Source organism: Triticum urartu, chromosome 1A (genome assembly GCF_056163025.1).
Source record: "Triticum urartu cultivar PI428250 chromosome 1A, HENAU_Tu73, whole genome shotgun sequence".
Lineage (NCBI taxonomy): Eukaryota > Viridiplantae > Streptophyta > Magnoliopsida > Poales > Poaceae > Triticum > Triticum urartu.
The window spans coordinates 239,235,990-239,380,168 of NC_141873.1; the positions used below are offsets into that span (position 1 = coordinate 239,235,990).

Here is a 144,179-nt window from a genome sequence, read left to right on the forward strand (position 1 = left end):
GACAAGTCAAGCGGATTGTCAAACATGATGTGACCAAAAGAATGATCACAAGAAATCCTATGTAACACGGCATCACAACTAATGGACTCCACATGGCAATCATCATACTCATCATAAATGGGTAAATCATTGCATGTGGAAGTCGCATTAGCATGAATCATGGTACTAGGTGGATCAACATCATGCAAGCAATAATTGTCAAGAATGTCCACTAGTGGGACTAGAGCATCACCTTCACCTATGTTACTGTTCTCATTCCACTCAAGTGGTGTAGGTGAGGTGGGAAAGGCCAAATGGTGGTCATCTTCATCTTGATGGAACCATGTGGGGGTGCATCATATTCCACCATGGCCATCGTCTTGTCCAAAGGGAGGACGTAGTCGTCGCGAATTGGCGCGTCATCATATATGGGACCTAGCACCAAATGAGAAGACATAATAGAGGTAGAGGTCAAGTTGTTAGAAATGCAAATGGCCTCACATGCCCTATCAACTATCACACTCTCTCTCTATGTGGTGGTTCACTCACTCCCTGAAAATAGGTACACTCAAACTCACATATAGTGGAGTCACTCATCTCACTCAAGTGGTGGGGGTTATGGCTCTCTTCACATGGGAATTGTGGCAACACATCATATATGGGGCTAGTGGTGAGGTCACTCTCGCTCTCAATATGGTGGCTAAAGTCACTCAAGTCATCATATGTCGCCGTGGTCGAAGGGAAAATCCCATGCTCAACCATCTCATCACCGTCGTCGTGGATGAAGGCCGAAGATGGCACATCATCACTCTCGCCTCCTAAGATGGAAGCATCATCCTTGCTCGTCACCATGTCGCTCGCCTCCAAAGCTTGGTCCTTGATTGTCTTCGTAGTCATAGTCGTCGCTGCACCATCTTGAAAAAGAGTCAAAGTAGACTCGGCATCATCAATGCCACAAAGAGGGATGGCGGTGAAGTCGAACTTGGGAGCATCGTCTTGGAGCTCGTCGGGTTTGGACATCATGGTGGTACTAGCCTGATGCTCGTTCTCATGGAGCTTGGTCATCGCAAAGTGAGCTTGGGGTGGAGAAGCTTTGGCCTTTAATGAGGACATCAATACCATTGTTACACCCACAGCCCCTGCTGCTATACATACTGGACCAATTACTAGAGCTCATGCACGCCAATTGAATTATCAGGTACTTTGGTTTTTTGGTAACGATTCTAATGTTCATGAGAATATGATGCTGCCTAAATTGGATACATTTGTTTTGCTTACAAATGAAGGGCCTATCTTGGACAAGAAAGATGAACCTTGGAGCAAGTTCAAGCATGGAGATGATGGCATGCACAAGGGAAACAAGAACGGAGTTACAAGTGATGATTCCAGGACTTCGAAGCCACCATAATGAGTGCATGAAGCCTTGGACGAAATATACAAGATGCCACTTCATAAAATTCGTCCAGAGGCTGTTCTAGGTACTGCATCACCTTATTTTGGGGCCAGGCCCGTGTAATTTCAAAATACTTGATTATAGGTTGTTTTTAGAGTCCGTATGTGTGGGAAAACAAGAGTTAGGGTTGGTTTCGGACCCCTCCTCCAAGGGCCATGAAATCCCCCCTCTCTCCTCCATATGTACAACCCTTAGGGCATCATTTAGACTTTGGGGTTTCGTTTAGATTAAAGTTCGCCATAGCTGCAACTTCGCGTACTTCGTTTGTGTTCAACGACCAGAAAAAAGGCGTCACAAAACCCCACTTTGATCAATAAAGCTTTCCTCTTATATTCACAATATCCAGATTGTAATCTTAGTTTCTTGCTTTTTCTTCGTTTGCCTGTAGGAAACAGACCTTCGTGGTCAGGTTGATCATGCTCCGGCGTGGTCAATAACCTCTCGAAGTTGGTTTAGCGATTGCTAAGGCGCGACGTCCTCACACGTTCGTAGTCGGATCATCAAAGTCGACTTCCTCCAAAACGATAACTACCATCTCATCGAAAGATGGGACTAAGGGAGTCCTGGATTAGGGGGTCCTCGGACAACCGGACTATATCCCTTGGCCGGACTATTGGACTATGAAGATACAAGATTGAAGACTTCGTCCCATGTCCGGGTCGGACTCTCCTTTGCGTGGAAGGCAAGCTTAGCCGTATAGATATGTAGATCTCCTCCCTTGTAACCGACTTTGTGTAACCCTAGCCCCCCCTGGTCTCTATATAAACTGGAGGGTTTTAGTCCGTAGGACAACAACAATCATACCACAGGCTAGCTTCTAGGGTTTAGCCTCTCCGATCTCGTGGTAGATCAACTCTTGTAATACTCTGTGACGCCCCAAGACCGGAGCTTCAGATGCCTTCCATGTTTCCGAGTGTTGTCGGGTGATTCGTTCTGGTTCGTTGCATCATGTGCATTGCATCATGTCATCATATCATCATGTCATAAGTCTTTTTGCATCTAAACTAAATAATTTGTGTGGATCTTCGATCCATTTAAATTGAGGGAAGAGTGACTTGTCTTTATAACATTATCCTCCCGATATTAGGGAGCTATATTAAATATTCCATTTTCGGAATCACCTATAACACACTTGCAATTTATCACATGCCTTTTTCCGCTTCAAGTTTGGTCCCCAAACTTTTCCTGTAATTTCTTTCGTCACTTCCCCGAGCTCCACCTAAATTCTCAACATTTTTGGGCACTTCAAAACCCTATCCCTAGTTCAAACCATTTGATTAAATTCAAATGAGTTTACATTCATATCTTCCGATCTTGCCACTTCTAATTTTCTCGAACCTTGCATATTTTTATGAGTCCGGGAAAATTGTCCTCATGCCCAGATTCTGCCCCTACCTTCTCTTTATTTTCCTTCTCCTTCTCTAGTTTGTTTTCTAAAAGAAAAAGAATGGAGAGAGGAGCCCAGCCAGGCCTCTGGCCACTTGGGCCTCCTAGCAGAAGCCCACCTAGCCTAACCTAAACCTAGGCCCGATCCCCTCCTCCATCTCCTCTCCCCTCGCGCCGCCAGGGAGCCTGACTCCCGCATCTCGCCCGAACCGCATCTCGATCCCCTTGCCCTCTCCCCATCGACCCTTTCCTCTCGCTTGTGTCCTTCTTTCCCTGCACCCGATCCCCCATCTCCCTTCTCTGCCTCCTTACTCCTCCACCGCGCCAAGCATCCCCTTCTCCTTCTTGAGACTGCCGCTGGCGCCCCAGCAGGCTGCTGCCGTTCGTCTCCTCCGCCTGGTGCCTGCGCAGCTGCGCGTCAAGAGAGCCACCGCCTGCTCCTCACTCGATCCCGCCGGAATCCAGCGCCGGCCTCGTCCCCTCCCTCAAGCACATCGTCGCCTCCCTCCTTCCTCTCCGGCAGCGCATCCCCGACCACCTAGGCCGAAGCCCCCGCTGCTGCGCTTGGGACAGGAGGTCCCCCATGGAGGCCGCCCCCTGCCTCGTCCTCTTCCGTGGCTGTAGAAGCTTGCCGTGAGATGCCGCCGTGCTGCTTCGCCGTCCGGCCGCCGTCGCTGCCCCCACGTTGCTGCTGCTTCATTGCCCGCCTCCCATTGATGACCGGGGTTGCATGTTTCGGTTCGCCAAGTAACACCACACATTGCCTTGCTTTGTTTTGGGATTGAAGACCGAGATGAGACCGCCAAGATGTATCCTGGTGTCGCCGAAGACACGTGAACGTCTACGAGACGGCCGTCGAGTACCTCTTCACAAGTACCACTACGCGCGAAGATGCCAAGACCGTTTCGGGATTCACCAAGTACCACTACGGCCGGAGACCTCGACGTCCGACGCCTAAAATGATCACCGAACCGGAGATTACGCCAAGTACTATGTCAACGAGAACCGTCAAGTTCGTCTTCCGCCGTCTCCGAAATCGCCAAGTACCACGACGATACGAGAAACACTACCATCGCCCCGCAAAGAAACCGTGGACGTCAAGTCCCTCGTCGTGATCCCGAATATCTACGGAAGATTGTGTAACTAAGAACGTGAACGACTACCATCGCCGAGTACCACTACTTCCCACGACGATCGTGAACGACTACACCGCTTGACCCGAACCACTCCGATAACGCACGCTTCGAAGGTATAACCCCGAGACGACTGCCATGAACGGATGCATGTGTGATGTATGAGATGCTCGTGCTTGCACCGTGCTCGATTTGTCGGTGCATGTTACCCTCTTTTACCTTGTCACCGTCATGTGGGAACCCGGTAACCGGGAGCACCCCACCTTCTATCGAATGCCACGCTCCCGTTGCATTTTCTTTGCACCGGGATCTCAATCGATTTACTGGAACCGGAACATTGCCGTGGCACCGTTTCGTTATCATTGCCGTGGCTCCCCTTTTCATTTCCGCCACGTTGACAAATGCTTCTTAATATGCTCTTGCCAACTTTTCTTAAAATTGCATAAAACTTGAGCATGTCATCTGCTTCATGTTAACAACATTAAGACGCCTTAAATTGTTGTTGCACCTAATTACTAATGCATGTGGGGATTTACCAAAATTGTTGTTCGTTGTTTCCGGCCTCATTTAAACTTGCCTAGATAGGTAGTTTTGTTTTGCTTCACCCCTTGCCATGCTAACAACATTTAATATTGTTGGGGTACATAAACGAGAGAGAACTAAATAATTGATGTGGTGTTCCGTCAATATGCAACCCGTTGCATATTGAGCTCCACTTAACTCGTAGTGTTGTTTGTCCATTTTTGCCATGTCATGCCTCATTAAACCGGACATGCATCATACGTGATTGTGCATCATGCCATGATTATGTGATGGTTGTTTACCATGTTGTGTGCTTCTTTCCGGTGTTGCTTCTTCGGGTTGGTTCCGTTAACGTCGCATTTGTGAGGACCCGTTCGACGACGTCCGTTGTCTTCTTCATGGACTCGTTCTTCTTCCTTGCGGGATCTCAGGCAAGATGACCATACCCTCAAAATCACTTCTGTCTTTGCCTACTAGTTGCTTGCTCTTTTGATATGCCTATGCTATGATGCCTACCACTTGCTTATCATGCCTCCCATATTATTGAACCAAGCCTCTAACCCACCTTGTCCTAGCAAACCGTTGTTTGGCTATGTTACCGCTTTGCTCAGCCCCTCTTATAGCGTTGTTAGTTGTAGGTGAAGATTGAAGTTTGTTCCTTGTTGGAACATGGAGATGTTGTTCCTTGTTCGAACATGTTTACTTGTTGGGATATCACAATATCTCTTATTTAATTAATGCATCTATATACTTGGTAAAGGGTGGAAGGCTCGGCCTTTTGCCTAGTGTTTTGTTCCACTCTTGCCGCCCTAGTTTCTGTCATATCGGTGTTATGTTCCCGGATTTTGCGTTCCTTACGCGGTTGGGTAATAATGGGAACCCCTTGACAGTTCGCCTTGAATAAAACTCTTTCAGCAATGCCCAACTTTGGTTTTACCATTCTCCACCTAGCCCTTTTTCCCTTGGGTTTCGCGGACTCAAGGGTCATCTTTATTTAAACCCCCTGGGCCAGTGCTCCTCTGAGTGTTGGTCCGACCGAGCAGACTGCGGGGCCACCTCGGGGCAACTTGAGGTTTGGTTTTACTCGTAGGATGTCTCATCTGAGTGTGCCCTGAGAACGAGATATGTGCAGCTCCTATCGAGATTTGTCGGCACATTCGGGCAGTGTTGCTGGATTTGTTTTAACTTGTCAAAGTTGTCTTGTAGAACCGGGATACCGAGTCTGATCGGAATGTCTCGGGAGAAGGTATATCATTCGTTGACCATGAGAGCTTGTCATGGGCTAAGTTGGGACTCCCCTGCAGGGATTTGAACTTTCGAAAGCCGTGCCCGCGGTTATGGGCAGATGGGAATTTGTTAACGTCCGGTTGTAGAAAACCTGAAGTTGACCTTAATTAAAATGCATCAACCGCGTGTGTAACCGTGATGGTCTCTTTCCGGCGGAGTCCGGGAAGTGAACACGGTGTTGGAGTTATGCTTGACGTAGGTTGTTCTAGGATCACTTCTTGATCATAGTTTCTCGATCGTGCTTTGCCTTCTCTTCTCGCTCTCATTTGCGTATGTCAGCCACCTTATATGCTAGTCGCTTGCTGCCGCTCCACCTCATACCTTTACCTTACCCATAAGCTTAAATAGTCTTGATCGCAAGGGTGCAAGATTGCTGAGTCCTCGTGACTCACAGATACTTCCAAAACCAGCTTGCAGGTGCCGAGGATACCGTGCAGATGACGCAACCAAGCTCAGGAGGAGCTCGATGAAGATATTGTCCTTTGTGTTGTTTCGTTCTAGTTGACCATGTAACGCCCCGAGACCGATGTGCCAGGTGTTCTCTATTTATTAATTGCTGTTGCCTTGTCATTTCTTGCGTGTCATGCATTGCATATCATGTCATCATGTGCATTTCATTTGCATACATGTTCGTCTCATGCATCCGAACATTTTCCCCGTTGTCCATTTTGCATTCCGGCGCTCCATTCTCCTCCGGTGGTCATTTCTACCTTTCTTTCATGTGTGGGGGTTAAACATTTCCGGATTGGACTGAGACTTGCCAAGCGGCCTTGGTTTACTACCGTTAGACCGCTTGTCAAGTTTCGTACCATTTGGACTTCATTTGATACTCCAACGGTTAACCGAGGGACCGAGAAGGCCTCGTGTGTGTTGCAGCCCAACACCCCTCCATTTTGGCCCAAAACCCACCTAAACCCCTTCCATCCTCTCGTTCGTTCGATCATGATCGCGTGGCCGAAAACTGCACCTCATTTGGAGCTCCCTAGCTCCCTCTACCTCTATAAATAGACCCCTTCTTTTTCGCTTTCGGATCTTTCCCCGAAACCCTAGCCATCTCCCTCCTCCAGCCGCCGGATGTGTCCGACCGGGCCGGACATGTCCGCCCACCGCCGCGCGCCCAACCTCCGCACGCCACGTGTCCGCCACCGTCCCACCGCCGTCGCGGCCCGCGGAGCCCATCCGAGGCCCGCGCGGGCCCAGATCCGCACCGCCGCCTGGGGAGCCACCCCGCCGCCCGGCTCCCTCCGCCTCGCCGCGTCGCTTCCTCCGCGCCGCCGCCCGGAGATGCTCGCCGCCCGAGCCGGCCGGAGCAGTTCGCCGCGCTGCTGCGCCATCTCACCGGTGCCCGCACCTCGCCGCTACCTTCGCCTCGCCAAGCTCGCCGTCCGGCCCGTTCCTCGGCGTCCGCGCCCGGATCTGGCGAGATCCGGGCGGATCCGCCCCGGATCTGCCTCGCTGGTGCCACCCCTGCCGTCTCCGGCGACCTTCGCCGACGAGCCGGTCATCCTCGCGAACCGCCCCCGTTGACCACTGTTCACCCGAGGTCGATTTCTACTAAGTCCCCGAAATTCCCAGATTCATATGCCCATGTTCATCATGTCGTAACTTTGCACCCGTAGCTCCGTTTTGGGCTTATAGCATATCAAAATGTTCGCCTCAGAGAGCACATCATTTCATCTCATTGCATCATTTTCATTTGAGTTCATCTTGATGCCCGAGATGCTGTTGGAAGAGTGCTATTTGAGTTAATTGTCAGATCTGCTGCTCCAATTAGATATTTGTCATTTTTGCCATGATTGTTGTGTGCATGATAAGCCCCTGAGCTCTACATGTGTTTTCTTATATGCCATGCCATATTTCCAAAGGTGCAATCCATGTATTTTTGTGATGTGTGTGGTGACTAGCACAAGCTTGCAAAGTGGTGCATTCGTTAATGCTGATTTCAGGGACTTAGCATTTTCACTAAGTCCTTGATCTGTTTATTTCAATATGCCATATGTTCATGTTGTTTTCTAGTGATCCATGCCTCTTTTGAGGATGATCAGTAAGGATGTTTTGTTAATCTTGTAGTTCTCTATCCATCCATGTCTTGTTTGCAATTATGGAGCACCCTAGCTTGAGTCAATCGAGCTCTACTTTTGCTATTTCGAGAATCTGGGCAGATTGTCTGCTTGTTAGCGATTTTGCCGAGGATGTTGTAGTTGATCCGTGCATGCTATGTTATTGTTCTTGCCATGTCTAGCTTGTATAATGTGTATTCTTGATGGGTGTATGCTTAGATTGTAATGCCTTGCTCTGTACTGAGTGCATCGAGCTCGTAAACATGCCTACTTGATATCTGATTTGCATGCTCCGGTTTTTCACTAAGTCTGAGAGTCTGATTATGTTTTTTCCATGTTCACATGCTTGCAAATGTATTTTCTGATCCCTTTTGGCTCAAGGTCACTAAGGGACTTTTGTTAAGCTCTTTGAGTAGCTACATGCCATGCTTTACTTTGCCATGTTTAGGTCCTGTAGCATACAGTTTTATTGCTCCAAAGAGTGCTATCTGATCGGAAATTCCAGGCAAGTGTTAATTTCACTAAGCCTGAAATCTGTTTACCAATTGCACTTTTGCCATGCTTGTTTGAACCTGTTAATGGATGAATTGGCCATAGCTCAGTGTTCATCTTTTGTTAAGCATCATGAGTGGATCCCTGCCATGTATTTTGTTGCCATGTTTGAGTGTTGTAGCATGTTCATCTTGTTACATTTAGATGGCTACTTGCTGTATATCGCAGACCGGTGCCATATTTGAATTGCTTGCCATTTCCAAACCGGAACTCCGATTCCGGTGATCCTTATATCGTTTTCAAGTGATTTCATCTCACCTTTCCAGTGGCACACTTGGATTCCCAAGTTGAGGCCAGGTTCAATTCATTCCTTTGCAAATCATGCATACGCATCGCATACCGCATCTCGCATATCATACCATGTTCTTGTGTTGGTTGTTTACTATGTTGTGTGCTTCTTTCCGGTGTTTGCTTCTTCGGGTTGGTTCCGGTAACTTCGCGTTTGTGAGGACCCGTTCGACTTCGTCCGTTTGTATTCTTCATGGACTCGTTCTTCTTCCTTGCGGGATTTCAGGCAAGATGATCATACCCTCGAAATCACTTCTATCTTTGCTTGCTTAGTTGCTCGCTCTTTTGCTATGCCTATGCTGCGATACCTACCACTTGCTTATCATGCCTTCCATATTGTTGAACCAAGCCTCTAACCCACCTTGTCCTAGCAAACCGTTGATTGGCTATGTTACCGCTTTGCTCAGACCCTCTTATAGCGTTGTTAGTTGCAGGTGAAGTTTGAAGTTTGTTCCTTGTTGGAACATGGAGATGTTGTTCCTTGTTCGAACATGTTTATTTGTTGGGATATCACAATATATCTTATTTAATTAATGCATCTATATACTTGGTAAAGGGTGGAAGGCTCGGCCTTATGCCTGGTGTTTTGTTCCACTCTTGCCGCCCTAGTTTCCGTCATATCGGTGTTATGTTCCCGGATTTTGCGTTCCTTACGCGGTTGGGTTATAATGGGAACCCCTTGACAGTTTGCTTTGAATAAAACTCCTCCAGCAAGGCCCAACCTTTGTTTTACCATTCGCCACCTAGCCTCTTTTCCCTTGGGTTAGGCCAGCCCAAGGGTCATCTTTATTTTAACCCCCCCCCCCGGCCAGTGCTTGTCTAAGTGTTGGTCCAAAATGGGCAGCCTGCGGGGCCACCTCGGGGAAACTTGAGGGCTGGTTTTACTCGTAGCTTGACCTATCCGGTGTTGCCCTGAGAATGAGATATGTGCAGCTCCCATCCGGATGTCGGCACATCGGGCGGCTTTGCTGGACTTGTTCTACCATTGTCGAGGATGTCTTGTAGAACCGGGATACCGAGTCTGATCGGAATGTCTCGGGAGGAGGTCTATTCCTTCGTTGACCGTGAGAGCTTGTCATGGGCTAAGTTGGGACACCCCTACAGGGATTTGAACTTTCGAAAGCCGTGCCCGCGGTTATGGGCAGATGGGAATTTATTAATGTCCGGTTGTAGAAAACCTGAAGTCGACCTTAATTAAAATGCATCAACCGCGTGTGTAACCGTGATGGTCTCTTTCTGGCGGAGTCCGGGAAGTGAAAACGGTGTTGGAGTTATGCTTGATGTAGGTTGTTTTAGGATCACTTCCTGATCATAGATTTTCGACCGTGCTTTTGCCATCTCTTCTCGCTCTCATTTGCATATGTTAGCCACCATATATGCTAGCCGCTTGCTGCAGCTCCACCTCATACCTTTACCTTACCCATAAGCTTAAATAGTCTTGATCGCGAGGGTGCGAGATTGTTGAGTCCCCGTGGCTCACAGATACTTCCAAAACCAGCTTGCAGGTGCCAATGAGTCCGTGCAGATGACGCAACCAAGCTCAGGAGGAGCCCGTTGAAGATCTTGTCCTTTGTGTTGTTCCGTTCTAGTTGATCAGTAGTGGAGCCCAGTTGGGGTCGATCGGGGACCTTGTCGCACTTGGGGTTCTTCTTTTATTTTGGTTCCGTAGTCGGACCTTGATTGTATTTGGATGATGTAATGCGTTATTCATGTATTTGTGTGAAGTGGCGATTGTAAGCCAACTATGTATCCTTTTCCCCTTATTGTATTACATGGGTTGTGTGAAGATTACCTCACTTGCGACATTGCTTTCAATGCGGTTATGCCTCTAAGTCGTGCTTCGACACGTGGGAGATATAGCCGCATCGAGGGCGTTACAAGTTGGTATCAGAGCCTTCCCCGACCTTAGGAGCCCCCACTGGTTGATCGTTTTTAGCGGCCGAGTTTGAGTCTAGAAAATGTTTTGAGTCTTTTAGGGATTATATATCGGAGAGTTTAGGAATTCTTTTTACTTCCCAGTCCCTTCATCGCTTTGGTAAGGCATCCTGACGTAGAGTTTTGACTCTTCTCTTCTCAAATTTCACTAAAAAAATTTAGGATCACGCGGGTATCTTGGAATCGTTCCGATGGTTTTGTGACGAGAACATTGTTCTTGGTGCCTCCTGACATTTAGGGGTTGTGGCAGTGTCCCGGGGAGTTGAGCTCCGAGGTGTTGTCGTCACAATTTTATCGTTGCAGTTCTGGAATACCTGAGTTTAGTACGCCGACATCGAAAATCTCTTTTATGCAGTTCGTTGGCGAGATAACCTCGACGCCACCCAGTACTGGGGCGGGAGTTCGGGAGTATCGCCATAACTTGTATAACAGATGCTTTTCGAAGGTTGAGGTAGATGGTTTCTAAAGTTTTTCTCGGTTATGTGTTGAAGGATGGATACAGCTGGATGTAGGATTTGCTAGATTTGGGTGAGATATTATGCTTCCCCTGTATCCCCAACACCTGATTGCATAACCGGAAAGTTTCAGGAGTTTATAAGTGGGAATTCAAGTAGCTCTTAGGATATCTTTCCGACAGATGTATGATATGAAATTGGGGTTCGACGTCTAGTGGTCCGCCTATTCACAGTCGGTTTTACAGTGGTCTCGTTGTGTCTTAAAGAGTCCTTGGCTATGCCGACTCGGGGACGCTCCGTATGTCATGTGCACTGCCTTGTACATGATGGTGTTGTATGATCGAGCCCGTGTAGGCCCCACCACAAAAACTTCGGATGAAATCTCTATCATATGTTTGTTCTGGCTTATTCTACAAGCCAATCCTTTGTTTTGTTTTGAGTTGTGCTATTCGAGTTGCTTCGAAGTCAAGTGTTGATTCCATACCTTTTCTAAGCGGTGTTCTCATATTTCTATGTGAATACTAATCCTTCTCGTTCATCGAGATTGTCATGTCAATCCTTTTTAACCAGTGTGCTTCTCTTCAAGTAGATCCGATCATTACAACATCAGCAAGATCAATTATCTTTTCTTCTCAATGGTGTTTGGGAATTCAAGTATTCTCTTATCAGCTCGTGATCGCTTCGTTCTCATGTATCTAAATTCTCTCAAGCTTCTTCATTCATTTGCTAATTCTTCCCGGTGTTGTCCTTATCTTTTCTTCGTTCATTTTAATTCTTACGGTGGTTCGTTCAAGACTTCTCTTCCTCATCAATTTATTTGTTATTTCAATTCTACTGGTGGTTCGTTGAAGACCTTCTCAAGTTTTGATATATCTCTTTTAATCCTTTCTACGAGAATAAGTAGTATGCCAAATCCATTGATTGTCATCAATTTAATTGGTGAAGGATAAGCATAATGTAATTCTTATTCTTGTTTCATCCAAGTGATTAATTCTTTTTTCCGGAGTGGTTCATCATATCATATTCTCAGTTCGAGATGCCTTATCTTTTCTTTCCCGGAGTTCCAAGCCCTATTTATCACGAAGATCCATCTAAATCGTTACAAGGATTCAACTTGTGTTTTCAACTTCTCTTTCCTTTCGTTTGACCATTCTTTTATTTCCGGAGTTCTCATGAAGGTTCTACATGATGGTTCATCAAGGATTTATATTCCTTCTCATCGAGATTCTTTTCTAAGGAGCTCAAGCATTCTTCACCTTGCATCCGGAGTGCAATTCATTCTTCCGTACCAATAGAGGTGGTATTACGTCATTCTTGATAATTTGAGTTGTTTCATGTTTCACAAGTTATCGAGAATGGGGTATTTTAAATCCATCAACATCTTCGTCGGAGCTATCTTGTGTCATGTTTCACCTAAAAGCTTTCCCTAAGGATGGTTGCTATTTATGGTGCTTACCAATGACCCAAGTTCTTCATTTATCCTCCCGGTGAAATAGGTTTTCTCGTCTCCTCATTCATATCAATCATATTCTTTTCCCGTGAGTGGCAAGTGGTCACCTCATGATTTGAGATGTATTCCATAAGACCATATCAAGCTTATTCTTTTCGTCGTTGGTTTTCCAACAACTCCGTTCTAGCATTTGTTGTAAGCGTGCTCCTTAAGATCTTGTTTCTCGTCGTTCATTCCATTCCATTCTCTTTTCTGTTCCGGAGGCATTGTGATGTTGCTTTCTTCAACAATCATCTCGTTTCATCTAAGATCATGTTCTTTCCTGTGCTTATCCATTTAACCGGAGTGTGTGCCCGCTTCTCAAGTTCTTTCTTTTTATCAAGTCTTGCTTAACTTTCCAACCAGAGTGCTGTTAGAAGTTGTTCTTCCTTGTCTCTCTTTTCTAACGGAGTGTTTTCAACTTTGTTCATCTTCGCTATATGCTATCTTTCAATTTGTTCAACCTCTTCAAGGTTCGTGGTTCACTCATTTGTCAATGAAGCAACTTAGTTTTACCTCTCCTCTTTTCTCTTCCGTTGTTCCTCCGGTGCCATTCTAGATCTCGGGACGAGATCCTCTCATAGTGGTGGAGTGTTGTAACGCCCCGAGACCGATGTGCCAGGTGTTCTCTAGTTATTCATTGTCGTTGCCTTGTCATTGCTTGCGTGTCATGCATTGCATATCATGTCATCATGTGCATTTCATTTGCATACATGTTCGTCTTAGGCATTCGAGCATTTTCCCCGTTGTCCGTTTTGCATTCCGGCGCTCCGTTCTCCTCCGGTGGTCATTTCTACCTTTCTTTCATGTGTGGGGGTTAAACATTTCCGGATTGGACCGAGACTTGCCAAGCGGCCTTGGTTTACTACCATTAGACCGCCTGTCAAGTTTCGTACCATTTGGACTTCGTTTGATACTCCAACGGTTAACCGAGGGACCGAGAAGGCCTCGTGTGTGTTGCAGCCCAACACCACTCCATTTTGGCCCAAAACCCACCTAAACCCCTTCCATCCTCTCAGTCGTTCGATCACGATCGCGTGGCCGAAAACCGCACCTCATTTGGAGCTCCCTAGCTCTCTCTACCTCTATAAATAGACCCCTTCTTTTTCGCTTTCGGATCTTTCCCCGAAACCCTAGCCATCTCCCTCCTCCAGCCGCCGGACGTGTCCGACCGAGCCGGACATGTCCGCCCGCCACCGCGCGCCCAACCGCCGCACGCCACGTGTCCGCCGCCGTCCCACCGCCGTCGCGGCCCGCGGAGCCCATTCGGGGCCCGCGCGGGCCCAGATCCGCACCGCCGCCTAGGGAGCCACCCCGCCGCCCGGCTCCCTCCGCCTCGCCGCGCCGCTTCCTCCGCGCCGCCGCCCGGAGATGCTCGCCGCCCGAGCCGGCCGGAGCAGTACGCCGCGCCGCTGCGCCATCTCACCGGCGCCCGCACCTCGTCGCTACCTTCGCCTCGCCAAGCTCGCCGTCCGGCCCGTTCCTCGGCGTCCGCGCCCAGATCTGGCGAGATCCGGCCGGATCCGCCCCGGATCTGCCTCGCCGGCACCGCCCCTGCCGTCTCCGGCGACCTTCGCCGACGAGCCGGTCATCCTCGCGAACCGCCCCCGTTGACCACTGTTCACCCGAGGTCGATTTCTACTAAGTGCCCGAAATTCCCAGATTCATATGCCCATGTTCATCATGTCGTAACTTTGCACCCGTAGCTCCGTTTTGGGCTTATAGCATATCAAAGTGTTCGTCTCAGAGAGCACATCATTTCATCTCATTTCATCATTTTCATTTGAGTTCATCTTGATGCCCGAGATGCTGTTGGAAGAGTGCTATTTGAGTTAATTGTCAGATCTGCTGCTCCAATTAGATATTTGTCATTTTTGCCATGATTGTTGTGTGCATGATAAGCCCCTGAGCTCTACATGTGTTTTGTTATATGCCATGCCATCTTTCCAGAGGTGCAATCCATGTATTTTTGTGATGTGTGTGGTGACTAGCACAAGCTTGCAAAGTGGTGCATTCGTTAATGCTGATTTCAGGGACTTAGCATTTCCACTAAGTCCTTGATCTGTTTATTTCAATATGCCATATGTTCATGTTGTTTTCTAGTGATCCGTGCCTCTTTTGAGGATGATCAGTAAGGATGTTTTGTTAATCTTGTAGTGCTCTATCCATCCATGTCTTTGTTTGCAATTATGGAGCACCCTAGCTTGAGTCAATCGAGCTCTACTTTTGCTATTTCGAGAATCTGGGCAGATTGTCTGCTTGTTAGCGATTTTGCCGAGGATGTTGTAGTTGATCCGTGCATGCTATGTTATTGTTCTTGCCATGTCTAGCTTGTATAATGTGTATTCTTGATGGGTGTATGCTTAGATTGTCATGCCTTGCTCTGTAGTGAGTGCATCGAGCTCGTAAACATGCCTACTTGATATCTGATTTGATGTCTGAGAGTCCGATTATGTTTTTTCCATGTTCACATGCTTGCAAATGTATTTTCTGATCCCTTTTGGCTCAAGGTCACTAAGGGACTTTTGTTAAGCTCTTTGAGTAGCTACATGCCATGCTTTACTTTGCCATGTTCAGGTCCTGTAGCATATAGTTTTATTTCTCCAAAGAGTGCTATCTGATCTGAAATTCCAGGCAAGTGTTAATTTCACTAAGCCTGAAATCTGTTTACCAATTGCACTTTTGCCATGCTTGTTTGAACCTGTTAATGGTTGAATTGGCCGTAGCTCAGTGTTCATATTTTGTTAAGCATCATGAGTGGATCCCTGCCATGTATTTTGTTGCCATGTTTGAGTGCTGTAGCATGTTCGTCTTGTTACATTTAGATGGCTACTTGCTGTATATCACAAACCGGTGCCATATTTGAATTGCTAGCCATTTCCAAACTATAACTCCGATTCCGGTGATCCTTATATCGTTTTCAAGCGATTTCATCTCACCTTTCCAGTGGCACACTTGGATTTCCAAGTTGAGGCCAGGTTCATTCAGTCCTTTGCAAATCATGCATACGCATCGCATACCGCATCTCGCATATCATACCATGTTCTTGTGTTGGTTGTTTACCATGTTGTGTGCTTCTTTCCGGTGTTGCTTCTTCGGGTTGGTTCCGTTAACGTAGCGTTTTTGAGGACCCGTTCGACGACGTCCGTTGTCTTCTTCATGGACTCGTTCTTATTCCTTGCGGGATCTCAAGCAAGATGACCATACCCTCGAAATCACTTGTCTTTGCCTGCTAGTTGCTCGCTCTTTTGGTATGCCTATGCTACGATGCCTACCACTTGCTTATCTTGCCTCCCATATTGTTGAACCAAGCCTCTAACCCACCTTGTCCTAGCAAACCGTTGTTTGGCTATGTTACCGCTTTGCTCAGCCCCTCTTATAGCGTTGTTAGTTGCAGGTGAAGATTGAAGTTTGTTCCTTGTTGGAACATGGAGATGTTGTTCCTTGTTGGTACATGTTTACTTGTTGGGATATCACAATATCTCTTATTTAATTAATGCATCTATATACTTGGTAAAGGGTGGAAGGCTCGGCCTTTTGCCTAGTGTTTTGTTCCACTCTTGCCGCCCTAGTTTCCGTCATATCGGTGTTATGTTCCCGGATTTTGCGTTCCTTACGCGGTTGGGTAATAATGGGAACCCCTTGACAGTTCGCCTTGAATAAAACTCTTTCAGCAATGCCCAACTTTGGCTTTACCATTCGCCACCTAGCCCTTTTTCCCTTGGGTTTCGTGGACTCAAGGGTCATCTTTATTTAAACCCCCCTGGGCCAGTGCTCATCTGAGTGTTGGTCCGACCGAGCAGACTGCGGGGCCACCTTGGGGCAACTTGAGGTTTGGTTTTACTCGTAGGATGTCTCATCTGAGTGTGCCCTGAGAACGAGATATGTGCAGCTCCTATCAGGATTTGTCGGCACATTCGGGCGGTGTTGCTGGATTTGTTTTAACTTGTCGAAGTTGTCTTGTAGAACCGGGATACCGAGTCTGATCGGAATGTCTCGGGAGAAGGTATACCCTTCATTGACCATGAGAGCTTGTCATGGGCTAAGTTGGGACTCCCCTGCAGGGATTTGAACTTTCGAAAGCCGTGCCCGCGGTTATGGGCAGATGGGAATTTGTTAACATCCGGTTGTAGAAAACCTGAAGTTGACCTTAATTAAAATGCATCAACCGCGTGTGTAACCGTGATGGTCTCTTTCCGGCGGAGTCCGGGAAGTGAACACGGTGTTGGAGTTATGCTTGACGTAGGTTGTTCTAGGATCACTTCTTGATTATAGTTTCTCGATCATGCTTTGCCTTCTCTTCTCGCTCTCATTTGCGTATGTTAGCCACCTTATATGCTAGTCGCTTGCTGCCGCTCCACCTCATACCTTTACCTTACCCATAAGCTTAAATAGTCTTGATCGCGAGGGTGCGAGATTGCTGAGTCCTCGTGACTCACAGATACTTCCAAAACCAGCTTGCAGGTGCTGAGGATACCGTGGAGATGATGCAACCAAGCTCAGGAGGAGCTCGATGAAGATCTTGTCCTTTGTGTTGTTTCGTTCTAGTTGACCAGTAGTGGAGCCCAGTTGGGGTCGATCGGGGATCTGTGTAGCATTTGGGGTAGTCTTCTTTTATTTTGGGTTCCGTAGTCGGACCTTGATTGTATCTGTTTGATGTAATGCTTTATTCATGTAATTGTGTGAAGTGGCGATTGTAAGCCAACTATGTATCTCTTTCGCTTATGTATTACATGGGTTGTGTGAAGATTACCTCACTTGCGACATTGCTTTCAATGCGGTTATGCCTCTAAGTCGTGCTTCGACACGTGGGAGATATAGCTGTTGGGGAACGTAGTAATTTCAAAAAATTTCCTACGCACACGCAAGATCATGGTGATGCATAGCAACGAGGGAAGAGTGTGATCTATGTACCCTTGTAGATCGACAACGGAAGCGTTTGGTTGATGTAGTCGTACGTCTTCACGGCCCGACCGATCAATCACCGAAACTACGGCACCTCCGAGTTTTAGCACACGTTCAGCTCGATGACGATCCCCGGACTCCGATCCAGCAAAGTGTCGGGGAAGAGTTCCGTTAGCACGACGGCGTGGTGACGATCTTGATGTACTACTGTCGCAGGGCTTCGCCTAAGCACCGCTACAATATTATCGAGGACTATGGTGGCAGGGGGCGCCGCACACGGCTAAGAATAAGATCACGTGGATCAACTTGTGTCTCTGGGGTGCCCCTACCTCCGTATATAAAGGCTCAAGAGGGGGAGGCTGGCCGGCCATCATAGGGCACGCCAGGAGGAGTCCTACTCCCTCCGGGAGTAGGACTTCTCCCCCAATCCTAGTTGGAATAGGATTCGTGAGGTGGGAAAAGAGAGAGAGAGAGAAGGAGGAGGGCGCCGGCCCCCTCACTCCTTGTCCTATTCGGACTAGGGGGGAGGGGCACGCGGCCCAACCCTGGCTTCCTCTCTTCTTCTTCCACTAAGGCCCATTAAGGCCCATATAGCTCCCGGGGGGTTCCGGTAACCTCCCAGTACTGCGGTAAAATCCCGATTTCACCCGGAACACTTCCGATATCCAAACATAGGCTTCCAATATATCAATCTTTATGTCTCGACCATTTCGAGACTCCTCGTCATGTCCGTGATCACATCCGGGACTCCTAACAACCTTCGGTACATCAAAATGCATAAACTCATAATATAACTGTCATCGTAACCTTAAGCGTGCGGACCCTACGGGTTCGAGAACAATGTAGACATGACCGAGACACGTCTCCGGTCAATAACCTATAGCGGAACCTGGATGCTCATATTGGCTCCTACATATTCTACGAAGATCTTTATCGGTCAGACCGCATAACGACATACGTTGTTCCCTTTGTCATCGGTATGTTACTTGCCCGAGATTCGATCGTCGGTATTCCAATACCTAGTTCAATCTCGTTACCGGCAAGTCTCTTTACTCGTTCTGTAATACATCATCCCGCAACTAACTCATTAGTTACAATGCTTGCAAGGCTTAAGTGATGTGCATTACCGAGAGGGCCCAGAGATACCTCTCCGACAATCGGAGTGACAAATCCTAATCTCGAAATACGCCAACCCAACATGTACCTTTGGAGACACCTGTAGAGCTCCTTTATAATCACCCAGTTACGTTGTGACGTTTGGTAGCACACAAAGTGTTCCTCTGGTAAACGGGAGTTGCATAATCTCATAGTTATAGGAACATGTATAAGTCATGAAGAAAGCAATAGCAACATACTAAACGATCGGGTGCTAAGCTAATGGAATGGGTCATGTCAATCAGATCATTCACTTAATGATGTGATCCTGTTAATCAAATAACAACTCCTTGTTCATGGTTAGGAAACATAACCATCTTTGATTAACGAGCTAGTCAAGTAGAGGCATAGTAGTGACACTTTGCTTGTCTATGTATTCACACATGTATTATGTTTCCGGTTAATACAATTCTAGCATGAATAATAAACATTTATCATGATATAAGGAAATAAATAATAACTTTATTATTGCCTCTAGGGCATATTTCCTTCAGTCTCCCACTTGCACTAGAGTCAATAATCTAGATTACACAGTAATGATTCTAACACCCATGGAGTCTTGGTGCTGATCATGTTTTGCTCGTGGAAGAGGCTTAGTCAATGGGTCTGGAACATTCAGATCTGTATGTATCTTGCAAATCTCTATGTCTCCCACCTGGACTAGATCCCGGATGGAATTGAAGCGTCTCTTGATGTGCTTGGTTCTCTTGTGAAATCTGGATTCCTTTGCCAAGGCAATTGCACCAGTATTGTCACAAAAGATTTTCATTGGACCCGATGCACCAGGTATGACACCTAGATCGGATATGAACTCCTTCATCCAGACTCCTTCATTTGCTGCTTTCGAAGCAGCTATGTACTCCGCTTCACATGTAGATCCTGCTACAACGCTTTTTTTAGAACTGCACCAACTGACAGCTCCACCGTTTAATGTAAACACGTATCCGGTTTGCGATTTAGAATCGTCCGGATCAGTGTCAAAGCTTGCATCAACGTAACCTTTTACGATGAGCTCTTTGTCACCTCCATATATGAGAAACATATCCTTAGTCCTTTTCAGGTATTTCAGGATGTTCTTGACCGCTGTCCAGTGATCCACTCCTGGATTACTTTGGTATCTCCCTGCTAGACTTATAGCAAGGCACACATCAGGTCTGGCACACAGCATTGCATACATGACAGAGCCTATGGCTGAAGCATAGGGAACATCTTTCATATTCTCTCTATCTTCTGCAGTGGTCGGGAATTGAGTCTTACTCAACTTCACACCTTGTAACACAGGCAAGAACCCTTTCTTTGCTTGATCCATTTTGAACTTCTTCAAAACTTTGTCAAGGTATGTGGTTTGTGAAAGTCCAATTAAGCGTCTTGATCTATCTCTATAGATTTTAATGCCTAATATGTAAGCAGCTTCACCGAGGTCTTTCATTGAAAAACTCTTATTCAAGTATCCCTTTATGCTATCCAGAAATTTTACATCATTTCCAATTAGTAATATGTCATCCACATATAATATCAGAAATGCTATAGAGCTCCCACTCACTTTCTTGTAAATACAGGCTTCTCCAAAAGTCTGTAAAAAACCAAATGCTTTGATCACACTATCAAAACGTTTATTCCAACTCCGAGAGGCTTGCACCAGTCCATAAATGGATCGCTGGAGCTTGCACACTTTGTTAGCTCCCTTTGGATCGACAAAACCTTCTAGTTGCATCATATACAACTCTTCTTCCAGAAATCCATTCAGGAATGCAGTTTTGACATCCATCTGCCAAATTTCATAATCATAAAATGCGGCAATTGCTAACATGATTCGGACAGACTTGAGCATCGCTACGGGTGAGAAGGTCTCATCGTAGTCAATCCCTTGAACTTGCCGAAAACCTTTTGCGACAAGTCAAGCTTTGTAGACAGTAATATTACCGTCAGCATCAGTCTTCTTCTTGAAGATCCATTTATTCTCAATTGCTTGCCGATCATCGGGCAAGTCAACCAAAGTCCATACTTTGTTCTCATACATGGATCCCATCTCAGATTTCATGGCTTCAAGCCATTTTGCGGAATCTGGGCTCACCATCGCTTCTTCATAGTTCGTAGGTTCATCATGATCTAGTAGCATGACTTCCAGAACAGGATTACCGTACCACTCTGGCGCGGATCTCACTCTGGTTGATCTACGAGGTTCAGTAGTATCTTGTTCTGAAGTTTCATGATCATTATCATTAGCTTCCTCACTAACTGGTGTAGGTGTCACTGAAACAGTTTTCTGTGATGCACTACTTTCCAATAAGGGAGCAGGTACAGTTACCTCGTCAAGTTCTACTTTCCTCCCACTCACTTCTTTCGAGAGAAACTCCTTCTCCAGAAAGTTTCCGAATTTAGCAACAAAAGTCTTGCCTTCGGATCTGTGATAGAAGGTGTATCCAATAGTCTCCTTTGGATATCCTATGAAGACACATTTCTCCGATTTGGGTTCGAGCTTATCAGGTTGAAGGTTTTTCACATAAGCATCGCAGCCCCAACCTTTCAGAAACGACAACTTTGGTTTCTTGCCAAACCACAGTTCATAAGGCGTCGTCTCAACGGATTTTGATGGTGCCCTATTTAACGTGAATGCGGCTGTCTCTAGAGCGTATCCCCAAAACGATAGCGGTAAATCAGTAAGAGACATCATAGATCGCACCATATCTAGTAAACTACGATTACGACGTTCGGACACACCATTACGCTGTGGTGTTCTGGGTGGCGTGAGTTGCGAAACTATTCCGCATTGTTTCAAATGTACACCAAACTCGTAACTCAAATATTCTCCTCCACGATCAGATCGTAGAAATTTTATTTTCTTGTTACGATGATTTTCAACTTCACTCTGAAATTCTTTGAACTTTTCAAACGTTTCAGACTTATGTTTCATTAAGTAGATATACCCATATCTGCTTAAGTCATCTGTGAAGGTGAGAAAATAACGATATCCACCACGAGCCTCAATATTCATCGGGCCACATACATCTGTATGTATGATTTCCAACAAATCTCTTGCTCTCTCCATAGTACCGGAGAACGGTGTTTTAGTCATCTTGCCCATGAGGCACGGTTCGCAAGTACCAAGTGATTCATAATCAAGTGGTTCCAAAAGTCCATCAGTATGGAGTTTCTTCATGCGCTTTACACCGATATGACCTAAACGGCAGTGCCACAAATAAGTTGCACTATCATTATCAACTCTGCATCTTTTGGCTTCAACACTATGAATATGTGTGTTACTACTATCGAGATTTAATAAAAATAGACCACTCTTTAAGGGTGCATGACCATAAAAGATATTACTCATATAAATAGAACAACCATTATTCTCAGATTTAAATGAATAACCGTCTCGCATTAAACAAGATCCAGATATAATGTTCATGCTTAACGCTGGCACCAAATAACAATTATTTAGGTCTAATATTAATCCCGAAGGTAGATGTAGAGGTAGCGTGCCGACTGCGATCACATCGACTTTGGAACCGTTTCCCACGCGCATCGTCACCTCATCCTTAGCCAATCTTCGCTTAATCCGTAGTCCCTGTTTCGAGTTGCAAATATTAGCAACAGAACCAGTATCAAATACCCAGGTGCTACTGCGAGCATTAGTAAGGTACACATCAATAACATGTATATCACATATACCTTTGTTCACCTTGCCATCCTTCTTATCCGCCAAATACTTGGGGCAGTTCCGCTTCCAGTGACCAGTCTGCTTGCAGTAGAAGCACTCAGTTTCAGGCTTAGGTCCAGGTTTGGGTTTCTTCTCTTGAGTAGCAACTTTCTTGTCGTTCTTTTTGAAGTTCCCCTTCTTCTTCCCTTTGCCCTTTTTCTTGAAACTAGTGGTCTTGTTGACCATCAACACTTGATGCTCCTTCTTGATTTCTACCTCCGCAGCTTTTAGCATTGCGAAGAGCTCGGGAATAGTCTTGTTCATCCCTTGCATATTATAGTTCATCATGAAGCTCTTGTAGCTTGGTGGCAGTGATTGGAGAATTCTGTCGATGACGCAATCATCTGGAAGATTAACTCCCAATTGAATCAAGTGATTATTATACCCAGAAATTTTGAGTATATGATCACTGACAGAACTGTTCTCCTCCATCTTGCAGCTATAGAACTTATTGGAGACTTCATATCTCTCAATCCGGGCATTTGCTTGAAATATTAACTTCAACTCCTGGAACATCTCGTATGCTCCATGATGTTCAAAACGTCGTTGAAGTCCCGATTCTAAGCCGTAAAGCATGGCACACTGAACTATTGAGTAGTCATCAGCTTTGCTCTGCCAGACGTTCATAACATCCGGCGTTGCTCCAGCAGCAGGCCTGGCACCCAGCGGTGCTTCCAGGACGTAATTCTTCTGTGCAGCAATGAGGATAATCCTCAAGTTACGGACCCAGTCCATGTAATTGCTACCATCATCTTTCAACTTTGCTTTCTCAAGGAACGCATTAAAATTCAACGGAACAACAGCACGAGCCATCTATCTACAAACAAGCATAAACAAGCAAGATACTTATCAGGTACTAAGTTTCATGATAAATTTAAGTTCAGTTAATTTACTTAAAGAACTCCCACTTAGATAGACATCCCTCTAATCCTCTAAGTGATTACGTGATCCAAATCAACTAAACCATGTCCGATCATCACGTGAGATGGAGTAGTTTCATTGGTGAACATCACTATGTTGATCATATCTACTATATGATTCACGCTCGACCTTTCGGTCTCCGTGTTCCGAGGCCATATCTGTATATGCTTGGCTCGTCAAGTTTAACCTGAGTATTCCGCGTGTGCAACTGTTTTGCACCCGTTGTATTTGAACGTAGAGCCTATCACACCCGATCATCATGTGGTGTCTCAGCACGAAGAACTTTCACAACGGTGCATACTCAGGGAGAACACTTCTTGATAATTAGTGAGAGATCATCTTATAATGCTACCGTCAATCAAAGCAAGATAAGATGCATAAAAGATAAACATCACATGCAATCAATATAAGTGATATGATATGGCCATCATCATCTTGTGCTTGTGATCTCCATCTCCGAAGCACCGTTGTGATCACCATCGTCACCGGCGCGACACCTTGATCTCCATCGTAGCATCGTTGTCGTCTCGCCAAGCTTGTGCTTCCACGACTATCGCTACCGTTTAGTGATAAAGTAAAGCATTACAGCGCGATTGCATTGCATACAATAAAGCGACAACCATATGGCTCCTGCCAGTTGCCGATAACTCGGTTACAAAACATGATCATCTCATACAATAAAATTTAGCATCATGTCTTGACCATATCACATCACAACATGCCCTGCAAAAACAAGTTAGACGTCCTCTACTTTGTTGTTGCAAGTTTTACATGGCTGCTACGGGCTTAAGCAAGAACCAATCTTACCTACGCATCAAAACCACAATGGTAGTTTGTCAAGTTGGTGCTGTTTTAACCTTCGCAAGGACCGGGCGTAGCCACACTCGATTCAACTAAAGTTGGAGAAACTGTCACCCGCAAGCCACCTCTGTGCAAAGCACGTCGGGAGAACCGGTCTCGCGTAAGCGTACGCGTAATGTTGGTCCGGGCCACTTCGTCCAACAATACCGCCGAACCAAAGTATGACATGCTGGTAAGCAGTATGACTTATATCGCCCACAACTCATTTGTGTTCTACTCGTGCATATAACATCAACAAATAAAACCTAGGCTCGGATGCCACTGTTGGGGAACGTAGTAATTTCAAAAAAATTCCTACGCACACGCAAGATCATGGTGATGCATAGCAACGAGGGAAGAGTGTGATCTACGTACCCTTGTAGATCGACAACGGAAGCGTTTGGTTGATGTAGTCGTACGTCTTCACAGCCCGACTGATCAAGCACCGAAACTATGGCACCTCCGAGTTTTAGCACACGTTCAGCTCGATGTCGATCCCCGGACTCCGATCCAGCAAAGTGTCGGGGAAGAGTTCCGTCAGCACGACGACGTGGTGACGATCTTGATGTACTACTGTCGCAGGGCTTCGCCTAAGCACCGCTACAATATTATCGAGGACTATGGTGGCAGGGGGCGCCGCACACGGCTAAGAATAAGATCACGTGGATCAACTTGTGTCTCTGGGGTGCCCCTGCCTCCGTATATAAAGGCTCAAGAGGGGGAGGCCGGCCGGCCATCATAGGGCACGCCAGGAGGAGTCCTACTCCCTCCGGGAGTAGGACTTCTCCCCCAATCCTAGTTGGAATAGGATTCGCGAGGTGGGAAAAGAGAGAGAGAGAGAGAGAGAGAGAGAGAAGGAGGAGGGCGCCGGCCCCCTCTCTCCTTGTCCTATTCGGACTAGGGGGGAGGGGCGTGCGGCCCAGCCCTGGCTGCCTCTCCTCTTCTTCCACTAAGGCCCATTAAGGCCCATATAGCTCCCGGGGGGTTCCGGTAACCTCCCGGTACTCCGATAAAATCCCGATTTCACCCGGAACACTTCCGATATCCAAACATAGGCTTCCAATATATCAATCTTTATGTCTCGACCATTTCGAGACTCCTCGACATGTCCGTGATCACATCCGGGACTCCGAACAACCTTCAGTACATCAAAATGCATAAACTCATAATATAACTGTGATCGTAACCTTAAGCATGCGGACCCTACGGGTTCGAGAACAATGTAGACATGACCGAGACACGTCTCCGGTCAATAACCAATAGCGGAACCTGGATGCTCATATTGGCTCCTACATATTCTATGAAGATCTTTATCGGTCAGACCGCATAACAACATACGTTGTTCCCTTTGTCATCGGTATGTTACTTGCCCGAGATTCGATCGTCGGTATTCCAATACCTAGTTCAATCTCGTTACCGGCAAGTCTCTTTACTCGTTTTGTAATACATCATCCCGCAACTAACTCATTAGTTACAATGCTTGCAAGGCTTAAGTGATGTGCATTACCGAGAGGGCCCAGAGATACCTCTCCGACAATCGGAGTGACAAATCCTAATCTCGAAATACGCCAACCCAACATGTACCTTTGGAGACACCTGTAGAGCTCCTTTATAATCACCCGGTTACGTTGTGACGTTTGGTAGCACACAAAGTGTTCCTCTGGTAAACGGGAGTTGCATAATCTCATAGTTATAGGAACATGTATAAGTCATGAAGAAAGCAATAGCAACATACTAAACGATCGGGTGCTAAGCTAATGGAATGGGTCATGTCAATCAGATCATTCACTTAATGATGTGATCCCGTTAATCAAATAACAACTCCTTGTTCATGGTTAGGAAACATAACCATCTTTGATTAACGAGCTAGTCAAGTAGAGGCATACTAGTGACACTTTGTTTGTCTATGTATTCACACATGTATTATGTTTCCGGTTAATACAATTCTAGCATGAATAATAAACATTTATCATGCTATAAGGAAATAAATAATAACTTTATTATTGCCTCTAGGGAATATTTCCTTCAATAGCCGCATCGAGGGTGTTACATACTCATATCATCAAGATCAATCAAGCAGGAAGAAGGGTATTTCCTCCATCGAGAGGGCCCGAACCTGGGTAAACATTGCGTCCCCGCCTCCTGTTACCATCCGCCTTAGACGCACAGTTCAGGACCCCCTACCCGAGATCCGTCGGTTTTGACACCGACAGGGACACCTTCACCTCTATCAAGTGGTATCAGATTTCTAGGTTGCTCGGTGAGATTTTACAGTTTTTCGTAGTTTTGATCGAGTCTGTTCTTCATACCTATAGTCCACGAAAAAGCCAAAAAAATTAGGGTTAGTTCATCCTATCCGAACCAATCTAAGCCTTTGCACAATCTTTTCTGTGTTTGCTTTGTTGAATTTGCGGTTGCATCGTAGTGTCAAGTTGCTGGTCTTAGTGTCTAGTCCTTTATAGTTTCGAGTTCTGTTCACAGGTTGTCACGTCGCCGCTGCCATATATCACCATCGCATCATCATCATCGCTGCTGCCATATGCCACCACCGCACCAACTTCATCGCCGCTGCCATATACCACCACCACATATTCATCACCAATCCAAGTCCATATACGCCACCAAATATCAGTCGCCATCACACAAATCTGAGTCCACCTACAACATATATCCACCACTAGTCCGAGTGGCACCAGATTCATCTCCGCCACCAGTCCGAGATTCCACCAGATTCATCTCCGCCACCAGTCCTAGCCCGAGTCCAGTAATTGTTGCTTTGTTTTCGATTTCAAGATCACGCGATACTCTGAGTCGTGAAAGAGTAGGACTCCCCAACTTTCGAGCCATCCGCAGAAGAAAAATAGTTCGAGTTTAAAAAAAAGAGAAAAAAAGTGAAAAAATGAAAAAAAATCAGGGTGTGCTCCTCCCTTGTTTACGTGCAGCGCCGTGATTTTGTTAGTGTTCTACACTCACGTCTCTAGTACGGTCTAGCCTAGGACCAGCACAATACCGTCGTTGAGAGTTTATTCAACTCTGCATCTCTAAATTGATTATTGCTGACCCTTTTTGCTACCATATTATAAGCCTTTGTAGCTCCACATACATCTACGTTGTGTGTTTGACTCTCCCTGGTAATCGCTCTATCCAAGCTTTGAGAGTTTTGACTACGACGGTTGCCAATCACCGCCTGTTGCTGGGTAAGAACTAGTAAGAATTTGAGATTTGCTTGACGGATTTGTGACACCCACCACCACCTCTTGTTAGTAGTCTATAGGATCATATTCTTATGTGTTTCTATTGGTGCTAACCATGGCGGGATCACAAGCTGATGAGACTGACTGGGAGAACATGAAGAATATGGAGTTGCATGATAAATTTCAGCAAATGATGAATGGACAGGTGCAAGATGTGCTAAACAGATTTGAAGAGGCCATGGAGAAGATAGATGGCATGGAGAATATGTTCGAAACAAAGCTCGATAACAAGTTTAATGAATTTCTCGCACGTCTTCCACCACCATCGGCTGCACCTAACGCACCTTACAACAACAACAACAACAACGTCACCTTCCAAATCAAGTGGGACGAGCACAGCGTATTCCCATTAACCCTGGGCAAAATTTTGGTGCCGCTGTTGATGCTTCTGTATCTCCTACTACTAATGCAGAGGTGGAGGACCATTACGAGGATGAGGTTGATCAAAATCAAAACTACGTGCAACCACCAGCACCACCACCACCAGGTCGTCCTCAGGTATATCATCGCAATGGTATGGCTGCACCACCATATGAGGTACGAGATCATGACCATCTTCCTAAACTGAAATTGAATATTCCACCATTTGAGGGTAGATATGTTCCTGATATATATCTTACTTGGGACTTAGAAACTGAACAACGTTTTACATGTTTACAATATCCTGAGGATAGACGTGGTCCTGCTGCTGTTTGTGCTTTCACTAGCTTCGCATGTGTTTGGTGGTCTGAACATTGTAGATTATATCCTATTCCAACTACTTGGGCTGCTTTGAAAACTGCTACGCGTACTCGTTGGGTTCCAACATATTATCAACGTGAATTACTTCAAAAATTACAGCGTTTAAGACAAGAAAAAATTATGTAGAAGAATATTATCTAGAATTACAAACTGGCATGATAAGATGTGGTATTGTTGAGGAGAATGAAGCTATGCTTGCATGTTTTATGGGTGGATTAAATAGAGAGATTCAGACCATTCTAGAGTATAAGGAGTATACTAAGATCACTCGTTTATTCCATCTTGCTTGTAAAGTTGAACGTGAAGTGCAGGATTGACAGGCATTGGCACGAACTAACTTTTCTACAGGTCGATCTTCATCATGGACACCACGTGCATCCTCTACTTCCACTGCACCAGCATCTCCATCAGGTGCCACCTCTAGCCGTGATACAAGAAAGCAGGCACAACCACCACTATCTCCCAAGAGTACACCTACTGGGCCTGCGTAGAGCTCTTCTTCTTCCATGGCATCAACAGGGCACACAAGTGATATTATTTGTCGTCGTTGTAAGGGAAGAGGACATTTTGCGAGAGAATGCAAATCTCAGCGTGTGATGATTGCTACTGAGGATGGTGGGCATGAGTCCGCTAGTGACTATGATGAGGAGACTTTGGCTCTTATTACACATGAAGAACACGGTGGAGAGGATTCTGATCATGAGACGCAATACATGGCTGTTGAAGATGCTGACATGTATGAATGTTTAGTTTCTCAACATGTTTTGAGTGTGCGGGTTACACAAGCTAAGCAAAATCAGAGGCATAATTTGTTCCATACAAAGGGAGTTGTGAAGGAACGTTCTGTTCGCGTCATCATAGATGGAGGGAGCTGCAACAACTTGGCTAGCATGGAGATGGTGGAGAAGCTATCTCTCACCACAAGATCACATCCACATCCTTACTACATCCAATGGTTCAACAACAGCGGCAATGTTAAGGTAAAAAGTATTGTTTGTGTGCATTTTAGTACCTCTACATATGCTGATTATGTTGATTATGATGTGGTACCCATGCAAGCATGTTCCTTATTACTTGGTAGACCATGGCAATTTGATAAAAATAATGTACACCATGGTAGAAATAATCAATATACTCTTGTTCATAAGGATAGCCATATTACTTTGCATCCTATGACCCCTGAATCCATTTTGAAAGATGATATTAATAGAGCTAATAAAGCAAAAAAGGAGAAAAATAAGAGTGAAAATCAGATTGTGGCAAATGAATTTGAGCAACAAATGAAACCTAATAATAAACCATCTAGTGTAGCTTCTGAAATTAAATTGAAAAGTGCATGTTTACTTGCCACAAAATCTGATACTGATGAGCTAGATTTCAGCAAATCTGTTTGCTATGCTTTTGTGTGCAAAGAGGCATTATTTTCATTCGAGGACGTGCCTTCCTCATTGCCCCCTGCTGTAACTAGCATTTTGCAGGAGTTCGCTGACGTTTTCCCACAAGACGTGCCATCGGGATTACCACCTATTTGAGGGATGAGCATCAAATTGACTTAATTCCCGGTGCATCGCTACCCAACCGTGCACCATGCCATACCAATCCAGAGGAAACGAAGGAGATTATGTGTCAAGTATAGGAGCTGCTCGACAAAGGTTACATACACAAATCTCTTGATGTTCCTATTATACTAGTGCCTAAAAGGATGGTACGTCGCGTATGTGTGTTGATTGTAGAGGCATTAATAATATTACTATTCGTTATTGTCATCCTATTCTTAGGCTAGATGATATGCTTGATGAATTGAGTGGCTCTACAATTTTCTCCAAAGTTGATTTGCGTAGTGGATACCATCAAATTCATATGAAATTGGGAGATGAATGGAAAATAGCATTTACAACTAAGTTTGGTTTATATGAGTGGTTAGTCATGCCTTTTGGGTTAACTAATGCACCTAGTACTTTCATGAGACTAATGAAAGAAGTTTTACGTGCTTTCATTGGACGATTTGTGGTAGTCTATTTTGATGATATACTGATTTATAGCAGATCTTTGGAGGAACATTTGGAACATTTACATGTTGTTTTTATTGCTCTACATGATGCACGTCTGTTTGGTAACCTTGGGAAGTGCACCTTTTGCACCGACCGAGTATCTTTTCTTGGCTATGTTGTTACTCCATAGGGAATTGAAGTTGATAAAGCCAAGATTGAAGCTATTGAGAGTTGGCCGCGGCCCAAAACGGTCACACAAGTGAGGAGTTTTCTGGGCCTCGCTGGATTCTTAGGCATTTTGTGAGAGATTTCAGCACCATTGTTGCACCTCTCAATGAGCTTACAAAGAAGGATGTGCCTTTTTTGAAAAATTGAGTGGGCCTAGTCTGAATTATTCTACTTGTGATAAAGAATTATATGCTCTTGTTCGGACTTTAGAAACATGGCAACATTATTTATGGCCCAAAGAATTTGTTATACATTCTGATCATGAATCTTTGAAACATATTAAAAGTCAAGCTAAACTGAATCGTAGACATGCTAAATGGGTTGAATTCATTGAGACTTTCCCTTATGTCATTAAACACAAGAAAGGTAAAGAAAATGTTATTGCTGATGCATTGTCTCATCTCTATAATATGCTTTCACAACTTGACTTCAAAATATTTCGTTTGGAGACCATCAAAGATCAATATGTGCATGATGCTGATTTTAAAGATGTAATGCAGAATTGTAAAGAAGGAAGAACGTGGAACAAGTTCGTCATTAATGATGGATCTGCATTTCGTGCTAACAAGCTATGCATTCCAGCTAGCTCCGTTCGTCTTTTGTTGTTGCAGGAGGCGCATGGAGGAGGATTAATGGGACACTTTGGCGTGAAGACGACGGAGGATATAATTGCTACACATTTCTTTTGGCCAAAGATGAGACATGATGTCGAGCGTTTTGTTGCTCGTTGCACTACATGTCAAAAGCTAAGTCACGACTAAATCCTCATGGTTTATATATGCCTTTGTCTGTACCTAGTGTTCCTTGGGAGGATATATCTATGGACTTTATTTTAGGTTTACCTTGAACAAAGATGGGGAGGGATAGCATATTTGTTGTCGTGGATAGGTTCTCGAAAATGGCACACTTTATACCATGTCATAAAAGCGATGATGCTGTTAATGTTGCTGATTTGTTCTTTCATGAAATTATTTGCTTGCATGGTGTGCCAAATACTATTGTTTCATATTGTGATACTAAATTTCTTAGCCACTTTTGGAGATGTTTATGGGCTAAGTTGGGGACTAAACTCCTTTTTAGTACTACTTGTCACCCCCAAACTGATGGACAAACTAAAGTACTCAATAGAACATTGTCTACTATGCTTAGGGATGTTTTGAAGAATAATAAGAAAATGTGGGAAGAATGCTTGCCTCATATTGAATTTTCTTATAATCGTTCATTGCATTCTACTACTAAGATGTGCCCTTTTGAAATTGTGTATGGTTTCCTACCTCGTGCACCTATTGATTTGTTGCCTATTCCATCTTCGGAGAAGGTTAATTTTGATGCTAAAGAACATGCTGAATTGATTTTAAAAATGCATGAGTTAACTAAGGAAAACATTTAGCGTATGAATGCTAAATATAAACTTGCCGGAGATAAGGGTAGAAAACATGTTGTGTTTGCACCTGGAGATTTTGTTTGGTTACATTTGCTTAAGGATAGATTTGCTAATTTGCGCAAATCAAAGCTAATGCCACGTGCTGCTAGTCCTTTTAAGGTGTTAGAGAAGATAAATGATAATGCAGATAAACTTGAGCTGCCTGCAGATTTTGGGGTTAGTCCCACTTTTAACATTGCAGATTTGAACCCTTATTTGGGTGAGGAAGATGAGCTTTCGTCGAGGACGACTTCATTTCAAGAAGGGGAGGATGATGAGAACATCAATACCATTGTTACACCCACAGCCCCTGCTGCTATACATACTGGACCAATTACTAGAGCTCGCGCACGCCAATTGAATTATCAGGTACTTTCGTTTCTTGGTAACAATTCTAATGTTCATGAGAATATGATGCTGTCTAAATTGGATACATTTGTTTTGCTTACAAATGAAGGGCCTAGTTTGGACAAGAAAGATGAACCTTGGAGCAAGTTCAAGCATGGAGATGATGGCATGCGCAAGGGGATCAAGAATGGAGTTACAGGTGATGATTTCAGGACTTTGAAGCCACCATAAGGAGTGCATGAAGCCTTGGACAAAATATACAAGATGCCACTTCATAAATTTCGTTCAAAGGCTATTCGAGGTGCTGCGTCACCTTATTATTGGGCCAGGCCCATGTATTTTCAAAATACTTAAGTATAGGCTATTTTTAGAGTCCGTATGTGTGGGAAATAAGAGATAGGGTTGGTTTCGGACCCCTCCTCCAAGGGCCACGAAATTCCCCCCTCTTCCTCCATATATATAGCCCTTATGGCGTCGTTTAGACTTTGGGTTTTGTTTAGATTAAAAGTTCGCCATAGCTGCAACTTCGCGTACTTCGTTTGTGTCCAACGACTAGACCAAGACGTCACAGAACCCCACCTTCATTAATAAAGCTTTCCTCTTTTATTCGCAATATCCAGATTGCAATCTCAGTTTCTTGCTTGTTCCTCGTTTGCTCGCAGGAAATAGACCCTCGTGGTCAGGTTGATCATGCTCCGGCATGGTCAATAACCCTCGGAAGTTGGTTGAGCGATTGCTAAGGCACGACGTCTTCACACGTTCGTAGTTGGATCGTGAAAGTCGACTCACACCGAAAACGATATCTATCTCATCGAAACGTGCTAAATAGATTTTAAAAATGCATGAGTTAACTAAGGAGAACATTGAGCGTATGAATGCTATATATAAACTTGCTGGAGATAAGGGTAGAAAACATGTTGTGTTTGCACCTGGAGATCTTGTTTGGTTACATTTGCGTAAGGATAGATTTCCTAATTTGCGCAAATCAAAGCTAATGCCAGGTGCTGATGGTCCTTTTAAGGTGTTAGAGAAAATAAATGATAATGCATATTGATGCGCAGCATCCCAAGGTCATCCCCATGGACCTACCATCGTCTCACCAAGTGCCTAGCGGACCCATGACACGAGCACGTGCCAGAGCTCTTGAAACCGAGGTGACATCTCTCCTCTCACATTTCCACTTTGATGTACATAAGACATGGCTACTACCTCATACGGACACTTTGTGCATACTCAGGATTAATGGAGAAGCTAAGGAGCAAGGAGAAGAAGAGGAAGATGGACGTGAAGATGGAGAAGAAGAAGGGCTGCGGAAGGAATCCCAGCCACTAGACGACCGGCCAGGACCGGACGTCCGAAGCCTGAAGCAACAGCCGAGCCCCAGCGAGCGGACGTCCGGTCCGGACCGGACGACCGGTGCCCCTGCACCCGAGCCAAACGAGCGGACGACCGGCGCCAACGGACGTCCGGCGACCGGACGACCGGCAACCATCGGAAATCCGCTACACCAGCATCCGAGCCAGAATGAGCGGACGACCGGCAGCCACCGGACGTCCGGCCACCCCTGAGCCACCGGACGTCCGGTCTCCAGCGAACGTCCGGCCCCTGGCTGTGACCAGTTGCGGGCTGAGGCCTATGTACCCCTTCACTTTGCCCCCCATTTGCCCTAAGACTATAAATAGACCTCTCCCACCTCCTAGTTAGTGTTAGCAAAGGATTAGCTCATATTTCGTGTGAGAGCTTTGGTCATCCACTTGGTTACCTTCTCCTCGGAGATTCGAGCCTCCACCGGAGAAGATCCCCCAAGTGGATTCAAGACCCCTCTTTAGGGAAGAACTCAAGACCTCCTCACGGAGAAGACCGGTTATCGTGTATCGTCCGTTGTTGACTTTGGATCGTGTATCTTCCCCTTTGTACTCGAGGATCTATCACATGTGTGACCCATTCTTGTTAGTTTGAGTGTTCCTCTTGTGTTTCCCCTTGTGTTTTCCCTCGTTTCCCTCCTCGTGTTCTTCGTGTTCATCACGGGATCCGCTCCTTTCGTGAAAGATCGGGCGATTAGGGTTCTACCCTACATCATCTTGGTATCAAGAGCCACCTTGATCACGATTTCGGAGCCTCCCGTTGTGTTGCTAGCCTAGTTTTGTTGTTTTCGTCCCAAATTCAAAAATTCCCCACAAAAATAGCCCCAATTTTTTTTGTGATTTGTTGGTGTGTTGAAATTTTGTTGGTTTGGATCCGTGGATTTGCTTTGTTTTGAGTGGATCTAGCTTTCCCCCCTTGTCTCCACCCTTTCCATCCACAAAATCCTCCGGATTCGACGATTTCGCACATCTCCATCACGAACTCTAATAGTTCTTCCCGTGGCTGAGTTGCGCCCAGGAACCGGACGTCCGACCTCTAATGGACGTCTGATGACTGGACGACCGGCCCAGCCCGGACGTCCGACAAACCCTGACGAAACTGAATTTTTTTCAGTTAGTCATCACCACCGCCCGACATTTCCACATACGCACACCTACCACCTACACACCATCACCACTTCCGCATACCACCACCATTCCTTACCCGTTTCGCCCTCCGACACGTTTGCTACTTTGAGCTTTGAGAATTTGAGTTGCGGTTCCGTACCCTTTTGTGTTTCGGCTATCTACGTATGGTACAACATCAACATCACCGCCGCTCATCTTCGCCACGGACGCGTCATCAACAACGACCACCTCGACTACCTCTTGGTATTTGGTCCACCATTTTCACACCATACCGTAAGCAAGAACGGTAACCTCATCTTGGTAGTGGACATATCACTCTTGCCATTACATTGATAGACATCATAGCCTTACTCCTTTGTGTTGCTTACCCATCGAGACTAGCCATTGAGTATTGCCGGCAATGAGACTTGTGCACATTAGTGATCATACTTCGCATAGCATACATACACCATTGTTGCATATATTGGTATCATCCCTTGTGTCACAAAATTGTCATCGCATACACAATTGCTATCTTGGTTCGTCAAGCATTGCATGAGAAAAGAGCTCAAACATCAAAGAGCCAAACAAGCTTTTAATCAAAGTGGAAAGATAAGCAAAGAGCTTTTAAGCAAGAACCATAGCATCATACAACATTAAGATTGTCATACTCGATCATCTTGGATCATATCATAGAAACACTGATAGAGGCAAAGGTGTCCCGTCTTTCGATGAGATGGTGGCTATCATTTTGGAGGAAGTCGACTTTGATGATCCGACTACGAACGTGCGAGGACGCCGCACCTTAGCAATCGCTAAACCAACTCCGAGAGGTTATTGACCATGTCGGAGCACGATCAACCTGACCACGAAGGTCTGTTTCCTGCAGGCAAACGAAGAATAAGCAAGAAACTGATATTGCAATCTAGATATTGCAAATACAACTGGAAAGCTTTATTGATCAAGGTGGGGTTCTGTGACGCCTTTGTCTGGTCATTGAACACAAACGAAGTACACGAAGTTGCAGCTATGGCGAACTTTTATCTAAACAAAACCCAAAGTCTAAATGACGCCCTAAGGGCTGTATATATGGAGGAAGAGGGGGGAATTTCGTGGCCCTTGGAGGAGGGGTACGAAACCAACCATAACTCTTGTTTCCCCACACATACAGACTCTAAAAACAGCCCATACTTAAGTATTTGGAAAATACATGGGCATGTCCCAATAATAAGGTGACGCAGCACCTAGAATAGCCTCTGGACGAAATTTATGAAGTGCCATCTTGTATATTTTGTCCAAGGCTTCATGCACTCCTTATGGTGGCTTCAAAGTCCTGAAATCATCACTTGTAACTCTGTTCTGGATCCCCTTGCGCATGCCATCATCTCCATGCTTGAACTTGCTCCAAGGTTCATCTTTCTTGTCCAAGCTAGGCCCTTCATTTGTAAGCAAAACAAATGTTTCCAATTTAGGCAGCATCATATTCTCATGGACATTAGAATCGTTACCAAGAAACGAAAGTACCTGATAATTCAATTGGCATGCGCGAGCTCTAGTAATTGGTCCAGTATGTATAGCAGCATGGGCTGTGGGTGTAACAATGGTATTGATGTCCTCATCAAACACCTTGCATAGAACATATTTGGGATAGAAGTAGTTGCATTTTTGCTAAGTAGGTTGTGCACAAGTTCTTTGTATCCGCCTATTATGCAATCGTGCTAGCGTCTCTCTAGTGTTGTGCAACAAGAGCATTTTTGTGGATTCGACATTTTGGCTCACCCTTGCTTGCATGACCCCACTTATCTTTTTGCGTGTGTGTTTCCGTGTACCTTATATGCTTGGTCTACTTGTTGCATTGCATCTTGCGAATCTTTTCCAACATTATTGAAGCTCACTTATAATTGCATCAAGTTTTGTGCCACCATCCTAACCAAGCTCCACCATAAGCTTTTACTTGTGTAGGTGTGAGAAACCGACAAGAGCTAGTACCAATTGTGCTATTTCCTTGTCATACATTGGAGTGATCATCGATCCACTTTCAACTTCGGTCAAGGTACATTTGGTATTCGTTCTTCTCTTTCTACCACTCACATTTTTCTTGGAATGATGGATAGGCCAAGTACTTCTACCAGCCCACTCTTCATTGAGCATGACGACGACATGAACTCCTACGTCACCAAGAGCCACCTCTTTGGTGCACAACGTGCTTTGCATCAAGAGCAACAAGCAATGAGTGAACGCATCGACAACCTCGTCGCCGACTTGCGACTCTCCGAGCAACGTACAAGGGACTACTTCGACCACAAGCTCGACGATCACAAGCAAGAGAATGACGTAAGGATGGACGAAATTCGCCCATTGTTGCTCAACCGCTCTTCTTCCACTTTGTCTTCATCAAGAAGGACTCGCTCAAGCCGACACTCCGACTTCACCCTCTCTGGCTCAAGTACACCGACATTGAACACTCTACGCCGTGCCGCGCCCAATGATTGTCATGCAAGCCTCAATCCTCTATGCGACACCGACTCTCAAGAGCGCCGACAATGTCAAACCCAAGAGGCCTTTGCGCTAGCACGAGAACGGCAACGTCAACGCCAACATGAAGAGGAAGAGCGCGCGCGTCTACACCAAGATGCGCAAGATGCCAAGGCACAACGCCAAGAACAACAACTCTGTGAAGCTCAAGTGATGAGGACATGAATACCTTGGATACGACCAAAAATATTGCATACATGTATATTTGTGAGGTGATTTCTAATGCAAACTATGCAATACTTTATTTATGTCATCTAGGACAAAGATACTTCACAAACTTTTGTGCCATGTCTAATTGCAGGTGTATGGGACATTTGTACAATCCACATATGAAGATAAGGGGAAAAAATATGTTTAGGTGTTGTTCAAAAAGTCCTCTCACGTCACTTTTGGGCCAAGAGAAGATAGAGTCCAAGTCTCTCACGTTCTGGATTCAGATTCGGACTGCACAAACATACCTGACTCAAAATGCCAACAACTTTTTCATACGGACTCCGAATTGGGTGATTTTTTTGTTTGAAAGTAGATTTCATGCTCTTTCCAAGACAATTGGATTCACCTACAAATTCATTCGGAGCGTTGAGCTATGGACTAAACAATCTGACGTTGTAGTAAATCCGAGTCAAACTACAAGCCCAAAGTGTTGCATCACCTCCACTTGGGCCCATGAGCCTTGTACGACCTAGGGTTAGTTTTAGGCTGCCTTGGGATGTCCTCTCACCTCCTTGGCTGCCACCCCTTGCTCCTGTATAAGTAGATCTATCTAGTAGCTTTTTTCTTGGGGGATTTGTTTAGTTAAAAGTTAGCCAACTCAACTTCGTGTACTTCGTTTGTGTCCAACGACCAGACCAAGACCGCTTCCGGATCCCCACCATTATCAATACTTCATCTATATTCGCAATATTCAGATTGCTTTATCACATTCTTGCTTGTTCTTCGATTGCTTGCAGGAATAGACCTTCGTGGTCAGGCTGATCGTGCTTCCAGCATCGTCGGTAACCTCGGGAGATTGGTTTAGCGATTGCTAAGGCGCAACGTCTTGCACGTTTGTAGTCGGATCGTCAAAGTTGTCTCCATCAAATTGATAGTTATCATCTCATCGAAATATTGGGACCCTCGCCTCTATCAAGTGGTATCAGTTTTCAGGTTGCTCTGTGAGAATTTCCAGTTTTTCCTAGATTAGATTTATTTTCTTACCTGTTGTCCAAGAAAAAGCCACAAAAAAGTTAGATCTATTCATCCTTTGTCCAAGCCAATCTGAGTCTTTGTAATTTTCTTTTCATTGCTTGCATAGTTGAATTATCGGTTGTATCATCGTGTCGAGTTGCTGGTCTTAGTGTCTAGTTCGTTTAGAGTTTCGAGTTCTGTTCACATTAGTCATGCCGCTGCTGCATCGTTATCCCTTTCGCTGTCCACCATCCATCCATCAATTTCCACCACATGCTACCCATCGTTCATTGTCATAATCATAATTGAGATCATTCATATCTTCGCTTGATCCAATCTGCATCTTATCTAGTTTGTTTTGGAAAGAGGGAGAGAGAAAAAAAGACAGAAAAAAATGAGAGAAAAAGTAAAAAAAAGTCAGAGAAAAAAAAGAGAAAGGAAAAAAAAGTGTGAGGAGAAAAAGAGAAGAAAAAAAACAAAATTCGGATCTATCTAGACTCAATCTCGTAGTTGAATTCGGATTGGAATCTGTTTTGTGCATTGTTCTGTAAAACAGGCATAACTTCCTCATACGAAGTCCGTTTTGGCTCCACGAGTACTCAAATGAAAGCTAGCGACGAGTCGCATCTAAATAGTTGCAGAAGCATGTTCAATATTTGGCACCTCAAAATCGACTTCGAAATAGGCCTTTTTGCCCTCCAAAGTTCATGAACACAGCTTATTCCAGTTTTTCAGCCCAGTTTTAGATTTTTTTGACTCCTCATATCAACTCGGAATTGAGTGATTCTTTTTGTGTTTGAAATCTTGAGTCAATACCATTATCGAAAAATTATCTAAAAATTGGCACAAACTTTTCCAGAGGAAAGTTGGAGAGAATGTTGTTGATATATCCTGCTTGGCTGTTGTTTCACAACATTATCTTTACGGCTATTGTGATCTTCACTTATATTTTGCTATCCAGAGCTACTTTATATACTATATTGATGCTAGTTGTACTACGACGTGACCTCATTAGTGTTCTAGGCTTGCGTCTCTAGTCCGGTCTACCTAGGACCAGCACAGTATCGTCGTTGAGCGTTTATTCAACATTGCATCTCTGAATTGATTATTGCTAATCTGTTGCTACCATATATAGCCAACCCAGCTCCACATATTTCTACACCGTGTATACGTACGTTCCCCTGGAAATCGCTTTACACAATCTTTGGAGTTATTTGACACCCCTGGTCGCTTGTCAATACCTGTTGCTTGGTAAGAACTTGTAAGATATTGATATTTGCTTTACTGTGAGAGCTTTACCACCACACCCTAGTAGTTCATAGGAACATTATTCTTGAATTTTGTTTCTTTTTTTTAATAATCATGACAGGGTATGAAGATAAAAGTTCTTGGACGACGGATACATCTTCACCATCACGAGAGGTGGGACAACACACACAAGCATATGGTCAGGTTATCTCTTAACCATCATTTGAGGGTAGATATAATCCTGCTATTTATCTAGCTTGGGAGCTTGAAATAGAACAAGTTTTTACTCACCATGATTTTTCTGAACTTGTGAGAGTACGAGATACCACTAGAGCATTGACTGGTTTTGCTTCTGTTTGGTGGAGTGTGCATTGTAAGAAAAATATTGATAACCAACCCACAACTTGGAAATATTTCAAATATGTAATGAGACAACAATGTTTCCCTCCTTACTATCATCGTGAATTGCTTCGCAAATTTGAACAATTTCAACAAGGCAACAACACTGTTCAGGCTTACTACCAAGAGTTCAAATCTTATATGCATCATTGTGACAGAAGAATCTGAGGATGATACAATGAATAGATTTTTTGGTGGTTTGAACCATGATATTCAGGCGAGATTTCAGTATATTCCTTGTTGTATTATTGGTATGTATGTTCGTGCTTGTACCTTTGAGAGACAGATAAAGGAGGATGCATTGGGTGACTACAACAACTACTATTCCAGTTCATGCTCACCACCGCCGGTTGGTTCCTCCACTATTGCACCTACTAGAGCAGCCCCACCTCAAATTGTGAGCGCGACATCATTTCAAGAGTATGGTACATTGTCAACGTCCGTACCTACATCAGCTACGTCTTTGCGACAAGGTAACAGTAAAGGTATTGATGATATAACTTCACATGAGAATGATGCATGCCTAGTTAACTTGAATGCATCATGTGTTGAGTTACCTCTTGATTTGAGCACACCACCTATTTTAGAGAATCATGTTACTGTCATGAATGCGTCATGTGATCAAACAACTGAAATACCAACAATTTTGAGTCCACCCATTGAATTAAGTGTTGATGCAAAAGAACCAATGTTTAATCATTTTGATATGACCTCTAATATTGATGATGATTCTGTGTCAAATGACTTATTGCATGTTTGCTTATTTAAGCATGTTGTAGCATGTAAATTTGATTCAAGTAAGGTTTATTCACCAATGTTGGGATGGTTTAATGATGAACATTGTCAATCCTTTGATATGAATAAGAGCTTCACTTATATGGGCAAACTGAGTTGCAATATTTTCATGCCTTCTACTTCTTGTGATAATATTTCGGCTTCAGATTTTATGAACTATGAAAATTACTCATGTATACATGTGTCATTTGTGCAAACACCAAGGGAAGTAAAAATGGATGACATATACATATACAACATGTACACCTTGTCTCTTTTGTTAGCTACATTTCAAATTAAGCAACGTCGAGGACGGCTTTGTTTTCAAGAAGGGGAGGATGATGAGGACATGAATACCATGGATACGACCAAAAATATTGCATACATGTATATTTGTCAGGTGATTTCTCATGCAAACTATGCAATAATTTACTTATGTCATCCAGGACAAAAATACTTCACAGACTTTTGTGCCATGTCTAATTGCAGGTGTATGGGACATTTGTACAATACACATATGAAGATAAGGGGAAAAAAGAAGTTTAGGTGTTGTTCAAAAAGTCCTCTCACGTCACTTTTGGGCCAAGAGAAGATAGAGTCCAAGTCTCTCACGTTCTGGATTCAGATTCGGATTGTAGAAACATACCTGACTCAAAATGCCAACAACTTTTTCATACGGACTCCGACTTGGGTGATTTTTTTGTTTGGAAGTAGATTTCGTGCTCTTTCCAACACAATTGGATTCACCTTCAAATTCGTCCGGAGCGTTGAGTTATGGACGAAGCAATCTGACGTTGTAGCTGAATCTGAGTCAAACTACAAGCCCAAAGGTGTTGCATCACATCCACTTGGGCCCATGAGCCTTGTATGGCCTAGGGTTAGTTTTAGGCTGCCTTGGGATGTCCTCCCACCTCCTTGGCTGCCACCCCTTGCTCCTATATAAGTAGATCCATCTAGTAGCTTTTTCCTTGGGGGATTTGTTTAGTTAAAAGTTAGCCAACGCAACTTCATGTACTTCGTTTGTGTCCAATGACCAGACCAAGACCGCTTTCGTATACTTCATCTATATTCGCAATATTCAGATTGCTTTATCATATTCTTTCTTGTTCTTCGATTGCTTGCAGGAATAGACCTTCGTGGTCAGGCTGATCGTGCTTCCAGCATCGTCAGTAACCTTGGGAGATTGGTTTAGCGATTGCTAAGGCGCAATGTCTTGCACGTTTGTAGTCGGATCGTCAAAGTCGTCTCCACCAAATCGATAGTTATCATCTCATCGAAAGATCGGGACCCTCGCCTCTATCATCAAGCACTTGCGGCTCAACAAGCCCTTCAGGATTCAAGTCGAGCCGTAGCCAACCGAGGCCGCCAAGCTCGTGAACATGAAGCAGCACTTCGCGAGGAAGTTCAAGAACGAAGATTTCAAGCTCGCGTGCATCGTCAAGTTACTCAAGTTCCTCTCGAGCTCGACAAGCGCCTCCACAAGCTCTCCAACAACATCAAGTTCCTCAAGAGCATGACGACAATGGAAATCCTCCACGACAAGAGCATCATGAGGTTGACAACCCTCCTCACCAAGAACGACACGAGCTTGACAATCATCAACAACACGGGTGTCATCATACCCGACCCCAACACAATGAAGAGCAACGCTACGGAAAGCTCAAGTTCACCATGCCCAAGTTCAATGGAAGCAACGATCCCAAAGAGTACCTTTCATGGGCACTGAAGGTCAATAAAATCTTCCGTTTGCACAACTATGAAGAAGAGAAGAAGATCGCAATGGCATCCCTTGAGTTCCAACACTATGTCCTCATTTGGTGGGAACAAGTTCTCGAGCACTGAGAGGCAAGAGGTGAACCACCCATCACTACTTGGATGCAAATGAAGGATGTCATGAGATCATGCTTTATGCCTACCTACTACAACCGCGACCTCTTCAAGAAACTCCAACTACTCAAGCAAGGAACCAAGAGCGTTGAAGAGTACTACAAGGAGATGGAGATTGCCATGATACGAGCCAATGCCACGGAAGATGATGAGCAAACTACGGCACGTTTCTTGAACGGACTCAACCATCCTATCAAGAAGATCGCCGACTTCCAACCATACTCGAACCTCATCGAGCTAGTGCATCAAGATAACAAAGCAGAGCACCAAGTGCCAGATGATTTCAAGTATGCCAAGTTCTCATCCAAGTAATACGGCTTCTCCAACAACCAAGCTTCAACGACTCCAACACCATCTATAAAGCCTTCTACAAGCAACATCTACAAGTCGAGTTCCAAGAAAGCTTCGTCAACCCCAAGTCATCCTCCTACTACGAGCAACTTCAAGCCGAGAGCTTCATCATCCTCAACCCCCACCGATGAGACCGTCAAGACGAGTTCCTTCAAATGCTTCACATGCGGAGGCCGAGGCCACAAGTCCTATGAGTGCACCAACAAGCGGACCATGATCCTCAATGATGACGGCAACTACGACTCGATGAGTGAAGGAGAAATGGACGCTCTTGAACAAGTCGCCATGAACCGGCAAGTGAACGATGAAGAGGAACAAGTCTTTTGCGATGAAGATTCAAGTCCCGCTCTTGTTGTCTCCAAGATCTTGACTCTCCAACATCACCATGAAGAAGACCAAAGATGCCACATATTCCACACCAAGGCCGGCATCAATGGACGATCCGTCAAGGTCATCATAGATGGAGGGAGCTGTCATAACCTCGCAAGTGAAGAACTTTGCTCCAAGCTCCAATTGCCCAAGACGAAGCACCCACATCCATACAAAGTGCAATGGCTTAGCGACTCCGACACTATCCAAGTCGAGCATCAAGTACAAGTCTCCTTCAAAATTGGCGCCTACGAAGACACCTTGGAGTGCAAGATCATTCCAATGACCGTTTGCCACCTTCTCCTTGGACGCCCATGGCAATTTGATAGAGAAGTCATCCACAACGGCCGAACGAACCACTACATCTTCAAGATGAAGGGCAAGGAGTACGTCCTTCGTCCCATGTCTCCAAGCCAAGTGATCACCGACAAGCAAGCCACCTATCATGCAGATCATAGTAAGAGAGTGAGCCACCAAAAAGAGAGTGAGTGCCACAAGCCCAAATCGAACAACTCCACGATGAGCGAAAAGAAGAACTTAGTCCTACTTGCCACCAAAAGTGAGATAAGAGGAGTGTGTGAGAACCCATCTAGTGTCCTACACTACGTCCTTGTGTGCAAGGACAATGCACCACAAACTAACACTTCTCACACTCTTCCTCTGGTGTTGTCTTCTCTTTTGCAGGAATTTCATGATGTTTTCCCCGACGAGCTACCTCCAGGACTACCTCCACTACGAGGCATTGAGCACCGCATCGACCTCATCCCCGAAGCACCGCTTTCGAACAAAGCTCCCTACCGCGTCAACCCCGAAGAAACCAAAGAAATACAAAGGCAAGTAAAGCATCTCATAGACCATGGACATGTGCGTGAAAGTTTGAGCCCTTGTGCCGTCCCGGTCATTCTTGTGCCAAAACGAGACGGTAGCTTTCGCATGTGCTCCGATTGTATACCTATCAATCCTATCACCGTTCGTTATAGGTATCCCATTCATGCCTTGACGATATGCTTGATGAACATAGTGGTGCCACTATATTTTCCAAAATTGATCTTAATAGTGGTTACTATCAAATCTGCATACAAGAGGGTGATGAATGGAAAACCGCTTTCAAAACCAAGTTTGTCTTGTATGAGTGGTTAGTCATGCCTATGGGTCTATCGGAAGCACCGGGTACTTTTATGCGTCTTATGAACCATGTCTTTCGCCCTTACATTGGTGTCTTTGTTGTGGTCTACTTCGATGATATACTTGTTTTTAGCAAGTCTCTCAAAGAGCATGTCACCCATGTCTGAACCGTTTTGCAAACTCTTCGCAAAGAGCATCTCTATGCTAATATGGAAAAAATGCCTTTGTGGCGTTGACAAGCTCGTTTTCTTGGGTTTTGTTGTTTCTTATAAGGGTGTTCATGTTGATGAGTCCAAGATCAATGCTATTAAGACTTGGCCACAACCAACCAATTTGCAACAAGTGCATAGATTTCTTGGCCTTGCGTGTTTCTATCGTCGCTTTGTGAAAGATTTTAGCACCATTGCTTCGCCTTTGCATGCTTTGAGCAAGAAAAATGTGCATTTTGTTTGGGGACCATCCCAAGATACCACTTTCAAGGAGCTTAAGAATTTGCTTACTCATGCTCCCGTGCTTGCTTTATCCAACTTTGACAAACCCTTTGAGATTCATTGCGATGCTAGTGGTAATGGCATAGGAGGTGTGTTAACGCAAGAGAAGCGCCCCATAGCTTACTTTAGTGAGAATCTCTCCGGCGCAACTCAATTACCCCATCTATGACAAAGAGCTATATGTTTTAGTCCACGTTTTGCATGAATGGGAACACTATCTTCGCCCTCGTGAGTTTATCATTCATACCGATCATGAAACGCTCAAGTATCTTAAGGGCAAAACCAAGTTGAACAAGCGTCGTGCTAAATGGAGTGAATTTATTGAATCTTTTCCTTATGTCATCAAGTACATAAAAGGTAAAGAAAACATTGTGGCGGATGCCCTTTCCCGCATATGCATGCTTGTTACTCAACTTGAGTTGGGTGTCATTGGTTTTGAGCATATAAAAGACTTGTATGAGCATGATCCTACGTTCGCTACTCCTTATGCCAAGTGTTTGACGCACACCTCTTGGGAACGGTATTACATCAAGGATGGATATCTTATGAGAGCTAACAAACTTTGCATCCCCGAGTCTTCTCTTCGTTTGATGCTTTTGCAGGAATCTCATGGAGGTGGCTTAATGTGACATTTTGGACGAGACAAGACGTTCACCACGCTCTCGAAGAACTACTTTTGGCCCAAGATGTTTCGCGACGTCAGCCCTTCACCAACCGATGCTCTACATGCTGCAAAGCTAAGTCCAAAGCTCAATCCCATGGCCTTTATATGCCTCTACCAATTCAATATCAACCATGGGAAGACATTAGCATGGACTATGTACTTGGTTTGCCTAGGACTAGAAATGGGAAGGATTCGGTATTTGTCGTTGTGGACCATTTCTCAAAAATGGCACATTTCATTCCTTGCAGCAAGATAGACGATGCTTCACATGTTGCTAATCTCTTTTGTAGGGAAATATTGCGTCTACCTGGAGTGCCAAAGACTATCGTCTCAGACCGCGACGTCAAGTTCCTTAGCTACTTTTGGAAGACCCTATGCGCCAAGGTCGGAATCAAGCTACTCTTCTCCACGGTGTATCATCCACAAACCGATGGCCAAATGGAAGTTACCAACCGCACACTCTCCTCTCTACTTCGAGTACTCATCAAGAAGAACAGCAAGGAGTGGGAGGAGTGCCTACCTATCGCCGAGTTCACCTACAACCGAGCAAGACACTCAACAACCGACAAGTCCCCCTTCGAGGTCGTCTACGGATTCAACCCTTTGTCACCATTGGACATTCTCCCTCTACCACTCCAAGAGCGCATCAATTTGGACGCAAGTGCACGTGTGACTCATATCAAGAAGGTGCATGAAGATACAAGACATGCTATCGAGCGCCAAGTACAACGACTTGCGACCAAGCTCAACATCAACAAGCACCCCATGGTCTTCAACATTGGTGATCTCGTGTGGCTACACCTTCGCAAGGACCGCTTTCCACAAGAACGCAAGTCTAAGCTTCGACCACAAGGGGATGGACCCTTCAAGGTGCTTGCACGCTACAACGACAACGCCTACAAGATCGACATTCCTCGCAATAAGTACTCCATGAGCGAGATCTTCAACATCAAAGATCTCTCTCCCTACCATGGTGATGAAGAATTTGATCCAAGGACGGATCTTCCCCAAGGGAGGGGAGATGATGCGGGGCATCCCAAGGTCATCCCCATGGACCTACCATCGTCTCACCAAGTGCCTAGCGGACCCATGACATGAGCACGTGCAAGAGCTCTTGAAACTGAGGTGACATCTCTCCTCTCACATTTCCACTTTGATGTACACGAGACATGGCTACTACCTCATACGGACACTTTGTGCATACCTTAGGTATCCTGGAGAAGCTAAGAGCAAGGAGAAGAAGAGGAGGAAGATGGACGTGAAGATGGAGAAGAAGAAGGGTTGCGGAAGGAATCCCAGCCACCGGACGACCGGCCGGGACCGGACGTCCGGAGCCTGAAGCAACAGCCGAGCCCTAGCGAGTGGACGTCCGGCCAGGACTGGACAACCGGTGCCCCTGCACCCGAGCCAAACGAGCGGACGACCGGCGCCAACGGACGTCGGCGATCAGACGTCCGGCGATCAAACGACCGGCAGCCACCGGAAATCTGCTACACCAGCATCCGAGCCAGAATGAGCGGACGACCGGCAGCCAGCGGATGTTCGGCCACCCCTGAGCCACCGGACGTCCGATCTCCAACGGACGTCCAGCCCCTGGCTATGTCTAGTTGCGGGATGAGGCCCATGTACCTGTAACACCCTCGATGCGACTATAGCTCCCACGTGTCGAGGCACGACTTAGAGACATAATCGCATTGAAGGCATATGTCGCAAGTTAGGCAATCTTCACAACATCCCATGTAATATAAATAATAAAGGGGAGATAACATAGTTGGCTTACACTCGCCACGTCAATCAAGTACATAAATAACATTACATCATCCAAACACTCATGGCTCGACTACGGCGCCAAAATAAAAGAGAACCCAACATGCGACAATGGTCCCGTTCACCCCCAACTGGGCACCACTACTGATCATCGGGAAAAGAAACATAGTAACGTTGAGAGTCCTCGTCGAACTCCCACTTGAGCTCATACGCGTCTCCTGGAGCGGAATCATCAGGCCCTGCATCTGGTGAAATAGTAATCTGTGAGCCACAGGGACTCAGCAATCTCGCACCCTCGCGATCAAGACTATTTAAGCTTGTAGGTAAGGCAAGGTAAATATAGGTGGAGCTGCAGCAAGCGACTAGAAAATATGGTGGCTAACTTATTCGCAAAAGAGAGCGAGAAGAGGAGGCAAAGCGCGAGCGAGAAACTAGAGAACAACCTGTGCAAACATTACTCCAGCACCGTGTCCACTTCCCGGACTCCGTCGAGAAGAGGCCGTCACGGTAACACACTCAGTTGATTCATTTTAATTAATTAAGGTTCAAGTTATCTACAACCGGACATTAACAAATTCCCATCTGCCCATAACCGCGGGCATGGCTTTCGAAAGTTCAATCCCTGCATGGGAGTCCCAACTTAGCCCATGACAAGCTCTCACGGTTAACGAAGGAATAGACCTCCTCCCAAGATGTTCCGATCAGACTCGGTATCTCGGTAATTCAAGACAACTTCGACAATGGTAAAACAAGTCCAGCAACACCACCCGTTGTGCCGACAAATCCCGATAGGAGCTGCACATATCTCGTTCTCAGGGCACACCGGATAAGCTAAGCGTACGGGAGCCAACTTAACCCAAGTTGCCAAGGGACGGCCCCGCACGGTGTTCTAGGTTGGACCAACACTCAGAGGAGCACTGGCCCGGGGGGGTTAAAAATAAGATGACCCTTGAGTCCGCGAAACCCAAGGGAAAAGGCTAGGTGGCAATTGGTAAAACCAAGGTTGGGCATTGCTGGAGAAGTTTTATTCAAGGCGGACTGTCAAGGGGTTCCCATTATAACCCAACCGCGTAAGGAACGCAAAATCCGGGAACATAACACCGATATGACGGAAACTAGGGCGGCAAGAGTGGAACAAAACACTAGGCGAGAGGCCGAGCCTTCCACCCTTTACCAAGTATATAGATGCATTAAGATAACAAAGTAATATAATGATATCCCAACAAGTAAATAAATGTTCCAACAAGGAACGGCCTCCAATCTTCACCTGCAACTAGCAACGCTATAAGAGGGGCTGAGGAAAGCGGTAACATAGCCAATCAACGGTTTGCTAGGACATGGTGGGTTAGAGGTTTGACATGGCAATTTGGGAGGCTTGCAAGCAAGTGGTAGGCATCGTAGCAATGGCATAGCAAAAGAGCGAGCAAACTAGCATAGCAAAGATAGTAGTGATTTCGAGGGTATGGTCATCTTGCCTGCGCAGTTGTCAGAGTTGACTGAATCCTCGAAAGCAAACTCAAAGGGCTCCTCGTTAGCAAACTCGTCTCCCGGATCTACCCAAACAAGACAAACAAGCAACAAGGATACAATCAACCACGTGCAAACTCAAACAACATGATGCAAAGATGATATGCTATGCGGGATGCGATGCGGGGTGCAAAATGCAAGATATGACAGGAAATGCATGAACCTGGCCTCAACTTGGAATTCCAAGTGTGCCACTGGAAAGATGAGATGAAATCGCTTGAAAAAGATATAAAGAACGCCGGAATCGGAGTTACGGTTTGGAAATGGCAAGCGATTCAAAATGACACCGGTCTGCGATTTACAGCAAGTAGGCATCTAAATGCAATGAGATGAACATGCTACAGCACCCAAACATGACAACAAAATACATGGAAGGGATGCACACAAGATTCTTAACAAAAGTCTAGCACTGAGCTATGGCCAATTCATCCATTAACAGGTTCAAACAAACATGGCAAAATGCAAATGGCAAACAGATCTCAGACTTAGTGAAATTAACACTTGTCTGGAATTTCAGATCAAGTAGCCCTCTTCGGAGCAACAAAACTATATGCTACAGGACCTCAACATAGCAAAGTAAAGCATGGAATGGAGCTACTCAAAGAGCTTAACAAAAGTCCCTTAGTGACCTTGAGCCAAAAGGGATCAGAAAATACAATTGCAAGCATGTGAACATAGCAAAAACATAAACAGTTTTCAGACTTAGTGAAAACTGACACATGCTGAAATATACCTCAAGTAGGCATGTTTACGAGCTCGATGCACTCACTACAGAGCAAGTCATGGCAAGACAAGCATACATACATCAAGAAGGCATAAAATGCAAGCTAGGAATGGCAATAACAAAAGCATAGCATGCACGGATCAACTACAACATCACCGGCAAAATTGCAAACAAGTTGACAATCTGCCCAGATTCACAAAGTAGCAAAAGTAGAGCTCGATTGACTCAAGCTAGGGTGCTCCATAATTGCAAACAAAGACATGGATGGATAGAGAACTACAAGATTAACAAAACTCCCTTACTGATCATCCTCAAAAGAGGCATGGATCACTAGGAAACAACATGAACATATGGCATCATGAGATGAACAGCTCCAGGACTTAGTGAAATTACTAAGTCCCTGAAAACAGAATTAGCAAGTGCACCACTTTGCAAGCTTGCACAAGTCACCACACACATCCTAAAAATACATGGGTTGCACCTCTGGAAAGATTACAAAACCCTTAACAAAACATATGTAGAGCAGACGGGCATATCATGCACACAATAATCATGGCAAAAATGACAAAAGTGCTAAACGGAGTAACAGCTCTGACAATTAACTCAAGTAGCCCTCTTCTAACAGCATATCGGGCATCAAGATGAGCTCAAATGAAAATGATACAATGGAATGAAATGATGTACTCTCTGAGATGAACATTTTGATATGCTATATGCATGAATCGGAGCTACGGATGCAAAGTTACGGAGCCGCGAACATGAGCACTTGGACTGAGAATTTCGGGACTTGGACAAAAAAAATCAACCTCTAGGGTTTTCTGGATCTAGATCTCGCGCACGGAAATCGAGGAACTCCGACGAGGAACTGTAGCTGCCGGAGAGGAGGAGGTTGCCGGTGACGAGGGGGAGGCCGGACGGCGGCGGCCGGCGGGCACGGACGCCGGTGGCCGGGGGCGGCGGCGCAGGGCGCGGTGGCGGCGGCTGGTGGTGGCGCCGGCGGGCGGAGGCGGCGGGCCGGCGAGGAGCTTCGGGCGCCGGCCGGCAATGGCCTGCGGCGGCCGGATCCGGTGGAGGCGGCTCGGGGAGGCGGCGGCGGCAGGAGAGGGAGCCGGGCGGCGGCGGAGGGAGAGGGCCCGCCCCGGGCCTGGCGAGCCAGCGAGGAGCGAGGCGGCGGGGATGTGGGCGCACGCCCACGTGGCAGCGCCTGATTGGCGTGGGCGGCAGTGGTGATTTCGTCCGGCGGCGGCCGGACGTGTCTGGTGACGGCGGGGGCGATTTCTAGGGTTTCGGGGAGAGAAGGGATCCGGATTTCGGGGGGTGTTTAAATAGGCATAGAGGGAGATAGGAGAGTCCAAATGAGGTGCGGTTTTCGGCCACGCGATCGTGATCGAACGCTCTAGATGATGGAGCAGAGTTAGGTGGGTTTTGGGCCAAATTGGAGGGGTGTTGGGCTGCAACACACATGAGGCCTTTTCGGTCCCTCGGTTAACCGTTGGAGTATCAAACGAAGTCCAAATGATGCGAAACTTGACAGGCGGTCTACCGGTAGTAAACCAAGGCCGCTTGGCAAGTTTCGGTCCAATCCGGAAATGTTTAATCCCCACACACGAAAGAAAGCTAGAAATGACCACCGGAGGAGAACGAAGCGCCGGAATGCAAAACGGACAACGGGGAAAATGTTCAAATGCATGAGACGAACACGTATGCAAATGCAATGCACATGATGACATGATATGAGATGCATGACAACGACAACAACACACGGAGACAAAAACCCGAACCCGAGGAAATAAATATAACTTAACACCGGAAACGGCAAGAGTTGGAGTACAAATAGGAAAAGTTACATCCGGGGTGTTACAGTACCCCTTCACTTTGCCCCCCATTTGCACTAAGACTGTAAATAGACCTCTGCCACCTCCTAGTTAGGGTTAGAAAAGGATTAGCTCATATTTCGTGTGAGAGCTTTGCTCATCCACTTGGTTACCTTCTCCTCGGAGATTCGAGACTCCACCGGAGAAGATCCCCCAAGCGGATTCAAGACCCCTCTTTAGGGAAGAACTCAAGACCTCCTCATGGAGAAGACCGGTTACCGTGTATTGTCCATTGTTAACTTTGAATCGTGTATCTTGCCCTTTGTACTCGAGGATCTAGCACATGTGTGACCCGTTCTTGTTAGTTTGAGTGTTCCTCTTGTGTTTCCCCTTATGTTTTCCCTCGTTTCCCTCCTTGTGTTCTTCGTGTTCATCGCGGGATCCACTCCTTTCGTGAAAGATCGGGCGATTAGGGTTCTACCCTACATCACATATAAACTTGAGCTGCCTATAGATTTTGGGGTTAGTCCCACTTTTAACATTGCATATTTGAAGACTTATTTGGGTGAGGAAGACGAGCTTTTGTCGAGGACGACTTCATTGCAAGAAGGGGAGGATGATGAGGACATCAATACCATTGTTACACCCACAACCACTGCCGATATACATACTGGACCAATTACTAGAGCTCACGCACGCCAATTGAATTATCAGGTACTTTCGTTTCTTGGCAACGATTCTAATGTTCATGAGAATATGATGCTGCCTAAATTGGATACATTGGTTTTGCTTACAAATGAAGGGCCTAGATTGGACAAGAAAGATGAACCCTGGAGCAAGTTCAAGCATGGATGGCATGAGCAAGGGGAACAAGAACGGAGTTACAAGTGATGATTCCAGGACATCGAAGCCACCATAATGAGTGCATGAAGCCTTGGACGAAATATACAAGATGCCACTTCATAAATTTCGTCCAGAGGCTATTCTAGGTGCTGCGTCACCTTATTTTTGGGCCAGGCCCATGTAATTTCGAAATACTTGATTATAGGCTATTTTTAGAGTCCGTATGTGTGGGGAAACAAGAGTTAGGGTTGGTTTCGGACCCCTCCTACAAGGGCCACGAAATCCCCCCTCTCTCCTCCATATATACAGCCCTTAGGGCATCGTTTAGACCTTGGGGTTTTGTTTAGATTAAAGTTCTCCATAGCTGCAACTTCGTGTCTTCGTTTGTGTTCAACGACCAGACAAAGGCCTCACAGAACCCCACTTTGATCAATAAAGCTTTCCTCTTATATTCGCAATATCCAGATTGCAATCTTAGTTTCTTGCTTGTTCTTCGTTTGCCTGAAGGAAACAGACCTTCATGGTCAGGTTGATTGTGCTCTAGTGTGGTCAATAACCTCTCGGAGTTGGTTTAGTGATTGCTAAGGCGCGACGTCCTCGCACGTTCGTAGTCGGATCATCAAAGTCGACTTCCTCCAAAACGATAACTACCATCTCATCGAAAGACGGGACACCTTCTCCTCTATCAGCCTTCATGAGTTCTTGTTCCGCCTTGAGAGCACCAATGTAGTTGTCGTCGAGGGACTTGTAGTTCTCGAGGAAGATCGTCTTGGAGATGTCGTTGTGCAATCCCATCATGAAGTGGAACTTCATCGAAATGGGGTCGTCCACGCCGGCTCATCGCAAGGCAATCTTCATCTCCTTGAAGTACTCATCGATGGACTTGGATCCTTGGATGGTGTTCTCCAATTGGCGTTGAAGTTGTTCCGTGTAGGTTGGAGGCACGAACTCTCGCCGCAAAGCTCTTTTCGTCTTGGGCCAACTCATGCCGTAGGTATCCGAAGGTGTGTGAAGCCACCATGTGGACGCGTAGTCGTGGAAGTTCCTTGTGGCGCACTTCACTTGATCACCGGGAGCAAGACCAAGCATGAACATGATGGCATGCGCAAGGGGATCAAGAATGTTGTTACAAGTGATGAATTCAGGACTTTGAAGCCACCATAAGGAGTGCATGAAGCCTTGGATGAAATATACAAGATGACACTTCATAAATTTCGTCCAGAGGCTATTCTAGGTGTTGTGTCACCTTATTATTGGGCCAAGCCCATGTATTTTCGAAATACATAAGTATAGGCTATTTTTAGAGTCCGTATGTGTGGGGAAACAAGAGTTAGGGTTGGTTTCAGACCCCTCCTCCAAGGGCCACGAAATTCCTCCTCTCTCCTCCATATATACAGCCCTTAGGGCATCGTTTAGACTTTGGGTTTTGTTTAGATTAAAGTTCACCATAGCTGCAACTTTCGCGTACTTCGTTTGTGTTCAACGACCAGACAAAGGTGATGCGGAGTATCCTATGGACATCACCACGTCAAGAGTTCTTTCGGCAAGTGACACATGCGACATCTACTTCATACATACAAAGGTGAATCATCTCCTTTACACGTGTCCACTTGTACCTCTCGAGGATGGTATAGTACTTGACCCCTCTCTCATGTGGCTGCATAGGTGTGAGAGGAGCTACACATTCATCGAGGAGGAGCCCAAGAAGAAGAGAACATCTACACCATCCACAAGGGAAGCTTGGAAGCGGAGAAGGAAGTGCCAAGAAGAAGGCAGCAGCTCCCAGGCGACCCCGTGCGCATGGGCCCCACCGACCCCGTGTGATGAGGACATGACTACCTTGGATACGACCAAAAATATTGCATACATGCATATTTTTTAGGTGATTTCTAGTGCTAACTATTCAATAATCTATTTATGTTATCCAGAACAAAAATACTTCACACACTTTTGTGTTTTGTCTAATTGCAGGTGTATGGGACATTTGTACAATCCACATATAAATATAAGGGAAAGGAGAAGTTTAGGTTTTGTTCAAAAAGTCCTCTCACGTCACTTTTGGGCCAAGAGAAGATAGAGTCCAAGTCTCTCACGTTCTGGATTCAGATTCGGACTGCACAGACATACCTGACTCAAAACGACAACAACTTTTTCATACGGACTCCAAATTGGGTGATTCTTTTTTTTGTTTGAAATTAGATTCCGTGCTCTTTCCAACACAATTTGATTCACCTTTATATTCATCCGGAGCGTTGAGTTATGGACGAAACAATCTGACGTTGTAGCAGAATCTGAGTCAAACTACAAGCCCAAAGGTGTTGCATCACCTCCACTTGGGACCATGAGCCTTGTACGACCTAGGGTTAGTTTTAGGCTGCCTTGAGACGTCCTCCCACCTCCTTGGCCGCCACCCCTTGCTCCTATATAAGTAGATCCATCTAGTAGCTTTTTTCTTGGGATTTGTTTAGTTAAAAGTTAGCCATTGCAACTTCGTGTACTTCGTTTGTATACAACGACCAGACGAAGACCGCTTATGGATCCCCACCATTATCAATACTTCATATATATTGGTAATATTCAGATTGCTTTATCATATTCTTACTTGTTCTTCGATTGCTTACAGGAATAGACCTTCGTGGTCAGGCTGACCGTGCTTCCGGCATCGTCAGTAACCTCAGGAGATTGGTTTAGCGATTGCTAAGGCGCAACATCGTGCACGTTTGTAGTCGGATCGTGAAAGTCGTCTCCACCAAATCGATAGTTATCATTTCATCGAAAGATCGGGACCCTCGCCTCTATCAAGTGGTATCACCGTGCCCACGGGCCTCCCAGGCTGGCGGTCCTGAAGACCCAGTGCGCACAGGCGTGTACCATGTCCACTGGCCTCACGGACCCCATGCGCACGGGCTCTTGCGTCAGGTCTCTGGATACCCCGTGCGCACGGGCTCCACTTACCCCGTGCGTACGGGGACCCCTGTGTGATGTTGCGGGCTTTGCCCTTGTTTTACCATTTTGCCCCCACTTATCCCTCTCTTTGCCTAGGACTATATATACTCCTTCCCCTCCTCCATTTGGACTTAGCTAAGAATAGATCTAGATATTAGAGCTTAGCTCATGTACCTCTGCTTGTGGGATTCCTCTTGAGAGAGAAGACTCCATTGGAGTACAATACCTCCATTAGAGAAGATCCCTAGTGGATAAAGCCCCCATCTAGGGAAGGATCTATCTAGATCATCAAGCCCTCATCCCCTTCATAGGATTTGGGATGAACTCTACCATGTATCTTGTTTCCCTTTGATTGTTCATGTACCCTGTGGATCTTGTGTGTTTGTTGGTCTAGTGGATGTGTGATTGGACTTGTTGTTGAGTGTCCCTCTTGTTTTCCCTCTTGTGTTCATCTTGTTCTTGGGGATTCCCCCTCCAATTCGTGAAAGATCTCCACTTAGGGTTTCACCCTACAACATCTTAGTAGCAGAGCCATGGTTTCTCATGAAATTGGAGCCCCCTTCTTAGTTTTCTAGCCTAATTTTGCTTGTTCTTGCCCAATTTTGAAAATGCCCCACAAAAAGAGCCATACCAAATTTTTTGTGAGTTTTTGTTTATTTCCATCCGTGGATCTGGTGTCTAGCAAGTTGATCTAACTCCTATTGGGTCCCCATACCCCAATTTTTCTTTCCCCCTCGATTTTGACAAGAAAATCGCGAAATTCCCGCCTACCCCGTGCCCACGGGCTCCCAACCTCGTGCCCACGGGCCCCCGCGTAGTCCCAGGTGACCCCGTTCCCTCGGTACGTGTACCGTCCGCACGGGACCCCGTGTCCACGGGCCTTGGACCCCTTGCGCACGGCCCTCCCAGAATTAGCCGCGTCCAGTTTATGTTTTCACCCATAACTTCCACTCCCGAACTCTGATTTGGGTGTTATTTGGCTCGTTGAAAAGCTAGCGACGTTCCCGAGCTGCTCATCTTGGTTTTACCACCATTTGACTCCATAAAATTTTGTCCATTTTTGCATCTTTTGCTTAGGCCATCCACCATAACTTCCGCACCACCGCATAAAACTTCGCAAACTAACCCATTTTGGTTCCTTTGGTATTTGTGGTTGGTTGAGTTGTGATTTGAGTCTCCTAAGGTGTTTTGGCTACTTAGCGACGGTTACATCTTCATCCACCACCTGTGACTTGTATCGGTCATCAACTACATCCACCACGAGCTTCCACATCGACGACGACCATCCATCCTTTGAGACCATCTTCAACCGGAAGCAAGGCCGGTTACACCTGACTTGGTGAAAGGTTAAGTGTGACGAAGGTATCCATTCCGTCATAAAATTTTCCTTCCTTGCCATTATATCTTGATAGCCCCACCATCTTTGGGCATACCTTCATACCTATTGAGACTAGCTATCCGAGTATTGCCGGGCTTCGCGAAAACTTGTGCATCATAGTGATACGATATCATATTGTTGCATCATTAGATATATCATATTGTGCAATTGCTTGTTCATGTGCATATCTTGTGATACCTATCTCATATGTGTGGTTGAGGCTCAATAAGAAAAGTGGAGAGGAAGAGGAAAGTCAAAAAAGCTTTTAAGCAAGAAAAGGATGATCATAAGCTTATAAGCAAAGACTTGAGCATGAAGAGAGATGCTTGTGCATGAGGATACATGGAATAGGAAACATTTAGCTTGCATACATATAGGTTGGTGCCAAGTGGTGAATCGTGCCCAAGTGTGCAATCAAGCTAGTGCTCTCCTAGTGTTTGTGCAACACGAGCTTAGTCTTCGTTAGGCAATCTTGTATTGCTCATCCCTATAGTTGCACAAGCCCCATTATCCAACTGTGTGTGTTTCTTTATTGCCCTCCTCTATATTTGTGATCACTTGCTTTGAATTTTGAGTCCTTTGGATTTATTTCAAATTTACAATATCTTGGACTTCAATTTGCATGAAATTTGTGCCACTTGTCCTATCCAAGCCACTCGATAAGCTTTTACTTGTAGGTGTGAGTGAACAAGTCCGGTACTAATTCCACTATTCTTTCATCTCACATTGAGTGATACGAGATACATCCTCAACTTTGGGAAAAGGTAGCTTGGTATTGTTTATCTCATTTCCTACTCACCTTTGCTCGAGTCTTTTGATGGATAGGCAAAGCACATCATCTCCGGTCTACAACCACGACGACGAGTTTGATGCTATGAAGAACTTCATCGACGCCAAGATGGACAAGCAAATGGAGGAGCTCAAGGACCTCATCAAGAACCGCAAGCGGTCTTCCTCATCTTCGAGAAGACGCTCAAGTGCAAAGACTCCCGAGCTACCATCTCCGGCAAGTACACACAAGCATCGACATCGACATGACCATGAAGAGCGAGCTTTAGGACACGCGTTGGTTGCTCTGCCAACCCCCAGCACACGGGCCTTCGACCCCCGTGCACACGAGACCCCGTGCACACGGCCTCCAACAACCCCGTGCGCACGGGCTACACAGATCCACGACTTCGACCTCGAGACTACGGCTTCTTCAACACCTTCGGCATCTTCACCAAGTGACTTCAAGGCATCTTCGCCTTCAGACGTACGGCATCTTCGCCTACTCCACGAGCTCAAGTCCACTACTCCCTCAAGCTACTACGACATCGACATCACCGAGGAGATTCCATTCTTTGGGACTATTTACCCCGATGAATACAAATGGGAGTGCAGGATGGACGACTACCTCAAGCTACATCAAGTACCCTTCGACGATCAAGTGAAGTGCTCCACAAGTACTGATGTAGGGTAGAACCCTAGTGGCCCGATCTTTCACGAAAGGAGCGGATCCCAACTAAGAACACAAAGAACACGGGGAAGAATGGAGATAAAACACAAGGGGAAACACTCAAGAACAAGTCCAATCACACATCCACTAGACAATCAAACACACAAGATCCACAAGTTATATGAACAAGAAAGGGAAAAATACAAGGTAAAGTTCATCTCCATGAGGAGGTCTTGAAGGGGGCCACCTAAGAGGGGGTCTTGAATCCAACGTTGATCTTCTCCGAAGAGGGGCTCTCTTATGGAGTAGATCTGTATGGATGAGCAAAGCTCTGTCTCTCAATGAGCTATGACATTTGCTAACCCTAACTAGGAGGAGGTGGAGGAGTATATATAGTCTAGGTCCATGAAGGGGTAAGTGGGAGAGGGATACATGGGCCTCGGGCCCGATCCTGTGCGCAGACATGTATAGGACGTTCGGTGTGTAGAGGTCGTCCGGTGGCTCATGGGCGTCCGGACGTCCGGTAGTCGCCGGACTTCCGCTCATTCTGGTTCAGTCGCTGAAGTACCGGATTTCCAGAGGTGGTCGGTCGTCCGGTCACCGGTCGTCCGGTGGTGTCAGACGTCTGCCCACTGTAGCTCGGCTGGGGCTTCAGGCGCCGGTCGTCCGGTGGAGGCCCGACGTTCGCTCGCTGGCCGGTTGTCCGGTGTGGGCCGGACATCCGCTCACTGTAGCTTCTTTGGCAGCTCTTCTTCCGTCTTTGTTTCCACACTTCCCTCGTGGATGGTGTAGTTGTTCCTTGGTGCTTGCACTCCTCCTTGTCGTCCATAGTGTTCCGACAATACCTATGCATGCACAAAAGAGGGGTGTCAAGTAGTATACCATCCTCGAAGGGGTCAAATGAGCACGTGTAAAGGAGATGATTCACCTTTGTGTATGTGAAGTAGATGTCGCACGTGTCACTCGCCGAACAGACTCTTGATATGGTGATGTCCATAGGATGCTCTGCATCATCTCCCCTCCCTTGGGGAAGATCCAGCCTCGGATCGAAAACAAATCACCATGGGAAAGAGATGGCTTCGCCGTGTAGAAGCGGACGTTCACCAAGTAGTCATCACCTTCAAGCTTGAAGTGGGCACTCTCCAATGTCGCACCGTCTAGTGATTCCTTGAAGGCGTGTCCTTGTGCATTCTTCACAATGTCGAAGTGGTAGGAAAGGTGTTGGAGAAGCGAGTCATGGTGGAATGTATGAGGCTCGCTCTCAAGAGCTCGAATGGTCAACTTATGTGAAGCGGAAGTCGACACAAGGTCCAAGTATCCTACACATGCACAAAAGAAAACAAAGAATGTATGCGCATGGTAGATAAACACATCATCCATCATGATGGTTCTCCGCTCTTGCACATAACCATTAGTAGCACAAGTGCATGAATAATATGATGCAATAATGGCTATATTCATGGAACTAGGTATATGGTGCAAAGAGGCAAGACAAGCATGCTTCACAAGAAAAATGTCAAAATCTCCAATCAAATGGTCAATCCCATGAGCAAGACTAAAGGCATAGTTGCACTCAATACATGGAAAATCATCTAGCATGAGAGAGGCAACATATGGAGATATATGAAAAGAAGCAATAATAATCATGTGAAAAGCATGTAGATGGTTGTCATCAACTGCATGAAGCAAGAAAGTTTGAGTCATCGGTGATGCAACAAGGTAAGCAAACATAGTAATCAAGTCGTGCAAGCTAGTAGTGCGAAGATGCAACATACTAGAGTAAATCATGGCAATCATGTCATGAGAGCAAATAATAGGCATAGGCAATGCACATGACATGTCGCAAGCACGAACACAAAGCAAGATGAAAGTATCATCATAGGCATGGGGTACAAAGCAAACATGACAATAACTAGCAATATCTCCACCAAGCTTGCAAATACACATACAAGTATGAGAATCAATCATCATGTGTAATGCAAAGCATGGGTCACAAATTCATGGCAAAGGTATAGTAATGAGCATATCATGCAAAGTGAACATGGAAAGATGGGCATAGAATATGTAATGGACAATAACCCATAGCCGAGTGAGGGTCATGTAGAAGAAATGCGTGAAGTCTTTGTGTGAAGAGAGCGGTGGGAAAAACAATCCATGGGATCCCAAGTCATCATTGCTCTCTAGAGCTCGTTTTGTCAACTCATGGGATTGCGAGGTTGACAAGAATTCATGGGTACCTACACAAAAGAGACACAAATGAAAGAGATTGTGTGTGTGGTAAATGTACACATCATCCATCATGATGTGTATGTGCACGTGAGAGTTAGCACAAGATAAGCATCGCTCAAATAAATTTGATGCATGGTATAAGAACATGTCATCCATCATGAAAGAATAGTTATTGTGTATAACGCGATGGAGACACAAAGTGAGAATGCAAGTATATGGCACATCAATAGCATGTTTATTCATGGGGAACATATTGTGCACACAAGTATTGGAATAATGCAATGGATAGGATGAATCAAAATCTCCTAACATGTGTGAGGAAACTATGGGGGTATCCTCATGAGCAATATTGGAAACATCATATGGAGAAAATGGACAACATCCAAAACAATGCATATCCGAAGCTAGGGGTTATGGCATGGCATATGAGATAAATGATGCAAAGGTAGCATGTCAATATCATCACAAGAGAAACAAATGCCAATAACCACAGGCTTGTCATCTATGCCATATGTGCAAATTGGGTTTATTTTAATAGCATATGCATAGTCACTATGTAGAGATTGCAAATATGACATATGATTGATCTCATGCATAGCATATGACAAGTCAAGCGGATTGGCAAACATGATGTGGCTGAGAGAATTAGCACAAGAAATCCTATGTAACATCGCATCACAACTAATAGACTCCACATGGCAATCATCATACTCATCATAAATGGGTAAATCCTCGCATGGGGAAGTCACACTAGCATGAAGCATGGAAATAGGTTGATCAACATCATGCAAGCAATCAATGTCAAGAATGTCCACTAGTGGGACTAGAGCATCACCTTCACCTATGTTACCTTGTTCATTCCACTCAAGTGGTGTAGGTGAGGTGGAAAAGACCAAATGGTGGTCATCTTCATCTTGATGCAACCATGGGGGGTGCATCATATTCCACCATGGCCATCATCTTGTCCAAAGGGAGGACGTAGTCGTCGCGAATCGGCGCGTCATCATATATGGGACCTAGCACCAAATAAGAAGACACAATAGAGGTAGAGGTCAAGTTGTTAGTGTAGAAAGTGGCCTCACATGACCTATCAACTATCTCAGTCTCTCTATGTGGTGGTTCACTCACTCCCTCAAGATAGGTGCACTCAAAGTCACATATGGTGGAGTCACTCATCTCACTCAAGTGGTGGGGGTTGTGGCTCTCCTCACATGGGAATTGTGGTAACACATCATATATGGGGCTAGTGGTGAAGTCACTCTCACTCTCAATATGGTGGCAAAAGTCACTCAAGTCATCATACGTCGTCGTGGTCGAAGGGAAAATCCCATGCTCAACCATCTCGTTGTTGTCGTCGTGGATGTAGGCCGAAGATGGCACATCATCACTCTCGCCTCCTAAGATGGAAGCATCATCCTTGCTCGCCACCTTGTCGCTCGCCTCCAAAACTTGGTCCTTGAGGGTCTCAGTAGTCATAGTCGTCGCCGCACCATCTTGAAAAAGATTCGTGGAGGACTCGGCATCATCATGGTTCAATTAGCTGGGTCCATTGACCTCGCGCGCAGGAACGAGGCACAGGCGGAGGGTGGCGACAGCCGGCGGTGGGGCGGCGCTCCGGTGGTGTGGTCAACCAACGGACGACGGGAATGAACCCAACCAGCAGGGGGGAGCCCGGATCCGGGCAACGAAGAGGTCGGTGGCACAGGGACGATCTTGAGGACCAGCAGCGGCCATGGCCGGCTTCCTGAAGGAGCTCCGGCGAGGAAGGTCACCGGCAGGGGCGGCGCGAGGCAGGAGGGCGGAGGCCGGCGGGTCGAGGCGGCGCGGCGCGGCGAAAACGGGGTCTGGCGCGGAAGCAAGGAGGAGAACCGGGCGATTGCGCAACTCCGGCGAGGTCAACGGCTCCGGTGGCCGACCGGCGCGAGGTTCCAGCGACAGGGCGGCGAACGCCGGTGAGGAGGCGCGGGGGGCGGGGTGGTTGGTGGCGGCGCGTAGATCTGGGCTCACGCGGGCCCAATCCGGGTCGGATGGGCCGCACGGCGGTGGAGAGACCGGGTGGACACGTGGCGGCGCCTGAGTGGGTGCGGGAGACGGCGGAGCTGACGTGCCATGCTCGGATTGGCCAAAGCGATGTGGCGGCGGCGGTGGACGCGTCCGACGGCGGACGGACATGTCCGGTGGCGCGGGGAGGAGTGGATCTAGGGTTTGCACCGTGAATTTTCGGAGGGAGACACATATTTATAGGTAGGAGGAGTTTGGAGTGTTCAAATGGAGTGCGGTTTTCGGCCACGCAATCGTGATCGAACGGCCGAGAGGATGGAGGGGGTTTGGATGGTTTTTGGGCCGTCTTGGAGGGGTGTTGGGCTGCAACACATACGAGGCCCTTTACGGTTCCCCGGTTAACCGTTGGAGTATCAAACGGACTCCAAATGGCACGAAACTTGACACGCGGTCTACCGGTGGTGTACCAAGGCCGCTTGGCAAATCTCGGTCCATTCCGAGAATATTCATCACCCGCTCACGAAAAGAGAAAAGAGGGGAACGCTGGAGGACATAGGAGTGTCGGATTGCAAAATGGACAACGGGGAAAATGCTCGGATGCATGAGATGAACACGTATGCAAATGCGATGCACATGATGACATGATATGAAATGCATGACATGAACAAAAGCAAAACAAAGGAAAAATCCAACCATGAAGGAAAATCATATCGCATCTCCGGAAAAGGCAAGAGTCGGAGTTACAAATATGGAAAGTTGTATCCGGGGTGTTACAGCCCCGCCTGCTTTTTCTCGTTACCGCCAGCATCGTCCTGCCAGTCCCGCCTCCTGCCAGCCTCTCTGATGCCACGCCAGAGTCGCGCCATCCCGCCGCTCGCCGGAGACCAACGCACCCCTGCGTCGTCGCTGCCTTCTGACGAGCACGAGCTCGATTCCCTGCCTCCCTGCATCGAAGGAACCAGGGCGTTGACTGCGCCTGGACCGGCCTCGCCTAGGCCCAGCGCCACCTCTTTCTTCCATCCAGACTGCCAGCTGCAGCCCACAGAGCCGGCCCAGTTGATGTTGGCCCTTGGTGAGCCACCGCAGACCCAGCGCCCAGTGCCCTGTTTCAGTTACGGCCCGCTCCTGTTTTTTTCTATCAGTGATTTTGCTATTTATTCCAGAGAGACCAGTTTTGCAGAAAAACCCCTAGACTTCATGCATATAATAACTCATGAATAATGCATCTTTTGTAAAAAAACATTATATATGTAACTTGCTTAGCATTTCATCTAGTTTCATAATATGTTACTTTCATCCATGTTAAAATGTTTAAAACGATGTTTGCATATAATTTGCCTATTGCCATGTTAAAATGCTTTATTAACTAATTAACTGTAGCTCGGTTTTAGATAATCTTTATATGTAAATGGGGTAGAAAAATGCCTAGTTTAACATGGTGTACTTACTTTGCATGTTTAACAACTATAAAATATGCCTTAGGATAGAAAAGTACCAAATCTAAAATATGCACATGAGGTTTTTCCGGAATTGTTGTTTGTTATTCCGGCCCCATTTAAACTGTTTAAATGATATAGTTTTGTTATGCTTCACCTCTTGCCATGTTAACCAACATTTAATATTGTTGAGTACCTAACCGAGAGTGAACTAAATAAGTCATGTGGTGTTCCGTCAATATGCAACTCGTTGCATATTGAGCTCCACTTAATTTGTAGTGTTGTTTGTTGCATATTGCCATGTCATGCCTCATTAAACCGGACATGCATCATACTTGGTTGTGCATCATGCCATGTTTATGTGATGGTTGTTTACCATGTTGTTTGCTTCTTTCTGGGTTGCTTCTCACGTTAGCTTCGGTTTCGTTCCGGAGTTGTGAGGATTCATTCGACTACGTCCGTTTGTCTTCTTCATGGACTCGTTCTTCTTCCTTGCGGGATCTCAGGCAAGATGACCATACCCTCGAAATCACTTCTATCTTTGCTTGCTAGTTGTTCGTTCTATCGCTTTGTCGCGCTACCTACCACTTGTTATATCATGCCTCCCATATTGCCATGTCAAGCCTCTAACCCACCTTTCCTAGCAAACCGTTGTTTGGCTAAGTTACCGCTTTGCTCAGCCCCTCTTATAGCGTTGTTAGTTGCAGGTGAAGTTGAAGTTCGTTCCATGTTGGAACATGGATATGTTGGGATATCACAATATCTCGTATTTAATTAATGCATCTATATACTTGGTAAAGGGTGGAAGGCTCGGCCCTATGCCTGGTGTTTTATTCCACTCCTGCCGCCCTAGTTTTCGTCATACCGGTGTTATGTTCCTTGATTTTGCGTTCTTTACGCGGTTGCGTGTTATGGGAACCCCTTGACAGTTCGCTTTGAATAAAACTCCTCTAGCAAGGCCCAACCTTGGTTTTACATTTGCCTAACAACCTATTACCCTTCCCTTGGGTCGGCCAACCCGAGGGTCATCTTTATTTTAATCCCCCCGGGCCAGTGCTTCTCAAAGTGTTGGTCCGAACTGGGCGATGTCCGGCGCCCCCTGGGCAACCAGGGTCTATGCCAACCCGACGTCTTGCCCATCTGGTGTGCCCTGAGAACGAGATATGTGCAGCTCCTATCGGGATTTGTCGGAACATTCGGGCGGTCTTGCTGGTCTTGTTTTAGCATTGTCGAAATGTCTTGTAACCGGGATTCCGAGACTGATCGGGTCTTCCCGGGAAAGGAATATCCTTCGTTGACCGTGAGAGCTTGTGATGGGCTAAGTTGGGACACCCCTGTAGGGTATAAACTTTCGAGAGTCGTGCCCGTGGTTATGTGGCAGATGGGAATTTGTTAATATCCGATTGTAGAGAACTTGACACTTAACTTAATTAAAATGCATCAACTGCATGTGTAACCGTGATGGTCTCTTCTCGGCAGAGTCCGGGAAGTGAACACGGTCTTGTGTTATGCTTGAACGTAAGTAGTTTCAGGATCACTTCTTGATCATTTCTAGCTTCTCGACCGCTGCGTTGCTTCTCTTCTCGCTCTCATTTGCGTATGTTAGCCACCATATATGCTTAGTGCTTGCTGCAGCTCCACCTCATTACCCTATCCTACCCATAAGCTTAAATAGTCTTGATCTCGCGGGTGTGAGATTGTTGAGTCCTCGTGACTCACAGATACTTCCAAACAGTTGCAGGTGCCGATGATACCCGTGTAGGTGGCGCAACCCAGCTCAAGTGGGAGCTCGATGAAGATCTTGATCGTTGTTATTTGTCTTTTCGGTTGATCAGTAGTGGAGCCCAGTTGGGACGATCGGGGATCTAGCATTTGGGGTTGTCTTCTTTTATTTTGGTTCCATAGTCGGACCTTGATTGTATTCTGGATGATGTATGTTTAACATGTATTTGTGTGAAGTGGCGATTGTAAGTCAACTCTTTATCCCTTTCTTATTCAGTACATGGGATGTGTGAAGATTACCCCTCTTGCGACAAGCCTACCATGCGGCTATGCCTCTAAGTCGTGCCCCGACACGTGCGAGATATAGCCGCATTGTGGGTGTGACAATACCTGACTCTTTACCTTCATCGAGTTACCAATCTTCAGAGTTGCGTTTAATTCTTTCCAATAAATCCCATTTGCATTTAATAGTCTTCTTCATAAAAGAACCAGTACAAGAAGTATCGAGCATGGATCGATCATTATGAGAAAGCCGAGCATAAAATTTTTGAATAATAATTTCTCTTGAGAGCTCATGATTGGGGCATGAATATAACATTGACTTAAGCCTCCCCCAAGCTTGAGCGATACTTTCTCCTTCATGAGGACAAAAATTATATATATAGTTCCGATCACGATGAACCAGATGCATAGGATAAAAGTTCTGATGAAATTCCAATTTCAATCGGTTGTAGTTCCATGATCCAATATCATCCAATAGCCTATAACATGTCAATGCATTTCCCTTCAAAGATAAAGGGAAGACCTTCTTCTTGACAACATCCTCGGGCATACCTGCAAGCTTAAATAATCCATAAACTTCATCCACATAGATTAGGTGCATATCGGGATGTAATGTTCCATCTCCTACATAAGGATTAGCTAGCAGTTTCTCTATCATACCCGGAGGAATTTCATAATAAATATTTTCTGTAGGTGCAGTAGGTTGAGGAGCAACTCTTTGCTCTTCCGGTCGAGGTGAAGCTACCCAGAACAAGCCCCTCAAAGGATTACTTTCCATAGTAACAAGTGACAATAAATTTCAGCACACTATATAAATGTTTCCTTACCAAATTCCACTTACCAAAGGCGCTTCAATCCCAGGCAACGGCGCCAGAAAAGAGTCTTGATGACCCACAAGTATAGGGGATCTATCGTAGTCCTTTTGATAAGTAAGAGTGTCGAACCCAACGAGGAGCAGAAGGAAATGACAAGTGGTTTTCAGCAAGGTATTCTCTGCAAGCACTGAAATTATCGGTAACAGATAGTTTTGTGATAAGATAAATCATAATGGGTAACAAGTAAATAAAGTAACTAAGGTGCAGCAAGGTGGCCCAATCCTTTTTGTAGCAAAGTAAAAGCTTGGACGAACTATTGTATAAAGCAAAGCGCTCCCGAGGACACATGGGAATTGTTGTCAAGTTAGTTTTCATCATGCTCATATGATTCGCGTTCGTTACTTTGATAATTTGATATGTGGGTAGACCGGTGCTTGGGTACTGCCATTTCTTGGACAAGCCTCCCACTTATGATTAACCCCTCTCGCAAGCATCCGCAACTATGAAAGAAGAATTAAGGTAAACCTAACCATAGCATGAAACATATGGATCCAAATCAGCCCCTTACGAAGCAACGCATAAACTAGGGTTTAAGCTTATGTCACTCTAGCAACCCATCATCTACTTATTACTTCCCAATGCCTTCCCCTAGGCCCAAATAATGGTGAAGTATCATGTAGTCGACGTTCACATAACACCACTAGAGAAGAGACAACATACATCTCATCAAAATATCGAACGAATACCAAATTCACGTGATTACTTATAACAAGACTTCTCCCATGTCCTCGGGAACAAACGTAACTACTCACAAAACATATTTATGATCAAGATCAGAGGAGTATTAATTATCATTAAGGATCTGAAAATATAATCTTCCACCGGATAAACCAACTAGCATCAAGTACAAGGAGTAATCAACACTACTAGCAACCCACACGTAGGACCAAGATCGAATACAAGAGATGAACTAGGGTTTGAGAGGAGATGGTGCTAGTGAAGATGTTGATGGGGATTGACCCCCTCCGATGAGAGGATCGTTGGTGATGACGATGGCTTCGATTTCCCCCTCGCAGAGGGATGTTTCCCCGGCAGAACAGCTCCGCCAGAGCCCTAGATTGGTTCTGCCCAGGTTCCGCCCCGAGAAGGCGGCGCTTCGTCCCGAAAGCTTCCTTCTGATTTTTTTCTAGGTCAAAACACATCATATAGCCAAAGATGGGCACCGGAGGCCTGCCAGTGGGCCCACAAGGATGGGGGGCGCGCCAATGGGGGTAGGGCGCGCCCTCCACTCTTGTGGCTGGCTGGTGGCCCCCCTCTGGTACTTTCTTTGCCCAATATTTTTTATATATTCCAAAAACATGCTCCGTGAAGTTTCAGGACTTTTGGAGTTGTGCAGAATAGGTCTCTAATATTTGCTCTTTTTTCAGTCCAGAATTCAAGCTGCCGGCATTCTCCCTCTTCATGTAAACCTTATAAAATAAGAGAGAAAAGGCAAAAGGATTGTGATATAATGTGTAATAACATCCCATAATGTAATAAATATCAATATAAAAGCATGATGCAAAATGGACATATCAATTGCCTCAGGCACGATTCGGGTCTCAATAAATGGCTCGCTCAAAACACCGTATGTGGTGACGGTTCGGTAAAAGCTACCAGGCAAGAGCATTGTTCACACCTATGCGGCAGGCCTTCGAGGCTCATTTATTTCAAGATTCCGGGCGCCGAGGCATGGCCCTTAAAGCATGTGGTCGGTGGGCAATCTCGTTAAGAGGAAGCTCGACAATTAATTTAAACATAGAAGATCTAGGGTTCACATGAAAACCATCTAGAGAAAAGAACTCGCCTATTAAGCCGAAGATTTCAAGGTCGGAGACATTGGTTTGAGGATGCATCTGATGTCCTCGGCTTCATTCAGGGGCTACTAACGGTGTCCTAGACTAGGGGTGCCAACCTAATTCGTCCGTAGTGCATGGACCGAGATTATGGCCCGTTGATCTCATTAAGGAAGGACTCCAGAAGCTTTGAACCTAGGCATGATCAAGATGGACACCGCCGAAGACTTGGCGTGTACTGCAAGGACTACTCCAACTGTCGACTTGTTTATTCCTAGTTGGTAAATGACCACACATAACCCTAGATACCCTCAGTACCTATATAAACCATGGGGTCTAGTCCATAGAGACACAATCACAATTACCTGCATTAGGGTTTAGAACACAACATACGATCTCGAGATAGATCATCTTGTACTTGATACTCCATCATTAATATAATCAAAGCAGGATGTAGTGTTTTACCTCTTCGAGAGGGCCCAACCCTGGGTAAACATCCTGTCCCTTGTCTCCTATTACCCATCATTCCTAGATCCACATCTAGGCCCCCCTACCCGAGATCCGCCAGCTTTAGTATCGACACCGAGGGTCCCACAAGCTCAGGTGGCCCGCCCCTTGAGCTTTTGGGGGTCCTAGGCACCTTCCGGTCCTTCCCCGAAGCTTCCTGGGTCTCTTCTTGTCCGTAAAAAATCACTGTAATTTTTATTACATTTGGACTTCATTTGATATGGTTTTTTGTGAAACAAAGAAATAGCAAAAAAACAGGAGCTAGCTTTGGGTGCTAGATTAATAGGTTAGTCTATATCCATACTACTATTAAAAGAGCAAACAAGATTTCCCCTAAAGCCACACCACAAAGTGCACACGGGATAACCCCCCACGTTTGATCAGACCCACATAATACCATCCAACTGCCCACGTTACATCACCATACTACAATCAGATCGACGGTTGAAAACAAATGTTCTGTCGGCAGACTCCTTCGTCCGGGATGCTACACAGCCCAACGATGGCACCTCCTGGAAACTAAACAATACCTCCACAATCAACGCCGCCACCACGCCATGAACCTCGCCTCGCCCTTGGGGTCTGCGACATCCTCATCCCGGTGGCCGTGCCATCTGAACGGAACCTCGGCCTCGCTCCGCCATCCTCGCCCCTGGTCTTCGCGCCATCATCAACCCGGCGACCGTGCCGTCTGAACGAAACCTTGGCCTCGCCCCTAATCTCCACGCCGTCGTTGACCCGGTGGCCGTGTCATCTGAATGAAACCTCCGTCTCGCCTCGCCGTCCTCGTCCCTGATCTCCACGCCATCATCGACCCGGTGGCCATCCTCGACCCGGCGTGCTGCCCTACCTCCGGTGGCCCACGCCATAGTAGTAATTCCGCCCCTGCCACTGCACAGGTTAGATCATTTGAATTTGCAATCAGACATCAGACATAAGGCAAAGGAAATATCTCTTTTAATCTGACAAATTTGTAATTTGTAGTGTGAAATTTGATACTTATAGGACAATCATGATCTGCATGACAAACTAAGTTCTTCATGTAGAATTGTTCATTGTTTGACTCACAAATTGACGGAAAGGTTGAAGAAGTGTTTCACAAATAGATGTAGTGAGAAGACAATATGGCATCCTGTAACACCCCGGTAGTTGAGCTACAGTAATCACTCAGTAATGGTGCCATGTCATTGCAATTAGTTTGCTAAACCTCACTTTGAGCCAAATCGAGTTCAAATTCAAAATCTAAAATAAAGTCAAATAAATTGTTTCTTCAATCAGTAAAGCAAAAATGTTAATAATATTGCAAATAATCGCTGAGTCATTGTCACGTTGAAGCCAGCATTATTTGACTCACCGGTTAATCTCTAGTAATTTGTGAAGTGGACCAACAGCTTAATAATGGACCATTTAGATTCAAACATGATTTTAAACCTTTCGTAATAACCCCAAAATTTTTGTGGAAGTGTCCAAATTGCAATACAAATTATGAGCCAAGTTTCTTATTTTACAAAATCCATTTGGTGACCCAACTTAACACATAGCAGTAGCTTTAAAAGAAAAGAAAAAAAACAAAAAGGTTTAAAGAAGTGAAAGGAAGAAAAGAAAGAGAAAGATGGGAGGCCCAAGAGGGGCTGGGACATCCAGCCCACCTCCCCTCATCTCTCACCTAGCGCTACAGGAGATGGGGAGGGCGTGGCGGCCATCCCGCGGCCATGGCCGTTCCCCCAGCCACGTGCGGCCATCCCGCGTGCCCCGGCGGTGGATAAGGCCACCCCTCACCCCACGGACAAACCCTAGATACGCATCCCCCCTCGCTCTCTCCCTCGTCTATCCCGCCCGCAACCGCAGCCGTCGTCGCCATGACCCCCGCCGTTCCCGTGCTCCCCGTCATCGCCGCGCTGGGTTAGCATTTCCAGGAGCACCTCCGCCTTCGCCTTCGTCGCCGGAGCCACCGGATCGAGCCCGGGAAGCTGCCCCGTCGACGTCGTGTCTTCTTCATCTGCCATGGCGGCCACGAAGATCCGCTCGATTCACTCGCCCTCGACCTTCTTCGGCTTCACCGAGCTGCTCGTCAACGCTGTGAGCTTGCCGTCATTTTCCCCTTGCCCCCCTTCTCGTTCCCGTCCTTTAGCCGCTGGTTCCACCGCGTCCGATGCTCCGCCGTGGCTGCGGCCGGAGCTCTGCTCGCGTGGGCGCCCAACCCCACACACTGGTCGTGCCACGCGCGTGCGCGTGCGCGCCCGCTACGCCCGGCCAGCATGCTGGCCGCGCCCGTCCGCTCTCCCCTGTGTGCAGCCGCTGGTAGTGCTGCTGCTCTCTGCTGAAGCCTCGCACTGCTGCCGCCGCTGCTACATGTTGCTGCTGCTGCTCTCTAATGCTACTGCTTGCCGCCGGCTGCTTTCTTCTTGCTATGTTGCCTCCGTCGCTGCTGCTCAATTGACTGCTACTGCTTTTTGCTTGCTGCTCCGTGTGAGCCCCTGGCCACTCATGCATCTCTTAGCCACTCCCGTACGCCTCTTGTGCCATGGCCATGGCCACCATGTGCGTACACATGTGTGTGAGGCAGGACTATGCCTTGGCATGTGCGGCTGGCCTACTTAATTGCCTTAGGATTTAATTAGTCAGGACATAATTTTAGTGTAGTTAGCCTACTGTATCAATGGCACTAGGCCCCGCTACTATAATGACTAGATTAATAAATCTGTCCAGATAATTACTCCATGACATGCGGGACCGTTTGACCATGTTGACCAGTCAACGCTGACTGAGTCAACTGTTGATTGGATACTGTTGACTTTGATCCTGGCCCATTGTCAGCCACACATTACACCCCTTGGGTACACTTCTATGTGTACCCACAACAGTTAGTATGTATTATTATTATTTTTATTTAAATTAGATTCAGTAAATTAGAAAACCATTTAAAACTTTAAAAATTAATATAAAATAATCTGTAATTCGGATGAAAATACTTTGTATATGAAAGTTGCTCAGAACAACGAGATGAATCCGGATACACAGTCCGTTTGTCCGCCACGCATCCCTGGCATAGCAAACACGTAACTTTTTCCCTTCGGTTCATCTGTTCGAAAACGCGAAACACCGGGGATACTTTCCCGGATGTTTCCCCCCTTCACCGGTATCACCTCATACCGCGATAGGGCACCCCTAGCACCGATACTTGTCATGTCATGCATCGCTATGCATCTGTTTGCTTAAATATTTATTGTTTCTCCCCCCTCTTCTCTCGCTAGACACCGGGACCGACGCCGCTGCTACCCAGTACGACTACGGAGTTGAGACCACTCTCTCTTGCCAGAGCAACCAGGCAAGCCCCCCCTTTGATCACCAGATATCGCCTACTCTTCTCTATACTGCTTGCATTAGAGTAGCATAGCATGTTACTGCTTCCCGTTAATCCTATACTGATGCATAGCCTGTCCTTGCTATTACTGTTGTTACCTTTACCTGCAATCCTAATGCTTAGTATAGGATGCCAGTTTATCATCAGTGGCCCTACATCCTTGTCCGTCTGCCATGCTATACTATCGGGCCGTGATCACTCGGGAGTTGATCACGGGTATATACTATATACTTTATACATGATACAGGTGGTGACTAAAGACGGGTCGGCTTGAGGAGCACCCGCGAGTGGATCTTTGAGGCGGAGCGGCAGGGCAGGTTCCGACCACCTAGGAGAGAGGTGGGCCTGGCCCTGGTCGGCGTTCGCGGATACTTAACACGCTTAACGAGATCTGGGTATTTGATCTGAGTCTGGCCATTTGGTCTATACGCACTAACCATCTACGCGGGAGTAGTTATGGGTATCCTGGCATCGTGGTATCAGCCGAAGCCTTTGTGACGTCAGCGACTGAGTGGCGCGCGCCGGATTGGACTGGAACGCCACTAGGCTAGGTCTGCTTTCGGCCGCGTACGCAACGTGCAGGTGTGCTAAGGGCAATGGGCCCAGACCCCTGTGCGCATAGGTTTAGACCGGCGTGCTGACCTCTCTGTTGTGCCTAGGTGGGGCTGCGACGTGTTGATCTTCCGAGGCCGGGTATGACCCAGGAAAGTGTGTCCGGCCAAATGGGATCGAGCGTGTTGGGGAATGTGGTGCACCCCTGCAGGGAAGTTAATCTATTCGAATAGCCGTGATCTTCGGTAACAGGACGACTTGGAGTTGTACCTTGACCTTATGACAACTAGAACCGGATACCTTATAAAACACATCCTTCCAAGTGCCAGATACAACCGGTGATCGCTCTCTCACAGGGCGACGAGGGGAGGATCAGCGGTTAGGGTTATGCTATGCGATGCTACTTGGAGGACTTCAGTCTACTCTCTTCTACATGCTGCAAGACGGAGGCTGCCAGAAGCGTAGTCATCGAAAGGACTAGCTATCCCCTCTTATTCCGGCATTCTGCAGTTCAGTCCACCTATGATAGCCTTATTCCAGTTGATACCAATGCATACATATGTAGTGTAGCTCCTTGCTTGCGAGTACTTTGGATGAGTACTCACGGTTGCTTTCTCCCCCTTTTCCCCCTTTTCCTTCTTTCTGGTTGTCGCAACCAGATGTTGGAGCCCAGGATCCAGACGCCACCGTCGACGACGACCCCTACTACCCCGGAGTTGCCTACTACTACGTGATGCCCGCTGACGACGACCAGGAGTAGTTAGGAGGATCCCAGGAAGGAGGCCTGCGCCTCTTTCGATCTGTATCCCAGTTTGTGCTAGCCTTCTTAAGGCAATCTTGTTTAACTTATGTCTATACTCAGATATTGTTGCTTCCGTTGACTCGTCTTTGATCGAGCTCTTGTATTCGAGCCTTCGAGGCCCCTGGCTTGTAATATGATGCTTGTATGACTTATTTTATTTGTAGAGTTGTGTTGTGATATCTTCCCGTGAGTCCCTGATCTTGATCGTACACGTTTGCGTGTATGATTAGTGTACGATTAAATCGGGGGCGTCACACATCCTCTCAGCGTAGTGGGGTATGTACTCCCTTTCAGGACTTGACAAACAGCGGCAATTTAGGTAAATACTACTTCGACCTTGTAAATCCTGAATATTTCATTCCCTCACAGGTCAAAAAACAGATCCAAAAAATTGAAGAGACAAAGAGAAAGGGAGAGGTATGCACTAAACAGGAATACAATATTAAAAAGAAGACAGGAGGCAAGGGATCGTAAGAAAGCTACATCGGCTATTCTCAATGGAAACAACACTCCATCTAAGCCACCCGTGTCCATGTCGCCTAGTTTCTCTATTTTCTTTGTTCTTTATGATACATTCATGAATAACAAGTAAAGTCATATTAATGATCAGTTCGTTTGGGCAGATTTAGACACTATGGAGAGGCCCAGTGCACCATCTGTTGTTACCCAGCGTGGGTACACAACGGCTGCGGAAGGTGATGTTTCTCTTGACAAACATAATAGCTTCCTTTCCGTGTCAACAAAACTGACACAGTACATACATTTGTGATGTAGGTATACATGTTGATGTCGTAATGACTAATCAGACTCCACTTCATGGTCCAAATTCATTAAGAACACCCGTAAATGTCAACAATGTCGAGTCTGCCATTGAGTCCTTCCAACTAACTGGGTTACGACCACCACTTCAAGCCTACAAATGCAGCATGTCATATGGTAATCAATTGTTCCTCATATTATCTATGATACATAATTGACACTTAGATCGTACAGAGGAAAAACAATTTCTTCTCATATTGCATTGTCTAATGTACATAATTCACACTTATTCTACAGAAAGAAAAACAAGCACTTAAGAGGGAGAGGGAAAATGCCCGGTATGAGCAACATGAATAAGGGATATTACAGAGCCTACGTGAGAAACGGCGCCGAGCCAAATCTACAGTTGTCCCAACAACCGGAGAACAAACTCAATCCAGTACAGGTGATGCCAGCTACATCAAACACATGATATCCAATCTTTGATTTCCTAATTGATAGTCACTCAATATTTCTGTAGCTGATGAAGATTGCGATTGGCTACACAAAAATGATACATACCAGATTTCAAGCCGTCGTGTGGACACAATCCTGTGGAAAAATGTAATGGTGCTTTAATTCACTACTGCTTGGTTTATACTTTTAATTGTAGGTCATAAATACGTATATAAATTGCATGACTGCTATGGAGCATCTATAGGTAAGGTCAGGTGGAAGTGTGTTCTTAGAGAATGCATGCATCTCTAAAATGATAAAGATCGGTGGCTATCTACCCTCAGATGACATGGATGCTGCACCAGTATGGGTATTAAATAGAGCCAAAGAATATTTTAAAAATGATATGGTTAGTCTTAGTTTTCTACATATTTCTATGAATTTTAGCGAGAACGACCGATTCGTCTACATAGGAGTACAACTAAAATAATCATTTTCTTCAGATATTCATTCCAATAAACATGGACGACGTTCACTGCTACCTATGTGTTATAAATGCCAGAAAACTATGTGTTCAAGTGCTCGACTCGCTAGGCCCATCAATGAATCGCAAGGACCTCACTGATACGGTTAGTAGTTAGTCCTACTGCCCCATCTTTGCATAAGAAGCATTTTTTTTCTTATTTCTCGCATGTCATGCTTATACTTTTTTCATTTGTTGGTACAATAGCTAGAAGGACCGGAGAATTTATTCAAATATGCATCCGAGCACATGGAATTAAAATCCAATAAGTGGACTGATCTAAGTGTTACAACATGGAAAAGAGAAGAATATATTAAGAGCAGTCTTGAGACGGATGGGTACGCCTCCTAATATAACTCAGAGCATTTATGCTTAACAGGGTATTTTGGTATGCTATTATGTTTATTTTTTCACTGCATAGCATTCCTGAAGCATATTTGATCAACAGATTTGATGTGCCAATGCAATTCTTTACCTTATTGTATGCCAATGCAATAGACACAACACCTCTCATGAGATCTGGCCTAAATAATGGAGCTCAAGGCCATACATTTCATTGGGCTGCATAGAGTATAGAAAACGTTACAATTTCTGGATTTGAACAACAACTATCTTACTACACACATGGAAAGAACCAGATAGATAGCTTACCTATATGTGCTTCACTAACAATCGTCCACTACTCTATATCATGCATGCCAACATAAAGAAAGAGAAACATCTCACAAATGAATGACAATGTGGCGAAGGCGCCTGTTGTGCATACAATGGCATAAGCATCAGCAAAGTTTAGATGTCAAATTCATATGCAAAGTCACATGTATTTCTGATACAAACAATACATATATATATATACCAACTTGATTGTGACCCTAGAACTTTCTGTTACTTAGTGCCTGTAATAATGCGACATTACAAAGTGAGAATACCACTCAAATCAAGCAACTACCACAAAAAGCAATGACTCAACATTAATTATAGCTAGCTGATAGTCACAAATTAAGCCACCCAGAATTCAAATCCACAAATCAATTAGCTTTATCACAGCATGGTTGCCTCAAAAATGTCACCCGACTAAATCCCCACTGATAACGGTAGGTGCATTAACAACATCTAATCGATTAGCATACCTTCAGCAACCGAGCACATACGCCAGCTGCGAACTCCTTCCCGGAGCAACTGTGTGAGCCAAGAACAGGGGGCGATGATTACGGCGGGCACGTCGACGCACTGGATCTCGGTCCAATTCGAGATGCCTGCGCCTGCATCGTGTCCAGCACCTCGCATCTTTATATACTTTGGGGCAGTAGGATGGCAGCGACAGGGTCGATCTGGGGAAGAGCCGCGGGGTTGGTGGCGAGGCAAGGCCGCGGTGGTGAGAGGAGGCAGCGGCCTGAGGCCGTGGTGGGGATAAGGGCCGACGGGGCATCGCCGTGGTGGGGATAGGAGGAGATGGGGTGAGGCCATGGTGGTAGGGCGACATCGCAGGAGAGGATGCGGCGTGCTGCAGAGCAGCAGAGGAGGCGGCTGGCGGAGAAAGCAAAGTGATGAGTCTCACTGCACACATCACTGGAGAAAGCCAACCGCTCCTCATTAGTGTGTCGTGAGGGACTGGGATACCTTTCACCGGCTGCTCTTTCTATTATTTTACTTTCCACCTGCTGCTCCTTATTAGTGTTCCTCTGGTTGCTTTTTTTTCTTTTGCAATCCAACCTCCGGTTGCTTTTGTGTGGCCTAATTACTTCACCAAGATTTTTTTCTTTGGTTAATTACGCCCCCAGATTAAACATATCATTGACCAAATGGATCATCGGCGTGTCTCTTTTGTTTTATTTTTTATATCCATGGTCGACATCCCATTTGGGGAAGTAATAATTATATGAATTCCTCTCAAAAAATTATACGTTGACAAATTCTTTTGTTGTTGTTAGCCCTTTTGTTAATTTGATTTATAATAAAAAAAATATGCATTCATAAATTCAATTATTTTATTGATAGCCCTTTTGGTCATTTGATTTATATTAGCGGCAAAGTTGTTCAATTCTTTTTTTATCGAGCATGTCCGATATGACTGTGTGGTTTAGTCATCATTAATATTTTTATATTAGCGGCAATCAGTTGCTACAAACCCTGCCTTCAAGCACGACATTTTGATATGGGGAGGCAAAGTTTCTGCTATTTCCACAAACTCATACGGATAAGAATCTTGTCAATACATCACAATCTTAATTGATTCATTCAATTCGCATGTAACATTTCATACATGCAGCCCCTGGTTATTGGATTTTCAATTTAATGCACTCATGGCACGATTGGACGCTACATTTTTCAGTACCCAAGGTAATTATTGGCACCATGCTCATTTCTACACACGTTACGCATATTTTTTAATAACAATGTTATATAATGCATATGTAGGATGGTTTTGAACTGATGAAGCGATTTTTGCTTCATATTTTGAAGTATGAAGAGAATGAAGTTCCAAACAATATCCCAGTCTTAGAACGAAGCATTATAGATCGCATCAAAAGATGGACCTTATAGAAAGGATCATCATCAACTAATGATTGATAAAGTTGCTTAGTTGTTATTTTTAAGTATTTTTGTAATAAGTAACAATCACAATACATTTATATGATCGTTAATTTTAAGTGATGACATGTATATCGGTCGTGTGTTACATGCGCGAGTTTTTTTCATTTTGTTTTTGAAATTTTGGGATCACAACATTTCAACAATGGAAGTCTTTCACCGGTCAAACAAGACCTATGACTTAATCTAAAATAAATTATTATATTGAAATCATTGGGCGTGACACGCATTTAAATGTTCAGATAAAAACACAATACGATGTTCATGTTTTTAGTGTAGTTTAGTAGGATACGTGCGTTGCACGTGCACATTTACTAGTCTATGAAAATAATATAAAAGTGCACCAAAACCATATAAAATTACCGTAAACATGGCATGCATACTTCATAAATGATAGATACATTGGAGATGTATCACACACCCAGAAAGTGTTGCCGCCAAGGAGACTGCAGAGTTGCATATGTCGGCGATTGAGATGGAGGACGAGGTGACCAACAAGTGCATGTGGGTCGATCCAGAACCGCAAGAGCCTTCGGCGAGCCTGGACTTCATCAGCAGCCTCCCCCACAAGATGTTGCTCGTCATCATCTCCCTCCTCCCCAGCAAATTTGGGGTGCGGACAACCGTCCTCTCCCGGTGATGGCGCCCCCTCTGGCGCTCCATCCCCCTCAACCTCATCATCAACCACGAGCTCTGCGATAGGGATCTCAAACGCATGGCCAAATATCCTCGTCACGTACCCTGGGCCAGCCAGACACCTTGCCATCGACATCTTCCATTCCAACTACAAGGTCGAAGCCAAGTTTGATGAGTGGATCCCTCGCACTAGATCAGCTTGAGGAGCTTAGTTCCGCATGGGGACAACCGATGTCGTCGCTGCCATCGTCCGCGCTCTACCTTGCATCCACACCATGTCGCGCCAATTTCACGTACTGCTATTTCTCTGAGATTAATGGCGTGCCTGATCTTCTTCTCCCTTAATTCTAGCAGCTCGAGCTCTTTGATGTTGGCCTCTCAAAGGAGTCCATGCAGCGGCTGCTCGGCGGCTGTACTGTGCTCGAGAATCTTCGCCTTAAGGGGATCCATGGGTTCAATAGCCTCCACATTGTCTTGACGAACTCCGAACAATTTATGTGTCTTGCCGATAGAACAAGAGAACACTTGATAAAAAACCACTTGAGGTGTTTCATGATATGGTCATTGAGGATGCGCCTTTCCTTGAGAGATTGCTTGTACTTGATTCAAAGGCCCCACAACAATCAGGGTCATTGACACGCCAAAATTGACAGTGTTGGGCTACTCGTCTGCCGATCTCCGAACTTGTTATTGGATCCATAATTGTTCAGGTACAACCGTTTTCTCCTTCTCATTTTTCTTGAAACTCACATTTTTTTGCTATTTTTATTGATGTGTGTTCGTTTGTCATCCAGAAAATGATTCCCACAAGCTTGACTTCTTCTCTGCGCACAGTGAAGTTCTTAGAACTAGAACCTATCGGCCCCAATCTGGCTGAAGTTGTTGGATTCCTTAGATACTTTCCATCATGGAGAAGCTATGCATCAAGGTGAAGCTCGGTTCTTATTAAATGTTAACCACAATGGAGTTCAGTTTTTTGGTTCTTTTTCCCAAGTTTATAATGACAAATGTAGTTTTCAAAACTGCATCTAAGCATACTAAAATTTTCTCACGCACTCACATGTGTCTTTTTTGTTGTTGTAGCCATTATAATTAACATGTGCTCTTCTTTTACAGATAGAAAAAGGCCTGAAAGTGAAAAAGTCGCGGTATAACAATCCCATTGAATATCTTAATCTTCACCTCACATAAATTACTTTGAACAACTACCAAGGCACCACACCCGAGATTACATTCGCCAAGTTCTTTGTTCCGAACGCAAGTGTGCTCAAGGTGATGAGGTTTGGCGTAAATTTAGTATGCCTAGATAAATGGTTTGTTGATCAGTGCAAGCGTCTATAGCTGAATGACAAAGGTTCTATAGAACTGAATTTCATTTTGAAACGACATGTATCAACTTAATCAGAAGTGTTAATGTCCAGTCCATACATGACTTGTGAGTGGTTGATCCCTTTCCAGAATTATTGAATTGGAGAAAGTATTTGTAATATGAGTTTGAACCTTATAATGTTTGAATCTGAGCCTTGTAATATTTCAATTTGAACCTTATAATTTTTGTGACATTTGTGATAGAATCATTGCAATGGCATTGTGTTCTTTTCTTTGAATGTCCTGCTACAATTTGTGTATTTGGAGTCCGATCACGTCCGTTGTGATGCCTTCTCTTTGCTTGCGCTGGAGCTCCAACACCCATTCTCACTAATAGGTGATCGGCTGTGATGGCAATCCGACCACATTTGGAAATTCTTGTCATTGTTATGCTCATACTCTACGAAAGCACCGAAGGGCTTTTCTTGTTCATCGACTACATTGTGTCTTGTAGATCCTTAGTCGTACTCTCCTCAAATTCTGGTTGTTAGCCACTGTATGTTAAGTACCTTTTAAAAGCACTTAGGCCTAAGCACCACCTAGCCAACTTTCTTTTTTTCTTTTTTTATGGGGGAGCTTTCTTATCCTTGGGAGCAACTTTTACTTACACCTAAGTATTTGTAACTTACACTTCCTGCTTAATTAAACTCCTATACCTAACTAGACTCATGAAAAATTAACTACTTCAGATGCTATGATGGTTGTCTTTTCCTTTATCTAAAAATGATAATCAATCACGGAGCATGTTTGCCCCGTCGTATGGACCATGCGACATTACAAACGTAGGTGGTCAAGCATTTGGTAGTGTAAACAGTCTTGCAATGTCGCACTTCTCGAGCAATCGGCGGTGCAAACATAGTGTGAGCGTAATCATTTGCATAGAATTCGGGGAAACATGCATGTTGTTCATAGATTATTCTTTGCTCCTCTGTACAACACGGGAAAGTGGCCCGCGGGAGCTAGTCGGCCAGGATCCTAATTGGTAAGGATTCGGCTGGCAAAGCCCAGGTAAACTCTTCGTGTGGTGCATGAGCATGCAGGACGCTGCCATGAACGTGCATAGACAAAGACGACCAACCAAGCCCCTCGCTGACCCGCATGTTAGTCCTCGTTTGCTGGGTTGCTCTTGCCAAAGAAGGACATGGGAAACGATAATCGTTGTTGTCTGACATTGTTAAATAAACAGGGTAGATACAGACGCATTACAAACATAATTGCTTCTAGACGATTCGCAAGGAACATCGTTCAAATAGTCATTTAACTTTCATTTTATATTTCAAATGGTTCTCTTAGCTTCCGGGTTGCAGTTGGTTTCTGCGCCAATTGGCGTAACGGGTCATCTAGTACTGTTAGAGGCGGTGCACTCGCCCACTCTGGCAAGCCTATTCGTGGGATCCGATCTTACAAATGGGAGATCGACAAGGAGGAGACGACTCTAGGGATGCGCTTCTCCAACTCTACTTTCGTTGCACGGCATTGTGCATCTAATGGTAATGATCTGTGATCCATCTCCGATGGCATGTTCCTATTTGATCCGCGAGTAGGAAAATTTTATATTGCATCCGATACATCTAGCGTAGCCAAACAAAAACGACTATTGACGGGGGAAAACATTGCAACCGGAGAAATCAAAACCTGTAACCGGCGATGTGGAAACCTACTATTGGTGAAATCAAGTTGGAGCCTACGATGAGAAGCTACTCCCGATGGACGAAAATGCTACGACCGACGAATTCAAAAGTTGGAACATGCGAAACCAAAAGGCTTGCGTGGCGGGGCTGGAATTGGTGAGGCACGATGATGCGATGACGACGCCCATGATGCGCAGACGCTGCGGCCGGTGAGGCGTAGTGCTGGGACCAGACGTATCGTTTGCTACAATCGGCTGGAGTGGCGCTACCGTGTCAAACTGTGGTGCCATGGGCTATCACAGAGAACGATAGTGCCTGAGATGGCTGCAACCGGCAATTATAGAAGTTAGGACCGTTGGACTATTTTACTGCAACCAATGAACTGATTTTGCTACAATGGCGATGGACAAAGTAACGACCAGGAGACGGCGGTAGTGCGAGTGACGTGCACCCGTGCGACGAGCGCTGACGGTGGGAGGCACACCCCGGTGCTGCAACCAACCATGGGGCAACGAGGTGCAACCGCTGCCAGCCGATGCTACGAGGCGGCGATGTCAGGGCAGCGACTCGTCCACAACAAGAGATGCAAATGAAGGCGGCGATGGGAGGGATACAAACATCTATGGGGTGTGCTTCGGTGGAGGCTGCAAGCACCGTCCATGACGAGGCCTCGCGCGTCCATGACAGGGAGGAGGGTCGGCATCTCTCTCTTTCTCTCTCTCTCTCTGCGAAAACGCCATCGTTCTCCCTCCCGTGCGCGCTGGTGTGATTTGGGGGAAAAATGACGCAAGGGAAACAAAAGTAGAGGTCTGATCCAACCGTTGATAGACAAACAACCTACACTCGGGATGCGATCGGACATGAGTGTGGCGTCAATCGTCAAGTGCCTAGCGTTGTCCTAAAAATAAAAAAAAATGCGTACATCTCTTGCAAAATTCAAATCAAGCCCACACACAAATTTCAGACCTGCCCCCAAAATGGTCTAATCCCGATTATGACGGCCTGAATTTCTCCCCCAAAGAATCACTCCTACTCCAGCACGGTGCACTATTATATTCTAAAAAAAAAAGAGCACGGTGCATTATTAGGCAAGTAACCAAAACACTGAAATCTCTCCTACTCCCACTGTTTTTCATTTCGTTCGTTGGGACCTACCGCCGCCTCCCCTCCTCCTCCTCCTCCTCCTCCTGCTGTGATTTTCTTCTTGGCACCACACTGGCAAGCGTCCAGACTCCCGACAGGAACCTAAACTGAGAAGAATGGGGTGAGAACATGGAGGTTGAAAGGAGGCAGCTTCGGTGGGGAATCTCGGCATCCTCTCCTCAGAGAGTCGACCCACTCCACCTCGTATGTTTTTCTTCTCTGCGGCAAGATTGGATCTTCGATTCTTTCTCTCCCGTCCTGCGATCATTACCCTGTAGTTGTTTTCTTTATTGTGTGGTACGCTTCGAGGATCCATCTTCCTTGCTGCCTTTGGATGCTCGGCGACTCGTCGTTGCCGCGGAATTTTTGGTGTTGACGGGTAGTTGGTTGGTGGTTTCTCTTTCTTGCCTGCTGGTGTTAAGAACAGTATAATTGGCAATCCTCGCCGCTGTGTATCATGTGATTTATTTATGTATTCCGTCCGTCCCTTTTATTTGTTCGATTGTCTGTTTCGTGCGAGATCTGCTTGCAGAGGTTGCTGCTGTAGCATCGCGGTTCTTTTTCCGTGCGAATTTTTTCTCCTGGCTTGATTTTGGTTTTGGAGTTCCTTTTTCGTTCCCACTTCAATTCTTGGTGAGATTTCTTTCTGACTCTACTGACTCTTCTGTTTTTCTTGTTTACAAAAAGAGAAAATAAGGTCGTTGGCTAGTCTAATTGCGTGATTATGCAGAATTCTCTCTCCCCCAATCAATTACCTAACACGTTTTGTCTTCTTCTTTCTTCCAGTTTTAGCGTGGTGAGAACTATTCATTTATCTTTGTGTTCTTCCAGTCAATCGCAGACCTCACACCTGTAAGTACTAATACATCGCATGGGCCATGGAGAGCTGTACAATTATGTTGCTCATTTCTGTATGCAGCATGCTTAGTTTATTTTACCTGTGCCGTTTCTCTCCAATTGTCCAGGTAAAAACAGCTAAACATTTCACCGGAAGTTCCTCAATCCTTTCCAGATGCATCAGATAATTCTTTGCTGCCCCATCCAGAATAGTGGGGAAACTGTGGCATTTTCATAATTTGGAGTAATATATTGCATTCTACCGAGGAAGTGAGGTATTACTTACTGGTTCAGAGTGGCATCTTGCTCCTCGCATCAATGGCGGTTGTGTCTGCTCATGACTCAAGGCAGTACTCATGGTTGTGGGTTAGCCATATCAGCCCCAAGAACTCCAAATGGCTCCAAGAAAATCTCAGCGGTGAGCCTTTTGCTCTGTTTAACTACCAAATGAAGTTATCATCGGTATTCTTTGGATATTTGCTGATCAAATTTAGCAAGACGACGTTACTAGGTTCTCTCAGTTACACATTACATTTTCAATGCTCGTGGTTGGTGTGTACACAAGCCACCCGTAGTCCTTTAGTTGATCTGAGTATTTAAAATAAAATCATCAGGTGTTTCTAGCTGCCATGAGGCACATGATGTCTCTTCTAGCGTTTTAATTTCTCTCAGAGTTTTGATTGATGAACCTGATATGATCTTCTATGATAGTGTGACCTGTGTCATCTTCATATTTTCCTCAAAGTAATTGGATGCTAGGCTTTGAACTATTGATTGCATATACGCCCATCGGTTCTGCTTTAATATGAAATGTTCCTTTTTCCTAAAAGACTACTACTTCGTAGTATATGTGAAATGTTTTCTGGAGAAGTTTAAGCTCCTTCTCATCTTAGCCAGTTTAAGCTCCTTCTCATCTGGAAATGTTTCATGTGGTATTCTTCATAGGTATCCCAATTCCCATTTTGCTGTTTCTTGGTGGGAGTTGAACTGAATTTTTCATAGTTCCAAACCTAATGTTCTGTTCGGTAGTCATATAGCAAAGTCATTGTTGGTTTATATCTCTCTACGCTTTGAATAATTGAAAAATTGTACGAGAACATTTTATTGCAGTGATTGAATTAGGCCCCTGTTTTTATTTATATACTATGGTTCATGACCAAAACTAATCTCATATTGTGCAACAGATATGGACACGAAGGTTAAAGCCATGATCAAGCTTATCAATGAAGATGCTGATTCTTTTGCAAGGAGAGCGGAGATGTACTACAAGAAACGCCCAGAGTTGATGAAACAAGTGGAGGAGTTTTATCGAGCATACCGTGCATTAGCAGAAAGGTATGATCAAGCCACCGGGGCACTTAGACAGGCTCACAGAACAATTTCTGAAGTATTCCCAAATCAGATGCCATCAATGGATGAGTCACCATCTTCTGCTGGCCAAGAAGTGGAACCACATACTCCAGAGATGCCTACATTCTCCCGTCCAACATATGAATCAGATGATCATAACTCCAAGAGGAATAGTTCACACTCTCAGGAAACCAGTGCATTGTCAAACCGAAAAAGTCTGAAGCAGTCCAATGATTTGTCACTCGGTGGTGAAAATGCCCCTCGTGCTGTTTTTGATGGAAAAGCACGGAAAGGCCTAAATTTTGAAAGCCCAGAAGTTAAAGGGAAAGAGGATAGCAGCAATGGAATATTAAATATGCAAGAAGAGATTTCGAGGCTATTAGCTGAGAACCAGAATCTGAAACTACAGATGTTGTTGGAATCAGAGCGGGCAAAGAAAGCTGAAACTGAGATCCAAAATCAGAAGGATACCTCTTCTCAGTTGAATTCTGTGAAAGATACATCTATTCTGCAGTATGACCAGTCCATTGAGCGTTTATCTGCTTTGGAGTCTGAGCTCTCTAAGGCACAGGGTGACCTCAAGAAGCTAACTGATGAAATGGCTTTGGAAGTTCAAAAGCTAAATAGTGCTGAATCACACAATAGTATGATACAGTCTGAGCTTGAGGCTTTGGATCAAAAGGTGAAGTTACAGCAACAAGAGCTTGATCAAAAGCTTAAGGAATTGGAAAATCTCCACTCAAGCTTTCAGGAGGAACATGAAAAGCGCATGCATGCTGAAAGTGCTCTTCTTTCCAAGGGAAAGGAGGGTGCTCAATCTAAGGAAGAAGTTCAAAGGTTGACTATAGAGATCAAGATGGCAAACGAACATATAGATGAGCTCATGCAGAGCAAGATGCACCTGGAGAGCGCTGTTTGTGAGATGAAGATGGAAGTCGGGAGCCTTACTGAACAAAATCACTCTTCCGAACTGCTTATACAACAACTCCGTGGTGAGATAAATTCACTGACGGATTCAAGGAGTGAACTTCGAAATGAAATCCAGAGCATTAGGGGCACCATGTCACAGCTAAGCGCTGAGAAGGATGGAGCTCTACTTCAACACCAGCAGTCTGTGGAAAGGGTTTCTGTTCTGGAATCTCAGCTAATGAATACACAGTCAGAGCTGGAGGTTAACGAAAATAAGGTGCATATCCTGATGAAAGATGTGGAACGGAAGAGAGAGGAAATTCACAGTATTCACGGCCAGCTACAAAATGAAAGCGATAGGCGAACACAAACTGAAGCAGCTCTTCTCATGTCAGAGAGTCTGCATTCCAAGTTGGAGGAAGAAGTGAGAAGGCTGACACAAGATCTTGACACGACAATAAAAAAGCTAAGTGAGTTGGAAAATGAAAAGTTAAATCTGGAGAATACATCAACAGAATTGAAGAAAACCATTTTAGGTCTGAACTCTGAGATGGATGCATCACTACTTCAACAGCATCAGTCTCTGGAGAAAGTATCTGATTTGGAGTCACAACTCTCGGAGACAAAGTTGAAACTGGAGAAGTCTGAACAGAAAATGCAGTTACTGGAGCTAGAAATCGGACAGATGAGTGAAAGCGTCAATAGTCTGGAGTTGGCTTTGAAAGACGAAGCTGGGAAGAGGGTGCAAGCTGAAACGTCTCTCAGGTCAATGGAGAATATGTATTCTCAGTCTCAGGAAGAAGTGAGTAGGCTGCATCGAGAGATTGAGATGCTGAATGGCAAATCGAATGAGTTGGAGAACTTGTCATCTGAACTCAAGAGCACCATCTTACTTCTGAACACCGAAAAAGATGCAACCCTTCTTAAGAACCAGGAGTCCTCAATGAGAGTATCCGATCTGGAATCTGAACTCTCACAACTGCAAGCTGAACTCCAAACGAGCCTAGATGGTGAAAGCAAGAAGCGTATTGAATGTGAAGCAGCTCTCCTCTTAGTGACGGATCTTCACTCTAAATCTCAGGATGAAGTGAACAAGTTGGCCATGCACATTGAGGAGCTGACCGGGAAATTAAGTGAGGTGGAGAATATTAAGATGGATCTTGAGAACATTGTAAACAAGCATACGAAAGATATCCATATCCTCCGTGAACAGAATCTTTCTGCTGAGCTTATAATAAAAGACCTGCATTGTGAATTGGGTGCATTAAAGGAGTTGAATGTGAGACTTGAGGCTGAAGTGGGTTCACATATAGGTGAAAAGGAGGCTATTCGGAGAGACTTTGTTCGTCAAAGAGAGGAGAAGGAAAATCTTGATGGGATACACCATGCTCTGGCTTATGAGATGAATGCTCTAAAAGACAGCGCAGCAGCAAACCAGTTGTTGATAGAGGAATTGCAGATTACAAACTTAAAACTGAAGGAGGTGTATGCAAAGAATTTGATTGAAAAGGCGCTTCTCTCAGAAAAGCTTCAAGAGATGGAGAAACTATCTGAAGAATATTCTGTGTTGGAGAACTCAGTTTCGGATGCAAATGCTGAAATTGAAGGACTGAGGGAGAAGATAGAAGTGTTGGAGTCTTCAGAAAGCTCTTTGAACGATGAGATTTCCACTTGTGTTTTTGAAAAGGATGCTCTTCTATCAGAGCTAGACACCCTTGGTAAAAGTTTCGCTGTTATTTCAGAGAAGAATTCCGCATTAGAGATGTCATTATGTGGTCTGAAAGCTGAGTTTGAAGACATGAGAATAAAATTGAAAGATTCTGAAAAAACATGCCAGGCTCAGCTTGCAGATAACTCAGCTCTTTCTGCAGAAAAAAACAACTTGTTCTCTCAGGTAATTTTTTTAACCAACACTACAAATTCAACTTTTTGTTTTATTTTGTAGTGGAAATTGATATTGATGAATATCCATGGTAGTCTTGATAAGATGTTCTTATTAATATTCTTTTTATTGAAATTAGTTCTTGTTCGTAACTACAGAGAGTGCCTTTTTCATTTCAGCTACAGAACATTACAGTGGTCGCAAAAGCCCTGGAAAGTAAGCGTTCTGATCTTCAAGACAAGCACACATCTTTGTCAAGAGAGAAGGATCTTGTATATGATCAAGTAAGGAAACTGAAGGGTCTGTTGAGAACAATTAATAAAGAGTGTGAAAATGCTGTGAAGTCACATGAAATGCATGCAAACAGCCTAGAGAAGCAGATTTCTTCTCTCCATGAAAAAATCCATGATATGGACGAGAGGCTTCAGGAGGAAGAGCAAAAAAGCATGGGAGCTTCTATTAGTGTGGTGGCCTTGGAGAGTAGTTTGGTTTATGCGAAAGACGAGAATGTGGCTCTTTTAAACAAATGTCAAAAGTATGCGTTTGAAAATCATGCTGCGAAGATTTTAATATCACAGCTGGAGGATAAAGCTAGATACCATGAATCGGAGAGGAAAACATTGCTAAAGCTTAGTGGGAGACTAAGAGAAGGGATTTCACACCACATGAAGGTCCTTAACATCGACAGGGATTTAGGACCTGCTGAGATAGCCCAGGACGAAATTTTGCTACAGTATGTTTCAGATGAAACCTCTAGTATTCTGAAACATAAAGAGGAAATTGAAGATGATAATACTCTCATGTACACTGAGCTCTCAGTCCTCTCAACTGTCATGTTGCAACTAGGAACGGAGTTCAGAGATCTGCACTTGCAGAAGTGTGCCCTTGAGGAAGACGTAGAGAGAGAAGCAACAGAATTGATTTCTTTGCAAATTAAAAATTGCCAACTTTTGGAATCTAATGACCAGCTTAGGCAAGAGCTACAAAATAACAGTGAAAGGGATCAGCTGCAGAAGATTGAAGCATTAGTTTTACACGAGAAGCTATCTTGTTTGGCAGAGTCCCACGAGGCTTCGCAAGATAAAATTACTGACATGGCTGAGAAAAACGAGTCTTTGTCTAAGGAACACCAGTCTTTGATTGAGAAATACAATGCCTTGGAGGACGAGAACGGTACTGCTCTTAGAGAATGCATGATGCTTGAGCACCTGTCTTTGTTCTTGAGAGGCCATAATAATGAGGTAGCATCTGCATTGGTATCTCTTACCGATGAGATGGCGTTGCTGAGTTTAGTTAAGGGTGAGCTTGATAATGAAGTCAAAGTGCTGAGTGCAAGAGTTATATTGTTTGAATCAGAAAACAATTACCTCAAGAAATATTTAGTCTACTTGACAGAAGTTCTCATGACTCGGCTTATCCTCTTAGAGTTTGACTTGAACACGGGGAAAAGTATCTCCCAGGAATTGGCTGTTGAACTTGAGAGTTGCATGGCGCAGTTGATGCAGAAGGATGATGAGCTACTGGAAGCAGAAGAGAATGTTCAGCTCATGCAAGCAAAGAACCGGGAATTATGTGGAGTTGTTGGGGTGCTTCAGGTTGCCATTGAAGGTGCTAAAGTGGTGAAAGGAGAACTTGAGAAGAAAATCGTGATCCTGACCGAGGAGGGCACTACCAAGGATGGTGAAATTTTACTACTTCGCCAAGAAAATGAAACTCTTGAAATGGATGCTGGGATTCTAAAAAGGAAGGAGCAGAGTTTGATTTCTGCACATGAGCTCATGTCGGAAGAGGTTGAGGAACATGAAAGAGAATCTCTCCTGCTGATAGGTGACACAGTAGCCTCTTCTGTGAGTGTCGCAGCCTACAAAGAAATGGCACTACAGTTTATGATGGAAGCCAAGGCTATTGAAATTAGTGCAATCGTGCAAAAAGAAATAATATTAAATAAAATCTCCATGCGAGATGCCCATATTGAGGCTCTGCAGAAAAATGTAATCGAGATGCAGGAAGAAAATGCAGAACTGAATGCCGAACTGAGCATGCAGCTAGCACTCATCGGATCTTTGTCTAATCATATCAGTTTGCTGGAGGAAGATGCTCTTTCTCTGTCAAAACCCTACAGCACAGAATGCAAAGAGGTAATATTCATTCATCCTTGATTATTAGGCTAGTAGGCATTGGCTCCCAATGTTATTTTCATGTCATTCCTGCACCGCTATAACACTAATCGGTCGTTAATCCTTGATGTGTAAGCATCGTGTACTACTATGGTGGCATGTCATCTTATTCCTGCACTAGTATAGTAGTCATCATTGAGTAAGCATTCTAAAAACAAAATCACAGTTAAAGATGAAGCAGATCCATATTTTATCTTCATTACTGCACATCCTCGTGTCATCTTATTTTGTAGCTGGATATTTGTACTAATTTCATGCACAATACATGTGTCACTTTGTCACGGTAGGAAACCTGTATGCAAGAGGACAAGATTGGCCCAAAGTCTCATCGGTTTGCCAGTGGAACTCTGGAGTTAAAGCAGTTAATGTCAAGAATAGAAGCACTTGGGGTGGTTATATCGAATTCCAAGTGCCGTCGAGATGAGGAGTCGACCAATTCCACTGCAAAGATGATGGCAGTAAACATGGAAATCCAAGAGCTTAAAACAAAAGGCGGCTCAGAAATATATTCTGAGAAGGAGAAGCAAAAAGACGGTGAGGGCTCCAAAGGGAAGCAAGTCCAGATGATGAAGGATATTGAACTTGACGAAATATCAACCTACTATCCAGCATACGGGACAGAAGCTTCATCGTACCCAGTTGGAGTTGGCAATGGTGCGAACGCGGAGGTGGACGATGAGATGCTTCAGCTATGGGAGGCTGCAGAGAGGACGTGCAAGAAGCAAACAGCCAAGTCGTCGTCATGCGAGCACGAGCACGAGCACGACATAGAGGCGGTTGAGGAGGTGAAGAGCGAATACCCTTCGTCGGAGCTATTAAGGGGAAGAGACCTGGGAATCATCAACAAGCTCGAGATGTTGTCTTCAGCAGAGCCTGACGAGTTATGGGGCAAGAATGTGGTGGAGAGGCTCGCTTCTGATGGCCAGAGACTGGCGAGCATCCAAGAGAGCATCGAGGAGCTGAAGCGGAAGATGGGTGGCCCGGCCAAGGGGCACTCGGAATACGAGAGCGTGAGCACTCAGCTGCGCGAGACGGAGGGGCTGGTGTTGGAGCAGATGAACCTCAACAGCAAGTTGGCCAAGAAGGCTGAGAATTACCCTGCGCTGTCGGATAGCATGAAGGCGGAGCGGGAAGGTGGTTTTCCAAGCAAGAGGAAGATGTTGGAGCAGGTGCGGAAAGGGTCGGACAACGTGGCGAGGCTGGAGCTGGAGCTTCAGAAGATACAGTACGTGCTGCTGAAGCTGGAAGAAGAGCACGAGTACACAAGGCTCAAGGTGTCGGACAAGCGCACCCGGGTGCTCCTCAAGGATTATCTCTACGGGAGGAAGGACCACCGTGGAAAGAAGAAGAGGTCGCCCTTCTGCGGCTGTGTGCGCTCTAAATCCAGGAGTGAGCCATGACCATTTTTTGTTGCCGTGGCGGCAAGAAAATAAGAAAACCTTTCTTATCTTGTAAAAAGAGAAAACCATACTTGTAGTAGGCGCGTGTCCCTTTGTAATTGAGCTAGCATGTTAGTATTGAGAATAAGCTTGTGTATCTATTTTTTTTTTCATCTGTCGGTGTGAGTAAAATGTGTTAATTTTCTTCGGCATCAATTGGATAGATGGATCAGGCATTTTATTTACCTTACGTACTATGCATCATCTGGGTGACAAAGTGCATCAGATTTTGCACGCTAAATGCTGTCACCCCCACCGAAACCAAGAGCGCAAAGAGGCTGTGTGCTGCTCTCCCCCTCCTAGCGCCGGCAGCCGCTCTCGCACCGGCTACAGCTGCCACCGGGGATCTTGCCTACGCGACGGAAGCGCTTCACGCTTAGTTCGGCCGGTGGCCCATACGACATATGTCTATCAGGGCTCGGGCGGCGGACACTTCTCTACCCTGCCTTGTTCCGCTTGACCCTGTCGTCATCCTGGAAGGGCTTTCTCAGGGCCGAGCCGGCAAAATCGAAGGCCCTGTGCAAAACTCCAAAATGGGCCCTATCTTGCTTAAAAAACACTACATAAAACTATATAGTAATATAAAGATGACAATATCTTACATGCCAATCGGAAATATCAAGAATCATACTTATTCATGGTTGTATAGTCTTCACTTAAAGAACATTATATTTCTGAGACCGAGTTAAATCCTCTATTTATTTTTTTCTTCAAACACTTTTGATAACAGATTCATGTTCTCTAAATGAAGACATGACTTGCCACTTGGATCTGCAATACTAAAAGCCTTTAGTATGACTAAGTAGCGGGCGAAAAGCATTATTGTAAGGGATCACAGATTATTGATGCGAAGATGCTTAAAAATTCAGAGATCTAAAGATGCCTTGCACTTTCCTTGCCTTCTGAATTCAGATGAATCAGGTCCTCCCTGCGGGCTGTTGTTCCCCCGGTCCTGCCCTCCTGTGTCGTATCTCCTAAAAAGAATCTACCACGTTGGATTGGAACTGAAGTATTGAACATCTCGACCGTGGGTTCAGCACCAAGGAAAGAGGACTGGACAGAGGAGTCAGGAGCCCTAACCTGCCGCGTCGAGCGATGGCCGACAACGCCCGACAGAGACGAAGAGACGAAGGAACGCCTTGTCGCTTCGCTCGTCTCGATCGAATCGAGCGATGGATGAGGTGTTACCACCGATGGCCCGATCGGGGGCTTCTTCACGCGCGGCAGACGCATGGAATAGAGGCCCATATGGATGACTGAAGTCTGAAGAGGCCCATCTATACAGAGGAGGAGTACTACTACTGCGTAAAAAATTTGGGACCCTTGAAAACAGGGGGCCCTGTGCGGCCGCACAGGTCGCACCCCCCCCCCTTGGGCTCGGGCCCGCTTTCTTATAATCGCGGGTGTTTGCGGGGCTGACGGTTCATCGAAACGACATGTCCAGGTTTTGGGTTTGCCTCCACACGCCCACACCGGGACCGGACTGCTCTTCATCGAGGAGCCATCTCCAGCGGCTCGGCCTCATGAAGGCAGCGCAGGCTGAATATATATATTGCTCAAAAGCAGATAAAGTCGAGAGTCATCTCTTAGACTTTGGTTGATCTTCCTTGACATGCGGTTGAGGCCTTGCGGTGCACCCTTTGTCGGGGCCGCTCCGGTCCGGCGGCCATGGACCTGCGTTCTCCAGTGTCCATAGCCTGCTAGCGTCCTCTACCAGCGTGGTTCCGTGTAACGCCCCATATGTAACCTGCCATATTTGTATTTCAACTCTTGCCATTTTCGGCACTAAGTTGTGATTTCCCTCGTGGTTGGGTTTTGTCTTCGTGTTGCTTTTGTCCATGTCATGCATCTCATATCATGTCATCATGTGCATCGCATTTGCATACGTGTTTGTTTCATGCATCCGAGCATTTTCCCTGTTGTCTGTTTTGCATTCCGGCGCTCCTATGTCCTCCGGCGTCCCCTTTTGCCTTTTTTGTGTGCGGGTGTTAAATGTTCTCGGATTGTACCGAGACTTGCCAAGCGGCCTTGGTTCACTACCGGTAGACCGCCTGTCAAGTTTCGTACCATTTGGACTTCGTTTGATACTCCAACGGTTAATCGAGGAATCGTAAAGGCCTCGTGTGTGTTGCAGCCCAACATCTCTCCAAAATGGCCCCAAACCCACCTAAACCCCCCTCCATCATCTCGGTCATTCGATCACGATCGCGTGGCTGAAAACCACACCTCATTTGGACACTCCAAACTCCCTCTACCTATAAATATGTGCAACCCTCTCCAAAAAATTCGGATGAAACCCTAGCTTCCTCTCCCATTCACGCCACCGGACGTGTCCGGGCACCGCCGGACAAAAATCCCGCCGCCCGCCGCCGCCACGTGTTAGCTCCGGGTTCGCTCGCCGCCGCGCCCACTTCATCGGCCCGCAGGGCCCGCGGGAGGCCTTCCCCACCCGAAGCGTCGCAGCCGCCCCGCACGGGACCCCGCCGCCCAGCTAGCCTCCTCCGTCGCCCGAGCCTCGCCGCGCCGCCGCGCCGGCCGGCCGCCGCCTCGCCGCCCCGCCATCGCCGCTCACCGCCACCGGGCGCCCGCCGTCGCGCCTCGTCGCCCGCACCGCGCCCCGGCGACCGGATCTGCGCCGCCCATGTCCTTCTCTTCAAGCTTCGGCCTCCTCCATTCAACTCCGGCCACCGTCCTGCCTTCGTCACCGGCGAGGTCCCGACGAACCTCGGGAGCGTGCCCTGATCCAGATCTGCTACAGTGAACCCCTAGGGGTTGACCTCGTTTTCCCCCCAAGTCCCTAACATTTTTAGCTATCTTCATCATGTCATATCTCAACATCCGTAACTCCATTTTGGGCGTGTAGCATATCAAATTGTTCGTCCGGATGTGCAGTTCATTTCATTCCATTGCACCATGTTTATTTGAGTTCATCTTGATGCCCTAAATGCTGTTACAAGAGTGCTATGTATTGTTAGTTTCAGATTCTTAACAGATTATGGACATTTGTCACTTTTGCCATGTTTAATGTGTGCCTCCTATGAACTTGAGCCCTACATGTGTTTTGGGCTATGCCATGCCATCTTTACAGGGGTGTATGCCATGTATTTTTGTGATCATTGTGGTGACTAGCACAAGCATGCAAAGTAGCTCTCGTCATGTTGCTGATTTCAGGGACTTAGAATTCTTCTAAGTCATTTCCCTGATGATATTTTTATGCCATGTATTCATGTTGCTACAGAGTGATCCATGCCTCTTTTGAGCATGTTCAATAAGGATGATTTTGAGATATTGTTATGGTATATCCATCCATATCTTTGTTTGCAATTATGGAGCACCCTAGCATGACTCAATCTTGCTCTACTTTTGCTATAAAATGTTCCTGGCAGATTGTTTATGTGTTAATCAATTTTGCCGAGGTTGTTGTAGTTGATCCATGCATGCTATGAGAGTGTTCTTGCCATGGTTAGCTTTTCGATCATGTCTTCTTGCTGGGTGTATTCTTAGTTTCTCATGCAATGACTTGTGGTGAGTGCATCGAGCTCGTAAACATGCCTACGTAACTCTGTTTATGCCATGTCCAGTTTTTCTGCTAAGTCTGAATCTGTTAACGAAACTTACTATGTTTACATGGATGCCATTGTATTTTATGATCCCTTTTGGCTTATGGTCAGTAAGGGACTTTTGTTATATGCTTTGAGTAGTTTCATGCCATGCTTTGCTTTGCCATGATATGTTCCTGTAGCATGTTGTTATCTTGCTCTAAACATTGCTTCCTGATGTTAAATCCTGACATGCTATTTTCACCAAGTCTGTGAACCTGATATCTTTTGCACTTTTGCCATGCTTGTTTGAACCTGCTATTGTGTGATTTAGCCGTAGCTCAGTGTTCATCTTTTGTCAAGCATCTTGAGTGGATCACTGCCATGTGCTTTGTTGCTATGTTAGAGTGCAGTAGCTTATTTCTCTTGATGCATTTAGATGGCATCGTGCTGTTAATCGCAGTTTGGTGCCATTATTGTTTTGCTTGCCATTTGCAAACCGTGCGTCCGATTCCGGTGATCTTTATATCGATTTCGACTGAAATCAACTCATCTTTCCAGCGGCACTCTTGGTTTTCCAAGTTGAGGCCTGGTTCAATCTTTCCTTTCCGAAGCACGCATATGCATTGCATATCACATCCCGCATATCATGCCATGTTTTGCATCATGTTGCTTGCGCATTGCACCGTGGTTGATTGTGTCTCCCTTTACTTGTGTTCTTGCTTTGGGTAGAGCCGGGAGACGAGTACATGATCGAGGAACCCGTTGAGTACGCTTACGAGGATCAAGCTTACGTCAACTCGGAGAACTTTGCAGGCAAGATGACCATACCCTCGAAATCACTTCTATCTTTGCTTGCTAGTTGCTCGCTCTATTGCTATGCCTATGCATCGATACCTACCACATGCTTTATCATGCCTCCCATATTACCATGTCAAACCTCTAACCCACCTTGTCCTAGCAAACCGTTGTTTGGCTATGTTACCGCTTTGCTCAGCCCCTCTTATAGCGCTGTTAGTTGCAGGTGAAGATTGGAGTTTGTTCCTTGTTGGAACATGTTTATTGTTGGGATATCATTATTATAACTTGTTTACTTCAATGCATCTATATACTTGGTAAAGGGTGGAAGGCTCGGCCTTATGCCTGGTGTTTTGTTCCACTCTTGCCGCCCTAGTTTCCGTCATACCGGTGTTATGTTCCTTGATTTTGCGTTCCTTGCGCGGTTGGGTTATAATGGGAATCCCTTGACAGTTCGCCTTGAATAAAACTCCTCCAGCAAGGCCCAACCTTGGTTTTACCATTTGCCACCTAGCCTTTTTCCCTTGGGTTTCGCGGACTCAAGGGTCATCTTTATTTTAACCCCCCCCCCCGGGCCAGTGCTCCTCCGAGTGTTGGTCCGAAACGGGCAGCCTGCGGGGCCACCTCGGGGCAACTCGAGGGTTGGTTTTACTCGTAGCTTGACCTATCCGGTGTGCCCTGAGAACGAGATATGTGCGACTCCTATCGGGATTTGTCGGCACATCGAGCGGCTTTGCTGGTTTAGTTTTACCATTGTCGAGATGTCTTGTAACCGGGATTCCGAGTCTGATCGGGTCGTCCTGGGAGAAGGAATATCCTTCGTTGACTGTGAGAGCTTGTGATGGGCTAAGTTGGGACACCCCTGCAGGGATTTGAACTTTCGAAAGCCGTGCCCGCGGTTATGGGCAGATGGAAATTTGTTAATGTCCAGTTGTAGAAAACCCGAAACTTAACTTAATTAAAATGAATCAACAGCGTGTGTAGCCGTGATGGTCTCTTTTCGGCGGAGTCCGGGAAGAGAACACGGTCTCGAGTTATGCTTGAACGTAAGTAGTTCTAGGATCACTTCTTGATCATAGATTCTCGAACGTGCTTTGCCTTCTCTTCTCGCTCTCTTTTGCGTATGTTAGCCACCATATATGCTAGTGCTTGCTGCAGCTCCACCTCATACCTTTTACCTACCCATAAGCTTAAATAGTCTTGATCGCGAGGGTGTGAGATTGCTGAGTCCCCGTGACTCACAGATTACTTCCAAAACCAGATGCAGGTGCCGATGATACCATTCCAGGAGATGCGACTGAACTCAAGTGGGAGTTCGATGAGGACTCAGGACGATACTACGTTTCCTCCAGACGATCAGTAGTGGAGCCCAGTTGGGACGATCGGGGACATTGTGCATTTGGGGCTGTCTTTATTTTGGTTCCGTAGTCGGACTTGATTGTATCTGGATGATTGTAATGCTATATTTATGTCCTTGTGTGAAGTGGCGATTGTAAGCCAACTATGTACCTCTTTCTTATTCAGTACATGGGATGTGTAAAGATTACCCCTCTTGCGACATTGCCTATAATGCGGTTATGCCTCCAGCGTGCTCCGACAGGTGGGAGATATGGCCGCATCGTGGGTGTTACATTCCGCCCCCGACGCTTTGACTGTTGCGTCCTCTCCAGCCTTCGACTTGTCGGCGTCTTGGGGGCACCATCCCCGGTAGCTTGGATATGCGCTCCTTTCTGGCTCTTGCCGGTGGCGTCGGTTGCCATCCCTTCCCCCTAGTTGACTCTTTCCGTCCTCCCACCCTCCGACCCCTTCCACCTCCACAATGTTCCAATCCCAAATTTTGCGTTTTTTCGGCGTCGCCCGGTGCCACCCATCGACGGCGGGCGCAACCCCGCCCACCTCCTCCTGAGGTGGCAATCTTGACCAACGAAGCGACTTTCCCATCTCCAGACCCTTATCTGCTGCAATGGGATTGCTCAGACTCAAGCCATGGCAAAATCCCTGCTCAGCTCGCCAACGCTGGCAGCGGCGGCACCCACGGGTGTCGTTTCCCTTCTTGGAGGTGGTGCCATAGCCTCTATCCGTGCCCTTCTTCGAGCACCGAGGGAAACCCTTGGTCCGGTTCTTCGGATCGGATGGCGGCAACGTCACAACGTCGCTCCCCTTCTTGAAGGCGACATCTTGCTTGCTCGCGGCATCCCTGGTGCTGGAGTTAGAGATGATCGACACCTTGTCGGTTCGGCTTGCCCCTCTACCTGGGCTTGGCTTGGTGGTTTAGCTGTGTTTTTTTCTTTGTCCGGGCTGAGCATCCTGTGTCTCCCTGCTATGGGTCCATGTCCACGTCTGTTGATGTATGCGTCCATATTATGTGTTGTATCCTCTTATGTATTCATTCTGCTTTCCTTCTATCAATGCAATGATCACTTTGCGTATTCGCGAAAAAGGGCTTTGGTTGATCCAGTTTATAAGGAAAACCGAATCGAAACCCTGAACAAGTTGACTTTGTTTACAAGGGAAACTGGACCAAAAACCTTACAAATAGCAGGGGTAAAAGAAGATGAGAGAAAGTAAAAAGGACGCTTAGGACATAAGAACCATCGCCATGAAAGACAAGTAAATGTGGGGTGTTATTTAGGAATCACAATACCAGACTTTACAAGCAACATAGCGCACCACACTGGCGTGCGTACTGAGCCCGACAGCGCAACTCAGGAGCAGTTACAATCAACGAGTGCAACAACGCGAACCTTGACTGGGAGCTCCGCCACAGAAATTCGGAACGATTAGCAAGTTCGGGAGGCATCTTGCGCCATCCATGAGCAAAGATGAGCCAAAACATCACCAAGAGCCCGAAGCTCGTCGCAATACAACGACAACATGCACAACAACAGGGGCGAGGCACCTTCGCGAGGGGAAACTGATGGCCGCACTGCGGCGCCAAAGGCACAACCGCCGAACCCCAAAGAACACCGCCGAACAACTACTGTCGACCCCAAGCCGGCCGCACCACCACCACCGGCCACACCAACCCACAACCACAAACCTCAACCAGCCAATCACCACCCCGAGATCTCCAACGACCAGTAGGGATCAACACCTCCGAGACAGTGCCACCATGGTGGTTAGAGCGCCAGCGCGCCGCCGCCGTCTGATCCAGGAGCTAGATCTTGTGATGCCCAAAAAGCATACATGATAGGCAAGGAGAGGAGCATGACACGACGATGCTTCCAAGGAAGGATACGACGCCGCAAGGCATCGCCACCACCGGTGCCCAACGAAGTCGACACAGGTGAAAGGATCGAGATGGGCCTAGAGGAGGTAAATAGGTGCAAATATAAATTTAATTGTTACTAGCAATTTTAGGCAATAAAGCGGAATATGAAAGTGAGCCTAGCAATTGCTAAGGTGAATCTAGTGTTAAGCAATATATTCAACAACACCAAGTAGCAAGGTAAGCAAGCACAATAATATGTAAAGTAAAGACTAGAGACAAATAAGCACAAGTAGATAGTTAGAGTTAGGGATAACCGTAACTCCGGGAGACAAGGATGTATGTCGAGTTCAATTCCTTGGAGGGAAGCTAGCCATCGTTGGAGACTGGTTGGAGGGGTGAATGTTACCATGAAGGCTCACCCTATTCTCCCCTTGAGACAACACCACGAAGGCGTTTCTCAACCACTAGTGATAGACCTTGAGGTGGTCTCCAAACCTTCACAAACTTTCGGGGGGTAATCACAATGAATGATTCCTCTCCGAAGAACTCGTGCCGCCCAAGAGTCTCCAACCTCCAAGAGTAACAACATCAAAGGGAAAAGCTCAAGACTTGCTCAAATCATGATTTGCTTCGGTTACAAGGAGGGGGGGGAGTAGATCTATCACTTGATTGAAACAACTCAAGAACTCTCACAAAAGCTTCCGCGATCTAGGATTTGGTGTGGAAGGGTGAGAGGGAGCACTTCTAGGGTCCTTGGGATATTTGGAATGAAGTGGTCAACCCTCTCGGGAGTGGGAGAGGGGTACATATAACACAAGAGCAAATGTGGCCATTGGATGAAGTTGTGTTGCTAAGTGTTTGACGACCGGTGGGTTATCCGACGTGCGGTGGCAAACGAGACACCGAACATCCAATGACACCACCGGACATCCGATGGCTGAAGCAGATCAGAGGATAGGTGTATAGCTGAGAACAGCTAAAAGCCCGAAGTACCGGATGTCTGGAGTACCAGACATCCGGTGTTTCGAGGAGCACCGGACGTCCAATGAGGATCAAAAATCCGTTAAAACGGTACTTGATGGATCAAGCTGAATTTCCAATGAGGAGTAGAAATCCGTTGAGTTTGGCTCTGGATGGTTTTACCGGATGTCCGGTATGGCATCGGAGCGACCAGACGTCTAGAGAAGACCAGACATCCATTGAAAACCTTCTGTAGGTGTGCCGCCGGATTTCCGAACAGCGTCCACCGGACATCTGGTGGCATTGGAGTGACCGGACCCAGAAATCTGTTGAAAACCTTCTGTAGACAGTGAAAAACATGCACTTTTCCTAATAGCTCACAGAATGGATTTTGTGAACAAACACCATATGAAATATATGGTGGGTGAACGTGTGTGACATAAGTAAAAGATATGAATGATAAGCATAGGAATAAACCATTGAACAATTCTTTCACATGCCCCAATGATCCACTCTTAATAGTGCGGGATCCCTATACTCGAGAACAAACCCGAAAAACTAAGCTATCTTTGTTCCTTAGAAACATAATGTAGAAATATGTAGACCATGATCCACAAACATATGATTCTGCAGGGACTAAAACATGTGATATACTTACAAACATAATTAGTTCATATATGTCATCAACATCAATATATGATTGCACCTTCAATCTCTCCTTTTTGGTAGTTGACAAAACACATAACTCTCGATAGGTGAAAATATGATATGTTAGGACATATTTTGTTGTGTGATAAAGGAAATCACCCCCTGCACATGTGCATAAATGATCTTGACATAAAACAAGATGCACAATGTGAGAAATGGCTTCCCCTAGATCCTACAACCATTATAAACATTTGATCAAGTTTTGTAAATGTTTTGATGGCCACTTACCGGTGCCAGCTTATATACGAGTAACGCACATTGCAGACTTGACAATGAGTTTTGTAATGTAATTTCATGAACAGATTGAATTTCTAACAATGACAGACACCAGACCAAAGTTTAATATTTTGGATTCAGAGCAGACAAAATTTGTGCTAAACCAGCCCTCTACTCTTTCCTTCAAACTGCAACACTGCATTCTGCGTCACATACTGTATCTAGCTTCTACAGTTAATACAATTCATATAGATTAGACGGTTGCGCTTGGCGCTCATTGCCTCAGCCGTTTACACAGAAAAAGAAGCCACAAAATTAAATTATCACAAGGAGCATGATGTTACACAACTGAACTTCCAGGGGGAAACAGCCTATTACACTGAAGAGAGCAGCCCCGTCCAACCCTACATACAGGCAAAAAGGAAGAACTGCAATGGTTGTGGCAACATCATTTGGGCTTCAACAAGACCCCACATTATCTTCATATAAATAATGGTAACACACGAGTAGTCCACCGTGCCTTGTGTTCTTTTAAGATGTTGACTTCTGCCGTACGACCAAATCATCAGCTGAGTAGTACTCCGAAATAAGCCGGTACATATATGATGGACTGTGCCCGCCACTGTTTGGTAATGATTCGTAAGTGTTACAAAGGGCATAGTAAAAAGAAAAAAATGGATGACATATGTATAGATCAGTCCAGGTTTTTGTTTTAAAACAATGTATCTTATTTAGTTCCCAACTGTGCTAGGCTTCACTGCTACTTATCAATTATAAATCATAGTTCGTAGTTTTTACCATAAAATTTCACTTGATAGAATGTGATTTCATGCATAAGCTCTATACCAATGGATACCAAGATATAGTAATGGTTTCATCACACTGAATGTTATGAACATTGTAGATGGCCCTGGACAGATGAGGTGCGACGCCAAGCCTAGCACAACAAGAGCACGGGAGAAACTTGGGGAGGATATGCTAGGCATTGAGTAGCCAGCTTTGGGCATGGCCAATAGGTAGGCCCAACCTACTGCCCGCAGGTCCAGCTAGGTTCGGAATCCATGGTGGCAAACTGCTAGCCTCGAGGCGGCAACTAACTGCTAGCCTGAAGAGAAGGCCGCTGCTTCAGTAAAGAAAGGAAAGAGAGAGAAAAGGGCAACCCGGTGCATGTAGCTCCCGCTTGCGCAGGGTCCGACCACTTTGGATCTATTGTACGCGGCCTTTCCCTACATTTCTGTAAGGAAAGAGAGAGAAGGGAAGGACAAAAAGGGTGTGGCAAACTGGGGAAGCAAAGGCGCATGCAGGGACCTGTGAGGCAGCATGAGGGGCTGGACGGTAATCCGTATGGGCAATGGCCCCAGCTCTCCAAGCCTACGTGGATGTACGGAGGCAGCACCTTGCTGCTACCTCCATGGTACATGCTCTTACAAACTTGGAGGCTAAGCCAAACTAACAAGCTTCAGTAGATAAATAACTTGAGAATTAAGAAATACTCCTAAGAGAACTAAACTGCTAAGGATAACTAGGGATACTTATCCCCTTCAATTTCAGCTGTGACCCTCTCCTTGGTGGCCTTATTGTGCAATCTATCCCCACATAACATCTCTCCCTCCCTTTTTGAACAGCTCATCCTCGAGCTGGACCAAGGACTGCTGCTAGCCCCTTGCAGCCTCCATAGAAGTTTCTTGTGGGTGGGCTGCTGGAGCTGCTACTATTGCCTGTCCTGGAGGTGGTACTACTGGAATTGCAGGTGCAGGTGGAGCTCCGAGGTCTGGGAATGGCTGGTGAACACCTAGTGCTACTTGCTGAGCTGTTGGGGACGTCCACTGCACGTCGCTTGCACAAGCGAGCCAAACTCATGGCGTCCAGCAGGCTATCCGTTCTCCACATCAAGCTGTAAAGATTCCTGCAGGTTAGTGGCGTAGATGGAAACCACCTGATCCTCCGGGAGTTCTGGCACTCAGCACAAGAGGGCATTGAGCTTCTTGTTGTACTCTGCCACCGTGACTGTGTGCTTGAAGGAGATGACTTCTCATAGGGCGCTGCTGCAAGCTGGCGGTCCAAACTGAATATTTATCATTTATCAATTCAGCGATGCGATGGCAGGTTGAAATCCATGGGCGCCCTTATACTGGTGGTACCACAAGTGTTTGTCGCCTGTCAGGTGGAAGGAGGCGATGCTCACTTTGTCCGTGGAGTCCGCACACTGTGTATCGCCGCGGTTCAACCAAACCAGCGCGCGGGGGGGGGGGGGGGGGGGGGGGGGGGGGGGGTCATACCATTCTCTAGCTTGCTGGCAGCCAGATTGTGGACACGGACCTACTGGATGGTGTCCCGCGGATCATCAGACAAGGAGTCAAACTTCTTGCCCTGGTCACCATCTGTTTGTCCATGCCATCCAGAAGCTTCAGAGCAACTCCAACGGGCCGACCCAAACGGACGGCGCATTTGTCTGCTTTTTGTCCGTTTGGGTCGGCCGCCCGCCCGGCGTCCGCCCAGTTTTGCATTTGGGTCGGCAGTGCGCCCAACGCGCCGACCCATTTCATGTCCGCATTCAACTTTTGAATAAAAAAGGCCCGCGGCCGATCATGCCAGCGGCCATGTCTCATGCCGGCACCATGCCAGCGGCGGCATACAATGCCGGCTTTAGAAAATACCACAGTTCATGCTGGCGCACTCGCCAGCACACAAAAAAGGGTGGGACTTGAGTTCGACCACGCCATCGCGGCTCCCGTGGTCATGCCAGCACACCTGCCGGCATACAAAAAAGATGGCCCTCGCCGCCATAGATCACTCGTCATCGAACTTGAGCATGTCGGCCTGCATCTTCTCGAACCACGGCCTCTTCCTTGGCGATACGGTGTTGAGATCCACCTTCATGATCTCCACCCCGGTCATCATGCTCGCAAGAGCCACTTCTTTCGCCTTTGTCTTGGCGTTGGCGGCCTCGATCTCTAGCATCTTGGCTTGCTTCTCCGCCTCGAGCTCGAACATCTTGGCTTGCTTCTCGGCGTCAAGATCAAGCCTCCTCCTTTGGATCTCCATGAAAGCATCCATTTGCTCCGCCTTGAAACGCCGGCGCTCCTCCTCCCTTGAGTCCTTATTCATCATGCCGTCCACGCTTGCGATCAAGGCGTTGGTGGCCGCATCTCGCTTGTCCTACTTCTTGGAGTTGGTCTTCCCCCTCGGCCGTGCCGGCTCGCCCTCCCCAACATCCTCCACGGCTTTCTTCCCCCCACATGCCTTGAGGGCGGCATATTGTGCCTTGAAATTCTCTTCGTCCTTTATGACCCGATAGCAATGGGAGAGGTTGAAGCACTTGCCATTGTGTTGAACCTTGAATGCCTCCAAAGCTTGAAATGCCTACAAAATGTTTCCATGCAAGCATATGGGCAAGTGATAGCAAATGAAGACGTAAAAGGAAGGATGATCTTGATGACACAAAAGAGGGCGGCTTGCTTGCTATCATACCATGTCTTGCATGCCGATGCCGCTCACGGGGCGGGCCTTGACGCCCTCAGGGGTGGCGCAAAACTTGTTGCACTCTTGTTGGATCACCCTCCACCGCTTGGAAATGGAGACCCACCCGCGCGTGCTCACAAATTGGTAAGGTGGAAACTTCTTGCGCTCATGAAACTCGCGGTGCACACGAGTCCAAAAGGTCAAATGCTTTTGCTCGACGCCCGTCTTTGGGTCTTGTCCAATGTCTCGCCAACACTCACAAAGAAGCTTGTCCTCGGCAGCTGTGTACGCCTTCGTGCGCTTGCTCTTGCGCTTCGGCTTAGGACCGGCGGCTTGGTTGGCGAGCTCGTCCTCGAACAAAGGCTCCACTTCGATGTCGCACTCGTCCTCTTCCTCTAGCCCATAGTCCTCCGGGAACTCGTGGTCGAGGGGGAAGCCGTCCAGGTCGGACGCATGAAGGCCGCCTGATCGGGATCATAGCCGGCGGCCGGCGTGAACGCCCCGCGGCCGTCCTGGCTTTGTGTCTCTTCGGGATCGTAGCCAGCGCCCGGCGCACCACCCTTGAAGATGAGGTTTTGCATGTAGTCCTCGTCGACGGCGGACGGCATTTCCTCGAACAGGTTGCGGGCGTCCGGGAGCCCGCCGGCCGGCGTCTGTCGCGCGCGTTTCCTCGTGCCGCCGGACGACTAGCCACCGACCACCGGGGTGGCGTTGAGGTCGATGGGCGCGGGCGCGGGCATGGAAGGCACGACCACGCTCACGTCGGGTGAGCACTCCCCGGAGAGGCGGGAGGCCTGCGGGTAGACGTGGAAGCCGGGGACCGGGTTGCAAGCCGACGCGCGGGGTGAGTCGGGCAGCACCATCCGAGGAAATGCCGACGAGTCGGTGCTGGCCGCGGCGACGGCGGCTTGGAGGACGCTGTGCTGGCTAGGGTTTACCCCTAGCATGTAGAGCGCCTCCCTCGTTGCCGCCGTGACGCGGGCGTTGGTGAACTCCTACTGCGCAGCGGCAACAGCGGCGGCCTGGCGACGGCCTCAACCCTCACGCCCGCGGCGTGCCTCCGGCCCTTCCTCTTGGCCGACTCCCTTGCCCGTTTTTCGGGCGTCAGCGCCTTCTTCGGCTTGGTCGCGACGGCGGTCTTGCGCGGGGCACGAGGCTTGCCTTTCCCGGAGGGGGCGACGGCGCCGGACGAGGCGAGGGAGGCGAGGCCGGCGGCGGCGTCGAGGTCGATGGCGTCCTCCATGGCTGGTTGGGGGCGGGGGCGGGGGCGCGCGCGGGCGGGAGTGTTTTTGGGGAAAATGGGGGGAAATGGTGGTGGCTACCACCAACCGGCGGGCCTGGGGAGAGGAGTAGGCGCACGCGCGGGCGTCCGTCTCGTGTCCGCGCCGATGCAAATCCAGCTCAAAATTGGGCCAGGAATGGGTCGCCGCGGACGAAAAACAGACGCGCGTCTGTTTGGGTCGGCGCGTTGGGCCGCCACTTTTGTCCGCGCCGACCCAAACGGACGCGGGCAGACGAAATGGGTCGCCCCATTGGAGTTGCTCTCATAGGGAGATAAGGGCAGTGTTAATCTTATCGATATCTGCAGCAGTAGCGGCGGCCATGACCAAACCGAATCTGGTACCAAGATGTACAGATGAGGCGTACGCCCAGCCAGGAGGAGGCTGCCACACAACACGAGAGGGGGGGGGGGGACTTGGGGAGGATAAGTGGGACTATTTTTCTGCTTGTCTATTGATTGATATTGATACACATTATACATTCCAGCTATGTTTGGAGGCTAAGACGAACTAACAAACTTTATTTAGTACATAAATAACTTGAGAACCAAGAAATTTCTCCAAGAGAATTAAACTGCTAAGGATAACCAGGGATACTTATCCCCTTAAATATCAGCCATGACCCCACATAACAACTCATGGAACTACAACACAAGGCACAAACTATTCTAAGGGTACATTTTTTCAAACTTAACTCTCAAGGCAAAGCTGCACCAGACACAAGCTTCGTTGTTTACATGATCCCAAATATAGGTGCAGAAAGAACTTACGTATCAGTGATGAAAAGGCTGACAAGCTTCGGTGGCACATAGTCAAACGTTGGATTGGCAACATTTAGAAGAGGAGTGCCATCCTGAGTACTGAAGTTCATGCAATTTGAGAACTCGCCAAAGTCAAGCAAATCAGATGGTGATTTAAGCTCGTTCAGTAAAACCTCCGGGTTGTGCGGATACAAAGGACATAACTGTAAAGTAAAGAATATTAATGTATGAACATTATAACAGCAAACAACTACTTCTCTTTTAAGCATCTAAACTATGAACAAAAGGAATACTCATAGCTTGTAAGGCATAAAGCCTTCTACCGATAATTCAACTGATAGCTTTGCAGTCATATACTACTTGTTATTGTCATCTGCCAGAAGCCACAGGGTTATTACTCACCAGATCAAGCCTTAGTTAACAGGAGAACACAAAATCCAGTTGTCTAGTCTAGTTGACATGCTAAGAAAATCCTCCTCGATACATTAAACTAGAAAAAAGAAGAGCAAACATAATGAAATGCACCATACATTTTGAGATATAAGCACAACTTAGACAATAGAACCTGCCAGTATCAAAGTCGCATCCTGACAATTGAGATGACCAGAATATTTGCGGGGAAGAGTAAATGACCAAGTTCACAACACATTTTTGTATTGGAGCTAGTAAGATGCCCGTGCTACGCTACAGAACCAAAATACAATATGGAACATAGTTAACTCAGGTTATATTCACTCTGGTGCGTTCATTTACAAATTATAGACAATGGATAAAGGAACTACTATTACATGTGAGGCAAATTAGGACAAGGTCCATAGAGGCATAGACCGGACGAACCTTGGTAACCTTCGCTCTCAAGATGTGATAAGCTTTGGCACGAAAAGGTTGACAAATTTGAATTTTAAACGAGGATGGAAAAGGAGTGAACGGACAACCACCAAATCAGATGTTTAGAAGTAGGAAATATTTGAGGCAGTGAAAATATTTGGTTGAGGCACAATTATAATGATATTTCAGTGGCATGGCAAACATAGTATCACACCGTAACTTATTTGTGCCTACATTTGCCTTTAATTTACTATGGTATATGAACACATAATTTTTATCAGAAACCAAACAACCACATGCGTACGTTGACCAAACACTATCCCTTCAGAAACATGAAAGCTTATATCGCCAACACTTGCCCTTTCCTCAATAATTTTCTGGTATTGGGGGAATTGGGCCCAAAAAAACAGCTCCAATAGCTCCCCTTTCCCAAAAAAACTATCGTGATCACCAAAAAAACAGTCCAACTCCCCCTATATATGGAGGGGGAGTTGGCTTTCTCCCAATACATGCGATGTCAATGCGCCGCCGCCCGCACGTCGCCGCCGCAAGACCAACACGCTGCCGAGAGAGCGAGGTATCCGATCCGATTGACAAGAGGGTCCCATATGTCGGGTTGGTTATTGGGGCCGGGGTTATTGGAGATCTGCGAAAGCGTCTATCCCCAACAACCTAAAAGGTAAAAAGTGTTACTGGGGAGCCCCAATAAGTCGTTGGGGGGGGGGGGGGGGGGGGTATGAAAATATTGCAATAAGATTTTGACATACCAAACATAGTATAGCACCGTGACTTATTTGTGCCCCCTTCGCTTACTAGTTTATGGACATTGGAACAGGTTGGTTTAAAACAGAAGAACACACACAACTTTTATCAGAACCCAAACAACCATACGAGTATGTTGACCAAACACTATGCCTTCAGAATGTGATTTTTTTAGTTGCTTAGGATGAAAACATTGCAATAAACACAAAAATTAAATGCATAACTTACAGAAACTGACCTTATGACTGCCAGCAACCACGACAAAGGGTACAGCATGCCTTTGAGCAGCAAGAGCAACCATATTCATACCTACTGGTGCAATGACTCCACCGTTTGCCATTATTGCATGGACTCCAACTATAACCTATAAGATAAATCATGAGTTACCTTGTAACAGAAACAAATATATCAAAAAAGCAATAATCAACCTGCGTACATACCATGTTAACTCGGGAGATCATAGCAAAAACTGCTGAATCTGTTATAACAGTAGTCTGTACACCTTTCTCGACCAGCTCCTTCGCAAGAACATGTCCCTGATATCTGATTCAAGCATTGAACAACAAGAATGAATCAAGCAAGGAGATTCAAAATACAAGAAATTAGTTGGGAATACAATTGGCAAGGTGCACAAACCTTGGAGCACCTTCAGCAACAAATACACGAAAAGATCGCTTCTTCTCCTTTGCAGCATACAGGAACTCTTTCACGGTTCTAGAACGACCTAGAGTTAGGATGACCTCACTGTGGCAAACAAAAAGCATTGATTAGGCACAATTGGTATTTGAATCATGTGAACAGAATGTTTTGGATGGTCCTTAGCTGTTGAAAAAAGGGACTTTGAATCTATATTTTAGATTAATGAAGGCTGAGAAGCATTATGAGCTTAAGTTAACGCTACCAAAGTAAATAAGTCGATGCGAACTCTAGTAGATTAAAATTTATAACAACAAACATTTGTAAGAGAAGGTACTGTGAGCAGAATAAAAAAGCTTTTGTAAGAGAAGAAGGTACTGTAATCACCGAGGTAGTTAAGAGGATTTTTAATCATTTGACGTTGGGCACATGTTCTTCATAATACACATGCCAACCTTTTCCACAATCCCAGGTATATGCATAAGTTAAAAAATATTTTCCATCATTCAATAATTTCACAGGAAAAGATAGATGTGACTACTAATTAGTTTATGCTTGTATGTTGGACAAAAGATGATCATACTTTTGGTGGATATGTTCGACAGCTTGCTCAGAAATCTGGTCATAACATGTATCAATCTCCTCAATAAGATCACCAATGGCAGCAATAACATCATGTTTTAGTTTCCGAGTTTTTAAGCTCTTATCTCCAGCTGCTTACATGGAACATGCAGAAATTCAGCGTCAACAATAACATAAAAATTGGAATGTATAGACCCTGAAAGGGTACCATAAACTTGAGAGTATATCAATCAGTTAATAATTTCTTAAACACAAGATGATTAGTACAATATAAAGAGAAAAAAGGAACGTCTGTTCAGGTTGGCTATAAGTACATGATTCAAACATATGGCTATAAGTACATGATTCAAACATAAAAGTATAACTACAAATGCCTGTTCAGTGTGGTATACATAAAAAAAGAGAATTCTAGAGATCATGTATTTACTTTTCCCATCTGAATCCCCAGCTGACGATGAAGAATGTGAAAGTGCAGTGCTCACAGGAATATCATCCAGGAGAGTCTGCAATGAAGGTGCCCGAAGAGCGTTTCTAGCATGGGAAGCAAGAACAGCAGCGGATAAGGTAGGAAGGTCATCATTTCCACTGTCACATTCATCGTCGCTGACAGCAGTCACAGAAAGACCTTCAATACCAACTGCGGTAAAAGATATATCTTCCTCTTTTATTATATGCAAAACACGTCTCACAGTGTTGCCGACAGCGAGCTCTGCAAAAAGAAGAGAGAGAATTTGTAAGGATAAAAGGCTGATAATTACCAACAACACATATTATTCACTATACTTTAGAGCTGAATAACAAGTGCCACCCTCTAGTCATGGTGCAATTTGCTATGACGAAACTGTACTTATTTCTGACATGCATGCACCACTCAGCAATTGTTGTGAAACTTGCTGATTGATATACAACTACAGTTCAAATGCTAACTGCCAAGACTAGTAGGTTCTACTGGTGGTGCTAGTGCCAACAACAACAAAAATCTCGAACACGCAGGAGCTCTGCGTATCTTTTTATTAGACAAGAAACGGAAGGGGGGTGCACTTGGTTCTTAGCGTACATATGTGCATAGGTGCTACACTCTGTTCATTCTAGTACAATGCAGGGTCTAGTCCTTAAGTTAGATTATGAAAAAGCTTTTGATAAAGTGAATATAGAATTCCTTGAAGAGCTCCTTAGAAACAGAGGCTTTGGGGAGAAATGGATCCACTGGATCCTGCAGATCACTAGAGGGGGGTCAGTAGGGGTCAAGTTGAACAATACTGAGAGTGATTTCTTCCTTACTGGCAAAGGTTTGAGGCAGGGGGATCCCATTTCCCCCCTGTTATTTAACCTTGTAGTTGATGTACTCACTAGGATGCTAACATTGATTGAAGGCCTGCGCCCTGAGGTTTGTCCTGGAGGGATTATATGTCTTCAATATGCTGATGACACCATCCTGTTCCTGGACAAGGACTTAGATCATTCTAGGAACCTGAAAATGGTTCTATCTTGCTTTGAGAACATCTCTGGCATGAGAATCAATTACAATAAGAGTGAGCTCATTCCTATTAATATGGAAAATGCTGAGGTAGGGGATTTCCTGGATACATTAGAGTGTGCTGAGGGGTCTTTCCCCATTAAATATCTGGGCATCCCTCTGCACTATGATAAACTTAGGAGAGAAGACATCCAACCACTAATTGACAAGATCATGAAAAGGATTGCTGGCTGGAGGGGGAAACTTCTTTCTTATAAAGGGAGAATAGTCCTCATCCAGGCCTGCCTGGCTAGCATCCCTATTTATTTGCTGTCTTTCTTTAAATTCCCTAAATGGGCAATAGATGTTATAAACACCCAAATGGCAAACTGCCTGTGGAATGACTCTGAAGGCCACAGGAAGTTGCAGTTAGCTAACTGGAAATTGGTCTGCATGAAAAAGGAATTTGGAGGCCTAGGCATTCCAAACCTGCAAGATATTAACCTTTGCCTTCTAGGGTCTTGGGTCAAAAGATATTATGAAGGGGAAGGGAAACCTTCGAGGAAGATGATAGACCAAAAATATATGAGGGGCAAAACCAATCTCTTTGCTCCTAGCTCCTCCACTAGTGTCTCTAGGTTTTGGAAAGGAGTCAAATCCATCATCCAATCTTTGAAGTTTGGATACAGATGGAAGGTAGGAGTAGGAGATAAAATTAGATTCTGGGAGGACACTTGGTTTGGCACATCCCCACTAGCAGTCCAATTCTGGCACATCTACATGATTTGCAATGAGCAAAAACAAGAGTGTCAGAGAGGTCTGGGATGGTGAAACCCTGAAGCTTACTTTTAGAAGGAACTTTGACGATAGGATGATGGAACAGTGGTATCAGCTGATGGAGAAAGCTAAAGACATTAACTTTAGCAATGACCCTGACTCTCTGATTTGGCAACTTGAAAACAAAGGGATCTATTCATCTAGCTCTCTGTACCATGTGATCAACTTTAGAGGCGTGCAGCCTCTGTTCCTACCTGCGGTGTGGAAACTGGCAGTACCACCCAAGATACATGTTTTCCTTTGGTTGTTTTCCCAGAATAAGCTTATGACTAGGGATAACCTGAGGAAAAGACACATAATCAAACCTCTAGATTGTGTATTTTGTGCTGAGAATGAGACTAATCACCATCTGTTTCTTGACTGTGTTGTAGCCAAAAACATTTGGTCTTTTGTCAGTTGTTTTTTTACAAAAAACTGTGGGCGCGAACTTTGAATCAGTGGCCCGCTTCTGGATTTCTAACAAAAAACATGTAGCTTTGAATATAGTTAGCTCAGCTGTCCTGTGGTGCTTATGGAAATATAGGAACTCTATGATTTTCAATAACACCATTTGGACTTCTATTACTCAGGTTTGGGGACTGATCCACAGAATGATCAAATTCTGGGTGATTCTGACCCCAGAGGTGGACAAGGCCCTGATGGAGACTTTCTTGGAGGCGTTGAGGAAGCTGCTCCAACAACCTTTGATGATCCTGAGTGGCTGAATATGAAGGGCACACGGTTTGATGGCGGTGCAAGCTGGGGGAACCTCAAAATCTCAGAAGATGAAGGCTTCCACTCCCCAACCAAGAAAAGAGACACCAACGGCAAGGCGATGCTCAGCCCGGTGTCCACGCTCGCGATCTGCTGGTCTCCTCAGGCGGCTCTGGCGCCCCCGCTCAAGTTCAGAAACGGTGTGGGCGCAATCGTGATGTGAGCTGCAGCTGTCACGTTCCGGCGCGCGGTCGGAGATTCTGGACTCTTGTAGCCTGACATACCTTAGACCAGTTTTTATCTTCCTCTGCCTTTCTTCTAGTCTTGTTAGCCTTGCTGTCATGCCTGGTTTGTAATAAAAACTGAACCTCTCGAGAGAAGTAGCTGGTATGTAAGGGGACAACGCTGTATGGTTTCATTCTGAGTTAATGGAACCGGGGAGAGGCCTCCCTGTTCATCGAAAAAAAAACAGAAAAACAACCTAACCACTCAGAACAAGGGCTATCAATAGGGAAAGCCCTCCAGCTCCAGCCATACACCATCAAACTAATATTTGTCATGCTTGGGCAACACCATCAAAGACGCAGCAATTTCTTTGGTTCCAAAGAGTCCAAGCCCCAAGAGAGATGAGAGTTGAGGCCTTGCTGCATCCTGCCATTAGTTGCCTCGGTAGCTCTGCTCCACCAATTGTCAAAAGACCTAACTTCAAGTGAGGGTGAGAGAGCTTGAAGACCAAAACGCCTCAAGAGGCTGGACCAGAATTGTCTAGCAAAAACACAATCTGTGAGCAGGGAATCAATTATTTCAACCACCTGATCATAACGGGGGGGGCACTTAGGATGCGGCAAACCTCTATGTGCAAGACGGTCTGCGGTCCAACACCTTCTGTGCATCACTAATCAAAGGAAGAAACGATATTTTCCTGGCACCCGAGCTTTCCGAATGCACTCCCATGGTCTGAAGAGAACAGAGCCTTGGAAGAAACTTTCATAGGCTGAATGAGCAGAGTACTGACATGACGCAGAAAGGCGCCAACGATCCGTATCCTCCGATAAAAGATCCCAGAGGTCCAAGTATTCAAGAATAACATTTGACCGAGAGAGAACCCTGAATATCCCGGACCCAACCGGTGCCTGTTAGAGCCTTAGACTTACAGTACTGCGTATATTTCACTAAGTGAAGTAGAGTGAAATAAGGAGGGGAATTCATTAACATGCCTTAACTGTTGCTCTGGCCAAGGAAGAAGAAGACTCTCACGCACAAGGAAGAAGAACACGCAGAGACTTTGCAGAACTCACACACTGCGCATCTTCCTCCAGTTCTATCATCAACTGATTACAAGTGCCTTTTTAAAGGGACACACACACACACACATACGTTTGGCACTTGTGCGGCATCTCCACAACGGCCACACGACGCAGCCAAAATAGCATGCATACAGCCAGCACTAACAAAATCCATGCAATCTAGTCAACCAACAGAGGCACTCACGGCACTTGCACTTCCAGGCCGCATCTTCACTGTGTGCACAGGGCTGCTCCTGGTTCACTAGAACACACACGTATACGAACTAACTCCAGGAGGGCATGCATGCTTGCACTCAACCATTGACTTGCAGATGTTCTCATGCCGCAGCCACCGCACATCTATGTGCTTCTCCAGCTGCTGATCCGCCCACGGCATGACGCAACACATGCAATTTACCTGAACCTGGCTAACACTAATTAATTTCTACCAATAATACTAACTCCAGGAGGGCATGCATGCTTGCACTCGACCATTGACTTGAAGATGTTCTCATGCCGCAGCCACCACACACTCTATCTATGTGCTTCTCCAGCTGCTGATCCGCCCGCGGCATGACGCAACACACACAATTTACCTGAACCTGGCTAACACTAATTAAACTCTACGAATAATACCATGCAATACAAATAAACCATGAAACTAGACCTATACAATAAGGTTAACTCCAACACCAACCTCTTTATACTTCATCAAGATGATCAGGTCAGATAAATGAAGCTCACATGTCAAGAAAAATTATTATCTCTTCCGACCTAAACCTGGAGGAAGCTGATAAAATGCTTCAGCTGAACTACGTGATATGGAAGAAGTAGTGAGATTTCGCTGCAATGATAGACCTAGAATCTATGCAGTTTGACTGGTATCTCTCGTACTGATACAAACTTCCAGAAAACTATCTGTAAAAAAAAGCTTCTAGAAAGCTTGTTTTTATCTATCTTGACTGGCAGGTCATTATCTGCTAACACTTACTCCTTCCGTCCCATAATATAAGAGCGTTTTATATTATGGGATGTCATGTGGGGCACAGCCTACAGGCGTGGGCCACGCGGCCAGGAGCGACAGCCGCCGGCCGCAACAGGCGAGGCGTAGGCTGGGCAGGAGTCCTGGTCCTTATACATTAGTTCCTATAATAAAGGAGTAGTTTAGGCATAGGTTTCTAGTTTGTTAGCAGCCCATGGGGCCTTTATATACCGTATAACCAGCACCCTTTGAGGGCAAGCAATAAAGTTATTATCTCCTACCTCTTCCTCTACTCCTATCCTCTCCTCCCGCACCATTGAGCAGCCAGGCAAAAACCCTAGCGCTCCTATCCCCCGAGACTACGGACTACGTAGTCGAGGTCCTGCTGTCTTGGGCACCGAGGCCCTTGACAACTTGGTATCAGGTTCCAGGCGATCCTCTTTTGCGTCCGCGCCAAGCACACCTCCATCGCCACCTTCCGCCGCCGCCTCGGTCACGTCCGGCATGGCAGAACCAACCACCGCTGATCTGGCCAAGATAATCAAGGCCTTGACTGCAACGGTGGCGTCCCTGCAGACGTCCGTCGCCACGCTCCAGAAGGACAAGTCCACCTCCTCGTCGAGCGCTGCCGGCGCCCACGATGGGCAGCACCACAATGATCGCCCGCCCCAGTTTCAGAAGATGGACTTCCCCAAGTTCGACGGCAAGTCAGATCCGCTCGCTTTCCTCAACAGATGCGAGTCCTTCTTCCATCAACAACGGATCGCCGAGGAGGAAAAAGTCTGGATGGCGTCCTACAACCTTGAGGGTTCTGCCCAGCTGTGGTACATGCAGGTCCAGCGTGACGAGGGCACTCCGCCGTGGCGCCGCTTCTCCGAGCTGCTCAACCTCCGCTTCGGGCCACCTCTACGCGCTAACCCGCTGGGCGAACTAATGGCGTGCAAGCGCACAACGTCCGTAGTCGACTTCCAGGAGCGGTTTGAGGCGCTCCTCCCCCGAGCAGGCATCTTATCAGAGACACAGAAGGTTCAGATCTTCACCGCGGGACTCCAGCCACCCCTCAGCCTCGACGTGGAAATCCACAACCCGCAGTCCCTCGCCGTCGCCATGAGCCTCGCCCGCAAGTTGGAGCTGCGCGCTCACCTCCGCGCCACCGGTGCGTTTTCAACAGAAGGGCATCCTGCCGGCGCCCGTACCACGCCTCGCGCCCCCCGCACCGGCTCTACCAGCCGCACCCCCTGCTCCCAGTCTGCCGGAAGGGCGCCCAATCAAACGCCTGTCACAGACAGAGATGGAGGAACGCCGTCGCCTGGGCCTATGCTTCAATTGTAATGAGAAGTTTGGCAGGGGCCACAACCGCGTCTGCCAGCGCATCTTTCTCCTCGACCTGGCGCCGGACGACGACGACACGGCCTCCGCCACCGCTGATGCCTCGCCGACCGACCCTCGGATCTCGCTCCACGCGATCTCCAGCGTGCGCACGAGCGAGACCATGCAGATGCATATCACCCTGGGGGGTGTCTCCCTCCTCGCCCTGATCGACTCAGGCTCCACCCACAACTTCATCGCCGAGGAGGCGGCCGCTCGTGCTACACTGCCATCCCCCACCACCGAGAAGATGCGTGTCACGGTGGCCAACGGCGAGCGTGTTCCGTGCTAGGGCGCATACCGCGCCGTGTCCTTCCGCATCGACCAGGAGGCGTTCTCGGAGGATTTCCTCGCCTTGCCGCTCGCAGGCTACGACGTCGTCCTGGGCACGCAATGGCTGGCGACGCTTGGACCGATCCTGTGGGATTTCCACGCCCTCTCCATGACGTTCTGGCGGAGGGGCCATCGGGTCTGCTGGCGCGGCCTTGCAGGACCGGACGGGCCAGCCCTGCAATCATGCAATGGCCGCGATTTCCTCGACGCCATCATCACCGAGTTTGACGGCATCTTCGCCGAACCCTCCGGCGTACCACCACTCCGCAGCCGCGACCACGGCATCACCCTGCTGCCCGGCTCCGCCCCGGTGGCCGTCCGTCCGTATCGCTACCCGGCCGCGCACAAGGACGAGCTGGAGCGTCAGTGCGCCGCCATGCTCGCCCAGGGCATCATCCGAGCAAGTCGTTCCGCATTCTCATCGCCGGTACTGCTGGTCCGCAAGCCTGACGGGTCCTGGCGCTTCTGCATCGACTACCGCGCCCTGAACGCCATCACCATCAAGGATGCGTTTCCAATTCCGGTGGTGGACGAACTCCTCGACGAGCTCCGGCGCGCTCGTTTCTTCACCAAGCTCGACTTACGCTCCGGCTACCACCAGGTGCGGATTCGTGCGGAGGACATCCCAAAGACCGCCTTCCGTACCCACGACGGCCTCTACGAGTTCCTGGTGATGCCGTTCGGCCTCTGCAACGCGCCGGCGACGTTCCAGGCACTCATGAACGATCTGCTGCGGCCGTACCTGCGCCGCTTCGTTCTCGTCTTCTTCGACGACATCCTCATATTCAGCGAGTCGTGGGCCGATCATCTTCGCCATGTGCACACCATCTTTACCGTACTGCACCAGCACCGGCTCTTCGTCAAGAGGTCCAAATGCTCGTTCGCCGTCGAGTCGATCTCCTACCTGGGTCACACCATCTCCGCGGCCGGAGTGGCCATGGATCCGGAAAAAGTGCAGGCCGTGGCCGACTGGCCGCAGCCTCGCTCGGCGCACGCGGTCCGGGGGTTTCTCGGTCTTGCAGGGTACTACCGCAAGTTTGTCAAGGAGTTTGGCGTGGTCGCCGCGCCCCTGACGGCCCTGCTTCGCAAGGACGGCTTCTCATGGTCGCCGGAAGCGGCAGCAGCTTTTACCGCCCTCAAGACGGCGGTCACCACGGCTCCCGTGCTCGCGTTGCCCGATTTCACACGGCCGTTCATCGTCGAGTGTGACGCGTCTACATACGGTTTCGGGGCCGTCCTTCTCCAGGATCAGCACCCGGTGGCTTTCTTCAGCCGGCCGGCCGCGCCTCGTCACCGTTCTCTGGCGGCATATGAACGGGAACTCATTGGCCTGGTGCTCGCTATTCGCCATTGGCGACCGTACCTCTGGGGGCGCCAATTTGTGGTAAAAACTGACCACTACGGTCTCAAATTCCTCCTTGACCAGCGCTTGGCAACCATTCCGCAGCACCACTGGGTCGGCAAACTACTGGGGTTCGATTTCACTGTGGAGTACAAGGCCGGTAGTACAAACACGGTGGCGGATGCCCTTTCCCGCCGCGACACGGAAGAGACGGGGGTCATGGCTATATCTGGTCCTCACTTCGACTTCATCGACCGCCTACGGCAAGCTTCGTCCACCGACCCAGCACTCGTCGCGCTGCGCGAGGATATCACGGCAGGCGCTCGGCAGCTGCCGTGGGCGCTCTCCGACGGCCTCGTCACTTTTAACGGCCGCCTCTACATCCCGCCAACGTCTCCACTACTCCAGGAGCTTCTCACCGCAGTGCACGATGACGGACACGAAGGCGCCCTGCGCACGCTGCATCGTCTCCGCCGCGACTTCCACGCACCTAACCTTCGCAAGACGGTGCAGGAGTATGTCCGCGCCTATGGTACTTGCCAGCGGTACAAGTCCGAGCACTTGCACCCAGCCGGTCTGCTGCTGCCACTGCCGGTGCCCACGGCCGTGTGGACTGACGTCGGCATCGATTTCGTAGAAGCGCTCCCTCGTGTGGGCGGGAAGTCTGTTATCCTCACCGTGGTGGATCGCTTCAGCAAGTACTGCCACTTTGTGGCGCTGGGCCACCCGTACACGACGGAATCAGTGGCGCAGGTGTTCTTCGCTGAGATTGTGCGTCTCCATGGCGTCCCGCAGTCCATGGTCTCTGACCGCGACCCCGTCTTCACCTCGGCTTTTTGGCGGGAGCTCATGCGCCTCACCGGGACCAAGCTGCACATGACGACGGCGTTTCATCCACAGTCGGATGGCCAAACGGAGGCTGCTAACAAGATCATTGTGATGTACCTCCGTTGTCTCACCGGGGATCGTCCCAGGCAATGGCTCCGGTGGCTTCCCTGGGCCGAGTACATATACAACACCGCCTACCAGACAGCGACCCAAGAAACTCCGTTCAAGCTTGTGTATGGCCGTGACCCTCCCACTATTCGCTCTTACGAGCCGGGCGATACACGGGTGGCCGCAGTGGCCAGGAGCATGGCGGAGCGCGACGAGTTACTCGCGGACGTCCGCTATCGTCTACAGCAGGCACAAGCAGTCTACAAGTCCTACTACGACAGACACCATCGGGACATTCGGCATGACGTGGGCGATTGGGTCTGGCTTCGTCTTCGCCAGCGCGCCGCGTCCTCTCTCAACCTGCCAACCAGGGGCAAGCTCAAGCCACGCTTCTATGGGCCGTGCCGCATTTCAGAGGTCGTCAACGACGTGGCCTACCGCCTTGAGCTTCCGGCACGCTCGCGCCTCCATGACGTGTTCCACGTGGGCCTCCTCAAGAAGTTCTTCGGCACGCCTCCAACTGCACCACCGGGATTGCCTCCGATCCACAACGGGGCGGCTGTTCCAGAACCGGAGCGCGTGACTCGTGCACGACTAGCACGCGGCGTTCGCCAGCTGCTCGTCCACTGGAAGGGTGAAGCAGCATCATCAGCTACATGGGAGGATCTTGACAGTTTCGTCGAGCGCTACCCCGCTTTTCAGCTCGAGGACGAGCTGCTCGTCGAGGGGGGGAGAGATGTCATGTGGGGCACGGCCTACAGGCGTGGGCCACGCGGCCAGGAGCGACAGCCGCCGGCCGCAACAGGCGAGGCGTAGGCTGGGCAGGAGTCCTGGTCCTTATACATTAGTTCCTGTAATAAAGGAGTAGTTTAGGCATAGGTTTCTAGTTTGTTAGCAGCCCATGGGGCCTTTATATACCGTATAACCAGCACCCTTTGAGGGCAAGCAATAAAGTTATTATCTCCTACCTCTTCCTCTACTCCTATCCTCTCCTCCCGCACCATTGAGCAGCCAGGCAAAAACCCTAGCGCTCCTATCCCCCGAGACTACGAACTACGTAGTCGAGGTCCTGCTGTCTTGGGCACCGAGGCCCTTGACATGGGATGGAGTAGTTTTTAACTGTAGGGGTTGTATACTTCTATGTTTTGTTCCGGAAAGTATGCAAATGAAACCCTAGGTTTAGGTAGGTGACAGAAAAATGTAATCTGGTAGTTAGAACAAAAGCTACTCCCTCCGTTCCTAAATATAAGTCTTTTTAGAGATTCCACTATGGACTACATACGGAGCAAAATGAGTGGATCTACACTCTAAAATATGTCTATATACACGTATGTAGTTTGTAGTGGAATCTCTAAAAAGACTTACATTTAGGAACGGAGGGAGTATATTACAGTAAGTCGATCTGTTAGTTAGAACAAAAGCTATATTACAGTCAGTCGATCATCTAAGCTTGAGAATAAGAAGCAAACAGTGTGCAAGACATTATCTACATGAAGATGACACACACCAACCACATAATAAAAAGGAGCATCATACTTGAAATATCGAACTGTTCCCGTAGATACATGAATGGAGTTAGCACTTGGAACAGCATAAAAATTTCATTACCACAGCAACACATTTCACTGAACCGAGTCCAACACCAGTGAAATAAACTGTGACCAAACAATTCAGAAGAAAAAAGAAGTAATAACATCCCAATTTAAAAGCAATGCGATGGGACCACAATTCGAAAAAAAGAGTGAGGGCTTTTGGGCGCACCGATGGGATTGGCTGCGATGAGATGCTCCCCGACGGCATGGATGGCGTCTGCGAGAGCCGCCGCTTGGTTAGTGCTGCCCATCCGGTGCTGCGACACCACTGACCTCAGCAGCTCCGCCGTCTGCCGCGCCACGGCATGTGACCCCTCCACCTTACTGCCCACCCACAAACACGCAAACAATGAGCACACCAGAGTGGCGCCGACTCGGCACGGAATCGGTCGGCGTGGGCAACTGCTTACCGTCGCTTGAGCTTGAGGACGAAGTCGCTGATGAGCGGCTGCATGTCCGGCATAGTGGCGTGCGGCTTGGACCGGGAGGCAGAGGCGTTCGGATTTGGGGTCGGATCGGCGGCTTAGGAGGGAGAAGGGGCTTAGGGTTTCCAGAGAGAAGGAGAAGTTAGGGCAACTCCAGAAAAGGACACGGACACGTCCGCGGACAACGATAGAGGCACCAAATCTGCAAAATACACAGGAGCTACTCGGTGCTCCACCCCTTGATGTTAAAATTTGAAGTACCCTCGAAAAAAAAAGATATTAAAATTTAAAGAGTACAAAAAAAATTCTAAAAAATCTGAATTTTGAGGATGTCAAATCTGCATGTCCAATCTACCACATGTGAAGTTTTATGAAAAAATATCAAGAAAAGCATTTGTGGTGAAAAAATATAGTCTGACCTACAATCTAATTTTTTTTCTTATGATCGAGGTGACATCTCTCCTTGCTCAGCTCCCTTTTGAATCACATGAGACATGGCTACTACCTCAAACGAAAAAACTTTGCATACTTAGGTACCAAGGAACCAGCCATGGAAAAAATAAGGAGCGAGGTCGAATGATGGAGGGAGAAGGACGCGAAGACAAAGAATAAATGAAGCAAGACAGACCCCGCCCCGATGATCCGGACCCAGACCGGATGAGTCGGACCTCCTCCCAAACGATTCGGGTAATGTGCCCGAAGGATACAGCAAGCATCCGGATGAAGCCGGATCGTCCGGACTCCCTCCTGGGTCATCCGGACCTACCCGGACATCTGGACGACGATCTCGATATCCAGACCAACTATGGCTGCAACGACACAGCCAGATGACCCGGACGGCCGCGGGATCATCCGGACCACCTCCCGGATAATCCGGACAGTGCCTGCGTGCACGACTTGGGCCGAGGCCCATTACCTCTCTCTACCCCTAGACTATATATACTCCTTCACCCACGTTTTAGGGTTAGCAAAGGATTAGCTCAAGATAGAGATAGAGCATTGCTCATCCACTTACCTCTCCCATGGAGATCAAGGCCTCCATGTGAGATGATCCTGAAGGAAATATGCCCTAGAGGCAATAATAAAGTTATTATTTATTTCCTTATATCATGATAAATGTTTATTATTCATGCTAGAATTGTATTAACCGGAAACTTAGTACATGTGTGAATACATAGACAAACAGAGTGTCACTAGTATGCCTCTACTTGACTAGCTCGTTGAATCAAAGATGGTTAAGTTCCTAGCCATAGACATGAGTTGTCATTTAATTAACGGGATCACATCATTTGACTTGACCCATTCCGTTAGCTTAGCACGATGATCGTTTAGTTTGTTGCTACTGCTTTCTTCATGATTTGTACATGTTCCTCTGACTATGAGATTATGCAACTCCCGAATACCGGAGAAACATTTTATGTGCTACCAAACGTCACAACGTAACTGAGTGCTTATAAAGGTGCTCTACATGTGTCTCCAATGGTACTTGTTGAGTTGGCATAGATCGAGATTAGGATTTGTCACTCCGATTGTCGGAGAGGTATCTCTGGGCCCTCTCGGTAATGCACATCACTATAAGCCTTGCAAGCAATGCAACTAATGAGTTAGTTGCGGGATGATGCATTACGGAAACGAGTAAAGAGACTTGCCGGTAACGAGATTGAACTAGGTATTGAGATACCGATGGTCGAATCTCGGGCAAGTAACATACCGATGACAAAGGGGACAACGTATGTTGTTATGCGGTTTGACCGATAAAGATCTTCGTAGAATATGTAGGAGCCAATATGAACATCCAGGTTCCGCTATTGGTTATTGACCGGAGACGTGTCTCGGTCATGTCTACACAGTTCTCGAACCCATAGGGTCCGCACGCTTAACGTTCGGTGACGATCGGTATTATGAGTTTATGTGATTTTATGTACCGAAGGTAGTTCGGAGTCCCGGATAAGATCTGGGACATGACGAGGAGTCTCAAAATGGTCAGGCGTAAAGATCGATATATTGGACGACTATATTCGGACATCGGGAAGGTTCCGAGTGATTCGGGTATTTTTTAAAGTACCGGAGAGTTACGGGAATTCGCCGTGGAGTATATGGGCCTTATTGGGCTTTAGGGAAAAGAGAGAGGGGAGGATGCGCCCCCCCCCCCAGGCTTAGTCCGAATTGGACTAGGGGGAGGGGTTGTGCCCCCTCCTTCCTTCTCTTCTCTTTTCCCTTTCCTTCTCTCCTACTCCTACTACATGGAAGGGGGGAATCATACTCCCGGTGGGAGTAGGACTCCCCAGGGCGCGCCATAGTAGAGGGTAGGCCCTCCCCTCCTCCACTCCTTTATATACGGGGGCAAGGTGGCACCCCAACACACACAAGTTGATTGTTCCAAGCCATGTGCGGTGCCCCCCTCCACCATAATCCACCTCGATCATATCGTAGCGGTGCTTAGGCGAAGCCCTGCGTCGTAGCAACATCATCACCGTCATCACGCCGTCGTGCTGACGGAACTCTCCCGTGAAGCTCTGCTAGATCGGATCTCGTGGGACGTCAGCCAGCTGAACGTGTGCTGAACTCGGAGGTGTCGTGTGTTTGGTACTTGGATCGGTCGGATCATGAAGATGTACGACTACATCAACCGCGTTCTCATAACGCTTCCGCTTACGGTCTACGAGGGTACATAGGCGATACTCTCCCCTCTTGTTGATGTGCATCACCATGATCTTGTGTGTGCGTAGGATTTTTTGAAATTACTGCGTTCCCCAACATTGGCATTCGAGCCAGGTATATGCGTAGATGTTATATGCATGAGTAGAACACAAATGAGTTGTGGGCGTGGGTATATACATATTGCTTGCCGTCACTAGTTGATTCTTGATTCAGCGGTATTGTTGGATGAAGCGGCTCAGACCGACATTACGCGTACGCTTACGCGAGACTGGTTCTACCGACGTGCTTCGCACATAGGTGGCTAGTGGGTGTCTGTTTCTCCAACTTTAGTTGAATCGGAATCAATGAACAGGGTTCTTTCTGAAGATCAAAAAGCAATCACTATACCGCGTTGTGGTTTCTGATGCGTAGGTAAGAACGGTTCTTGCTCAACCCGTAGCAGCCACGTAAAACTTGCAACAACAAAGTAAAGGACGTCTAACTTGTTTTTGCAGGCTTGTTGTGATGCGATATGGTCAAGACGTGATGAGATATAAGTTGTTGTATGAGATGATCATGTTTTGTTGAAGTTATCGGCAACTGGCAGAAGCCTTATGGTTGTATCTTTATTGTATAAGATGCAAACGCCAAATAATTGCTTTACTTTATCGCTATACGATAGCAATAGTTGCAAAACCAATAGTTGGCGAGACGACCATGTGATGACACATTGATAAAGATCAAGATGATGGAGATCATGGTGTCATGCTGGTGACGATAGAGATCATGACGGTACTTTGGAGATGGAGATCAAAGGCGCAAGATGATCATGGCCATATCATGTCACATATTTTGATTGCATGTGATGTTTATCTTTTATGCATCTTATTTTCCTTAGTTCGGGGTAGCTTTATAAGATGATCCCTTACTAAAATTTCAAGGTATAAGTGTTCTCCCTGACTATGCACCGTTGCGACAGTTCGTCGTGCCGAGACACCACGTGATGATCGGGTGTGATAAGCTCTACGCTCAAATACAACAAGTACAAACTAGTTTTTGCCCACGCAGAAATACTCGGGTTAAACTTGACGAGCCTAGCATATGCAGATATGGCCTCGGAACACTGGAGACCGAAAGGTCGAGCTGAATCATATAGTAGACATGATCAACATAGTGATGTTCACCATTGAAAACTACTCCATTTCACGTGATGATCGGTCATGGTTTAGTTGATATGGATCACGTGATCACTTAGATGATTAGAGGGATGTCTATCTAAGTGGGAGTTCTTAAATATGATTAGTTGAACTTTAATTTATCATGAACTTAGTCCTAGTAGTATTTGCATAACTATGTTGTAGATCAATAGCTCGCGATGTAGCTCCCCGTTTATTTTGATATGTTCCTAGAGAAAAACTAAGTTGAAAGATGTTAGTAGTAATGATGCGGATTGGATCCGTGATATGAGGATTATCCTCATTGCTGCACAAAAGAATTATGTCCTTGATGCACCGCTAGGTGACAGACCGATTGCAGGAGCAGATGTAGACGGTATGAACGTTTGGCGAGCTCGATATGATGACTACTTGGTAGTTTAGTGCACCATACTTTACGGCTTAGAATCGGGGCTTCAAAGACGTTTTGAACGCCACGGAGCATATGAGATGTTCCAAGATTTGAAATTAGTATTTCAAACTCATGCTCATGTCGAAAGGTATGAGACCTTTGACAAGCACTTTGCCTACAAGATGGAGGAGAATAGCTCAGCTAGTGAGCATGTGCTCAGAATGTTTGAGTACCACAATCACTTGAATCAAGTGGGAGTTAATCTTCTAGATAAGATAGTGATTGACTGAGTTCTCTAGTCACTATCACCAAGTTACTGGAACTTCGTGGTGAACTATAATATGCAAGGGATAACGGAAACTATTCCCAAGCTCTTCGTGATGCTGAAATCGACGAAGGTAGAAATCAAGAAAAGCATAAAGTGTTGATGGTTGACAAGACCACTAGTTTCAAGAAAGGGCAAAGGGAAGAAGGGGAACTTCAAGAAGAACGGCAAGCAAGTTGCTGCTCAAGTGAAGAAGCCCAATTCTAGACCTAAGCCTGAGACTAAGTGCTTCTACTGCAAAGGGACTAGTCACTGGAAGCAGAACTGCCCCAAGTATTTGGCGGATAAGAAGGATGGCAAAGTGAACAAAGGTATATTTGATATACATGTTATTGACGTGTACTTTACTAGTGTTTGTAGCAACCCCTCAGTATTTGATACTAGTTCAGTTGCTGAGATTAGTAACTCAAAACGGGAGTTGCAGAATGAACAGAGACTAGTTAAGGGTGAAGTGACGATGTGTGTTGGAAGTGGTTCCAAGATTGATATGATCATCATCGCACACTCCCTATACTTTCGGGATTAGTGTTGAACCTAAATAAATGTTATTTGGTGTTTGCGTTAAGCATTAATATGATTTGATCATGTTTATTGCAATACGGTTATTCATTTAAAGTCAGAGAATAATTGTTGTTCTGTTTACATGAATAAAACCTTCAATGGTCATACACCCAAGCTGAATGGTTTATTGAATCTCGATCATAGTGATACACATATTCATAATATTGAAGCCAGAAGATGCAAAGTTAATAATGATAGTGCAACTTATTTATGGCACTGCCGTTTTGGTCGTATTGGTGTAAAGCGCATGAAGAAAATCCATGCTGATGGGCTTTTGGAATCACTTGATTATGTCAGTTGATGCTTGCGAATCATGCCTCATGGGCAAGATGACTAAGACTCCATTCTCCGAAACAATGGAGCGAGCAACAGACTTGTTGGAAATAATACATACTGATGTATGCAGTCCGATGAGTGTTGAGGCTCGCGGCAGGTATCGTTATTTTCTGACCTTCACAGATGATTTGAGTAAGATATGGGTATATCTTCTTGATGAAACATAAATATGAAACATTTGAAAAGTTCAAATAATTTCAGAGTGAAGTGGAAAATCATCGTAACAAGAAAATAAAGTTTCTACGATCTGATCGTGGAGGAGAATATTTGAGTTACGAGTTTGGTCTTCATTTGAAACAATGCAGAATAGTTTCGCAACTCACGCCACCTGGAACACCATAGCATAATGGTGTGTCCGAACATCGTAACTGTACTTTATTAGATATGGTGCAATCTATGATGTCTCTTACCGATTTACCACTATCGTTTTGGGGTTATGCATTAGAGACAGTTGCATTCACATTAAATAGGGCACCATCTAAATCTGTTGAGATGACGCCATATGGACTGTGGTTCGGCAAGAAACCAAAGTTGCCATTTCTTAAAGTTTGGGGTTACGATGCTTATGTGAAAAAGTTTCATCCTGATAAGCTCAAACCCAAATCGGAGAAATGTGTCTTCATAGGATACCCAAAGGAGACAGTTGGGTACACCTTCTATCACAGATCCGAAGGCAAGGCATTCGTTGCTAAGAATGGATCCTTTCTAGAGAAGAAGTTTCTCTCGAAAGAAGTGAGTGGGAGGAAAGTAGAACTTGATGAGGTAACTCTACCTGCTCCCTTATTGGAAAGTAGTTCATCACAGAAATATGTTCCTGTGACTCCTACACCAATTAGTGAGGAAGCTAATGATGATGATCATGTAACTTCAGATCAAGTTACTACCGAACCTCGTAGGTCAACCAGAGTGAGATCCGCACCAGAGTGGTACGGTAATCCTATTCTGGATGTCATGTTACTTGACCATGACGAACCTATGAACTATGAGGAAGCGATGATGAGCCCAGATTCCGCGAAATGGCTTGAGGCCATGAAATCTGAGATGGGATCCATGTATGAGAACAAAGTATGGACTTTGATTGACTTGCACAATGATTGGTGAGTCATTAAGAATAAATGGATCTTCAAGAGGAAGACGGACGCTGATAGTAGTGTTACTATCTACAAAGCTCGAATTGTCGCAAAATGTTTTCTACAAGTCAAAGGTGTTGACTACGATGAGATTTTCTCACTCGTATTGATGCTTAAAAGTCTGTCCGAATCATGTTAGCAGTTGCCGCATTTTATGAAATCTGGCAAATGGATGTCAAAACTGTATTCCTTCATGGATTTCTTAAAAGAAGAGTTGTATATGATGCAACCAGAAGGTTTTGTCGATCCTAAAGGTGCTAACAAAGTGAACAAACTCCAGCGATCCATCTATGGACTGGTGCAAGCATCTCGGAGTTGGAATATATGGTTTGATAAAGTGATCAAAGCATATGGTTTTATACAGACTTGCGGTGAAACCTGTATTTACAAGAAAGTGAGTGGGAGCACTATAACATTTCTGATAAGTATATCTGAATGACATATTGTTGATCGAAAATAATGTAGAATTTTCTGGAAAGCATAAAGGAGTGTTTGAAAAGAGTTTTTCAAATAAAGACCTCGATGAAGCTGCTTACACATTGAGCATCAAGATCTATAGAGATAGATCAAGACGCTTCATAAGTTTTTCCAATGAATACATGCCTTGACAAGATTTTGAAGTAGCTCAAAATGGAACAGTCAAAGAAGGAGTTCTTGCCTATGTTGCAAGGTGTGAAGTTGAGTAAGGACTCAAAACCCGACCACAACAAAAAATAGAAAGTGAATGAAAAGTCATTCCCTATGCCTCAGCGATAGGTTCTATAAACTATGCTATGCTGTTTACCAGTCCTATTGTATACCTTAGCATATTTCTGGCAAGGGAGTACAATAGTGATCTAGGAGTAGATCACTGGACAACGGTCAAAATTATCCTTAGAGGACTAAGGAAATATTTCTCGGTTATGGAGCTGATAAAAGAGTTCATCGTAAAGAGTTACGTCGATGCAAGCTTTTTACATCGATCTAGATGACTCTAAGTCTCGATCTGGATACATATTGAAAGTGGGAGCAATTAGCTATAGTAGCTCCGTGCAGAGCATTGTAGACATAGAAAATTGCTAAATACATACGGATCTGAATGTTGCAGACCCGTAGGCTAAACTTCTCTCACAAGTAAAACATGATCACTCTTTCGGTGTTAATCACATAGCGATATGAACTAGATTATTGACTCTAGTAAATCCTTTGGGTATTAGTCACATGGAGATGTGAACTAATCACATAAAGATGTGAACTAGATTACTAACTCTAGTGCAAGTGGGAGACTGAAGGAAATATGCCCTAGAGGCAATAATAAAGTTATTATTTATTTCCTTATATCATGATAAATGTTTATTATTCATGCTAGAATTGTATTAACCGGAAACTTAGTACATGTGTGAATACATAGACAAACAGAGTGTCACTAGTATGCCTCTACTTGACTAGCTCGTTGAATCAAAGATGGTCAAGTTTCCTAGCCATAGACATGAGTTGTCATTTGATTAACGGGATCACATCATTAGAGAATGATGTGATTGACTTGACCCATTCCGTTAGCTTAGCACGATGATCGTTTAGTTTGTTGCTACTGCTTTCTTCATGACTTGTACATGTTCCTCTGACTGTGAGATTATGCAACTCCCGAATACCGGAGGAACACTTTGTGTGCTACCAAACGTCACACGTAACTGGGTGCTTATAAAGGTGCTCGACAGGTGTCTCCAATGGTACTTGCTAAGTTGGCATAGATCGAGATTAGGATTTGTCACTCGGATTGTCGGAGAGGTATCTCTGGGCCCTCTCGGTAATGCACATCACTATAAGCCTTGCAAGCAATGCAACTAATGAGTTAGTTGCAGGATGATGCATTACAGAAATGAGTAAAGAGACTTCCGGTAACGAGATTGAACTAGCTATTGAGATACTGACGATCGAATCCCGGGCAAGTAACATACTGATGACAAAGGGGACAACGTATGTTGTTATGCGGTTTGACCGATAAAGATCTTCATAGAATGTGTAGGAGCCAATATGAACATCCAGGTTCCGCTATTGGTTATTGACCGGAGACGTGTCTCAGTCATGTCTACATAGTTCTCGAACCCGTAGGGTCCGCACGCTTAACGTTCGGTGACGATCGGTATTATGAGTTTATGTGATTTGATGTACCGAAGGTAGTTCGGAGTCCCGGATAAGATCCAGGACATGATGAGGAGTCTCAAAATGGTCGATACGTAGAGATCGATATATTGGACGACTATATTCAGACATCGGAAATGTTTCGAGTGATTCGGGTATTTTTCGGAGTACCGGAGAGTTACGGGAATTTGCTGGGGAGTATATGGGCCTTATTGGGCTTTAGGGAAAAGAGAGAGGGGAGGCTGCGCCCCCCAAGGCTTAGTCCGAATTGGACTAGGGGGAGGGGCTCTGCCCCCTCCTTCCTGCTCTTCTCTTTTCCCTTTCCTTCTCTCCTACTCCTACTACATGGAAGGGGGGAATCCTACTCCCGATGGGAGTAGGACTCCCCAGGGCACGCCATAGTAGAGGGCCAGCCCTCCCCTCCTCCACTCCTTTATATACGGGGGCAAGGGGGCACCCCAAGACACACAAGTTGATTGTTCCAAGCCGTGTGCGGTGCCCCCTCCACCATAATCCACCTCGATCATATCGTAGAAGTGCTTAGGCGAAGCCCTGCGTCGGTAGCAACATCATCACCGTCATCACGCCGTCGTGTTGACGGAACTCTCCCGTGAAGCTCTGTTGGATCAGAGTTCGTGGGACGTCATCGAGCTGAACGTGTGCTGAACTCGGAGGTTCCGTGCGTTCGGTACTTGGATCGGTCGGATCATGAAGACGTATGACTACATCAACCGCATTCTCATAACGCTTCCGCTTACGGTCTACGAGGGTACGTAGACGATACTCTCCCCTCTCGTTGCTGTGCATCACCATGATCTTGTGTGTGCGTATGATTTTTTTTTGAAATTAATGCGTTCCCCAACAGATCCCATAGTGGATTCAAGACCCCAACTAGGGGAGACTTGATACGTCTCCAACGTATCTATAATTTTTGATTGCTCCATGCTATATTATCTACTGTTTTGGACATTATTAGGCTTTATTATACACTTTTATATTATTTTTGGGACTAACCTATTAACTGGAAGCCCAGCCCAGAATTGATGTTTTTTTGCCTATTTTAGGGTTTCGAAGAAAAGGAATATCAAGCGGAGTCCAAAAGGAATGAAACCTTTAGGAACGTGATTTTTGGAACGAACAAGATTCAGGAGACTTGGACCCTACGTCAAGCAACCAACAGGGAGGCCACGAGGTAGGGGGGCGCGCCTTCCCCCCCCCCCCCAAGCGCGCCCTCCACCCTCATGGGCCCCCTGTTGCTCCACCGACGTACATCTTCCTCCTATATATACCCACGTACTCCCAAACGATCAGATACGGAGCCAAAACCCTAATTCCACCGCCGTAACTTTCTGTATCCACGAGATCCCATCTTGGGGCCTGTTCCGGAGCTCCGCCGAAGGGGGCATCGATCACGGAGGGCTTCTACATCAACACCATAGCCCTTCCGATGAAGTGTGAGTAGTTTACCTCAGACCTACGGGTCCATAGTTATTAGCTAGATGGCTTCTTCTCTCTTTTTGGATCTCAATACAAAGTTCTCCCCCTCTCTTGTGGAGATCTATTCGATGTAATCTTCTTTTGCGGTGTGTTTGTTGAGACCGATGAATTGTGGGTTTATGATCAAGTTTATCTATGAACAATATTTGAATCTTCTATGAATTATTTCATGTATGATTGGTTATCTTTGCAAGTCTCTTCGAATTATCAGTTTGGTTTGGCCTACTAGATTGATCTTTCTTGCAATGGGAGAAGTGCTTAGCTTTGGGTTCAATCTTGCGGTGTCCTTTCCCAGTGACAGTAGGGGCAGCAAGGCACGTATTGTATTGTTGCCATCGAGGATAACAAGATGGGGTTTTCATCATATTGCATGAGTTTATCCCTCTACATCATGTCATCTTGCTTAAAGCGTTACTCTGTTCTCTTGAACTTAATACTCTAGATGCATGCTGGATAGCGGTCGATGTGTGGAGTAATAGTAGTAGATGCAGGCAGGAGTCGGTCTACTTGTCTTGGACATGATGCCTATATACATGATCATACCTAGATATTCTCATAACTATTCTCAATTCTGTCAATTGCTCAACAGTAATTTGTTCACCCACCGTAAAATACTTATGCTCTTGAGAGAAGCCACTAGTGAAACCTATGGCCCCCGGGTCTATCTTCATCATATTAATCTTCCAACACTTAGTTATTTCATTGCCTTTTATTTTACTTGGCATCTTTATCATAAAAATACCAAAAATATTATCTTATCATATCTATCAGATCTCACTCTCGTAAGTGACCGTGTAGGGATTGACAACCCCTTATTGCGTTGGTTGCGAGGATTTATTTGTTTTGTGCAGGTGCGAGGGACTCGCGCGTAGCCTCCTACTGGATTGATACCTTGGTTCTCAAAAACCGAGGGAAATACTTACGCTACTTTGTTGCATCACCCTTTCCTCTTCAAGGGAAAACCAACGCAGTGCTCAAGAGGTAGCAAGAAGGATTTCTGGCGCCGTTGCCGGGGAGGTCTATGCAAAAGTCAAACATACCAAGTACCCATCACAAACCCTTATCTCCCGCATTACATTATTTGCCATTTGCCTCTCGTTTTCCTCTCCCCCACTTCACCCTTGCCGTTTTATTCGCCCTCTCTCTCTATCCTCCCTCTCTTTCTCTATTTGCCTCTTGTTGCCCGTTTCTTGTTTGCTTGTGTGTTGGATTGCTTGCTTGTCACGATGGCTCAAGATAACACTAAATTGTGTGACTTTACCAATACCAACAACAATGATTTTATTAGCACTCCGATTGCGCCTCTTACCGATGATGAATCTTGTGAAATTAATGCTGCCTTGCTGAATCTTGTCATGAAAGATCTGTTTTCCGTCCTTCCTAGTGAAGATGTCGCTACCCATCTAAATAGCTTCGTTGATTTGTGTGATATGCAAAAGAAGAAAGATGTGGACAATGATATTGTTAAATTGAAGCTATTTTCTTTTTCGGTTAGAGATCGTGCTAAAGCTTGGTTTTCGTCTTTGCCTAAAAATAGTATTGATTCGTGGAATAAGTGCAAAGATGCTTTTATCTCTAAGTATTTTCCTCCCACTAAGATCATCTCTCTTAGAAACGATATTATGAATTTTAAGCAACTTGACCATGAACATGTTGCACAAGCTTGGGAGAGGATGAAATTAATGATACGTAATTGCCCTACTCATGGTTTTAATTTGTGGATGATTATACAAAAAATTTATGCCGGATTGAATTTTGCTTCTAGAAATCTTTTAGATTCGGCCGCGGGAGGCACTTTTATGTAAATCACTTTAGGAGAAGCTACTAAACTCCTAGATAATATTATGGTTAATTATTCTCAATGGCACACTCAAAGATCTACTAATAAGAAAGTGCATGTGATAGAAGAAATTAATGTTTTGAGTGGAAAGATGGATGAACTTATGAAATTATTTGCTATAAAAGTGTTTCTTCCGATCCTAATGATATGCCTTTGTCTACTTTGATTGAGAATAATAATGTATCTATGGATGTGAATTTTGTTGGTAGGAACAATTTTGGTAACAACGCGTATAGAGGAAACTTTAATCCTAGGCCTTATCCTAGTAATTCCTCTAATAATTATGGTAATTCCTACAACAATTCTTATGGAAATTATAATAAGATGCCCTCTGATTTTGAATCTAATATTAAAGAATTTATTACTCTGCAAAAGAATTTCAATGCTTTGGTTGAAGAAAAATTGCTTAAGATTGATGAGTTGGCTAGGAAAGTTGATAGAATTTCTCTTGATGTTGATTCTTTGAAACTTAGATATATTCCACCTAAGCATGATATCAATGATTCTCCCAAAGCCATGATAATTTCCATTGATGAGTGCAAAGAAAGAACCGCTAGGATGCGTGCTAAGAAATATTCCTTTATAAGAGCGTGTTCTTCTAGTTTCCATGATAATAAAGATGAAGATCTAAAAGTTATTGATGTGTCCCCTATTAAACATTTGTTTTGCAATATGAATCTTGATAATGATGGGACTGAATATGATCCACCTTTACCTAGAAGGCGTTCCAAAATTTTGGAGTTTTTAGATCTTGATGTTAAATTTGATAAAAGTGGGATTGAAGAGATCAAAACTCTAGATGTTAATGAACCTACTATTTTGGATTTCAAGAGATTTAATTATAATAGCCGCTCTTTGATAAATTGTATTTCCTTGTTGCAATCCATGCTAAATTCTCCTCATGCTTATAACCAAAATAAAGCTTTTACCAAACATATTGTTGATGCTTTAATGCAATCTTATGAAGAAAAACTTGAGTTGGAAGTTTCTATCCCTAGAAAACTTTATGATGAGTGGGAACCTACTATTAAAATTAAAATTAAAGATCATGAATGCTATGCTTTGTGTGATTTGGGTGCTAGTGTTTCCACGATTCCAAAGACTTTGTGTGATTTGTTAGGTTTCCATGTTTCTGATGATTGCTCTCTAAATTTGCAACTTGCCGATTCCACTATTAAGAAACCTATGGGAAGAATTAATGATGTTCTTATTGTTGCAAATAGGAATTATGTGCCCATAGATTTTATCGTTCTTGATATAGATTGCAATCCTTTATGTCCTATTATTCTCGGTAGACCTTTCCTTAGAACGATTGGTGCAATTATTGATATGAAGGAAGGAAATATTAGATTTCAATTTCCGTTAAGGAAAAGCATGGAACACTTTACTAGAAAGAAAACTAAATTACCTTATGAATCTATTATGAGAGCCACTTATGGATTGCCTACCAAAGATGGCAATACCTAGATCTATCCTTGCTTTTTATGCCTAGCTAGGGGCGTTAAACTATAGCGCTTGTTGGGAGGCAACCCAATTTTATTTTTATTCCTTGCTTTTTGCTCCTATTTAGTAATAAATAATTTATCTAGCCTCAGTTTTGGTTGTGTTTTTTGTTTAATTAGTGTTTGTACCAAGTAGAACCATTGGGAAGACTTGGGGGAAAGTCTTGTTAATCTTGCTGTAAAAAAACAAAAACTTTAGCGCTCACGAGAACTGCTGCCATTTTTATTTGGAAAGTGCTATTTAGTTAATTATTTTTGCAGATGATTAATAGATGAACTCCTCACGTCCAGAAATTTATTTTAGAATTTTTGGGGTTCCAGATCTTGCGCTAGCTACAGATTACTACAGATTGTTCTGTTTTTGACAGATTCCGCTTTTCATGTGTTGGTTGCTTATTTTGATGAATCTATGGCTAGTAAAATAGTTTATAAACCATAGAGAAGTTGGAATACAGTAGGTTTAACACCAATATAAATAAAGAATGAGTTCATTACAGTACCTTGTGTTGAATATATGGTTTGTGCATGTATATTGTATAGTCAGGCCCACCTCCTAGTCATTGTATAGTTGAGGTTGTGGCCCATCTTGTACTCCATATATACGTGCGCTATGCACCGATCAATACATCGAGTTGCATTGCCAAAATATTCGTTTCCAACATGGTATCATACCTACGATCCTAACCCTAACTCCTGCCGCCGCCGCCGCGATCCCATCGCCGCCGCCGCGTCTCCTCGCTGCCGCGCCGCCGCCCCCGTGTGTGCCGCCGCCGCCTCACGCTTCCGCCCGCACCTGCAGCACCGCCACCCGCACCGCGCTGCCATCCCTCCCGCCGCGCCGCTTCACCACGCGCCGCCGCCCTCCCCTCTCGGCCATGGCCTCCCCCGGTTCCACCGGTACCACCTGCAACCGCCGCACCAACCCCTTCGACGGCCCCGATCCCGTCGTCATCCGTGATCTCAATATCCTCACTCAGGTTCCCATCGTCCTCAATCAACTCACCTCCACCTACTATGCCTGGAAGACGTACTTCTCCCTTGTGTTCCGTGAGTACAATCTCCGGGATCACATCGATGGCTCTGTGGACTCCCGCTTCATGGAGGACGATGAGGACTGGACGTCCATCGATGCCACTCTGATCCGCTGGTTCTACACCACCATCTCGAAGGACCTCTTCCACACGGTGGTCTCCACCGATGATGACGCTCACGCCGTTTGGACTAAGCTCAACGGCCTCTTCACCGACAACGCGCTCCAACGCAAGGTTTTCTTGCACGGCGAGTTTTTTGGGTGCCAGTAGCTTGACTCGTCGGTCGATGATTATTGCATGCGCCTCAAGAAGCTTGTCGACGAGCTCTGTGACCTCGGCGAGAAGGTCTCCAACGAGCTCCTCCTCAGCACTCTCATCGCCGGCCTGAACGAAGACTTCGGGAACGCCGCCTCCAACATCCCTCTCATCACCAACCCGACCTTCCCCAAGATCGTCGCGTACCTGAAGCTGGAGGAGAAGAGGATGCGAATGTCACACGCCCGGGCCACCCATACGGCTCTCACCGCCAGAACCCGCGGCGGTGCGCCGCCCACCGCTCCGGCTCCCCCGCCGCGGCCCGCCCAGGGGCCCCTCCACGTGCAGCCGCCGCTCGGGTTCCCATACCCCGCGCCGCCGCAGGCCCCTCCGCCGCCCCCCGCTGAGCAGCAGCAGCGCCGGGGCGGGCGCCGCGGCCGAGGTGGCCGCAAGCAGCAGCAGCAGCCGCCAGCTGCCCATGGCAGGGCGCCGCGCCAGCCGCAGCACCCACTCCCGCCGGTGCCCTGGCAGGCCGGCCAGAACCTCTGGACGGGGGTTGTTCACGCATACTCCATGCCCATACCGCGCGCCCCGTCCCTGGTGTTTTTGGTGCCCGCCCGGCCCCTCATCAGGCTTTGTACGCGGCCCCTCAGGCATATCCGCCGGCGCCACTCTACGGCCCCTCGGCAGCCTATGGGCTGCCTCCGGCCGGTGGGCTCGTGGCGCCGCCGCCACAGCCTCTGCCGTCGGCCCCGGCCCTCCCGCCGGCACCATGGGACCCCGCGCTGCTAGCGGCCCTCCACACCGCCCCCACGCCAGAGCAGTACACCGGCGGTGGCGACTGGTACATGGACACCGGAGCCACGGCTCACATGGCCGCCAACCACGGCAACCTTCTTACCGCTCACCATGTTCACACTGCTGCTCGCATTACCGTGGGCGACGGTTCTTCCATGCCCATCACTCATGTCGGCCATGCTGCTTTTCCTTCTAACTCCGTTCCATTACATCTTTCTAACGTACTCGTTTCACCTGACATCATTAAAAATCTTGTTTCTGTTCATTCTCTTACACGTGAAAATCCTGTCACCGTTGAATTTGACATGTTTGGCTTTTCTGTTAAGGATGCCCGTACCCGGATGGTGCTCCACCGATGTGACAGCCCCGACGATCTCTACCCGGTCCACTCCTCCACATCCTCCGTCGCTGCACCCATGGCGCTTTTCGCTGGAGTGGACCTTTGGCATGCTCGTCTCGGTCATCCCAACCCTGCCACCCTTCATCATATTCTTCGCAGTTTTTCATTCACGTGTAATAAGATCGACGATCACACTTGTCATGCTTGTCGTCTCGGCAAACATACTCGTTTACCCTTTAGCACTTCCTCGCATGTTGCTTCATACCCCTTTGAGTTAATTCATAGTGATGTTTGGACCTCTCCTGTTGCAAGTAACACGGGCTATCTCTATTATCTTGTTATCCTTGATGATTTTTCACACTATGTGTGGACCTTCCCGTTGCGGCGAAAGTCGGATTCTGTTGCCACTCTCACCGCATTCTACTCCTATGTCTCCACGCAGTTTGGTCGCCCCATTCATGCGTTGCAAACAGACAACGGGAAGGAGTTCGATAATCTTGCAATCCGCAACCTTCTCGCCACACACAACACGATTTTTCGTCTCACTTGCCCGTACACTTCGCAACAAAATGGCCACGCTGAGCGCGTGCTTCGCACTCTTAATGACTGCGTTTGCACCCTCCTCTTTCACGCCAACGTGCCACCATGTTTCTGGCCTGACGCGCTCGCCACCGCATCACTACTCCTCAACATCCGTCCCTGTCGCACTCGCGGGAATTTTGCTCCTCATCATCTTCTGTTCGGCACGCCACCTTCCTACACCAAGCTTCGCATTTTTGGTTGCTTGTGCTACCCTAGCATTGCTTCCACTACTTCTCATAAGCTCGCACCACGGTCCGTGGCCTGTATTTTTCTTGGCTATCCCCCAACACCAAAGGCTACCGCTGCTATGATCCTATCTCACATCGGGTCATCACTTCCCGACACGTTTACTTTGATGAGATGGTTTTTCCGTTTCAGCAGGTACCTTCGGATGTTGCGGCCTTGCCCGCTCCTGGTGAAGGCCGCTCAAGCGCTTCTCGCGGGCCGCCTCCTGGCTTTGAGGGTGCCTCCCGTGCCCCGGGTCGAGTTCCTCCCCGGCCGGTTTCCTTCGGGGCTGCACCCCTCCCGGCGCCTGCGACGCCCCCTGTGCCACCATCGGCGTGGGCCTCCTCGGTGCCCCCCACGCCCTCGCCGCGGCCTCGCCCGCGGCGGCCTTCCCTGCACCCTCGCCGGCGGCCTCGCCAGCGGCGGCCTTCCCCGCGCCCTCGCCGGCGGCCTCGCCCGCGGCCTCACCCGCGGTCTCACCCGCGGCATCAGTGGCGGCGGGCTCTTCTTCGTCCTCGCCCGTCGCCCCGGACCCGCTGCCCCGCCCGATGACTCGCTCTCGGGCCGGTACCTTCCACCCGAGTACGCGGTACACCAGCGATGAGTATCTTCTCGCTGCTTCCGTCTCCGAGCCGTCCCCTCTCCCATCGTCAGCTCGAGCCGCCCTTCGGGACCCTCATTGGCTCGCTGCGATGCAGGAAGAGTTCTCTGCGCTCCAACGGAACCGCACCTGGCAGCTTGTCCCTCGGCCACCTCGTGCCAACATCATCACGGGCAAGTGGGTCTTTCGGCATAAGACTCATCCCGACGGGACTCTCGAGCGCTACAAAGCTCGCTGGGTGGTTCGAGGCTTTCGGCAACGTGCGGGCGTGGACTTCACCGACACTTTTGCTCCGGTTGTTAAACCGGGCACGATCCGCACCGTGCTTCAGCTGGCCGTCTCCCGAGCTTGGCCCGTGCATTAGTTGGACGTCTCCAACGCCTTCTTGCACGGCCACCTCGCCGAGCAGGTGTTCTGTGAGCAGCCCACCGGCTTCGTCGACGCCACACATCCGGACCATGTGTGCTTGCTCTCCCATTCTCTTTACGGGTTGAAGCAGGCGCCTCGGGCCTGGTACCAGCGCATCCCTGCCTTCCTGCAGACGCTCGGATTTACATCGACCCGCTCCGACATGTCCCTCTTTGTGTACCATCACGGGGTTGACACGACCTACTTGTTGCTCTACGTCGACGACATCATCCTGACGGCTTCCACTGTCGCGCTTCTCCAGCGACTTACTGCTCGTCTTCGCGATGAGTTTGCCCTGAAGGACTTGGGGCCCCTCCACTACTTCCTCGGCATTGAGATGGTTCGACGGCCAGATGGGTTCTTTCTGCACCAGCAGCGTTACGCCCATGAGCTTCTCGATCGTGCCGGCATGCTTAACTGCAAGCTTGCTCCCACGCCTATTGACACCAAGGCCAAGGTTTCAGCTCTAGAGGGCTCTCTTGCATCCGACGTGGCCTTCTATCGCTCCATTGTGGGTGCCTTGCAGTACCTCACTCTGACGTGCCCCGACTTGCAGTATGCCGTTCAGCAGGTCTGTCTTCACATGCATGCTCCGCGTGACTCTCACTGGACCTTGGTGAAGCGTATCCTCCGTTACATACGCGGCACTACGTCCATGGGACTTACACTGACGGCCTCTGCCTCTAGCGACCTCGTCGCCTACTCTGATGCGGACTGGGTTGGCTCCCCGGACACACGACACTCCACTTCGGGGTACTGTGTCTACCTTGGGCCGTCTTTGATCTCTTGGTCTTCCAAGCGACAACCCACAATCTCTTGCTCGAGTGCCGAGGCAGAGTATCGGGCAGTGGCTAACGCCATTGCCGAATGCTCTTGGCTTTGTCAGCTGCTCCAAGAGTTGCTTTGTCATGTTCACAAGGCCACACTCGTCTATTGCGACAACGTCTCCGCCATGTACCTCTCCGCCAACCCGGTCCATCATCGACGAACGAAGCACATTGAGCTCGACATACACTTTGTTCATGAGCAGGTGGCCCTTGGGCGAATCCGGGTCCTCCACGTCTCGACGACGCAACAGTCTGCCGATGTTATGACAAAAGGACTGCCTACTTCTGTTTTCGAGGAGTTCAGGTCTAGTCTTTGTGTCTCCGGCGACACTTCGACTGCGGGGGGGTGTTGAATATATGGTTTGTGCATGTATATTGTATAGTCCGGCCCACCTCCTAGTCATTGTATAGTTGAGGTTGTGGCCCACCTTGTACTCCATATATACGTGCGCTATGCACCGATCAATACATCGATTTGCATTGCCAAAATATTTGTTTCCAACACCTTGAAGTGGTCTTTTGTTTTCTTTCGCTAACGGAGCTCACGAGATTTTCTACTTTAAGTTTTGTGTTGTGAAGTTTTCATGTTTTGGGTAAAGATTTGATGGATTATGGAACAAGGAGTGGCAAGAGCCTAAGCTTGGGGATGCCCATGGCATCTACAAGATAATCTAAGGACACCAAAAAGCCAAAGCTTGGGGATGCCCCGGAAGGCATCCCCTCTTTCGTCTACTTCTATCGGTAACTTTACTTGGAGCTATATTTTTATTCACCACATGATATGTGTTTTGCTTGGAGCGTATTGTATGATTTGAGTCTTTGCTTTTTAGTTTACCACAATCATCTTTGATGTACACACCTTTTGAGAGAAACACACATGATTCGGAAACTATTAGAATACTCTATCTGCTTCACTTATATCTTTTGAGTTATATAGTTTTGCTCTAGTACTTCACTTATATCTTTTAGAGCACGGTGGTGGATTTGTTTTATAGAAACTATTGATCTCTCATGATTCACTTAGATTATTTTGAGAGTCTTAAATAGCATGGTAATTTGTTTAAATAATCATAATATGCTAGGTATTCAAGATTAGTAAAAACTTTCTTATGAGTGTTTTGAATACTAAGAGAAGTTTGATGCTTGACGATTTTTTTGAGATATGGAGGTAGTGATATTAAAGTTGTGCTAGTTGAGTAGTTGTGAAATTGAGAAATACTTGTGTTGAAGTTTTCAAGTCCCGTAGCATGCACGTATGGTAAACGTTATGTAACAATTTTGAAACATGAGGTGTTCTTTGATTGTCCTCCTTATGAGTGGCGGTCGGGGACGAGCGATGGTCTTTTCCTACCAATCTATCCCCCTAGGAGCATGCACGTAGTGCTTGGTTTTTGATGACTTGTATATTTTTGCAATAAGTATGTGAGTTCTTTATGACTAATGTTGAGTCCATGGATTATACGCACTCTCACCCTTCCATCATTGCTAGGCTATTCGGTACCGTGCATTGCCCTTTCTCACATTTAGAGTTGGTGCAAACTTCGCCGGTGCATCCAAACCCCGTGATATGATATACTCTTTCACACATAAACCTCCTTATATCTTCCTCAAAACAGCCACCATACCTACCTATTATGGTATTTCCATAGCCATTCCGAGATATATTGCCATGCAACTTTCCACCATCCCGTTTATCATGACACATTCATCATTGTCATATTGCTTTGCATGATCATGTAGTTGACATCGTATTTGTGGCAAATCCACCGTTCATAATTTTTCATACATGTCACACTTGATTCATTACATATCCCGGTACACCGCCGGAGGCATTCATATAGAGTCATACCTTGTTCTAGTATCGAGTTGTAATCATTGAGTTGTAAATAAATAGAAGTGTGATGATCATCATTTAATAGAGCATTGTCCCAATAAAAAAAGAAAGGCCAAAAAAAGGGATGGCCCAAAAAAAAGAAATGAAAAGGGACAATGCTACTATCTTTTTTCCACACTTGTGCTTCAAAGTAGCACCATGATCTTCATGATAGAGAGTCTCTTGTTTTGTCACTTTCATATACTAGTGGGAATTTTTCATTATAGAACTTGGCTTGTATATTCCAACAATGGGCCTCCTCAAGTGCCCTAGGTCTTCGTGAGCAAGCAAGTTGGATGCACACCCACTAGTTTCTTTTGTTGAGCTTTCATACATTTTGCATGGCAATCCCTACTCCTTTCATTAACATCAATCGATGGGCATCTCCATAGCCCATTGATTAGCCTCGTTGATGTGAGACTTTCTCCTTTTTGTCTTCTCCACATAACCCCCATCATTATACTCTATTCCACTCATAGTGCTATATCCATGGCTCACGCTCATGTATTGCGTGAAGGTTTGTAAAGTTTGATATTACTAAAGTATGAAACAATTTCTTGGCTTGTCATCGGGGTTGTGCATGATGAGAACATTCTTGTGTGACGAAAATGGAGCATGACTAAACTATATGATTTTCTAGGGATGAACTTTCTTTGGCCATGTTATTTTTAGAAGACATAATTGCTTAGTTAGTATGCTTGAAGTATTATTATTTCTATGTCGATATTAAACTTTTATCTTGAATCTTTCGGATCTGAATATTCATGCCACAATTAAGAAGAATTACATTGAAATTATGCCTAGTAGCATTCCACATCAAAAATTCTGTTTTTATCATTTACCTACTCGAGGACGAGCAAGAATTAAGCTTGGGGATGCTTGATACGTCTCCAACGTATCTATAATTTTTTATTGCTCCATGCTATATTATCTACTGTTTTGGACATTATTGGGCTTTATTATACACTTCTATATTATTTTTGGGACTAACCTATTAACCGGAGGCCCAACCCAGAATTGCTGTTTTTTTTCCTATTTTAGGGTTTCGAAGAAAAGGAATATCAAACGGAGTCCAAACGGAATGAAACCTTCGGGAACGTGAATTTTGGAACGAATAAGATCCAGGAGACTTGGACCCCACGTCAAGCAACCAACAAGGAGGCCACGAGGTAGGGGGCGTGCCTACCCCCTAGGCGCGCCCTCCACCCTCGTGGGCCCCCTGTTGCTCCACCGACATACTTCTTCCTCCTATATATACCTACGTACCCCCAAACGATCAGATACGGAGCCAAAACCCTAATTCCACCGCCATAACTTTCTGTATCCACAAGATCCCATCTTGGGGCCTGTTCCGGAGCTCCGCCGGAGGGGGCATTGATCACGGATGGCTTCTACATCAACACCATAGCCCTTCCGATGAAGTGTGAGTAGTTTACCTCATACCTACGGGTCCATAGTTGTTAGCTAGATGGCTTCTTCTCTCTTTTTGGATCTCAATACAAAGTTCTCCCCCTCTCTTGTGGAGATCTATTCGATGTAATCTTCTTTTGTGGTGTGTTTGTTGAGACTGATGAATTGTGGGTTTATGATCAAGTTTATCTATGAACAATATTTGAATCTTCTATGAATTATTTCATGTATGATTGGTTATCTTTGCAAGTCTCTTCGAATTATCAGTTTGGTTTGGCCTACTAGATTGATCTTTGTTGCAATGGGAGAAGTGCTTAGCTTTGGGTTCAATCTTGCGGTGTCCTTTCCCAGTGATAGTAGGGGCAGCAAGGCACGTATTGTATTGTTGCCATTGAGGATAACAAGATGGGGTTTTCATCATATTGCATGAGTTTATCCCTCTACATCATGTCATCTTGCTTAAAGCGTTACTCTGTTCTCTTGAACTTAATACTCTAGATGCATGCTGGATAGCGGTCGATGTGTGGAGTAATAGTAGTAGATGTAGGCAGGAGTCGGTCTACTTGTCTTGGACGTGATGCCTATATACATGATCATACCTAGATATTCTCATAACTATGCTCAATTCTGTCAATTGCTCAACAATAATTTGTTCACCCACCGTAAAATACTTATGCTCTTGAGAGAAGCCACTGGTGAAACCTATGGCCCCGGGTCTATCTTCATCATATTAATCTTCCAACACTTAGTTATTTTCATTGCCTTTTATTTTACTTTGCATCTTTATCATAAAAATACCAAAAATATTATCTTATCATATCTATTAGATCTCACTCTCGTAAGTGACAGTGTAGGGATTGACAACCCCTTACCGCGTTGGTTGCGAGGATTTATTTGTTTTGTGTAGGTGCGTGGGACTCGCGCGTAGCCTCCTACTGGATTGATACCTTGGTTCTAAAAAACTGAGGGAAATACTTACGCTACTTTGCTGCATCACCCTTTCCTCTTCAAGGGAAAGCCAACGCAGTGCTCAAGAGGTAGCAAGACCCTGCAAGGATATCAAGACCTCTCTCCTTCAAGGATTGGGATGAATTAGCTAGCCTTTGTCACCTACTTGTGTTGGATTTGAATCCTTGTATCACCTTTATGTGTATGTGTATTTAGCATGTGTGTGATTGGATCTTGTCTATTTGAGTGTTCATCTTGTGTTCTTCTCTTGTTTGCTCTCTTTCCCCTCTCCAAGTGTGAAAATATCTCCTCTAGGGTTTCACCCTACATCATCTCGGTATCAGAGTAAGGTTGATTCACATCTTTGAGTCCCTACCCCCCATTTGCTAGCCTTAATTTGTGTATTTTTGCCCAACTTCAAAAATCACCACAAAAAGAGCCATACCATTTTTTTTGTGATTTGTTGGTTTGATGATGTTTTGTTGATTTTGATTCATGGATTCGTTGTGTTATAAGTGGATATTTCATTCCCCACCTTCCCCACCACGAAATCCACCCAAAATCACCCTAAATTTTCTTTTCTCCCCAATTTCCGTGTTCTTACCGACCGCATAGCCGCGCCGACAACCTGCCCAGATCATTCGGATGCACACCTGGATCACCCGGACATCGCTCGGATCATGCGGACCCCGACCCGGATCATCCGACTTTGCATGTCCAAACCGCATTTTTGATAGAAATTTCACAACACAATTGGTACCGGATCTTGTCGATTTTCATACCTACACAAAATAAGGCTTTTGGAGTAGCTTGGTTAGGATGGTGGCACAAAATTTATGTAATTGTTAGTGAGATTCAAATAATGTTGAAAAAGATTCGCAAATTGCAAATGCAACAAGTAGACCAATAGCTATATTTGGCACACAGAAACACACGCACGGAAGATAAACGGTGTCGTGCAACCAAGGAAGGAGCTCAAAATGTGGAATCCATTGAAAATGCTCTTGTTGCACAACACAAGATAGACGCTAGCACGATTGCTCAATAGGCGGATACAAGACTTGTGCACAACCTACAAAGCGAAAATGGAACGACTTCCTATCCCAAGTATGCCATATACGTATGATGTTCCGGTGATATGATCCAAGATGATCGAGTATGACAATTTTTATGCAATGTGG

At 46.3% G+C, this 144,179-nt stretch overlaps 2 protein-coding genes, 1 long non-coding RNA gene and 2 pseudogenes across 4 annotated transcripts; 3 read left to right on the forward strand and 2 right to left on the reverse strand.

Annotated features, from left to right (window-relative positions):
- The first annotated feature begins 70,230 nt into the window (after positions 1 to 70,230).
- On the forward strand, positions 70,231 to 77,615 carry LOC125532796 (uncharacterized). Its single transcript, XR_015600260.1, has 8 exons — positions 70,231 to 70,869; positions 72,045 to 72,118; positions 73,366 to 74,203; positions 74,283 to 74,444; positions 74,565 to 74,712; positions 74,788 to 75,111; positions 75,206 to 75,331; positions 75,433 to 77,615. It is a non-coding gene; the product is annotated as an uncharacterized LOC125532796 (long non-coding RNA).
- Positions 77,616 to 82,561: 4,946 nt separating this feature from the next.
- Positions 82,562 to 91,345, forward strand: LOC125553608 (protein NETWORKED 1D). Of its 2 annotated transcripts, none has more exons than XM_048717371.2 (6): positions 82,562 to 82,799; positions 83,382 to 83,447; positions 83,561 to 83,850; positions 84,617 to 87,585; positions 87,753 to 89,711; positions 90,038 to 91,345. In XM_048717371.2, exons 3-6 carry the CDS (start codon positions 83,751 to 83,753, stop codon positions 91,148 to 91,150), a joined length of 6,141 nt encoding a protein of 2,046 aa, XP_048573328.1. In that variant the 5' UTR covers positions 82,562 to 82,799; positions 83,382 to 83,447; positions 83,561 to 83,750; the 3' UTR covers positions 91,151 to 91,345. The 2 variants fall into 2 exon arrangements, with proteins under 2 accessions (XP_048573328.1, XP_048573334.1); XM_048717377.2 differs by lacking the exon at positions 82,562 to 82,799 and adding an exon at positions 82,844 to 83,228.
- Positions 91,346 to 100,728: 9,383 nt separating this feature from the next.
- Positions 100,729 to 120,402, reverse strand: LOC125553631 (NagB/RpiA/CoA transferase-like superfamily protein). The gene is made up of 9 exons (XM_048717393.2): positions 120,168 to 120,402; positions 119,927 to 120,081; positions 109,360 to 109,641; positions 108,934 to 109,063; positions 108,351 to 108,458; positions 108,155 to 108,257; positions 107,953 to 108,078; positions 106,134 to 106,327; positions 100,729 to 101,243 (listed from the first exon to the last, which is right to left on the reverse strand). The coding sequence occupies exons 1-9, from the start codon at positions 120,218 to 120,220 to the stop codon at positions 101,153 to 101,155; spliced, it is 1,242 nt and encodes a 413-aa protein (XP_048573350.1). The 5' UTR covers positions 120,221 to 120,402; the 3' UTR covers positions 100,729 to 101,152.
- On the reverse strand, positions 102,886 to 106,127 carry LOC147990698 (uncharacterized; annotated as a pseudogene).
- On the forward strand, positions 114,691 to 115,856 carry LOC147990699 (uncharacterized; annotated as a pseudogene).
- Positions 120,403 to 144,179: the final 23,777 nt, after the last annotated feature.

Excerpts from the sequence above, each read along its gene's own strand:
- LOC125553608 (XM_048717371.2), top strand. The coding sequence starts at position 83,751 with ATGGCGGTTGTGTCTGCTCATGACTCAAGGCAGTACTCATGGTTGTGG. Across the intron at positions 83,851-84,616 it reads GCTCCAAGAAAATCTCAGCG|ATATGGACACGAAGGTTAAA; the intron begins GTGAGCCTTTTG and ends ATTGTGCAACAG. Across the intron at positions 87,586-87,752 it reads AAAACAACTTGTTCTCTCAG|CTACAGAACATTACAGTGGT; the intron begins GTAATTTTTTTA and ends TTTTCATTTCAG.
- LOC125553631 (XM_048717393.2), bottom strand. The coding sequence starts at position 120,220 with ATGCCGGACATGCAGCCGCTCATCAGCGACTTCGTCCTCAAGCTCAAG. Across the intron at positions 109,642-119,926 it reads CATCGCAGCCAATCCCATCG|AGCTCGCTGTCGGCAACACT; the intron begins GTGCGCCCAAAA and ends TTCTTTTTGCAG. Across the intron at positions 108,258-108,350 it reads GTTGCTGAAGGTGCTCCAAG|ATATCAGGGACATGTTCTTG; the intron begins GTTTGTGCACCT and ends TGCTTGAATCAG.